At 36.3% G+C, this 129,466-nt stretch overlaps 4 protein-coding genes and 1 long non-coding RNA gene across 18 annotated transcripts; 4 read left to right on the plus strand and 1 right to left on the minus strand.

Annotated features, from left to right (window-relative positions):
* The first annotated feature begins 3,967 nt into the window (after window positions 1-3,967).
* Window positions 3,968-76,198, plus strand: LOC121416267 (semaphorin-6D-like). 13 transcript variants are annotated; one of them, XM_041609785.1, is made up of 21 exons: window positions 3,968-4,144; window positions 23,374-23,591; window positions 41,772-41,899; window positions 43,097-43,276; window positions 46,229-46,316; window positions 46,642-46,761; window positions 47,929-48,014; window positions 49,373-49,514; window positions 51,418-51,481; window positions 52,110-52,263; window positions 53,024-53,222; window positions 54,188-54,410; window positions 54,899-54,976; window positions 55,306-55,343; window positions 55,790-55,792; window positions 59,157-59,285; window positions 60,974-61,054; window positions 63,286-63,423; window positions 64,635-64,736; window positions 67,776-67,952; window positions 71,271-76,198. In XM_041609785.1, the coding sequence occupies exons 2-21, from the start codon at window positions 23,456-23,458 to the stop codon at window positions 71,771-71,773; spliced, it is 2,769 nt and encodes a 922-aa protein (XP_041465719.1). In that variant the 5' UTR covers window positions 3,968-4,144; window positions 23,374-23,455; the 3' UTR covers window positions 71,774-76,198. The 13 variants fall into 13 exon arrangements, with proteins under 13 accessions (XP_041465719.1, XP_041465731.1, XP_041465718.1 ...); XM_041609797.1 differs by lacking the exons at window positions 3,968-4,144; window positions 71,271-76,198 and adding exons at window positions 15,309-15,505; window positions 68,955-71,156; XM_041609784.1 differs by lacking the exon at window positions 3,968-4,144 and adding an exon at window positions 15,310-15,505.
* A 6,576-nt stretch (window positions 76,199-82,774) lies between these two features.
* On the plus strand, window positions 82,775-91,212 carry LOC121414990. The gene is made up of 5 exons (XM_041608032.1): window positions 82,775-83,009; window positions 86,371-86,494; window positions 88,105-88,158; window positions 88,478-88,525; window positions 90,108-91,212. The coding sequence occupies exons 2-5, from the start codon at window positions 86,383-86,385 to the stop codon at window positions 90,233-90,235; spliced, it is 342 nt and encodes a 113-aa protein (XP_041463966.1). The 5' UTR covers window positions 82,775-83,009; window positions 86,371-86,382; the 3' UTR covers window positions 90,236-91,212.
* A 4,061-nt stretch (window positions 91,213-95,273) lies between these two features.
* On the plus strand, window positions 95,274-100,888 carry LOC121415478 (kelch-like protein 9). The gene is made up of 5 exons (XM_041608679.1): window positions 95,274-96,101; window positions 96,675-97,068; window positions 98,694-98,876; window positions 99,331-99,483; window positions 100,369-100,888. The coding sequence occupies exons 1-5, from the start codon at window positions 95,274-95,276 to the stop codon at window positions 100,803-100,805; spliced, it is 1,995 nt and encodes a 664-aa protein (XP_041464613.1). The 3' UTR covers window positions 100,806-100,888.
* Window positions 100,889-105,369: 4,481 nt separating this feature from the next.
* LOC121416269 lies at window positions 105,370-110,579 on the minus strand. Its single transcript, XR_005970118.1, has 4 exons — window positions 110,268-110,579; window positions 107,916-108,091; window positions 107,186-107,306; window positions 105,370-105,742 (listed from the first exon to the last, which is right to left on the minus strand). It is a non-coding gene; the product is annotated as an uncharacterized LOC121416269 (long non-coding RNA).
* Window positions 110,580-116,570: 5,991 nt separating this feature from the next.
* On the plus strand, window positions 116,571-125,816 carry LOC121416270. 2 transcript variants are annotated; one of them, XM_041609798.1, is made up of 10 exons: window positions 116,571-117,503; window positions 117,868-117,976; window positions 118,744-118,824; window positions 119,893-120,037; window positions 120,343-121,647; window positions 122,174-122,377; window positions 122,820-122,969; window positions 124,029-124,160; window positions 124,460-124,603; window positions 125,081-125,816. In XM_041609798.1, exons 2-10 carry the CDS (start codon window positions 117,872-117,874, stop codon window positions 125,470-125,472), a joined length of 2,658 nt encoding a protein of 885 aa, XP_041465732.1. In that variant the 5' UTR covers window positions 116,571-117,503; window positions 117,868-117,871; the 3' UTR covers window positions 125,473-125,816. The 2 variants fall into 2 exon arrangements, with proteins under 2 accessions (XP_041465732.1, XP_041465733.1); XM_041609799.1 differs by having other exon boundaries at window positions 116,571-117,976.
* The last annotated feature ends 3,650 nt before the right edge of the window (window positions 125,817-129,466 follow it).

Genomic DNA, 129,466 nt, shown 5'->3' on the forward strand with positions numbered 1-129,466 from the left:
CAAGCTACTACCCTAATTCTGCCAGCCAACCAATAAATTGTTTGTTGATATCAAGGAAAGAAATTTTCAGTGTCATTCAATTTATTCTTCTGTGAAAAAAATAATGAATTCCAGAAAAATCTGTAAAAATAAATCCTGCCAATCATCTCATTCATACATATTTATTTATATCATAATCCTCCACAGATTGTTTTTCTACTTTTCTGCTAATTACATCATTATTCCAGTTGTGAGCAAGTTTTGATTCAGGTTAAGGGCTTAGGAAAACAGGTAAAACCATCTAAGAATAAATACAGGAGCCTGGAGCGGCCTCAACCCTGCTTCATAAACCTCATGCTGTTCACCCTATTATGTTCTGATTCTAGATTCTTATTTGGTTCTTATTTCCTTGTGACGAGGTCTAAACCCTGAAGAACTGTACGAAGCTGTGAGAGTCTAACATTTACTTAGCATGGTCTCTGAAAAGACTCAAAAGCTTGAAGTAGCAGGGGTGAGGTGAGGCTATTATCAGACCACTCTTTCACTATTCACTCAGGTGAAATAAGTGTGGGAATCGCTGGTGTGCTCTTATGATCAATTCAGAGTTTGGAAAGGGGAGGGCTGGAGATCTATGGCCGTGTTTATGCTTCAACTTTTCAGGCCAGAATCAGCATTTCCATATGTGATTAGTCCAAAACACGGTTGCGTCCATGCTTACTTTCATTTAAACAACGTTTCAAAACGCTGATCGTAAACTTACCAAAAGGTATGTTTCTAAACGTTGTTTGACCAGAATCAGGCTTTCTGGGGAAGTATAAACAGAACCACGATCGTAAACGTGTTTAAAGAGAAATTCCAGTAGTTGCAGTTAACACTGATTTCATGAGAAAGTCTGTAAAACAAGGCTTAATTGCCAGTATATCATCGAGGATCTAGATCTGGTACAGTTACATTAACTGGACTTTGTGAAATCTTGAAATCTACGCTGAAAAATGTTCACTCCGAAAATCCCCAACACAGATAAGCGCACGTGGGACAATGTATAATTATTGCTTAGGGCGTCGGGCCCGACGCCCTACCCGAATCCCGTGCTTATTTGCTGATTTCTCAGCAATTACACAATTTCTTCCAGAATCCTTTGGCACATGCTTTTTATTTATACAAATAGACACTTTAGTGGTCATTTCATTGGATTCTGTACGAACTCATTTTGATATCGTTACCAAAACTAGCATTTACCTTTAAATGACGTCATTTGGTACATGCTTCCGGTGAGATGAAAATCCGCGGGCAAATACAGCCGCATGTTATCTCCACGTAATAACAGTCGGAAAAAAAAACTTTCGAAAATAGGTGCTCCCAATTTGACCTCGCTTTCCTGCTCAATGAAAATTACGATGCAAAACAGCTGGAGATTGTGATTTTGCCTCTGAAATGTTAAGCATAAACAGCACTCCCAGAACCACATTTACGATCAATCTTTGAATCGACGTTTGAAAACGCTGATTCTGTCCTCGCAATGGAAGCATAAACACACCCTATGTCTGTAGAATACTACTATGCCTATATTTCATTTGTGTCTCTAGAAACTCTACTTATTAAAAGTATATCAGTAATGATTAAAAAATAAACCATCCAATTTGTACAGCGCACTTTCCATCTTAATTGCTCATCGCACATATAGTTTTGCTTTTAATGGAAGTATTATTAGATTTAAAAATACATATTAAGTCGTGGGGTACATATTCGCCTCAAATACATAGTTCTGAACACCGGAAAAGAAATAGATTTATTTTTGTTGTTCATGTTGAACATCAAAATATTTACTTGAATATTGAAATTAAGTAAAATTCAAATTAATTTTCAAAGATTGGAAAATTATGATTACAGGCAATTTTTTTATGCTAAGTATTCTATTCGAAGTTCATGTAGAAGAGAAAATTAAGCCAGAGCCGATCAAAACAATTGGAATGGTATACATTTGGTGACTTTGGTCCCCTTTAAAGAGTTTGCACCCCTGCATTACCCATCTATTGCACCCCTGGAGGGAATGAGACCTCTTTGACCTGTATGCTATTTGGTAACTTCAGGAGATTTGGAGGTGCAAATTGGTTTACTAGACATGGGATAGGCATAAGAACTTGACCAGGGTTCAATACAGTAATGTTGGAGTGATTATTTTCATGGTCTAGCATTGGCCCAGCGGGATGTTTTACGTCTATTTTAATTTTCACTAATAACCATAATTGTTTTGAATTAGGTAATTTGTTGCATGTTTAGGCTGAATTACTGAGTCTGCATGCCTGGTGAAAAAATAGAACCTTGAATTGAAATATTGAATAGCGAGTTCTCAAAGTCAAACTGAAACATGGTGAAACTATATTTTTCAGTTACCGGAAAAGTAATTCAGTAACATTCTTTTTGATTTGAAAACTTTATCAACAAGTAAGTAAACTTGAATGAAAGAAATGTAAAGCACTCTAACCAGCCTCAAGCTATGTTGGTATGGGTTGCATTTTGTTAGTTGATCAGCATCAAACAAATTTGTGATACTCATATCACTATTTTTCTTTTTATATAGATTTTGGATCTTTAATCTCTTTATCTTAGTGAATGAAAACGATAAGTATCATCACCACCATCGTTGACCCATTTTGAATAATGGAAGATTATGATAGCTATCTCCATCCCACTGAATTCATATATTACCACAGCACTTGTAAAGAAATGATTGGTCAAAAGTGACCTCTGAAATTTCCACTGACCATTATTATATCTCGATAAGGCTTATTGATTTGATGAACTATCTTTGGATGCTCTTTTCTAATGGCGTTACAATAACCTGTATATGATTGAATTCCATTGGAGTGTGAAACATGGTTCTGAAGGGCATCTTTTATCCTTAGTGTGTTCCATTCAGGCTAATCATTGTATGCATTGACAGATAATATAGGATTTTGGTAGGCTAGAGGAGATAAAGAATAACACACAGAGCATCTCTTTGGCTAGTCTTCGATGCAGACCTTGATATATTCAGTCTGCATGCATTGCTCAAGTTTTTGTGATGGGAGTGTGACCGAATACTCTTTTTCCACTCAACATATCTTTCTTCTCAATATTAAAGAAATTTTCCCATGTTCAAACAGTGTGATTCGCCAATATACTGGTACAAATAATGGTTTGTGAAATGAATAAAATGAAAAGGTTTCTTCTTATTGGTTGATGAGCTAGGAACCCACATGGTACGACTTTAGGAGTTATATATTTTGTGAAAACTTAATGTTTTTATTTGTTTCCTCAGTGTATTGCATGAGGAGGGAATTGGTGTGGTGTGTAAACTGACTTTCACCACTCATACATTCATCTGGCAAAAGGACTTTGTTGATATAATGGAAATACATGTACATGGAAATGATAAGAAAAGAAAGGAAGATATATCTAAGATACATCTTTGTCTAACAGAGGAAGGGAGTTAATGTACTACTGTATTATAGTGATCCCTTCCCCTTCCAGACCATCCTGTCTTTATAAAATACTATTAAAGTATACCTAGACTTACTCTATGTAGTAACTCCAATATATCTTACCGTCTGTTTGTGTTTCAGTTTTACAGTTGCAAAAGTGGCTTCTGGAGTAGACTACTCTCCCCCTCTTGAGCTCAGACTGGAGGTTGGCAGCCCTCAGGCTTGTCATGAATATTCATGACTGGATCTTCCTACTGGTTAGAGAGACTAGGTGATATCGTAAAATAGAAAAACTAAAAAAAACGGATAGTAACTCTCAAAAATATAAAAATGAAATATTACAACTCTGTACATGCTTTAAGTTAGTTTAATGAGTGTAAATGTTAGACATTAATTTGATTTTGTGTAGAGTTTTGCAAGGATAATGCTTAAAGACAAGTTTAGACACCCCTATAATAATGGACTATCCCAGTTGTAACTTGTCACCAGTGGCTTGGGGAGATTGCTTGGGTAGATTGCTAGAGTAGACTGTGGAGTAGCAGTAGCTTGACAGTGATTCTCTGATCATTACCCTATGTGCTGGAATTCTTCCTAAAATTTGATTATATTCTGTGTTTTTGCTGTTTTCTGGATCATTCAGCATTGCTGTTTAGAGTTCCAATGGAGTACTAGCCTGATACCTGGTGGAATTATCACATAAGGTGAGTTTTCAATCATTTTTTGAGCTGTACTTCCAGGGTTTGATGGGCAAGAGGAAGCCAAGACCTTCGGCTTGCTCCATACCTGTACAGCATTGACAGGGCTCACCAATCTTTGAAAGTAAATAGTGGCTGGCTTGCTTGTGCCCCTCCTACCCTCGATGAATGGACACGGGGCTAGGTGAAGTGTGGGAGATGTGTGGCTGACGTGTGCCGGGGAGGATGCTCCACCGCCGCCCACACAGGGATTGTGAAACATACTGCCTTTATCAATGGTGTTCAACTTGGCCATGGGGGGTAATAGTATTAATAGTCATTATCTATCTTATATTATCCGTATCCATTATGATTTATTGTTCTTTTGTAGTAGCTGTAAAATGAAGATGTCACCTAACTAGGAGGTGGCCCCCTGATGCGGTCGATCCTTTGGTCGCCCATCTTCTTTCGATTAATAGTGGCCTAGCTGATGCAGTTTTCTATATCTTGACCCAATTGATTATAATTGAACAGATTTAGGGATGTCGTAATTATCATAGACGCGCTTTTGGCACACGTCTGACATCAGGCAGTACTCTTTCTGGGATTTGTAGTCATGGCGTTTCATAACATTGGTGGAATGAATAATGGAAACAAAATGAAAGATCTTGTAGTACATAACAATAGTTCTTATATTACTCTTTTCAACTTAAAAAGGCCTCCATAATCAATATTGTCTTGGTAGGAGATGCCCCCCTGAGATGACATTATCTAGGAGTGGCTTAGAGATGCTGGATTATCATGATGTTGCAATATCCAAACCATTGGCGTACTTTCGGCACGCTTTGAAAATCATGGGGGTGTCAGAATGTAGTCATAGTATTCCCTAACAATGATGCCATCCATATAAAGAAGCGAGTTATATGTTCAGATGATTAGTTGAGCTGTTACATGTAGAGGCACTAGTAGCAGTATCGCCTCACTCAGGTCGGAGCAAGATTTTGTTGAAGCTTGCTAAAATTAGGTAAATGACCACGGGTAAAGTAATCCAAAAGAGGTATTTTGATAATATTGAAATGTTTTTAAGTTTTGCTGTGTAATATTATTAGTCATTCATGTGCAGAGTTATATTGCTGAATTTCAGTTGAATAATTATTTCTTGAAAAAAAAAACAGGGATAGATAGATCTAGAGCTAAGCTACATCAGGCAGAGAAATTGTTTGCCAGCTGAAATTTTAAAGCACAAGGCTCTAGCTCACTCCCATTTACATAATTTCTCGAAGCAGAATATAGGCTGGTTCATTATTGAAGATTCTAATTGATTACGTGTATGCCAAATTAGCCTAGAGGCTTTCATCAATATTGTGTTTATAATTAGGCGCAGATCAAGCCACCGTAGTCAGCAGTATTTTTTGGTCAATGGTGTCTAAATTGATTACATAACCTCATCCATTCATGTTCATATCACTATAGCTAATGGATATGATAATTATTCCCATAATGCTGTTATGCAATGGAGAAGCAATAATCAAGTCAACTTGTAGTTGAGCTATGTAGGCCTCATTGTATAACAGTGTGATAGTGTTACATATAGTGCAATATTCATATCTTTACAGTCAGTCGAATGAATAACACAGCAATATATTTTATTAAGATTGAGAATTAAATTATTGTAGAACATATCAAGCAATATACTTCACCATTTTAAATTTGATATAACTATCAACCCTTTGTTGTAAATGGGCAATTGTAAATTCTCAATTTCTAATAATATTAGTAATATATGAAAGTTATCTGGTTTTCTTTGAAGCTATTAAAGGATGATGTATATAACACTGATTTTGATAACAGACCATGAGTTAAATTTTGTCATGGACCCGACAAGGTTTATTGTCCATGGGGATATTTTAGGAGCCAAAGAGATCAATTTCATGATTATGATATCACCATCTTGGCTGCTGTAGCTGTAATTCTATGGCCCGCTGCAGCTCCAGATGTTGGATTTACTACCAATTTTCATTGCAATGGGCATCAAGTTTGTACCGAATTGATTTATGTAAAACAGGTGCATAAAGGTGATATAAGGTGGTTTCAGACCGCCTCGAAGTTCGCCAGTTCCAGGTATTCTCTGATCGGGAAATTTACCCCGATCAGAAAATACCAGGTATTTTGGTAATGTGAAAGCAAACTACGCGTAATTTCCCCGAAAGAAAATACCCGCTAAATAGTAGGTACTTGGCGAAATTACGAGAACTTTCGTGGGGATTTTTCCAAGGTCGCAGGTATTTAGGCGATGTGAAAGCAAATTACGGGAACTTTTATCCCAGCGTGTCGTTGGGCGCGGCGGCGTGGGTGGCTGCTGGGCAAGTGATTTTGAATCTCCCGCCTTGCCTGCTTATCAGACCACACTGCGCATGCTCGTAACTTCGGGAACTTATCCCGAAGGATGTGTTTCGGGGCGGTGTGAATGCAATAATAATTAACGGGTATTTTTTAGCCTTAAAAAGTTCTCGTAATTTAACGGGGATTCTTGTGATCGAGGCGGTTTGAAACCGCCTATAGAATGGGTCATGTTAAACTCCATGGTCTGTTGTACTACCATGGTCCATGGTTGTACTTGGATCAGGTCTGGGGCCGTTGCAGAAAGAGTTGCAATCAATTGCAACTCCAAAAATCATGCGCAACTTGATTTTCAACCAATCAACAGCGCGCATTTTTAACTTGCGATTGATTATTTTGACTTGCGTTTAAACGCAACTCTTTCTGCAACAGACCCCTGGTCCATAGGTGTGGCGAGGCTGTGTATCCATGATATAGCTCGGTACAATCATGGATCCTATACAATGTTCATCCATGGTTCAAAGATAATTAGGTTTGATCTAGAGCTTATGGCCCCCACAAACCTGTCCAAACACAAGATAACAGTGCAGTATCTTTAGTAGGTCCATAGTATCTTACCTTTACCTGCAATCACTGCAGGAAATCTTGATAAAGGAAAATCACTTTGAATAAATAAATTGTAACATATTATTAGGGCCTATTAGGCCTGATGCAGTGCATAGCCCTTTCATCCCAGCATGCATTATATACCTACACATTGAGCATCGTATTAGAATATGCATTACCAAATATATTATAATTACTATTATAAGGAAAGTCATGGATCATAGTCATAACTCATAATATAACTTCATGAGGAGATGCATACAATGCAACACATTCAAAGATCAGCTGTCAGACTTTGAGGCTGTTCTCACTGCGTTCCTAAAACTACTTTACTGGAAACCGATTCAGGAAACCACTTTGGAAGATCGCTTTGCTAGCGTTCTCACTTGATCACACGAAAGTGGTTTTCAAAATCACTTCACGTAAAGCGCTCTTGTTGCTATGGAAACGCTCTCAGTGGGGTGACACGTTTCGCGCGAAATTTGAAACTGCAGCATAGGCATTCTACACCTGTCGTGTGGAGTAGCGCGCTCAAAATGTGCGAAGATCGCTTCCCGAAGAACGGTTGTGTCCTCACTTACGCTAAAACCAGTTTAACGAGGTAAAGCGATCTTGAAAACTACATCGCGAGGTGGTTTTCCAAACTGGTTTGGAAGATCGCTTCCAAGACCGCTTTGACCGTTCTCACTACGCGTTTCCACTAAACTAGTTTCCAGTAAACTAGTTTTAGGAACGTAGTGAGAACAGCCTCTTTTAGTTCCTTGACCATGCACCTCTGTCTCCAATGCTACCTATAGAGACAGAACAAATTGTCACCAGAAATGGTATTGGTATGATACATCATTAGCCCAGGGCAAGAAGGTTGTATGTCATTTTCTCACAGTTAATCCATTTTATCTTTTACCAGGTGTATGGTATCTTGTAGATCTCCAATTACTGCTTGGTTTGATCATGGACCTAGGTTTGATTGGCATGGAGTTACCTGCATGAAAATCCCTAAATCTTGCTTAGCCCAGGTGTTGAGATATGAAGGTTATGTAAATAATTACTAAAAGCTTGACAAGCCTTGAAATACATTGGATAGTGTGATTTTTTGAAATACCTTATTCAGAGAAATTTCATCTGTTGTCATTTTCAAATAATGAGAAAACACATAGCATAGAAGATAGAGAGTTTAATATGCATGGAAGATATGGTTTCAGAGAAGTACACTGTAGATTTCTTGTGAACATGAATCTTACTAAATTAACAGATCCATGCTGTGGCATCCACGAATAGCCGTAAAGGGTGTCTCAAAAGTACCCGAGTAGTATGGAACGTTCCTGTGATGATCAAGAAGATATTGAGTTAATCTCCTATCTCCTTGGTTATGATCTAATCCAATACCTCTGGTGTTATCTGCACCTCTATGAATCATCTCACCTCCACTTCCTACACCCCTTACACTCTGGGCACCACCCTAATCTGCCCCCCTCTTCTCTCCCGTCTGGAGGAAGACTCAACCACTTCCTTTCTCGCGTGTCCTCACCTCCCAACAACGAATGCCTTTCTTCTGATCTCGTGCCCTGTCTACGTACCAACAACGGCCATTAGATCATCAATTTATTTACCCCTTAACCGACTCATTTCCCCAATTTAGCTACAATTACGAAGCTGGTTTCACTGAAATTGGGCCACGCTTATGTTGTTGGAATATTAGCTATGAGTGCATGATGACTTTGTTGTAAGGAGAACAGAGAATGGATTATGTGGGGTCATTTTAGTCGCAATTTACCATGGAAACAAGATATCTTTAGATTACTACTGTAGTAGACCTCTACTAGGACAATACAGACTGATACAGACATCTGATAGGTTACAAATTATGGAAAGGAAATTATGTTCATTAGTTCGTTAGTATGATTTATATTTAGAAATTTAGCAGGAAAACTAGACGCATTAGAAGACCATGGTGTATACACAGGTGCTTGAAAGTTAAAAACCAAAGAAACTAACACACTCTCCGTCACCTTTCTACTCCCCCCAAAATAGAAGGTTATTTTATTGATATAGCAGAGTGTGTAGTCAAAGTAGCATTATTGCGTGATAATTCCACTCTCCATCCATGCCCATATGGGCTTTATGAATGAGAAAAGCAGACAAACGAAAGCCAAACTCATGAATTAAACAGGCATCTTGGAGGAGAGTTTGAGACAAACTGACAATCTACTCACCGTAGTGTGAAGAAAACCCTCTGTGTTTGGTATGAAAAAAGGGGGACTGTCTTTTCATTTGTATCGGAGCTGACAAGCGCAGCAAGTGTTTTCCCCATCACAGACACTTCGTAGATGAGGTGTCTTTTTTTACAGATGCCCAGACCTACTAGCTCTAGATACTAAAGTGTCAGCGCTGCTGCCGCTACATTATGTGATGTCATACCAATATTGTCAACAGAACAAGTTTACCGGAAAGCCAATGTACTTTCTGAACATTTGAATCAATGATCGTGTTGTTTTTGACCAGTCATCCCTTGTACGAAATGATCGTAAATGACTCGAAGGACGCATGAGTTAAAAGTTGTTTTCATATTTTGTTTGATGTGTATAAGCTGATGGATAGGATGTTTGTTTATTTGGGGCTCTGTTAAACTTGTTCTTTGTTAGCCCACCCTTATCAAACACCCAACCCCTCCTCCACACTCATCTTTGAATAAATAAATATCAGCCTACATAGTCAACGTTTGTATAGGGTCAGTCTTCATAGGTTTCAAGAAATCTTAACAGTTCTCCTTAAGGCAACATGTAGGCTATATATATGTTTATACCACTGAAGCCCCTTGCAGTATGTTATTGGGCCCCAAAACCAATGAACGGTTTCATTGTGTTTGATTTGTATATTAAAGTGCAAATAAACCAATAAATTCACACTTTGTTTTCATTTTGAGCGAAAAGGGAAAACCAGAAATAGCATTAAATGGCAGGAGTGGAGGAAAAGCTTGATTGAGCATTAATTAATTTCAACTGAATTGATTGGTAGTCGGACGGCAGGCTCACCTCGCGTGCAAGATTTTGTTACAAATGACTGATTTGACGCAATAAAGAAATGTATGTAGGCCTATGATAGTTCAACTGTTTATTCTGGCAGATATTGTAGAGAATTGGACAACTAGTGAGTGTCATATTGTTGCAACCTTTGCATCTATGCTTCATAAGAATTGTTTATTCCTTCTTTTGCTTGTTGAGTGTTGTTCCAATGCAGAGTTAATAGGCCCGAATGTAAGTAGCTATTAGTTTATGCTTTTAAATTTGATTGAATTGTGATAACTACTGAAGAGCCGTTTCTTATTGTTCCAAATCCTTGGTTGAGATTTAATTAAGGGAAGTCAACCTTGATTGCTAGTAATTGCTTTCATCTTTAATATTACTGGCCTGAATTTCTTCCACATCATTAACAAACCTTTGTTCTCTGATTTCATTCAAATGAATTTAATCACTTCTGAACAAAAGGAAGAACATAACAAAATGATCAATCATATTAGATCCTCCGGATTTTGATTGGACCAAAAACACTTTAAATATAATTGATGTAGGCTATTATCAAGAGACTTCAAATATTATTCCTTGAAAATAAGTACTTTCCAAGATATTTTATTTTCAAACGATATTAAGCGAGGATCAAAAATAGCTTGAGGCATGTAGTTTGTCCTTTGTAAGTAGTTCCTTCTTTTCACAAAAAAGATAAACAGCTAATGGTTAAAGTGTCCTGTCCTTGTGTAGGATTTGGAAAACTGCAAAGTACAGTTCTAGTAGTGCTCTCTCTCTCTTTATTGTGCACAGTGAATTATTGAAGAACTGGGGCAAGCAAGCAACATCTCGTATCCAAAACGTTTAGCCATCGTGAATGTGTTTTTTTTATATATTCAATTCTACAACAGCTGAGCTTTTTTCTGTTCATTTGATGGTGACGTATGTGAGAATAGGTATTTAGTTATAATCGATTTCAGCCACCATAGTTTGAAAGTGGCATTGAGACAGTTGCCCTTGAAACCGTGTATGGAACATCCTTTCATCTACCGATGTAACAATGTGTCTGTGTGTTTTAGGTCAAAGGGCCCATTATATCTTGGATAAGTGATACCTGAATAAAGCCCAAGAACATGATTGGCTTCTGTAATTGCATGTATCAGGAGACGGTGTCTGCCTGCGTAATTACATTGTAGTCGGGAAGACTGTAAAGAAAATCAGTTCGTGATTCAACGATGATCAGGCCTATACGATGAAAGAGAGTTTTTCCGTGTTACATCACGGACTGGACTACGAAGGAGTGATGAATCCTTGATGAATGTATGATGTGGACTTCATCACCAGCACACCATCTTGCTCACTGTAGTATGAGTTTGTAAGACGCTGACTTGGCACTGCTCCAATCAGAGCTCCTAACAACAACAAACCTTCCAATCTCATCTACCTGAGACCTCTGGTCCGGGTTTCCATGGTTACTGGTGGCCTCTAAATCCTTTGGTTTAGGTTAGGTTCCCCTTGGGGTACTCATTAGTGTTGTGTTCAGGGGTGCATTGGTGACCCCATGGTGAGGTTGGATGCAGAGACCCAGGGTAATGTTAGGGCTCTGTTTCAGGTCTCCTGCTGGGTGAGTCCTGGGTGAGGTTGTACTAGCCTTCATGGTATAATGCACAAAGTCCAACCAAAGTCAGAACAAGGACCAACTAATGATGAAAATCTCCTTTGTTTTCAGATTTGCAGATTTTCTGGAAGAATTCTCACACAAGTACCATGTTTACAGCCCTAAATCTGATTTTTTTAATCTAAAATACAATTTCTGGGAGGATATTACCTTGTACTTTTTCATGATTATGGAATCTAGATTCAGTCTACTATTTATACCCAGTTGGAAGCTCCTTGTTGGAACATATTTCACCATTCATTCTGCTACATCCTGGTTTATTGTGAGAACATAGAGGATAGTAGGCAGAAAAGTCATAAATCCTAAAAGTTTTATGTCCAATGTTTTTATCCAAAAAGCAATTTTTGTCAGCATATGAAATGAAGCATCATGTTGATTTGAAATTGTTGTGTATTGTATAGGCCTACTCTACAGCAGCTTGGGCTGTTGGATTCTCATTGCTTCAGAGTTCTGCCACTCATGACCCCCCCCTGGACATGACATACGATCTCACTGAGGTCAGTTCATGACCCCTGCCAGTAGTAGGTCTGTCAATACCAAGATGATTTGATCTGTGAGTGGTTCAAATACAGGTTACAAACAACCTGCTGGGCTTCTATTGGTCAGCGCAGCACCAAAGTTTTTCATTTTTTCAAAAATCAAGCCGGAGTTGAAGGCAAATAACCTTCCCGCTGGGCCAAACTTTTCCTTTAGAAGAGAGAAAATATATGATTTTTAAAGGATTTTTAGAGCTTTATTGTATCGATGAATAATCTTTTAATACCAGTCCAAATCATTACCAGAGTGAGGTTTTCTTTTATTGCATGGGATGTATTGTGATCTTGCCATGATCAATCATAGTTTCTCTTTTCGCTTTTATTCCATCAAAATGCGACCTGTTTTTCCCAATATTTTATCACTCACGATTATCAGATGGATTATCAATTGTGCCTACTTATATTCATATCTATTCAAAGTCTCTCAAAACCAGTATTACACTGCTCTTATTCTATTGTGAATCACGTTCTATTCAAAATCTTTGTGCCGTGGCAGGCAGTTTTCTATGACTTTTTGTGTTCATAGCTTGGCTTTTTACAAATTTTTGTGTTTTCTGAAACTTTTTGGTGAGTGATTTTGCTCGGGTTCACCCCAGAGCAGTGCATATTGTTTTTCAATAGTAGTCTTATTTTGCAAGCCCTATAATTTCAAAGCTTCCATAATTGATATATTGATAAAAATCTTGACATACCTGATTGTCATGGTAGTATCACTGGATTATATGAATTCATACCCTTTGTTATCACGCTGTGACCGACTAGTTTTCATCAAGATATTTAAGAGTATAAAGAAATTAAGCATAAATAATTGGCTAACATATGCTGCACTGCTTGTGTTTAGGCCCTATCCATTCTTTATGATAATGATGTAGGCATTAACTAGAATTGTATGGGTAAGGCCTATATAGGTCTACTTGCTTGTGTTACGTACATGTATAGTGATCCTACTGATTAAGGATGTCAACATTTTTTTCATTGCATTTGGTAAAACAAGTTTATTGGACATATGAGGGTTCTGGTGTCTAATCTGTTTTGACAAAAGAGACTGATATCTGTATGGTTACCAAGACTATTCATGAACTTGTCCTAAACTTAATAAAATGTTCCGTAGAGAGCCATACTGAATTGATATACCTGTATGTATAGATGTGATCTATCTCATGTGATGTGGTTCAAGTTCATTCAGCGTTCATTCCAGGATTATGGTTTGATAATGTTTTATGCTGCTGTAGATATATCCCAGACTTCTGCTTTATGAAGTCAGTGACAGCTCAAATTTATCTTGGTTTAATTTTTAGATGTAAACCGGTCCTTTCAATGAACTCGTCTGTTGCCCTGTCTGTCTTCCATAGCTAGAGGGCTTTATTTTGTTTGTTAGGGTCTCCAGCTAACCTGAGGTCATGTACAAGATAAATTACACCAGGTTTAACTCTCAACCCCCTTTCTAATTTACATCCTATAGAATATTCATTCACCCTAACAGTAATTGATTTTGCAATATCTTCTTGGCTAGGGGATAGAATGGTATGATAATGGATTTTGGAGTTCACTGGGATAATTTGTTTGAAATATCCTTGATATGAAATAATTTAATTTGGTTATCAAATTATGGATGTATTTTGTTGAAAAGTAAATTGTTTTCATGTCAAAGTTGTTCGGTGAGTATGTAAAAGAAGTTGTTTTGTGAGTTTGGAAAAGAATGAAAGGTTCCATAAAATGAATCACAAAGAGAAGTTAAGAGCATGATTCTTAATCAAAGTGTCTGGGACATGGAAAACAGAAAATTTTTGTAACAGGGATGGGAAAAGAAACTTGAAAATAACAAATAGTTGAGCTTATAAAATGGAAGAAGAATCATTCCTTCAAGTAGACTTTAATGACTCACATGTCACAAAAGTAATAATTCTGACTAATGCCTTCTTGATCTATCTACCTTGTACACTGCATTTACTTTTTAGAAGAAAAAAGGGCTTTAGTTGTTTATTTGGCCATGATATTTCTCAAAATCAGTGTTTTGTAAGCCACAATCTGAGCTTATCTATTGATTCTGTTGGCTGACTTGTCCATCAGAGAAGCTATTTAGAATCAAGAAGGAGGCATTGTAATCCTGATTAAAAATTGGTAGAAGTTTCTTACTTCGAACAACTCTGGGAAGATATACCTCAACGATCACAAAACCCCAGTAGAAAAGAAGTAGAAAACAAGAATATATAATGATTAGGATTGCTCTCTTTTATTTAAGATTATGATGATGAATATGACAGGAACTCACTTGAACTTACCTTCATTTGAATTTCTTTAGAATTTGTTTATAATTTTTCATTCTGTATTGACAAATATTTGTGTTCCCTAAATCTTATTAATTTTTCATGTTAGTGGATTATAACCTATTTTAGCCTAATATTATATAAAAAGGTATTATAGCTTTGGTCCTTGCAAAATTATATTCATTTATTGTTTAAATTTTGGTTGTTATAAATGCAAGGATGGATTGACATGTTGACATATGTTTCAAAACACTAGATTTTAGTGTCTTTTTTTGCAATCAGTTGTAGATTGTGGAAACACAAGATGTAGATCAATATTTAATCACTGCATTTTGTGTATTCAGGATGCAAAATCATTGATTAATACGTTTTCTTATTAGATGGGCAAAATTTACTTAAACTATAGACTGACAGATTATAGTTTTAACATGGTATTTTTTTTTACTTAGACTGACCAAGTGTCTATTCTAGAAGTTGGCCCTTTCTTCATTCTTTAGATCAATAACAAGTTCAATAATTCCAAGCACATATAGGACCATCACTGACTCAGAATCATCCATCCTTCTATGGTATCTCACCCCTCCCTAAATCCATTCCCCTCATAATAACGCCCTCCTCAATACCCCTCTCCCCCTCCTCCTTGTTGTTTGGTAGTAAACACAATGAAACAATAGGGGCTTTGGAGGGGATAATCTTAGAATAAGACTTCCTTCCTTGAAGAAAACAACTTGCTTTTGTTACCTCATCCTTCTGAATAGAGAAGCCCACTCAACCTGTCAGTGTTGAATTAGATTGGTTAGGGGGCGGACGTACTTCAAGCGTTGCTCCAGGAATCCGTTGTAAGGAACTCAGGAGTACATACAGTGACATACCGACATTCTAACCCTGATTGGAATAGTATTGAATATATCTTTTTGTGATCTTACAACAAGCAAATGTGGATGTTATAAAGCTTCATGGTAAGTGGAGTTTACTTGTTTTCTTTTTTTTCATATTAGTGAAGAAAAAGTAGAACATAGAAGTGTTGTGATTTGTAAAATTTGACATAAATGTCTAATTTATTGCATGCATTTACTGCACTAGCTCTTGACATATAGGCCTATATACCTAGAAATGGTCTTTACAAATTTAGACATCGTTGAGAAGTATACAACTTTATTGTAAAGTGAATAAACATCTTTTAAAGGCGTATTATTAAAGACATTTTAAGGGCACAAGCAAATGTAAAGATTCACTTTTTTCATGTTATCCGAGTGCAGCCAAGGCGTTTCTCGTTCACCATTCAAACATATTTATATTCAAGACTGGCAATGATTGAAGTGAATGCCGAATGAATTACACGTACAAGTGAATGTTTCCAGTACGTTTGGCAGCGTTATTAGAACCAAATGTTGAAGATCTAGAGAGCGGTTTACAGGGTTAGGTATGGGGATAGGGTATGCCATGACGCAAATGCCTGAAAGCTTGTATTACTCGACGATGCTTCCTGGTTGAAGTAAAACTGGTGATGAGGACTGAGTAGGGGCAACGTGAGTAGGGTTCGGGAAGGAGAAAGCTAAATGTAGCAGGCGGTCTTGGCTCGATGGATCATAGCTGCTTCCTGTCACCTCCGACATTCGTGAGCTGAATGTGAATGAACAGGAAAACATTAACACTCGAGGAAAATAAAACATGAAATTGAAAATAAAGGAGTGGGCATCTACGACAACCCCCAGTGCGTTATCCAATACAACAACCTTGATGTTAATAACAACTCTAATACAGCTAGGACATTTTTTGGAATAGTGACATTTCTTGGATGATCTATGTGCTGTTGATGTTGCACTATGTAGGCCTATAGATTTTTTTGTGAAATTCAACTGTATGTTCCCTGCAAAGTATACTTAGGCCAGTAGGCATACTTATATGTAATGAATTAATAATGTGATGTATTGTAAATTACTTTTTATCACAGTTTGGGGGGTTATTTTCATCAATGAAAGTAAACAATTTTCCAGGATTTTAAGTGTAACTTTTTAAAATGGAAAGTTGTGCACTGTATTGAATTACTTTACATTACATTGAATTACATTACACTGAATTGATTTGGCAGTATAAGAACTTCCCAGAAGACCTACATGTTTTTTTATGTAATGTCTTTTTTCCTGATAATGAATTCCAGGATGCGTAGGCATACTAGGAAAGTGTCATTAATAAAAGGAGGATGAAGCTTAGGGATTAGAGAGAGCTGATGAATATGAAAACAGGAGAAAGTTATTTTTGTTATATTGGAAATAGCTTCTTACCGGTTGTACAATCCCTGCTTTAAAATTTCCTTTTAGTTGTAGAGTTGTTGCTAAATGCCTATTCATAATACATTTCCTTCTATTTATAAAAAATTAGCAAGAATCCTGCATGCATATTTTGAGGAAGGGATTTCTGTGGAAAGTGCTGAGTTCATGTACCGTGATCTTAAGATCTTCAGACCGAAGTCAAACGTGACATCAGCAACTAATATCAAAATTCACGAAGCATTGGTAATCTTATATGCTTGTGCTTTACATGCACGCACACAGCTGTGAAATTCATAAGGTGCTACAGTCAGCTGACACTGATTATGAGCTTTGAAATATTTGTATAATTCAGCAAATTTGACTGTTTTTAATACTGGAATCCTCTCATACAGTCATGCAATCAATTTCTTCATGTTATTACAACGATGGAAGGATTAAAAAAGAATCAAGAAAATGTTCACTAATATTAGAAAAAAATGAGTCATCATTGATATTTTCTATTAACGGCAAACCCTTAGTAACTTTTGAAGAAGTGCTTAATAAGAAGTAATCATTTTTATTTATTATTTAATCCTGTTAAACTAACATTCCATTGTGTACAATTTTTGTCTCACCTGCGAAGCAGAGTGAGACTATAGGCGCCGCTTTTCCGACGGCGGCGGCGGCGACGGCGGCGGCGGCGGCGGCGTCAACATCAAATCTTAACCTGAGGTTAAGTTTTTGAAATGACATCATAACTTAGAAAGTATATGGACCTAGTTCATGAAACTTGGCCATAAGGTTAATCAAGTATTACTGAACATCCTATTAAAGTTTCATGTCACATGACCAAGGTCAAAGGTCATTTAGGGTCAATGAACTTAGACCATGTTGGAGGAATCAACATCAAAATCTTAACCTGAGGTTAAGTTTTTGAAATGTCATCATAACTTGGAAAATATATGGACCTAGTTCATGAAACTTGGACATAAGGTTAATCAAGTATCACTGAATATCCTGCATGAGTTTCACGTCACATGACCAAGGTCAAAGGTCATTTAGGGTCAATGAACTTTGGCCGAATTGGGGATATCTGTTGAATTCCCATCATAACTTTGAAAGTTTATGGATATGATTCATGAAACTTGGACATAATAGTAATCAAGCATCACTGAATATTTTGTGCAAGTTTCAGGTCTCATGATTAAGGTCAAAGGTCATTTAGGGTCAATGAACTTTGGCCGAATCGGGGGTATCTGTTGAATTACCATCATAACTTTGAAAGTTTATTAGTCTAGTTCATTAAACTTGGACATATGAGTAATCAAATATCACTGAACATCCTGTGCGCGTTTCAGGTCACATGACCAAGGTCAAAGGTCAATGAACTTTGGCCGAATTGGGTTTATCTGTTGAATTACCATCAAAACTATGAAAGTTAATGGATTTTATTCATGAAACTTGTACATAAGAGTAATCAAGTATCACTGAACATCCTGTGCGAGTTTCAGGTCACATGATCAAGGTCAAAGGTCATGTATGGTCAATGAACTTTGGCCATGTTGGGGTTTTTTGTTGAATAACCATCATATCTCTGTAAGTTTATTGGTCTCGTTCATAAAAAGTGGACATAAGAGTAACCATGTATCACTGAACATCTTGTGCGAGTTAGAGTAGTATTCAAAGTCAGCACTGCTGCTATAGTGAACCGCGTGATGCAGGTGAGACGGCCAGAGGCATTCCACTTGTTTTTACTAGAAATCAAGAGGAATAAAAAGGTTTCCATGATTCCCAGTTCAAATGGTTCAAGTTTTAATTACACTTCCACTTTTTCAAATTCCTCCTTGATGTATGGGCAAAATCTGAAAAGAGATCAAACTGTTTGGCAGTATGATAGTGCTCTCATATGATACTTCTCAGAATTTTATTCTTAATTTCATCCTTGTAATTGAAAGTAGGTCAGATAGAGAGACAAGCCTATAGTAATTCCTGTACTAGGCTATTTTGTAATTAGGATGATGTAGAACATTTTACCATTCTGTGGATAACAGATGAATCAAGTTAAATCTCTAACAGCCATCTACCTGTTTAGGAGATATGATTAGTAACACTGATATGGCTAGATGTTGACGTCACACATGGTAACATCAAATCTTGACGAGTTTTATTGCATAGGCCCTCATACATGTATATACATGAATTGTTATACTTTTTTTTCCTAAGAATGACTTCCAATTATGTTTCAAAATTCACAAGTGACTATACAAATATATAAGGAAATATTGAGGGATTTAATTCAATTTTTGCAATGTTTTCTCCTCTTTGGTAACCAAATATGGAAATATATGAAAAAAATGTATATTTGCAATCAGAATCCATGAAATGGTTAAAGAAAACACTTTATGTAAAGAAAGAATTCTTTGTTGCCCTAACCTTTCTAGTTTCTTCAGAAATACCAGGAATAGCACCTCACATGAAAAACAACATCCTCTCTTAACGATGATGGATTGACCCATCTACAACTTCATCAAATAAATTCATGAGAAGCATTATATATTCTTAAAGAAATTACGGAGCATTAATGTTTGATGAGAACTCTGTAGTGAAGAGAGTAACATACGTGTAGTGACAAAGTCATAATATTCATTCCATCCAATCTATCATGGTAATGTATTCATGTATTCTGGCCAACTGTTTAAGTCAGCTGCACTGATCCCTTATGATAGGCAGTTATGGGATGGAAGAGACAGAACCGGGTCCTAAGAAATGCCACCGATGGGAACATTCAAGATGAATATTGCCGAGATATTGCACCCATCGTCATCATCGTTGAGGGTGGGTGTGGGGCTGCGACTGAAGTGCTTGTCTTGTTCAAAGCTTTTCTGTCTGCCATTCTCTTGCCAACGTTCTTGCTGCATTTTGATTATGTGAAATATTGTGTATTAAAAGAATTAGGGGGGGTCACCAACTCACCATGGAGGCTTTCATATGAGGTGATGAAAGGATAATCATATTTCACTTGGCAGAGAAGGCTCAAGCAGTTATGATGAGTGTTCCTCCTCTTGATATTTTCCAGTGATCCTCATAACCATCCTCATCTGTTCTGACAGAATATTCAAGTCGCCTATCCATGAGACATCGTCTGGGGCACTTTACCCCTCTCGAATGGACGTGGTCTGTAGCAGTAAGTGTTGGTCCCCTTTAAGCTGCTCTATATGCCCTCCTCATCTGCGGATCTAATCATCTGCTCTGACGCTCCAAGGAAAGATCTACAAATATGAGGCAGCATTGCTCAAGGGCCGCATCCCTGTTCAAGTACGCTCCATCATCTTATATCGGCGGGGGTAATATCTCGGTAGCGAGTGCTCTCAGTGAGTGGGAGCCTCGTCAGACTTGGGGGAAGGGTAGTCGTAGATATTAAATCAGATCTGCAAACCGTTATTTTGCTTTCCTGACTCACATATGTACAAATTAATTTTGTTTCTAGATGGAAGGAACGGACATGGGGAGCTTGTGGTTTGATGGATGTTTCATAGGCCTATATCATGTTTGATGATGATATGATAAATTAATTTGCATTTGGATGATTACAGTGCATGTTTTCTGATACAATCTTATGTAGACCAGAAAAGCTCTGCCTCATTTTGAAATTTATAGTTTTTGCCAAGCTGCCTCTCTTCCGACAAAATATTGCAAATTAAATTCTTATTTGCCATCTTCTATTTTAATTTCGGGAGGAGGAGATATTAAATCTCCCTACTGGTATACGCCCTGAGTCACTGGAGATGCTCTGCGTGGTCATTTGATAGCAGTGATAGCGACGGCGTGGAGATGAGTTATTGTCCGTCTAATGCACGCTGCAGGGGATTGGACAAATAATGTTTTTCATATTTGTTTCACTGGAAAAAGTCAATATCATCTTGTAGAAAATGTTCTGGCGGCAAATTTGATGTGGGGTATCGAATGACTCTTTGAAGTAATGAATGGAAAGTTTATTTGTCCGGTGATGTCTCAATTAGTAGCTTTGCAATTTGATTGTAAATATGGTTTGTGTATCCTGTTTGGAAGAGGAATGAAGGGATATCCCAGTTCTTGCCTTTTTCTTAATCTCATCTTCCATTTGTCTCTTGTTAATCACCACATTTGTTTAATTATGGGAATGGTGGCAAAAAGAGAAAGAATAGTCTTTCTTGTTGGAGCAAAGTAAAGTTGCCAAAGAGACCAAGAAGACAGTTTGGTATGAGATTTCTAAGAATCCATTGACTGGGTAGTAGACAGTACTACTTTAAACTTGAATCAACATCAATAATAGACCGATGGAGTCAAGTAGACATGGAAGAGTTTGAGGCCAAGTCATAAACCATCCACTATATCACAGCTCCCTGTTTAATTAATACTAAACCCTATTAAATCCCCAGGGCCTTCATATGTAAATGAGATCACAAATAATGGCTAATCTTGGCTGATAAGATGATAGATGAGTCTGGGGATTAAAGGTTATTGTAGCATGGATTAGGCAGTCTAGTCAACAAAGGACTGTCCAGATTTATCTCAGTACAGGGTTTGATTAGCTGCAGTTTGAATGATGCTGGACGGGAATAAAAAAGGATATTGATTTTTACTAAAGACTCATGGAACCCACTTTTGCCAGTAATATTGTGGAGGTACATAGTCAGGTTATTGATAGGAGGGAAAATGGCTCAATATCTTGAAATAAAGTGGAAGTATTGTGAGGTGACTGAATAGGAATATATTCAGAGTTCTGTTGACATATCAAATTAAAAAATTGAAATAGATTACTATTTTCTCGACACCAACATGTAATATTAATGGATCGCATATGGAAATGGATCTGACAAATGGGTCCAATTGATGATGAAGTATAACAATGATTTCTATTTATTTCTTACTGACTCATAATCCTCAGGAAAGAATAGACAACCCTTTTTTTCCCGATCAAACATCAGAAATAAACACTACTGGGTATCCAAGTGATCTTACCGATGGTTAATCAAACCGTCTCTAGGTTTCAAGCGTCCAGTCCTATAGTCTGCTTTCTAGTGAAGTTTGACCACATTACAATGAATCTCTATCCTGTCATCAAGACATTGTTTGACCTAGAACAACTCCTATTTTCAACTTTCCAACTAAATCCGGGATGATCAATAAATAGAAACCAAGATTAAACAGTGCTCATTAGTTTTCCTTTTATCAGTGGTACATCTACATTTTCCACTTTCTAACGAAATCAGAGGGAAATCAATATGTGTAGACAAACTTGACAAAGCTCTTCAGTTTTTCTCTCTCTAAACATAATCTCCTTTGTATTGTCTGACATAAGAGATTATGTTTAATTCATGATATCTTTGATTGTATTCATTATGAAAAAACAACCTTTGGGTGTTTATATTCTCCAGGAATTACCAGTCATTTAATAATTTCCCAAATAGGTATTTATCAAAAATGGAGTATGATGGTATACAAGGACTTTTCCAAGTGCAACTTCAAGTATTGTTTATTTTTGATGTGCTTCCTTGTTTGTGAGGTCAAGAGTAAAAGTATAACAGAATAAACAACATTTCTTTGAATATGGAATCCAAACATCAAGTTTACATTTCTTTCAATCATTCTGTTTCCTCAATCACTTCATATACCAACCTACTGATTGTTTACATGAGCTGCATGCTTAGGATTACTTTGATTTTAGACTTTGATTTTTTTACTACATCAGAATTGATTCTATCTTGACCTGTATGACCTGACAAACACAGGTCTCACCATGAGATTTGAAAACAACTACTCCAGTCCACTAGAAAAAAAAACTTTATGGAGGAATAAGAAATCGCATCCATCATACTGAAGATTAAAATCTCTGCGTCTTTGTTTGATTTTGGCTATTCAGTCTCTCTGCGGGTGCCTAGGAACGGACCAAAAATCCCTCTCTTGCTGGAGAACTAGCAAAACAGATTAAATGCAGTCAATCAATATTGAGTTTTCAAAATGGAACAAACAGTATTAAACTGATATGACTGATTTGGGAACAGATTATGACCGGGGACCAATGTTTGGTTCTTCTATTAAGGGGATTTTTAAAAACACTTTTGGAGACACCTCCTCTACTAGAAGTCTGCTGTAATGTCTTTGGGTGAGTAGGTCAATAAATTGTCTTCAACATTGGCTAATAAATGGTAGATTGTGGGTGAATTCATCCATGGATGGCTGATCCAGAAAGTTTCTTCTGAAGGGTCTATTACTACATGTAGATCCAGGTCTTCTTCTGGGTCCCATCCATTGGTTCAAGGCAAGTTCATGTCTGTAAGACAGCTTGTTGAAATTAGCCCCACTTTGCCCTCCTGTGTCAAATTAGCTGAAAAGTTTACCGTGTATGGTCATTGGAAGAATGGAGAAAGCTCTTACTTTGTGATACAAACTTGGGGGAACAAAGTTGATGTACCTCCATAATAGGTCACATTTTAAAAAAAAAACTGGTCTGGGATTCGTAAAGGATCAATGATTGAATTATGATTGTTAATTTGATGTAATAATCCAATGCTCTCTCTTCTTATCATTGATAGGTCACCAGTGAATAAAGACAGGACCTTGTTGGGTGAAGCAAGCCGATAGTTTTCTCCATCATCTGATACCAAAGAATCCATAATGCTGCTGCCTTCGTGCTTGAGATGCTGGCTTACTTCAGTCACCATCTGTGTCCTCCATCTTTTCTCTACATCACACGCATCAAGCAGGTGGATAGATCAAGAGCCAAATCTTATATCACAAGACAGCTTTCAAAGTAAGAATAATCAATTTTATGTTTTTAGAATCATACTCTTTTTCCTCTTCACTTTGTTCCCCCCCCCTCTTACTTCCTTTCCCCACCCTTCTTTCTATAATTTCTATCCTTGCTTCTCTCCTCCCTTTTTATCTGCCTCTCTTTTTAATTCAGTTTATTTGAGTGAAAATCACTTGAATAATTGAATTGCTTAACGGCATTTAATTAACTTTTTTTTGCTAACACATATTTGCATGCAACATTATGGAACTTCCCGTTATAGGTGAAATGAAACTAATTGCATCCCATGTGAACAGATCTTGCTCTATTGGACAAATGAAAGAGCTTTATTTCAGAGAAATAGAAAGTGATCAGATATTTCAGAAGAGCCCCCAAGTATGACATTGTCTACTTGTATATGCATCGCCTAAAGGAGAGAAATAAGCTACTAATAGAAGATTTGGTTTAAGACTAGAATTCATTCATAGAAGCCCATTGAGGGCTCTGTAAGAAAGAAGGCTGAGAGAAGGAAGGGATAAATCTGGTTTTGTTGAAGCAAGTTTTCTTCCCCCTTGTGGAAAGCAATATCCCCTTACTATTGACACAGCAGAGAAACATGTGATGGGGAAGAGTGAGTGGTGAGAGAGGTCTAGCTTTAGAGCAAATATGCACCTGTTTTTTTGGCACCGTTTCTTACCTGTGCTGGTTACCTGTGCATCCCTTGTACAGTTATTTAGGGAAGATGCGCTCATACAGGATCTTACTTGTATGTGATCACTCTCTCGTTTATAGCCATAACATGGGGAATATTGATCGCTTTCTATGGAAGAGGATGAATTAAAACATTAGAGACAGATTGAAAGAGAAAGGGGGGGGGGCATTGAGAGTGTGAATATATGTACATCCACATTATCATTTCAAAGAGCTTTATATTAATATTCTTGAGCTAATCATATTTGACAATCTGTATTGGGTGTGCCATATTGCCAAAGAGCCCCGTAACTTGGACATTAATAAATGAATCATTTGAATCATCATTCATGATGACTTCTGTGATCAGTTCTTCACCTACTGTGCCCCATCGAGAATCCCCAACCCATCGGTGAGAGCCAAATTGACATCATGCTGTACCGAAGGGGGAAACTCTTCATTTCGTTGTGCGTGGGTCAGCCAACAAGTACTCTGAGGCTGCAGACAATGACTGAAATGAGAAAAGCTATCAGGAACGATTGTCTCTGATCTTGTGAACAGGAAATCTTGGATAATAGGAGATCAACAAGATAGCTACATGACATTGGAACATGAACAGCTCCTGAATGTTCGTGGAGAGCATGAACTCTCGTTCCATCTTTGATTGGGTATTCTTGGCTTGGGTGACTGAAAGAAGGTCATTACATAGATCATTAGCGATCAAGAATATTAGTTTGAGAGGCCTTCATTCAAAAGACACCATGTCTGACCTCTTCATTCTAAAGCCTGATTCACTCGTTAGTGGTTTGTTGGTTAGATGCCTCAAAGGGTCTGTGGTTAGATCAGGGTTCAACACACCCCCAAACTTTGACCGCTCATTGATTTGGTCCTACTTGTTAATTGTGCTTAACTTTACAGATTCATTTCCCTTGTTATATACGTGAACTGGGTCAATTTTTTTAATAAAGAAATATATAAGAATAGAAGTACAATAAACAGAAGAGATAAAAGAAGAAGTTCAGAAATGAAGACAATTGGTAAAGAGCTGAAAAGCATGGAAAATGGGATAAAACGGTGTGAAACAGAGAAAATCTAAAGATTTTATTGACACTAAAATGATTATCATTATAAGATCTGTCCTAGTTGTACAACAAAAGGGGAAGAGTTGATTGTTTAAAACTAAGCAGTTGACTGACTCCATATCGTGATTAAATTTTGATTTGTATGGGGGTAACAGAGATGCTTGGAGATAAGAGAGAATTCAATAGAATCTTATTGATGTTGCTGTGAATTAATCATTTAACTTCATTTTGCCGCAGGGTTTCTATTTCGTGCTTTCTCGAACACACACCGGTACGTGTGATCTTCACAAATCAGAGCTTTTCTTTTTCTTTTAAAACTCATCTTGATTTGGTTGAAAGATTTTAAACCAAGTTCAAAAGAATAAAACAGATTTTTCATAATGCTATTCATATGTTAGGCATTGTTCTGATTTCTAAGAGTGAAAAACTGTAAAGTTTGCAAGTGAGCAGTCTTCCAGATCTTTTCATGACATAAATTACCCCTTTCTTTTTTATCCAATTTGAGGTTGATGTAAAATTGAACTTGTCAAAAACGATCATGACGCAAACTCATAAAATGTCCACAAAAATGCAATTTGTGGGCTTTGTGATAATTTCTGGTAAGGGCTGGTTGATATGTATTTATTACCTGAGAAACTAAGAAAATAATATTCCCCCTAATTTATTTTCTTATGTCATACAATATGGGCATGATGGGATTCTGAGCAATATGTTTTCTAAATACATGTTATTATGGAGTCCATACACAAGCTTTATCTCACAAAAAAGAAACAAATTGGCTGTTCTGTTGATATGGGTCTGCTGGAGGCAAGTTGTCTGATGGCCAGATCTTCTTCCCTTTGAAATGGCTAATGACAGACTCGGAGCAAGCAATCCTCTATCCATTCAATACAAACACTAACTCATCAAAACAATAATGAGCAGCCATTTTAGTCCAACCCAGTCTCCCTTTTCTTCCACTTTTTGAAAATATGCCTCTTGGGAGCAGTGAGCTATCTTTAAAAGACATGTTATGTGCCATTACTTAGATAGACCATTCACTTTGTTACCGTTGATGGCTCATGGAAAGCAAAATAAGATACTTTCATACAAAAAGAAGAGAATATATTGAAAAGGAAAGAGGAAAGATCTATTTGCTTTGGTGATTGAAATCAGTTGGACCAATATTGGAGAGATATATTCCAGGGGGCCTATAAGTGAGAAGACAAGGTTTGTCTCAGGCTTACTGCCTACATGGCTGGATGTAGAGATGATTTCATAAGGAGAAACGAATGAGTGACACTTTGAAAACACCACATTTCAAATCAAAACAGGTGACAATGAAAGAGATGGTGATGTGAAATCTTTTAAAAATGAAAGTACTCATATGCACCAATGATGTACTTTCGGGCAGAGTACATTCATCTAGCTTAATGCCAAATTTTGTTTGTTCTTTCCCCGAACAATAAGGTTATAGATTTATTTCATTTGCCGGCAATGTTTTACCTGTTTCTCGATCAGCATATCTCATGCAGTTACGTCAGAAGAGAATTATTGACTTATTTCATTTGTGGACAGTGCTTTACCCTTATTTTCAACAAGAATTGCTCAGAGAATGTAATTTGCATGGAAACATCGGCATGATTATTATATGTAGGTTCATGCACTTTTGAAGTACTCTAACTCCCAGTCATCATGACGTTCTATCAATCTTTCATCGGCCTAGGTATGAACAAGCAGTTGCCATGGAAACACTTGCATAATATGCCAAGTCAAGCATGATTTGATGAAATTATAAAATAGATAGCTGAGCTGACATACTTCACACTTTCATTTTTTAATTCTATCTCCCTTGCCTTCTTTGTTTATCCACTCTTTTTATTTTTTTTCTCACTTTTTTATATAGCATTTTAGAATGGCATCTATTTTAGCATTGGATTAGTACAATGACACATCCCAAAATCAGAAAAAATAACAAAAAAAAGGTATGAATTGGTTATCCAGCATGACCCTTCTTAGGTCACAGATCCTAACAGTGCTGTAGTCTAAAATTGCAGACTTGAACCAGTTCCAGGTAATCGTCCATCAGAGAGTGCAAGAAGTATGCCAGCAGGCCTAATTTACAAGATTTAGCAGTGAAGTTTAAAAAAAAAAAATTTGTTGAATATCTTGAATACTGGAAATTATAATGAGTAAAGTTGGCTTGTGTGGAGATTTGACATTACAATTCATTGAAACCACTGAAGAATGATTTTTACCTAAAGTTTGATTTTTTGGTGACCTGTTCATATCAATGGAGTATTGTACACCTTCACTCACAGCTTGCCTTCTTCTGTTACTCCTATAGCTTCTATTGCATTCACTGCTATCCTGGGTAGCTATCATGCTGCGTTGCCTGATTCACGATAAGAAACATGGGTCAGATTAGTTTGTACAAGAGATCCCTTTCATTTTTGAAACCCCCAAACTCAGTCAGAAGTAAAAATGACTAATTCAATACATGAAGATTGATCCGTGGCAATCATTAGTCACTCAAAACCCACACAGTTTCTTTGTACTAGTTTTGCAACTTGAACTTGATTCGTGAATGACAAGAGTTTCACTTTGTTTCATATTTTGGGGAGGAAAGGTGATAAAGTCATAGTTTGGATACCATCTTGAGGATTGACAATGGATATCATACAATACAAAAGTTGGCTCAGTTCTTTCTATGGTATCAGTGACTGTATTTTAACTTGTGGTTCTGTTACATTGTTCTTTTTATAGCACAGTAATATTAGAACACGCAGGAAGAAGATTAAGCAACTATTACCCAAGAGCCCTGTAATGGATACATGTGTAATGGTATATTAATGGGTTTTAAGTTATAACAAAATGGGAACTGGGTTGTAGTTGGGATTGTTTCAGAGGTAAAGCTAGTCCAGAGTCTGTTTTAGCATAATATCCACCTGTTACCGAGTTGTCTTGAGTTGTCTTCCGGTAGATGGGTACTTCAACGGGTAAAGATGCTTGAAAGTCAGGAAAGTGTTTTGAAATAAAATCAGAAAGTGTTGTCAAGACCCAGTCACCCCACTCTGTATTGTCATGAAATCTCACCCACACTATCGCTTTGAAGAGGCCATTTTGTGGTGATCAAGCCAAGAGGACAGAACAATAGTTCCAGTCTGGTTCCTTGTTTGGTCCTGACAACCACTTGATGCAGGGCTGGTAGAAAGGCTTGGAGCTGGGCAGAGATAGGCCAAACAACATACAATGAGACAAACTAAGAAAAACAAATAATGGAATAGAAATGAACAAAGGGAGGTGATTCTGTTGATGATGGATGAATAGAGAAGATAGTGAGACCATAGCAAACCTGTGTCAATTTACTCAATTAGCAAACACCAAGGTTTGAAAACAACGTGGTACAGTAACTATTTAAAAAGAGGTCTTTATCTAATTGTCTTTCATTCCAAGGCTTGCAGTGTTCCATGGAACCATACTAAAGGGTGTATTTATTCAAAGATACTGGAGCACCCATCTCTGAGTGTTTTTTGTAAGAAAGAAGAAAATCAGCGCAGGATAAGATCCTGGTGATCATAAATTGAAATCAAATGTTTGTCTTCGAACCAGAATGATATAAAGTGAACAAAGTGCATGTTGATTCTGTCAGATATAAAGCTACAATCAAACAACAAGAACAAACAAACACAATTCTGTACTTGGAAAGATGGAAAAATAGGGAGAAAAACAGAAAAAGGGTAGTATTTGAACATGACACATCAGTTTCTTTTCAACTGATAAATCACATCGTAACTCAGTTGATTGAACAGAATAAATGTATTTGCTCACTCAAGTGGGCATAGATTTTCAAATTTTCTTTTCAGAATAATTGATGAATGTATAAATGGGAGACAGCTGTCAAGCAAACAAAGTTCTTTCAAACTTGGCACCTTTTTCTTTCTGCATTTCCCGCTTTTTTGAGCTATCATTTTAGTTTAAAATTTTTGATGGGCTGATGAAGTACATCGTACTATCTGTGAATTTTGGTGAGGTGTGCCTTGAAATCAGAAAGTGAAAATTTGGTTTCTCCAAGGCTAGTTCAAGAGAAAGGAGTTGGTCAGTGATGCTACCAGATATTGATCAGTTGGTTTCTCCCTGAACTAACGAAAGACAAGGGTTGTTGGGTTCCTAACCGCCAAGCTTTGACAGGGACAATTGAAATCAATACAAGAATGGTTGGTGGGATGGGTTCTTCAAGGCTCTCCTCACACCTGAGATGTGTGAAGACTGTTGTTCACCAAGACATGTCGATACCGCTGATCGATACATCAGCCGTATCAACGGAACTTGCGTCAGTTTCCCTTTAGGGATAGATTATTTGTTGTTGGAATCCCTTTCAACGTTAATCCCACCTTTGGTTATACTCTGACAGATAACATTGTTCACCATTTACAATCAAACACCAGGTGTATCAGGAGATTACTTCAGAGAAAATTAATTCTTAATCATACACCTTTGTTCCTTGCTGGGATAATCATGCACTTTGTCGATCTTTCAAGTCTAGAGTTAAAAGGTCATTAGTGACCAATCAATATCATTGACCTTCTGGTCTTTGGAGCTTTTCTGCGCTCAATGAAATATTGACAAGCAAATGAAACACTCACTGCTTAGTAATAGTACAACCATTTTTTTTATAGGGACTCTCCTATGTGAGTGATATGCCTATGCAGTAACATTCATTGACATAACGGTATTGGAAATTATATTTAGGCTTATTTCCTCATTCTTAGCTTACAAATTTGTGTCAAATTATGGTATGATTCTATTTACTCACATGTAGCCACAAACCAATTTCATGTTTTCCTTGTGGAATGAAATATTACCATACTTTTTCCTTATTTATAAAAAAAAACTGACACTCTGCCTCAGCAAAATATTGACAATGTGTACTGAATGAAATAACATGAATCATGTGGTAAGGTTATAAATGTAGTTTTGCTGAGGTGAATCAGTGTTTTCATTGTATGACCTTGAGTCTTTTTTTGTTTATTAATTCCCTTTTAGTTCCAGCATCAACAGATATTGTTGGTACTCTCTTGTACATACAGTAAGTGCATCATTCAATAAAGCCTTTCTTACGCTGTGTCATGTTTTTGATGATTGTTTGCGAACCCTTGCAAACATCAGTCTGACTTTTCCCCGACTTTAAACAAGACTGAATGTTCCCTCTTGTATCCTAACTCACTGTTAAAGTCCACGTAGGCCTACACCTGTCCTGCCAAAATTAGACCAGCATCCATACACTACCATTGGAGAGTTTTTCAGTCAGGTGTTGTATTGCCAAGTTTCAGTGGAAAGCAGAGCAGGACCTCAGCATGCCCTTATTTGGCAGCAGAATAACAAGGGGTCAGGGTTCAATCATGGAGCAGTAGGGGAATTCTTGGCTTTCAGATTTCTCCTCTCTCTTTCACTTTTCCTCTTTCACTTTCTTGTATTTCATCTTGGATTTGAGAGTGTTCTTAGAAACATGGATTACAAACCTGTCAAAGTGTGGTTCCTTGGAATGGTGACAAGGATATCAATATTTATGGTTATAATGACTGACTGATTCTTTGCACGTTTTTCTCTGAATCACCCCCATACTAACCCATACATCCTTATTTGAATAATAAGGAAGCGTTGTGGTGTAGCGGTTCTGACTCTCGCCTTGTAATCAGAGGGTTGTGTGTTCGAATCCCACCATGGCCTAGCGTCCTTTGACAAGGCGTTAATCCACACTTTGCCACTCTCCACCCAGGTGTTAAATGGGTACCCGGTAGGATGTGAAAGCCTATATGTAGTATGCCTACCAATTGAGTCTTGGAACTCTTGTTGGAATGCTCCCCAGGGAGTGGAGAAGGTGCATACATTGTATGCGGGCATGCAATGATCCGATGACCGGGGTAATAATATATCTGTAAAGTGCTTAGAGACGTCGTTCTGATGTGTTAAGCGCTATATACGGTAAATGCTGAATATTATTATTATTATTATAATTTGTCAAGTTATAGGCCCTACATTTTGAATGAAGAATTATAATTGTAATGTACATTGGATTGGATTTTGAAATGATTTCAAAATGTAAATGCCCTCAGCAAAATATTTTTTTTCGCATGAAAATACGTCTAGATCAACAAGAGGTTAAGAGTGCAATATGAAAGAAACTCAAATCATGTTTTGATTTTCGACGGTGTAGCTTCGTGATAAATGTGACATTTGTAACACGCATTTAGATAAAATGCAATCTGATTTTTGTAGAAAATGGGATATTCAAACTGCATCTTTTATTTTCTAAATGGCCGTAATAACAAACAGCCATGATGTAACCTGGTGTGATTTTAAGCCATCTCTTGTAAGGGCTGATGGCCACTCATTGTGCCAACAGTTGTAGTTTGTAAAGCTGCTTTATTTTCTTTCAAAGTAGTGTCTTACAAATCCTGTTTGTGACAAACAACTAGCTGAATCAAAGCTGTTATCATCTCAAGGAAAATTATAGTTAGTAGTCTTCGTATTCTAGACATGTTTTTGTCTCTGAATCTTGTATAACTTTAAAAAGAAATATGATATACAAGTGATGTGCTTCAAAATTAATTGTTTCTGAAAGCTTAAGATTAGTTTTACATGGTTTACAATATCAGTGTCGCTCACTTCCTTACGGCACCAGAAAGAGAGGAAACAAAATCAAAGATTCTTGGAGGAAGGCTAGAGGCAAAGAACTCTCAATAGGGTTTAGGAGATTGGGCCATTATTACTGCACCCTAATCACAATGACTATCTCTGATTTACCATCCTATAAAGAAGAAGGGGTACATCGCAAGGGGGGTACCAAAATGGTTTGGTTTCCGCGTCCCCCAAACCACTTTTTCTTCCTCGTAGTGAGACTGCAGCTCTGTTGGCCTGTGTAGAAGGAGTTGTGATCATGTGACTGATAGCATAGGCCACCACCATCAATAGTGATTGCGTATCATGGTTGTCATAGCAATGGGTTCTTTGTAACCTGCTTCTTGGTTTTGACCCCTAGTAACTTATTGTCTTCTCGGAATAAGAAAGTGGAAGTAACTGGCTATCATTACCACCTGTTGAAATAGATTTGTGGTAGTTTATGGAATTTTATTGTAAACACAAGAAATACTTTCACTTTTTTTCTAGAACTCTGTTGTCTAACTTGTAGTTGTAATACAAAGATAATGATGGCGCACTATTGAGCACACAGTTGTCTTTAGACTGAGCACTTCTGTTCCACACTGTATGGAACTGATCTAATGACAAAGCCAGCTATATGTCATCAATTACTCATTTAGCCGCACTGATTTCACGGGAGCATAACTGTTTAATCTTCTACATCTTAATGTCTTTAACATACCCATTGTAATAAGTAATACATTGCATTACCAGTGATTCGTATACATGATGATGATTCTTCTTATCTCTGGGATAATGTATAATCACAGATGACAAATAATGTACTTGTAATTAACTTGCTTCTATTCCTGTACCAAAAGCAATTATTTTAGGTCAACATTAGGGCATACGATATTCAGCCTTTATTGGATCAAACCCTATTGGAAGTTCTCATTAGCTCTCGTGTGTGAAACGAGTAATAGAGGAGAAACTAATTGCGTTAATCTGCTACTGTAATCAAATCAAAGATGAAGCTAATTTTGTCTTGTGTCTTTGGCTGAGGGTGGAGTAGTATTAGCTCAATTAGCACTCTTTCGTCTGACAGGTCTCAAACCTTTAGGAAACTGATGTTTATTAGTTGAGATTTAATTATATCTTCTGCTTGGGAAATGGTTCCAGAATCAAGGAAGGCTAATGACTTTGACGGTTTTGAATAAATCACTAATATCCATTTATGCCAGGTAGTGATTATAATCTTGCAAGACAGATTTAGTGATAAAGATAGCAAAATATTCACCACATTGATTTATTAATGTTTCCGGCATGTTTATTTCTTTGGTCTGTAATATTCATGAAACGATTATTTCAATCTTTCAAGTCTTTTTTGAGCTCTTAGCAAGGATAACATCAATGATGAATATAGTTGCCTCTTGGCTTTGCTTTGCTGTTAATGTTGAAGCCAGTCAGTCTGACATTGAACCCTATGGACCCAATCCAATAACGTACCCTCTTATTATAAGTAGGGGAATATTGCCTGGAATTAAACATCTTCTCTAGCGTTTTCCCCCGAAAGATTAATAATCCCTGCTTCAGCAAGCGCCGCCGCTATGTAAGCTCAGAGGGGCAGATCGTGACGGACTGAACGGAGTAAAATTTCAGGGTATGCCTGTGCAGAGTTGGATCAGTATGTGCATGTTTAGTAACTGTACATTAGGCTCTTGATGTCTTATGTTGAGAGTCAGATAGACGTTAGCTGTTCTCTTTATGGACTTATCACCTTCCGGTTCTGAACATAATACAATTTTTTTTTAAAGAAAAGGATTTGCTAATCAGAGAGAATGCAGGCCTATTTGAATTCAAAATGAAGCAAAGGCATTTGATATATTCTTCAATAGCAATATACGTGAAAACGCTTTTCTTCAAAAAGATACAAAAATGATGATCCTTAATATCAAGAAAATTTAACAACTCAATTGTCATCTCAGGTGGATGATTTGTAACCCCACACGATGAGTGCCAGAAGGGTATATATTCATGGTCTTACAAAATAACCTTTTCCCACCTGGACTGATAGCTGATAACACATGGTGTCTATTGGTGAACAATAGTATCTTATCTCCTGAACCCTTGTGCCTTTCTGGCTCTCATCTGGTTGTGCTAGGTCAGGTGATATGTCAGGTGATGGGAGGTGAGACTACATGAAACATTCATGCAGGAAAGCATCAGCTTATCTGATTCACAGGCATCTGTTGGAGTCAGAGGTTGTATTCTGAGATGATTGTCTTCTGATAACCTAACATACTGGATAACCTCTCCCCTTTAAACCGTGTACATTACTGTCTGGTAGTATCAAATTCTTGGTTAGATTTTTGATGCATTGTTAATTTTCTAATTTTATTCAAATTAAGTGCAGGTCTTTATTTGTATCTTTTAATGCTAAGGGGACATTTAGGGACAGTGATTTTCCGCGATCGCGGAAAACGGACGGAATTCACGGAATCGGCTGTTTGAAACGGAAAGTGGCTTTTCAAACGGAAAATCACGGAAAACATGTTTTTTCTCAAAATGCACAAAAAAGCAACAGAAATTAATCCAAAATCCTCAACAAAATACGAATATCAACTGAAAAAACACGATCTCACTTTGCAACAACAATCATGACAATCAACACATCGTAACTACACTCGAGCCTCTCGATCGTATCCAAATTAGTTTACACTTACGTCCGCATAGAAGGCAGAATCGGGCCGTGTGTTGCTGCCCTCTACGTTCGGTCATAATATAATGATCACAGTGATTCATCAAATCCAAAATGGCGGATATTCGGAAGTCGTCGACTGCTCAAAACGATGTCCGAAAAGTCCCCAAATCAGCGATAAAATCCCATTTAACAATAAAATAATGCTAATAATATGAAAGGTGAGAATATATTCATGTTGATTATGTTTCCCTAAATATTTTATGAGCTCGAATCTCTTCGATTAATATGGATTTTAAAGCGATGTTAGTACATTGGTAGATGCAAATTTTGAGCAGCGCTAGCATTTTGACATCGCTACTTGTTGCGTATTGGTTTTCTATGTAAACGGAATTGTCAATTTTTCTTGTACACAAAGTCTATGGGGAAACGGAATTTCCGTTTTCAGACATGCTGAAACGGAATTTGAGATTTTCTGAAACGGAAAAGGCAATTTTTAGAAACGGAAAATCACTGTCCCTAGACATTGGTGGTTTCAGAATTATGAACAAACCAGAATGATTTTCAGTTTCTGAGGTTTGGCAGTTTGTATGATGTTGCTGTGTTGGATACAAGGAATTTTGTCATGAATATTGTCATCGTGTATCATTTCATTCATTTACCTTTTAGGCTCCAGGTAATATCTAGGTATTTTTCTTTTATAGTCCAGCCATTAGGCCTACAGTAAGGCATCTTATATGGGAATAGGAGTAACAGGTAACTGGGAAGGAATCTACAGTGTGAACAGGTTTTCAGAAGAGATGTTGTCTGGTCGTTTATCAGTCTTCATCTCTTCCTCTGTTCTACTTTCACCATCCAATCATACATCATAGCCATGTCAAAGTAGAGTAGGAGTCTCTATATAAAGATTTATCATTTCATTTGATTATGACTGAAGTCACATCTAGCATCCTCCGCTGGTATGGAATGTAGTACTCAATTTACAGTCTACAATGATTTTGACATAAATAGAACCATTTATTTCATCTTGAATCATACATCAAAGCAAAGATTTTTTAAAGTCCTTATTCTTACAGTTTATTGATGATCAGTTACTCAAATCACATATTGCTGCAGAGTTTAAACCTAATGAAGTATATGAAGGGATTGAAAAGCGACTTAAGTAAAACCTTTTTATCAACCCTTTTGGATCGTAGGAGACCACTTACGGGTCTTTGACAATAGATCGATAAGTGAACATCATTTTTGAGGAGCTTTGTGAAATCCAATCAAACCTTTCAAAATACACCAAGAGTTCTTGAAGAGATGTGGGTGATCAACATTTTTCTGATGGGTCAGAAGTACCTACTTTCCCATGATGATATCCCAATTTCTGACAATGTGAAAAATCGTCTTGAGATTAGCATCCCCAGATTGTCTGTCATTTGTTCAAATCTGTTGCCGGGAGAAATCGTAGTAGTGGCTGCCGGTCTGTGTTTCATTCTAATCTCGATGCTGATCTCTATAATGATGTCTCTGAACCCCATGGATGTAATATAGCGATTGAAAACCACAGGACTGGTTATATCTGCTATACTTTGCTTTGATTAAGAATAAACAAAAAGATAAGAGCCCTGTGAAACCATGAACAAGTTGAGCTATTCTGTTTCCTTGTGTCTCTGATAATGAGATTTGATCACTGTAACCTGTCTTCCTATTGTTCAAGTATATAGTACCAGACTATCAAATCTTCTTTCTCTTTTGTTCTTTGCTGATCGAAGTTGATGTTGGGCGCCACCGCAATAGTAAAACTTGGTGGCAATCTGTCTTGGTTTGTTTGGGTGGGTACTGGTATAGAGATTTCTCAAACCTCTTTGACGTGGTACAACCATTTTGTTAGGTGGCCACACTTCAGCCACTTTTTGTAACCTTTTGCTGAGTTACTTCGAAAACTTATTTTGTTTATTACATTCATCGTTATTGAGGAATCCTTGGGAAAGAGATATCTTCTCATGACACAGTATTTACAGGATTATAAATAATACTTTTGAAGTGTTTTGCCTCAAAAGTTTCAGGTTTAGTATTACCCCCCAAGAGTTGCACTGCTTTGTATGAGTGACATCAAACATTGACATTGATGATGATTTTTGCTTGATATCACCTTAATTTTCATCTATCTTGACGTCAATTTGGGCACATTACAAAAGCTTGCTTCAGTGCGTGATTTTCAATATTTTCCCAGGGCTTTAAAAACATGGAGTAAAAAAAAAACATGCTCATAAATCTGACTTATTGTGACCCTCCAATAATCAAGTTGAGTTGTATAATTTAGTTTTGGGGTGAATTTTCATGCAGAAGTTCCACTTTTTGGCTTCAAGGCAAGCAGTGGGGTGAATAAGCAAAAAAAGAAAAATCGCTCTGGTAAGCTTCTTTAGAGATTTTGTAAATTGGCCGCCCCCCTCTTGCTAGCCTCGTGGTTCTATTGAAATTTTGTGTTAGTTGTTCTATTCAAAAGCAGTCAATCACAAACAGGGACTCCATCATATTCACTGGAACAACTGCTTTAAGTAAACCTACCATTGTGAACTCTGTTTATGTGCCTATTCTTGTGGCCCTTCCAGGCCTCTGAGATTTGAAAGTTCGTGTAGAAGGAATAAGGAAAAAAAATGAGGAAAAAAAAATGTGCATTGATAGATGACCAGCCTAAAGGGAGTTCTCTATTCAGAGTTCTATGAACAATAGAGTAACACTCTGTGAAATAAAGCCTCTTCAACCAATGATTATGCAGACTCTATATACCAAAGACTGTTGACATTTAAAACAGGTCTTACTGTGGTCTGAGAACTCTTAGGAAGAAAAGTACTCCAGAAAAATAGAGTGTATTGTTTAATTTTAGCCAAATGCACAGGTCAATACAAAAACAGCTATGATTAGATGTGGGGGACTGGTCCTTGTTGTTTGTTGATGTAAACACTAAAAAGAAAGTTGCATTGCATTGTGGGTCTGTGTAGTATGCAAAATAGTGTTTAATGCCAAGATTTAGGAGCTGTGTTGAGAGATAAAGAATTAATAGGTGTATATTTTGGTGGTTTAGAGGACTGCCAGAAACCGCAATTTTGTAATTATAATTAAATCCCAAGCCATCTCCTGCTGAGAGGCAAACATTCTCTGTTGAAAATGAACATTTTACATTGATAATTTCTATATTCATGTTCAAAACTGATTATAATTAATGTAAAGAGGAAGTTGAGCGAGGAAAAAGTATGTGGAGATTTTGGCAGATGTATGCGGAAGAGTGTCGCAGTTTTAATGTTAGATAAAATGATGCATCCCTCCTCTTCCAAGAGAGTTTGGCAAAGAGTTTTGAGACGGATATTAACCACTCCCATAATGCATCTTGGCAATGCTTCATCGCATAGAGCAGACAGGTGAATTCTCAAAGGGGCAGGTTAGATATGGGCATCTCAGGAATATTTCCCCATTATTTGCCAATTTTCTTTTGCATAGATCGCAGTTTTAGTAGATGATGTCCAACTCTATTTTTCATTCCAGGAGTGATTGAGATTCACTGAAATCAAGTTCAAAGTGGATTAAAGTGAAGTATTCTGTGGATTTAGTTTGTCTATAAGTTTTAAAGGATTGATTTCATCTGACAGTGTATCAAGTCAACCACCCCCTCTCACCCATGGTAGTAGCCAGGCTTACAGTATACATGTAGTACGTGTTGTATAGTGTAGTTCAAACAAGTTATACTCAGCAGGCCTGTGGGTATGAAGCAGAAGTAGCATGCACTTTAAACATTAAAACACAAACAAATTTGTTCATATCATCAAAGTACATTCCCATCTTCTTTAAATATAGATGAGCATAATTATAAAGCTTTCATTTACTCAAATTTCATTAATACTGGTAGTAATATCCATGTGAATTTGAGCTACCTGTTCTCAGTATTAATATCAAATTGCTCCCCGGAAAGGAGGAATCAATATCCTCTATTGATTGCGATGACGCTGACATTTAATTATCCAGAAAGGAAGCAATAGAAAATAACCTTGCTACTTTACTGTATCAGAAATGTATTTAATATTCATAACGATAGAGGATTACCTCACCTGGCTTTGTATAATGTGATAGATATAGTTATTTTATTACATGTATATGTATTTAGAAATCTTTGGAGTATTGGGTAGAAAAGGTGTATTAGAAACGTACAGTAGATCCCTTTAACCTACCACCGGTATTGTGTATTCGATACATTTTTTAAATGAATTTTTTAATTCCTATTTTTGATATAAATTCCATAAATTACAACTTTGTTAAGTATCCGTGAACATGTTTCTGACTCATCGACCAAACAGCCCAATTTTAGCAGAACGAGGAATGAAACGTAAAAAACAGTCATGCCACATAATAAGGAACACATTCCCTACATCTGTTTGTCAGTATAGAAGTTATGAAGTCTTGGAAAGCTTGCCAAGACATTGATGTTAGTCTTTCCATTGTTGGGTGACAATAACAGTATTCAAATGTTTCCTCTGTCTGTCAACCTTGTTTTCATGCTTGGATCATTTCCTCATCTTTGATGTTTTCTTACCAAATGAAAAAAGACCGTAATTATTTTTTCAACCCATTTGAAGAAGGAAGGAAATGTCATTCTCTTCTTCTGGGCATGTTAAATAAATATAATTGTTGAGAAATATGCATTATTGAAACTTTATTCTTGTGATGGCGATTATATTCATTTGATTTTTTTTACCAGTTCAGAGATAGGTTTATTCAAATGATATTTGTATAGTTTAACAAATAACATTCATTTTACTTGGTCGGTCAAATGAAAAAATAATCATGTTGACTAATTGAAACATGTTGATTGCCCCTTTAAGATCTACTGGGATGGCAGAATTCAGCAGTCAGTTGGTTAAGAATTGTCAAACATACTTGCTTAGCTACTGATTTCTTTCTCAGTAAATCTTATGAGATGATCTTACTCTCCATGTCTGAGGCGGCAAACAGGTCTAGTGTATTATCCTATGCCAATGAACATGACAACACCCCTAGGCTGTGTACTAAGTACACAAGGATGAAGCTAGGATTGAATATTAGCACCAAAGGTCGAGATGTGCAAATCCAAGTTTCTAGGACACAACACTGTGATCTAAGGAATGTCAATTTATCTTTGAATCCTCTTCCTTTGAGATACTTCTTTTCATAGAGATGCTACATGGTTCTGTTAAGTAGTATCTGTTTGATGATGATTTGCTTTTCAAGTTTTTTTTTTACTCTGCACTATTTTTCTCTTTTTAATATGCTATCTCTCTGTTCTTATTTCCTTCTCTTGCTTTTTGTTGCTTCCTCCCTCCTTTTTCTCAATCTCTTTCTCACGCTATGTCATACACTCTATATTGTTAAATTCTCTCTCTGTCAACTTGATATCAAATTCTATAGATTATTATTTTCCCTTGCTCTCTTTTATTTTATTTGTAGTAGTTGTATTTTGTTTCTTTCTTAAATTTGTCCACATTTAGAGCTTTCAAGATGTTGAATCGATCCCCATCTGCATAGCTCTTAATCAGTCAATATCTCATTGAACTGATGAGAAGAGTGTCCTATTTTAGTTAAAGTCTTTCATTTCTTGTCATCCTTATAACCATTTTTTTTCCGCGTTTAGAGTCTTGTATAGAGCGTCCCTCATGCGAGACCTAGAATGTGGCAAGATCATCAATAATTAACCCTTGGATTATCCAGGAGTGTTTTTAAATGCTTCACAGTTGAGTTCTTCATTGATTAAGAGATGAATAAAGAGGGCAGTTGACATGTGTTGTACTATTGATCTGTTTTACCATAAGAGCAGTCAAAAGGCATTCCAGGATAGCCGCTCAATAATCCAATAAGATAAATGGAAACGTTGCATGAGCAGGGAATGAATTCTAAACTGTCCCATGGTCGTAATGAGCTAACTCACACAAATTGGTGTATTGAGCGCAAACTCCCTGATTTTGGGGGAGAGTGAAATTGAGATGCGTTAGCCGTTGATGAGAGAGAGAGTATCGGAAACGAGTGTCCAAGAGTAGGATTGATTAATGGTTTGTTTGCGGTATAAGCCCCACTGATGAGTCATACGCACCATCAAAATGAAGCATAAATTTGAATTAATAATGCTCTATGATTTACAGCAAATAATGCATTACAACATGCAAGCCAAGCACTGTATGGGTAAAGTGTATAATCTCGTTAACAGCTTGGCTGAAAGACCTGGTTAAATTGCATTGCATGTTTGGATGGGAAAATTCTACCAACCACAAGAAAAATTGGACCCCTCTCTACACCTAAATCGACACCTTGATTCAAGAAATAATGATATCCTTTTCAAAATGGATATTATTCTAAACTTGATGAACAGTGCAAATTATATGTACGGGGTCATTGCATGGCCAATTGGCGTATTGCGGAAAGAATTGCCATTTTTCTCTTTCCTTCTTCTTTATTTCCCCCAATTTCACACCTCATGAGTTCAAGTCATTTGTTGGAAAGAAGCCTTTAAATAACGCATCGAGCGGGGAGGCTCACCGTGGCACAATGTTTTTCTTTTGAATGAACCTGTTAGCAATGGAGAGGGAGAGAGGGGATGCTGTAAATGAATAATTCATGGATCCAGTCAATCCCATTATGAAGAATGAAACATGATAGTAAAATATTCATGACAACCGAAATCAATAATAGCATTTTTCATCATCATGACCCCAAGTTTCATCTCAGTGGAGATGTTGTAACTGTCAAGGGGAAGCAGATTGAATGGCCTTTATAATATCCATATCTCTGTTTTTGGTATGATTTATTTATTGGAATCTGAAAGCAGTTCTCATTGTTTGTTTAAAGCTAATTTTTATTCCAATCATACCCCCTTGAAATAAAGATGCAAGATATTGATTCTAATTGTAGTTTTTCATTAATTTCAAAATGAAATTGATTTTTGTTTAATACACATCATTTATGTCTGTCTTAATTCATTTATTTTCTATATAATTGTGCTTCAGTGTGTACATGTTCATGTAATAATGAAAATAAAAGTACAAATACATCTTAATACAAAAAATATAACTCTCTGTCCTTTTTTTTCTCGTTTTCTTCCAGATTTCCGATCATTCCAAGGTCAACATTTTGGATCTATGACATTGAACAATGAACAGAGATTGCTGATGGTCGGAGCTCAAAATGCTTTCTATCAAATCAACTTGGAAGAGCCGCTCGGCAGCCAACAGGTATATTTCACTCAATCTTACAAATCCACCTGTATAGAGGACAGAATCTGCCTATAAAAACCACCATATCATTTCCTTATGTGATCATAAAATGAACTTGCCAATAATATATATGCAGGGTTGAAATTGAAATTAAAATTGAAAAGGTTTTATTCAAAATTATTGCACTTTGCAGCCAAAAGGCTGAATTGCGTACAATTTACACATATATATACATAGAGTGTACAGATTTAAAAACATCAAAACTTGAAATGATTGCGAAAATATAATGCAACTTAATATATTATGTATACTAAAAGGAAAAGATGAAGTAAAAAAAAAAAAACAAATAGAAGACTGAAAGGTGGTGGTGGTGGTGGTGGAAGGATGCTTATTGATACGTCCGTAATTCAAACTCAATCTTACAAATCCACCTGTATAGATGAAGGAACCTGCCTACGAAAACCACCATATCATTTTCTTAGAGCATTGTTCTTTTATGTTATCATAAAATGAACTTGCCAATAATTTCTACAATATATATGAATCCCTCCTTTCTTATTAATGGTTGAATTGCATGGTTGGTTTAGTTCTCTTGCTGTAATTTTTTTACAAACAAAATTACTCTCTGATGAGTATACAGTATATGAAAAAAAAGTAGTTCAACAAATTAAAACTGTTTCCTAGTTTAATAGAACAATCAATATTCAGTGCCAAGATCCGTTGAACAGCAGTTACTATTGCTCACCAAATGAGAGTCATTATACTGGTCAGCTGTTGCAAATTGGCATTGTTATAATCAGAATTGCTGGAGGGAACCTTAGGTTGAATCAGCATGTAATGCAAAAATCAAATTTTCTTGGGAAACATCATCGTCACCTGATGATGATGATTATAAATGCATCCCATATTAGGGAAGAAAACATCGTAAATAGTTGCTTGTACATAATTGTTGGCTTTCTTTTAAGAAACCTGCATACATAATATCTTCTGATTTGATAACTTATGGAGATCATTTAATGTTTTATAGTCCCTGGTTGTATAATCTCATCTAGCTGATGAGAATATTGGGCTTGTTTACACAAGAAGTGTGTCTATGGGTATATGTTTTAAGCTCCATCAATTAAAAAAATGGAATATTTGACAATTAGATACTGGCTTAAAGATTTCAGGTGGTATATGTTCTTTATATTTTCTTTTTTTTATTTGCATCTGCAGGGTATCCAGAACTACAGTTGGTCCTCTGAATATGTGACGATTGAGAACTGTTTAATGAAAGGTGTTGAACAGTGGGAATGTCAGAACTTTATTGAGGTTTTACAGATGAATTCTGCAGATAACAACAGGCTGTTTGCATGTGGGACCAATGCACAGTCACCCAAGTGTAGATACTTCACAGTAAGTTGTACCTTCCATTCTTTTTGGTGACTTTTTTTTATGTTTGGTATTAAGCAGTGTCCTATCATACAGATATCTCATGGCGAACTTGTAATACCTCCTGAAAAAAAATCACATAAAACAATCAAACAAACAAACATTTCCAGTGAAATAAATGTCGAAGGAAAGTCCAAAATTTTAACATGAAACAGTGGTAGCGAAAACAAGTTTGGAATGTTTATTTTTAATGATTCATTTAGACTTTATAAACGCTGATCGTGGTGTTCTGTCCATTGATTCTCAACCGTTCGTTTTAAAATGACTCAAGAGGCAAGCCATAGATGAGAGAGAATTGACTTCTTGTATCTGCTCAAGCAGCAAAACTCCTCAGCTTTCCGAGGCTACCCTCTTTATCAAGCTCTGGCGCTGATTTCATGCAATTGTCTTAATGTATGGGGGCTTTGAAAAGGAAATGCAGGGTTTCAAAACAAATTTGGAAATGCCTGTGTTGAACTCTAGCACAGAAGATGAATACTAAAAACAAATATTACTGGGGGGCCCTTATTGAGAATAAATGTTTCACCCCCTACGCTTGCCCCAACCCCTAAAGCCTGACAGTAAATCTTGGAGAAGAACATTCATCCAGCCATGAATGTTGACTCATTGCTATCTCTCTCCACTCCACATCTAATTGGTGTGATGTTTACAGCCCTCTCGTAATGAAAAATGTCAGAGCGAGAGAGAGAGTAGGAATGGGGGATTCATGCTGTCTTTTGCAAGCCTCTAGATGACGATCCTGCATGCTCTCATTGATCATGCGATACATATAATCTGGAGACTAAACTTTAAAGTGCCCAACTGTATATCATGAGAAATAAGTTTTGCACAAAACTTCCCCATTTTGAAATCAGATTCTAATCTCCACTCGTTTTCTTTATGAAAACGAAACAAGTAAAATAAAATGAAATCTGATGTGAATCTATAGTGGAGGTTTAGATTGATATCATGGTATAATCGATAAATCAATACATAGATCAAGCATTTTGATATCATTTCTTTGCATTAGAATAAAATTGAAACAGATATGGCATGAGAATTGCTATCCTTATTATTTATCTTATCAATAATAATGATATTTGTTAATTATATGCAACATGTATGAAAAGAAAATCCATATTTTATTGTCCCAAAAAACATGAAATGAAATACTCCAAAAATTTGCTTTCCTCAATCGATCATGGGCCTGGCAGCCGCTGTGCAGCACCACAATTCCTACTGTCTTTTTGAGAACTGATATTGGTGTACCAAACTTCATATTGTACTAATTGTTGGTTAAACCTCCACACATCATGCTTTTTAAGTGTGTTCTCACTACCCAATATAACACTGGATAGATACTAATGAATTTAGTTCAGTGTGAACATGGTTGGGATCATGTCAGTCACAGATAGTGATCAGTAGGCTTGATCAATTTATGCTAAACGCATCTCTGCTGCGTGGGTGCCCATACCATCATGCCGAACTTAAAGAAGAATAAATTGATGAAGTTAAGCACGCAGGAGGGAGACATCAGACGTGAAAAGGGGGGCACACTTGAGGCCCTTGCCTGAAACGCGTACTGAATCTAAATGTTTGTTCATCTGATCAAAATGAGAGTTTTTGAGCGGCTGAATGCTTCATGTACTGAATTAACTTTTCCATTTCCTGCGTTGTACTTTGTTTTGTAGACTGTTATCTGTGCAGTATCATTCTCCTCCATGAATGTAAATTGCCTATGTTTAATTTCCAGTAACGGCTGACCAATTTCAATTTTTGTAACACTCACAGTCCTAATTACATTTGCTATCATGGGTTAGCAATCAATCATATATAGCTAGCCTTGTTCAGTAATTCACATCCAATTTTTGAATTTGGTTGTAGTAAGGGATATCGGAAGCTTTCAATTTGGTTTTGGACGCTGTAGCTGATAATGCAATCAGCGCAAGACACCTCACAGTCGTAGTTTCACGCTCTCCGTAGCTTTCTCTGTCAAGGTTAAAGCTAGGATTCTCGGCTGATCGACCCGTGTATGCTTTCTTACTGTGTGAAATATCCCAGCGTCACATTATTTTACACCTCCTCTATGCATTCAGGATGATGAATCATGACCGGCTTTACTCTTGATGAAAGATGCATCTTTAGATAATAAATTTAGGCTCAAAATTCTGATATATCTGAAATTTACTTCTCTTTAATTGAAAGCTACGTGTCGATATAAAATAGAGCTTTGGGTCTTTGCATTTAAGTTGAGAGAAGTTAATAAGTTTGAATGACTTGCATACTTGCATCTGAGTTAACACCTTTCAGGTGTACAAGAGACAAAGTGAACATTATATTGCTTCAGTCATCATCCATTACAAAGCACTGGGTGTGAGTCTCTAATTAAATGAAACAGCACTACCCCCCAAATCTCTGTTTAACTCATCAAATCATAAGTGTGAAAAGTGCGTTATTGGCACTAAAATGTTCGAGAGCTGTTTGTCATCTGACAACCTCTGACCTCTGACAATATGTTCTGAATTTTAGAGGGAGAATCGTTGAACAAGCCCCTTCCTCATCTTCCCCTTTCTCATAGTTGTTCATTTTTTCTTTGTAAATTGAGTGAGGAAGAATCCAGCTGACGCTTGCTGGTTACCATGGCAATCGACTTGTAAGATTTCTCGTTTGATAACAACATCGGGACCCGTTGCGATATTGAGTTTGACGGACGGAGGAAATCAATCGATGCTACAGTGTCAAGAATGTTTTCAAGTTAGAATTCCTCATAGTAAGCAAATTTGATGCTTATTAAAAGTAAGTTTTTCAGTATCGCCCCTTGGGCTGCTAGAACAAGCTAGGTGGAAAGTAGATTGTCTGTTGTTATGGTTGTCATGGTAACAGAGATAGATGATAATTATTGTTCTTATCAATATTTTTTATATCATTTTCTTTCAGGATTCGTCTCTCCAAGACTATGTAGAATCAGATGGAACCTTTATCAGTCCTTTCAACCCCAAGCAAGAGGGTACAGCTCTCTTTGCAGGTAAAGATTTTTTTTGTCATAGAGTTGTATCATGTGAAATAGCATTCAATCATTTCAAATTCATCTTGATGTAGCACATCTACAGGTTCTATTGATAAGATATGAAAGCTATGAATTCTTATTTAATAAAGATTTCAATAATTTACATTCATATGGCATATTTTTCTGTTGCTCCTGTATTGATGTTTCACACTAATATGTATTTTGATAAAAACAAACAAGTCAATTATATTAAAGCCACTCGTTACAAGTTTTTTTTCTTATCTTTGTCATTAGATGATTAATGAAAACTTCAATTTTCTTTTCTCTCTCTCTCTCTTATCAGATGGTAACCTATACACAGGTGTTGCCAGGGACTATACTGCTAGAGACTCAGTTATATTCAGATCGCAAGGGACACAAAAAGTACTTTACACTAAAATAATGGACTCAACATGGCTCAAGAGTAAGTCTATTGTGTGTGTTTGGTTTTCTGCCAGAAAGATTCTTAGTGCGAATTATAGTTTGTTTATTTTTTCCATGAAAATATATCAGTGTTATAGTTTTAATCTGAGATTTACTCTAGTTATGTCACTCTTTTGGACCTCAGTTTGGAATTCAGCATGAGGACATGTTTTTGATGAATGCAGGAGCTGGATCACAGCAATATTTGTTGAAAATACAATAATTTTACAGAACATTGGGGTGTCTCACAAAGAGTTAAGTATGACTTAGAGTTGCACTTAAAGGATTGATAGCAGTAGTGCACGCGTCCTCTTGGCATGATCTGACCAGTCCGGCCATGACTTTTATACCGCACGCAACTTGGCATTCTAAGTCATACTTAAATGTTTGTGAAACACCCCCTGGTATTATTATGTTGTAACAAAAATTGCTTTATGATCCAATTTCTGCATTCACCTGAAACATGACCTCATGCCAAATACCGAACTCATATCCAAAGAAACTTAGACTTTTTCACTGAAAAATATAAAAATCATTTACAAATACGAGTCAGCTGTGTAGGAGTAGGTTAGAATGCTATATTGAAGAACAATCAGTCATGCTTTGGGGGATTTTTTAAAAATAAAGATATTGTCATTTATCTCAAAAGCAAATATCGTGTGGCCAGGTATTGTTCATGTTTACTGAATGTTTATTGCTACAGCATTTGATTCAGAATTCTTTAGAAGGTTATTTTGTTACATTATTGTGCTGTTATTCCCTTATGATGTTGAAATTGAATAAAAAAAGAGACATCCTGTTTATCGACTTCATGAAACATGAAAAGTACATTGTCTCAAAGCTATAGCCATGCAGAAGAAAAACATGGATGTATATTGTCATCTTTATTTCTTTTAAAGAAAGGACTAAAATCCTCTGTAAGGAATATTGATATCTAGTTGAATTTCTGGATGAAGCTCAGAGGGACTGATGAACAATCAGAAGATTTTTTGTCTGAATATTTTTTAATGGAAAATTTGAATTAACAAGCAATTTTTTAAAGACTTTGATGATGAGAAAGATCGAAACAAAATATTAATATCTCTTGAAAATAGTTGAGTGTATATATCTGTTGGTGTCCGATCATTCTGAAATGTTCATAACTCACTCCATTATTTATCCCCAACAGTTCCAGCATTTATAAAGTCCTTTGATGTAGGAGACTGGATTCTGTTCTTCTTCAGAGAGGTTGCAGTGGAATACACATCAGGAGAGGTAAGAAATGAGTCCAGTCTTGTCATGACTACTGTACATAAAACAACATGTGATTGTTGTATTCAATGCAATATATCATGCCAGTTTTTATGGTCCAATTTCAATAAACAGCTTCAATGTCTGAAAGAGACGAAAAAGTGCTTGTACGTCAAGAGTTACCTGACACTGTTTACATCATAAGGGTTCAAGGGTTGACTTTTGATACTTCATACCTGCAAATCTCATATTACATGCATGTTTGGTCATACATTGTACAATTGATAGTGTGATATAAACATTATGGCTTTTGAGAGAACATTGTGATTAATGTCAGTTAAACAACATAAATTGCAGTGACATTAACCATTCAATTTTCATACTTCTAGGATTACAATTCAAGTTTTATTTTTCATATTGTTGTAATCTAAACAATGGAATGTTTTGATTGAATCTGGAAAAGCAAATAAACAAATTTTGCTCTCCATGTTGATTTATTGAAGAGTAAAATGACTCTTATTATGAGGCAAACAAACAAGTTTATTAGATTATATACAGTATATCTTGACAAATAATCAGTTGATTTTTACTAGGCAAATCGGATAAACAGCATCTTCTTTTAACTTGTTTGTTGTAGAGTGAACTCTTCATATTTAGTAAATTAATGATAGACATGACTCGAAAGAGATTACATAGTCAAGACAATATATTGCATAATTTATGTCTTGATCAAAGCATACATGTATTTTCAAATGCGTTTATTTGTGCTTCTTTACATTCTTCATTCAATTATAATTACTCTCATTTTCAAATTGCCATTTGATTATTTGGTTTGGTGTTGCATTCCTTCATACACCTGAAGTAACGATATGAAATTTTCTTAGTAAAGTATCCGTAGACCTGATACAGCTTTCCAAAGCTATACTGCTGTGCTCATTCAGCACATGCTTCAGTAACTCAATATATTAGTGAGGAATTTTGATTACTCACGCTCCGTGTGTGTTATAAGTTCTTGTGTACTTAGCAGCTATTACGCTGTGATTTCATTTTGGGTTTGAAACAGATTGGCCACAGCCAAGAAAATGCCAGAGTGTATTACTAATGTAGAATATATTTGAAGCATTATTTGCAAAAAAGGTCTCATTTTATGGTGTTTCCAGAAGGTAGAATGCCAGTGAAATTGTTTGAAAGAAATGAAATGATTGTGATTTCTTTCATTTATTCATCCATTGATCCACTAAATCTATCATTCATTAGTGCACCCATGCATTTACAATTACACCTATTTGTAATTGATAGGATTTCTTTGTATTTATTTGTTGTTATTCATTTGCTTATTCAGCCTGCTGACTTATTTAAGAATTTTGCTTGTATTTTAACAGGGTATTTATTCCAGAGTTGCTAAAGTTTGTAAGAATGACCAAGGAGGAAGTTGGATATCGGTTAATGAATGGACAACCTTCCAAAAGATTCGTCTAAACTGTTCGTTACCTGGAGCAATTCCATTTTACTTCCACTTCCTCCGTAAGTATATATATATATTTTCTCTCTGTTCATTCCTTTTCATAAAATGTATATTTGTCCAATCTCCTTCCCTTCCTTTGCTATTTATTCATCTCTATCTTTTAATTATTGTACCCTTTATCACTTATTATTTGTTTGCTAGCTTTCATATCTTTTTCTCTGTTCCTCTCTGTCACTCATTTGATCTTCACCTTTATTACACTCTTGTCCTTTCTTGTTTTCCTTCCTTCCATCCTTTCTTATTTTTTATGAAAAAAGTCTCCAGATACTTCTCCCCTTCTGGTTCCTAAGAATCCTTCCTTCTCCATTTTTACTTTCACATTTTGTCTTTCCCCATGTCATCCATCTCTTTCCTTTAAGACTTTCCTCATTTTCTCTCTCCGTCAATCCTTTATTCCTCTGTCCTTCGTATCCTAATCAACTGTTTCCCTAAATAGATATCAATTAAGCCCAGATAGCATTGTTGTATCTCATGCCATATTTCCTTAGGGAAAAGCTGCAATATTACTTTGTAATCCTCCAAAACGCATCTCATACAATTATGATAGCATAGGGGATTAGACATTGGCATTGAAAGGACTATGATATTGTCCGGGCTGTGGAATAGAAGAATTAAAACCATTTGTCAGCGGTGATGAAAGCTACTCTTGTCTGTCAGCATAACTAAAACCTGTCAGAAGAATTTTCTGGAAAGCTCGTTAAGATTTGTGGAAAAGTAATCATCATTCATTCCCGTCTGAATTTAGAACTCTCTTCGTTCTCATATTTGTCATGCAGAATGTGTTGCATTATTTAAGATTGTGGCATAAGAAAGAAGTAATTTAATTCAAGTACAATTTTCGACAACTGATGCTTAATTGGAATTTGTAGTTGATCTCATTCGGCTGATTGATTGCTGCAGTTTATAGCTACTTATTAATTTGGTGGCTAATTCATATGAACTAATTTCTTTTGATTACTTCAATTTCCTATGAAGCATTCCAATTAAGGTTCTTAATGACTAAAGTGTAATGCCTAATAGAAACGATTAAAACCATTTCCAAGAAAATTGTAATGGATTTTACCCATGAGAACTTATGTTTTCATCTTTACTTTAAATGCTCTGTTTTCCAAACATTTTATAATAAGAGGACAAAGTGTTGTTCGCAAGTGGTTAAACAAATAATCAACTGAAAAGGCAGGATATATATGATCTCAATGAAGACAGAGACAATAGCTCTAGCCTACATAGAGAATGCTTAAAGTTTACATGTTAGGCCGTCTAAATGCAATTCTTCCATGTGCCTCACAATGACAATTGTTATTTTCACTCAACCCATCATGTGTCGTATATCCATGGGAACTTGATAAACACTATCTTTACACCTTCATAGCTAGGTCCCACCTGCTGATATAGCTAGAAGTGACCGTAAGTACCAAAGTCATGAGCAAATTTAAAGGTATTGTTTAACTTTGTGAGCAGCCGATTTAAAAAATTCTCAAACCAAGATGAAACATGTGTACAAGTGCATGTATTAGAACTAATAAACCCTGAAAACAACCATTATTGAGAATAAAAAGCTAAAACTACAAGGCAAACCCCGATTTTGTAAATAGGCGTCTTATAGACACCTAAATAGTACACATAAGTGTATGGGATGAAATTAAGATGGTGTTTCCGGTCACTTTATATTTCAATTTTTGAAGCACTAAATAATCATTTTCGAACGCAATTTTTTCTGGGCTTCATTTTTGGAACATATCACAGACACAGGTGACAAGTGTGACCTTCTAGCTCAGATTTTGTAAGTCAAACCAATGTTAACCAATCACTTTAAGCTTGATGTCTCAGAATAATATGAACCTTCGACTAAGTTGTATTTGTATAATTGGACTCTGGTTCTTATTTTTATCTTAATGACAGAGGATGTTGAAATGGTGGAATCTGAAAATGATACTCTCTTCTATACAGTCTTCACTACCGGAGGGTAAGTCATTTTGTTCTCAATTTTGAAATATGTGTTGCCAGTTTTCTGATAATTAGTGAAATGAGCACATTGACCTTGAACATTTGAAATGTAATTTGAATTTGTGAGTTCCTGCTCAAAAACCTTTTAAGACATGGGGGCTCGGGCTTTTGCTCATTCTGGCCCTGTTCTATGGAATGGTCTTCCCCTGACAATCCGTGAATGCACGTCCATTGATACTTTTAAACGTTACCTTAAGACTCGTCTATTCAATGCCTCTTACTCTTAATTGTTCCTGGATCTATTACTATTATATTTGTACCTGTTCTCTTTCGTTCTTTCTTTCCTCTTTCACTGCGCCTTGGGCACTCTGCGGAGTGGATTTGGCGCATTACAAATCACATATATTATTATTATTATTAATGATGAGAGTAACATTTTAATTTTAACCATTGGTATGTATTCTGCACTGGTAGAGCTTTCAGATGTAACCGCCTCAAAAAATGAGTGGGGTTTTTGTTAGTTTAAAGACAAGAATGAAAATAATAAATTCTGCCTGTTTTCCTGGAATACAGTTGCATGCGACAGGTCAACCTTCTCTTATATGAAGACTAGCATTCATTTAACCTTTTTATTGTCTGTTATATAGACATGAGATTCCTGGCTCAGCTGTATGTGTATTCAGTCTGAATAAGATAAGAACTATCATGAATGAAGGAGAGTTTAAAGAGCAACAAGGAGGGGCGTGGTATCCCGCCTCCCCACCACCACAACCACCACCAACACCCCCAAGACCAGGATTGGTGAGTCTCTCTTATTATCATGGGCGGAAATCCCAGGGGGGACGTGTCCCCCCTACTCAAACTAGTAGGGGGGAACACAATATCAAATGTCCCCCCTACTATTTTGGGTCTGCGGTGATGCTAAGAAATATATCACTCAAAATGGGAATAAAACTTGCGTTTTGGGACGAGATGACCTTTTTTTTTTTTGCTTGTCAAGACCCTTGTCCCCCCTACCTTTTGGGAGAGATTTCCGCCCCTGCTTATTATTACCTTTCATCTTTATGACTCTAAATCCTGTTTATATTACTTTGTTAATTAATTGATGTATTTCCCCCCCTGTGATACAGTGTTTGAAAATCAAGTGTAATTCCTCCTTTTGTGAATAAAAAGCAGTAAAGCATCATGAGAAAACGCTGGTGGCTGATGACTGGCCATAAATCCCCATGACCTTGGCTACCCTTACTAGTGACAAGTCTTAACTATACAAAATATAAAGGATGAAATTTACCTTCTGCTTTATCATTAATGGGGAATTTATTTAGTTGCATTGGATTAATAACGTCAATCTCAATTCTAGAGGGGTTGTTTGAATAGCTGGCAGCTGCCCATCATTAGATTTTGCCTAATATTCATGTTTAGTCACATATCTTACTCTTAGTATTAGTGGCCTTGATTGAAATGATGATCAAATAATACACCTTATGTGTCTGTTGATATATTGAACAGTGATACTTCCCGTCTTTAAGAAATATATTTTTGTTTATCATTTTCTTTCCAGTGTGATGCCGACTACCAAAGTTCTGCTTCTTTACTGCAATGGATATCCTCTCACCCTCTCATGCATGAAGCCGTACCAACCCACAAGAACCCACTACCTATCTTTACACTCACGAGGGCAGACTACAGGTTAACACAGATCATGGTCCATAGCCAAAGAGCCGTTGATAGTAATTACCAAGTATTATTCCTCGGAACAGGTGAGTTTGAATTTATTCTGTTCTTCATTTTTCTCCCTTGTTTTGTACCACCATCATATGCCTCTTCTGATATTCTTACCTTATCTTATTCTTTGGCTTCTCTTCCTCCTCCACCACTTCTATTTCTTCAATCTTCTTTTCTTCCTCCTTCATCCCATTCTTGGTTCTCCTCTCCCTCCTGTATAATATGACTTTTCCGTTAATCTTTTTACCCTTTCACTTCTATTTTCTCCTTGTTTCATTTAATTCTTTTCATCGTACATTCCCTCTTCTCACTCTTATCTCTATCCAAAATATTAATCCAAGCCCTGATATCTGTTCCGTTAAGAATCAGAAAAATTTTCATAGTTTATTATCAAACCTTTGGATAATTCTCTCTCTTCTAATCTATTTCCTTCTCATGTCATCTCATTTTTACCCCATCCCCATTTTCTCTTCTGCATACCCTTTCCGTAATCTAACATAATGGCCGTATTCTGAAGTCAGGTTTAACTTAGACCATGGTCTAACTCTGTGCTAAAATTATGGGAAGCCAGACGTTTCAAAATTTGGTTTACATTGAATGCTTGTCATGTTTACTGTGCTCTTTACTAATTCTTCAATGGTGAAGACAACTGTCATACTTATCCTTTCCAGGCAGTTAATGATGTTTTGGGAGTCAAAGAGCTGATACATTGAACCTCTACTGTTATAGATTTATGTAACAACTGGCTTTCCATAGTTAAACCACAACTTTAAACCTGAGTTTAAGTTAAACCCGACTTCAGAATACGGGCCAATGAGTCCTGGGTATCAATAACATTTTTTTTCTGACAAATTGTCTGATTCAACAACTTCCTTGATTTCAATTTTGAGATGACTAAAAAGCACCGTTCCTATGGTAATTATTAATTAAAACATGAAATGCCCCTCAGTTCAGTAGCGAAACAGAGCAAGAATTTATCCTCCTTTATCCCACCCTACAGATGATAGCAAACTCTTAAAGGTTGTCCTAGTTGAGACTGAAGATGGCGCTGTTCATACTAATCTCTTGGAGGAGATAAGTCTTCATCCTAAAGATAGCTGTGAGAAAGTTATTAACATGGAGCCAGTTACCAACCATGAAGGGAAGCAAGTCATTCTTGTTAATACCAATAGCTCTATCTTAGAGGTTCCATTGCAGAGATGTATAAACTATACAAGTGATTGGTAAGTTAGTTGGGCTTTTTTACTTGGTTTTAGTTGACAACAAATGTAGATGTGTATTATCCCTGTAATTTGCTCCTTGTCTAGCATTCTTAATTCATCTCTTAGAGTTATATGTCATTGTATTATATTTTATATTTGAAAAAAAGTTAGTGAATCTTGAAGGTGAAAAGAAGAAGGCCATGCAGAATTGCAAACCATAGAAATTGAGGGGAAAATATAACTTCTGGGGCATGTTACACAAAAACTTTTGCCATAAAAAACTCTGGCATATTTTTTGCTAATGTTTTTTCATGTGTAATTTTCAATGGCATAATTTTGTTTACCAGAGTTTTTGTTTATTTGCCAGAGTTTTATTACAATAAAAGTTTTATGCAACAGGCCCCTGGCATGTTTATTTTCATACAGTTAAAGCCTTAATTCAGTCATTGACATTCAACTTCTATCTACTTTGATTTCTTTTATCTTAATATCTTTTTATCTTCCTGCAGTACGTGTACACAAGATCCTTTCTGTGTGTGGAATAGTATAACAGATGAATGCTACGAGTATACGGGAGATAATGCATTGTAAGTATTCAATGTTGTGTATTTTGGGAAAATACGAACTGCTCATAGATTGAAAAAAAGCCTTGGTTGAATTCCATCTTGTTTTAAGAAAATTATTGTATGTGAGGAAGTTTTACAGGTCTTTTTTTTTCAGGTGAAATCCTAATGATGTAGAAATCAATTTTATTCTCAAACAGGTTTTATTTCCCTGTCACTGACCTAGCCTATGTCTTCCTACTCTGCATGTCTGTTTTTCTGTCCCTCTCTCTCTTTTTCTTCCTGTCTTTTGTTTCCCCTCCATCTATCCTAGTACTATCTATAATTCTTTATTTGATATTTTTCTCTTACAGTGATGAACAAGATGTCAGTAACATGCAGGAATGTCCAGGTAAAGATAATGTTCTTTAGAAAAAATTGTAAATTCATGAAATACATAGACTTCAGTTTTCCAGTACCTATTTGATTGAAAACAGGCCACACAACTCAAACTTTTGTATGTGTAAGGACAGTGTATGTTATTACATGAAATTGTTAATTTGTTTACTACAAGGTGTTTAAGAAAATAAACATTGCATTATTATTTTGAATGCATCCTCTCATTTATATGACATTATAAGATTACAAGATCCAGTTTTTCAATCTAACTGGATCTGATCCACCATTGGAATATCGTGAATAACTATGGCTTATTCACAAGAGTCATTTCTTGGCAATTTTTCTCAACATGTCGCCGTTTTAATCTTCATTAATATTTCTCTTTTCTACTTTCTTTTACACCATATCACGTGGTCTTATTTTTGATGGCCTTCTTGGACCTCATTTATCTTACAATAGAAGGTAAGTTCCAGAATAATTTACATACCAATAAATCTTATTCCATAATCATAAGTACATTTTCATCTATATAAATTTATGTGTCATTGTAGGATATATATCCTGTGATATGTCGAATAATCATGTCATATAGTTTTGGAAAATTCAGTATCATAATTATGATATTTTCTATTTCTAGTTGTTGAATAGTTAAATCTTTGCATTATGTCTTGAAGAATGATTGCATTTAGACTTGGAATCATGATGTTAAGAGTTACCATGCAGGATGGTCTGTTATAGAACACTAATCCAAACTCATATATATCTATAGTATTCTACAAAATCATGCTCATACTAGAAAAGCAAAATAATTAATGATGTATATTCTCCATTCTCATGTCATATTAAGGTATTCAAAATCAAAGCTCTTTTTGTTAACATTATAACATGCTTATGCTATCAGCTCTACTGCCATCATTAGTGAAAAAAATAAACAACTCAATAATATATCAATGTAATCACAAAGAAAAACTATACTGCTTAATACAGTCACATAACATGCATGATCATATATTTCACAAGAATATGCTTCACATCACATCTTCAAAGGAATTGAAAGTCAATTCCAACCTTAATATCTCATTTTCTCCCCTATTCTTTCAAAGCATGCTCTTTAAATGGTCACTAACCATGTTTCCTTCCAGAAAAAAAAACCCTCTTTGAATGAGTTCTTTTATTCTCCATCTTTGGTGAATGAATGGTACTGATGTTATGACTTGAATAATCATGTCTCTTGTTCTTTCATAATATATTTCATGCATGGGTGTATGGGCTTTGCATCTTTGAAAAACTGATACCAGTCTTACAAGTCAGTCTTACAAGTCAATAAATCCGCATGAAGAAAATACTTGTAGATTCTGATGATTACAGACTGGTTGATGTTGAAAGATTTAGGAATGAATTCAATGAATCATATTCATATTGATATAACCAAGGGTTTGTTTTGGTATTGAAGAAAAATATATAAAGGTCTATTCTCAGCTTGGATGATTTTTGTAAACTATTTGATTTATCTTTGGATAAAAATGACATCTAAAACTATTGACAAAATATTGCTTGTACTTGTTATTTGAAAATGATTCAATATTTGCATCTTACATGTACTTGCATGTTTTTTGTTTGTTGCATTTGATGATATTTTATTTTTCTCTTGTTAAAAATCATTTTTAGAGTTATTCTTTTGTACCATTTTGTTCAAGAAGGGAGTCTCATTACTCATTGCTACTTTATCATCCATGTTTAAATTAGCTGATCTTATTACTTTGATTTGTATTCCAAACTTTTTTACTTTGCATCAGAAGAGAAGGAAATTTGTAAGCAGCAATGTATTGATACCATGTTTTTCTATCTGATTATTTTTTCAGTCTCATATTCATTTTGACAAAGAAAAGAATAGACTATTATTCAGTTCTCATTTTCTCATGACTAACTACTTACCATTTACTAATGATTTTTTTATCTTTGCTCTGCATTAATTAACCATTTAACTCTCATTTTGATGTATTTCTGCCAATGAAATATGTTCCTTTTATTACAAGCCTCACACACTGACACTGGATTATATATCTACTTGGTAATATATTGTTCTCTTGAATATATTATTCTCTTGAATATTAATTGCTAGGTCAAATTAAGGCAATTAAGGCAAGAAATTAAATTTGGAAGGATAAAATACTCATGACAATAAATTGTCAAAATAGAGACAATTTAAGGAATAATTCCAGAATTTTCATAAATTTTTCTTTTCCTGTGGGAAATGACAAATGCTTTAAAGCGTTTCTTTCATTTTGAATTCTTGCCTTATGAAATGATTTCTTGCTCTCAAGATGTACCGCAGTGATGTAACCTAATGCTAAGATTGTCAAAAGCAATAATACTCTTTGCTTTCTATATTTCATTTTACAATGAATCTGTCCTCTGCCTTTCCTTTCTCTCTATTTATTCACCTTCAGTTGTCATCAGTTTTTCTCTTTCAACTTGATATAATGATTTCTTTCATGTCACATGGACAGTATCAACTCTATTTCTATCTGAGATAATAGCAGCTTTTCTTTCCACATTCTTCCATTTGACTATTATCACTTCTTAGTTCTTCCTCTTCAAATTCCATCAACCCCTGCTTCTCAAACCACTGCAGTGGATGCTCTCGAGAGGGCGCCATCCTCTTATAAGAGTCAAATAGAATTGGGATGTGAAGGTATTGGTTTGGTGTCAAAGTCACTTTGTGGTGTCATTGCATTATCACCTTGTGGTGTAGTGTTTAGAAACCTGCCATGTAACCTATACACTCACAATCCTGTCTGCATATAGGGGTGTATTCAAGCAACTTTCTTCAGCTCTAATCACATATCAAAACACCAAAACAAAACATAGATACTGCAATAAACAGATCAATTTCAATTACCTCTCCTTTATATCATAATTTAAGACTTGAATTTGCACACCCATTTGGCCAAAGAACATTGAATGTACCGGTATGCAGTGCAGTGTGTGCCTGTAACAGAAGCTGTCCATAAAAATGATATAATGGAATTTTAATTTAGATCTCAGTCATGTTCAAAAGATATTTTGCAGTATGTATTCTGCATAATTGTGTTTCATAAGATACTTTTTAAGATTTTCAGATTCAGATGTTAGGAAAATAAAGTTTGAGTGCAAAGTAGTTACATGAATTCTACCCAAATTAGTATAAAAAAATGGACTTTACGCACAAATTGTAGGCTAGTGCACGACTGTGATATTAGGATATTATGTCATCTGTGTATTATTATCTTCAGCATTATTATTCAAGAAAAATATTTGATGGATATGCATGATTTAAAAAATTGAAATTAATTTAACCTTTAACCCTGCTAACTATCTCAACCTATTCCAATGTTATCTAACCTGCTTTCCTATTGCTTCTTAAAGTATTATTTCTATTTGATTTAATTCTATATTTTCTAACAATCCTGCATCCTGGTACTCTGTTCAGATCCAGTTTTAGTTTGTGTAAGTTACTTTATTTTGTATAAGTAAATCGTTTTGCTGTGAATTGATTCTGTTCAGTAGATATTATGATTTGATTAGAACCGTATGGGGAGTTTTTCATGAAACAAATGGTGGTTTTCACTGACAAACTTGCTCTAAACCAATCGGATGCAAGTATTTTGGTAGCTTATAACAATAAGTGAAAATCAATGACTATTTGTTTTGTGAGATGCTCCCTTGATTTGCAGCACCTGTCACACAGTGTTCTAGTCTGAGATGATTTCTTTATGATTTGCTGTGCGTTTTAAACTGACCAACCCCGTTCACTCCTACCCCCCTTTCCTTGTGCATGGTACAGAACCACCACCACCCACTACCCCCCAGCCTGAGTGTATATGTGAGACCACTGCACCGTCTGCTGCAGCCACCACTAAATACACCACCGTTATGGCCACAACACCGTCGACGGTACCACGGACAACAACCGGTCAGTGTCAATCAATAGTTTTCATCTTTAGGTTTGATGTTTTTGCCTCTATATTCGTTTTATGCCATCATTAAAGTTGGTATATGAAAGGCACTGGTGTCAATACATGACGTCATACTATTCAAGTGGGGGGGGGGTGAAAAATAGATCACCCCCCCCTTTGAACAATAGATTCACAACACAAATCGACACCCATGATGAAAAGAACAATAAGCAAAGATCATGAATATCACAATGTTGATATTTTTTTTTTAAATTGGATTGGGGCAAGCTTGTGTCTTGTGCTCCATTTTATGCCGAGTCCATTCCAGTTGTTATGGATTTAAACAATTAAATCCTTTATAAAACTTAAAAGACAACCTCCATGAATGATACATTTATTACTAGTATTACATAACTTGAAAACACAGATGCATAGATTTGAATAGGGATCTGCTCCCATACTTGTAGCATGTATTTTTTTTTATTAGATGATGATATATTCATGTTCTTGATCTTTGCTTATTGGATTCAATTTAATTCATTTGTCTTGAGTTTGCACCAATCATGACCCCCCACCCCCCCAAAAGAAAAAAAGGATATTATTTAAGAGGTTTCTGAAAACGTTATATCATTCCAGAAAAGAAAAAAAGATTAAGGTTTAAATATTCTTTTATTTTATTTTCTTCATCGTGCAATCCCTCATCACCTGTTGTAAAATATTTTCCAGGAGGATTGTGTAGGATGCCTTATGAAATAGTAGAAACCTCCAAAGATCATCATATATGTGAGTTATAAACTCAACTAATGAGTGTCTTTGAAGTGGTTTTGAGCATGATGATGAGAACAAGTTATATTGTCTAGTATTTGACTAGAATAGTATACTTTCTCAAATTTATCACGCCATTGAATGCTTGACATTATTTTCAAAAAAATACTGTACTTATTCGTATGGCATTTAAATTAATGTTATATATATTTCAGATATTTTCCTTAATCAATGAAAAGAAAAGTACTGTTTATCGTTCATGGAATATGCTAGTAAAATGTACTTGTAAAATAATGTAAATAGATAGTGAACAGCTGACTTAGCTCTTCCTCAAACTGCCTTACTTGTGCTGGTCATAACACCTCTATTATATAGTGTAGAGTTGTTTAACTTTTATATGAACAGTAGATGAGTTATTTTGTTGCTTTTTGTTCCTTTTAACATTTAGTTTTATCTATGATGTAATTGATGTCTTAATTTAACTGTCGTGTTGTAAACTTGAGTCAGTTTTTTTTTATTAAGAAATAGAAATAAGTACCCACTCCCAACTTTATGGTATTTCTCAAGTTTATTTGACAAAGACAAAAATAGAAGAAAACGACCATCAGCCAAAGATCTCTCGACAAAATTGGATTTGTGCAATTATTGCATGGTTTGTATGCATGATGCTTGCCAGTGCATTATGCTTTTGAAAAGGCAATGTTCCTTTCAATAATTAATCAACAAATTTGTTCAAAGAAATTCTCCACTTGAAGCAACATCCCTCAAATTTCGGATGTTCCTATTGAATTTGGAACAATGCTTGAATTTCATTTATTTGATTTGTTAATTTGTTTTCATTGACCTTAATTTGTTTTCCAGTTCTGATTTGAGTTCCTTGTTTGAGTTTCTGTTTGTTATTTTTTGTTATATTTTGTTGCTATTATGTTGTGTTCAACAGCCGTTCCCACCACACCCACTACAGTGTCCACAACAATTATTGATTTGACAACTACTGTGAATAGTTCTACCGTACTACCAGGTACAGATAGACCAAAACTTTATCATCGTTATCATCACTACCCTCTAAACTATATCATCCTTAAAACCCCTCAGTATATACCTATCATTTTGTTCTTTGGTCTAACTATCCCCTCTGCAACTTTGACCCCGCCACTTGTATGCTAACACTTGTTTTGTATTGAGTGATACAGTTTCTTTTGTTCTTTCCTGCATGTGTTATATCTGTAGCATGATTATACCATCACCTTTTACCACATATCACCTTTCCTGTTCTTTATATTAATGATAATTACAATCCTACCTGCCTTGAAACTTTTGTAATACTTTCCTCCCACTTGACCCTGACAATCCTGTCTTCCTCTTCTACCTCTCAAACACTCATATTGAAATATCTACAATTATAATTCTTCCTTCTCTCTTGTTTAGATTTCCATTCTTCCGGTTCTAAATTCTAAATATATTTTCTGAATTCTGGTTTGAATCCTCTGGTAGTAAATTCTTGTATCCCTCCTGCATGGCAGTTAAGTTGTATATTTACTCCCCTCCCAAATAAGTGACTTTTATCAGTTTCTTATGATTTATTCTTTCTGTTACTTATTTTCAAAAGTCATATTGATTTCATATCCGTTCATTTTTTGTATATAATGTTATATTCCATAGTCTTAAATGTATAATCCCTTGGATTATCTTATAAAGGGGAAACAAATCGAAAGTTAGCAACTTGAAAAAATGCCCAGGTCATCTTTTAACATCTATGATGAATCTAAACTAGATACATTCCTATTGGGTTGGAGACCTAAGGGAGGGGAAGGGGAAGGGGAGAGGGCAGTGGCGTAAAAAAGGTCATCAAGCTCAACGGGGGGGGGGGGGGGGGCAAAATAGGTATTCAAGCTCGTCAGGGGGGGGGGCAGGGATACGTCTTTTGCATGGGTTGTGACTCGTAGGTATGCTAGTGGGAGGGGGTGCAATGCAATTAAGATGTTGATGTCAAGAGTCCCAATGATGGGGGGGGCACAAAGTATTGTTTAATGACCCTAATTGTCACCTGGTTCTCTGTTATACATGTAGAATGTATGTTTGCTTTCTTCTGAATTAAATTGACTTTTTTTCTTTCCCGAATGGTTTGTGTTAGCCTTTCTCATCTACATGTATATGTTATTGCATGATTTATTTTAAAGCATTGCTCCTCTTTCAAAATTTTCCTGTTTGTGTGCTTTTCTTATCCTTGACACCTTACATGTAGTTGTTTATTTTAGCCATCCTTATTTCCCATTTCAACTATTCTAATACCCCTTTCTACCTCTTAACCTGTTTTAACTTTATTTTGTTCTTTGATACAGTGTACATTGATTTGATTTTAATGTGAATTATTTTTTTTGTTTGATTTGATTGTTGTGTTTACCATTCTTTGCACCATTTAAATTTCAAACTTGGATTTGATTTCATCATGGTATATTATTATAATTTTTTTTATCATGACAACTTCATTCACATTGGTCAGTAAAAAATTTCTGATTTTATAAATTTAATTTTCCCCATTTGATTCGAATCAGCAATTTTTTTATACAATTTTGAGGATTGGGTGGAGTATTTCTTGCAGTGTTGTATTAAATATTCACAATGTTTTTCAGAATTTTGATTCAATTTGTTCTGTAATAGCTTTTCTTTTTTCATTGAACTCCCCATTTTTCTTCCTGCATTCCATGGAATTAAACTTGATTTATTTTATTTTAGTACTCCATAGTGCATATTACATAAGTTTTAATAAACTGATTTTATTTACTTTCCAACTTTGATCCCTTTCCTTCACATGCATCCAAGGATTATAGAATGAAATTTAATTGTACATTGGTTACATGTGTGTGAGTCTTGTGTTTTAATTTGATAACCAAATTTTCTTAATCCAGCTTTCCATCAAATTAATTCCACATCAGTCCATATACAGACAACGACAACACAAAAAACACAAGTAATACAAAGTGACATATGTAAAAAAAAAATCGAGGAAATACTAGTAAAATATGGCAGAATACGTTAATGCTATAAAGGCGCCCACTTTATGTGTCAGTTGATTAAAAAGTGTTTTTGGCTCTCAACGCACAATGATATTGTGATAATTCATAGAGCTGATAGCCTGAGCATGGTTGGGGATATTCGTAATGATTATCTCTTAATATCGACGACTAAAATTCACCATGTTTATATTTTCCAAGTATCCAATAATAATGAAATTTTATTTATATCCCTCAGTAGGTAGTCATCAACCATCAGAATCAACCACTGATGGTGAATTGACGGGCGGTGAGGACGATAACAACATATCAGAAGGCAAGCTACCCTCTTCCTTGCCCCCTTCTACCACTATCAGCAATGTCATTGGTCCTGTCGGTAAGACCTCTTTTAAGTTTGTTCTTCGCTCATTGGTGGTTGGCTCGCTCATCAATTAACCATCATCATCATCATTTTAACAAGGTGCTTCTCATCATCAGGTTTCATCGCCTGCCACAATATGAGATTACATTTGTTTGTGATTACATGAGATGATTCAGCATATAACTTACCAATAATAATATGTAGTAGTAATCATTTGAGCTATCATAACTTAGCTTCTATTTACATTGGTTATCATGAAAAGTTACTTGACAAATTCAGAAATTGAAAATAAGACAAAAACTGTAACCAGAGTTGGTACACTTGCAGCCCCTCCCCCTCTCATTTTTTATGTCCCCCCCCCCCCCAGATAGATGAAATCATTCGGATAATTGCATCTTACATTCAATTGATTTTTTTCATACTGTCGTAAGGAAATGATTATTTTATTTTATGAAGACAAATTAAAAAAAATTCCTACTGCTGTCCTGATTTTTTGTTTTGTGTCTACTGGATTGATTTATACGAAAACAAGTATTTGCTAACCTTGTTCCCCCCCCCTCCCCCCAAAAATCAGCCCATTTTTTTTAAAGCAAATTCTAAGGAAATGATTCTAGCATGCTCTTTGCCTGTGTATCTGATGAAATCAGTAGCTACCTGCTTGCCTTTCCATAACAAATTGCTATTTTTCATACATCTACTCTACTTAATACATCAATAACTCATGCTCTTGCAAGTATCATACAAAACTATTCATATACTATATATATCGTACTATTTCCAAACATTTTAACTAGATACATTTCAAATATAATCTTCATTATCTAATCATTCCAGATCCATAATTCTAATTTCAATAACTTTCATTAAAATATATTCAGTGATATCAAGTTGGATTCATATGCAATTTGTGTAATGCTATAATCAGGAAAAGTCAAATATTGATTGACCCATTGATGCTAGATTACTGGTCTTGAAAAAGAACAACTTCATCTGAAAATGGAAAAAAAAATCACCTTTTACTGTGAAAAAAATAGAGTTGAATGTCATAGATTATAGAGGAAATTTGAATGAAGGATATTACATGGAGGTTCTTGTAAAACCGGGCTAAATAGTTCTCCTGAGAATAGATACCTAGATAGATGGCGCTATATAAATCCTTTTATTATTATTGCATTATCCTTCTCTATTCTCTAACACTTTTTCTTGGAATCTCATTTACAACTCAGTCATCTCTGATGTGGATATTTTAGAGGTTGCCACGACGATTACTAATGAAGTAGATGATATCCATGGTGATAAACGTATACTAAGACCAGATGTGTATGAGTGTGAGTAGTTGGATGGGATACTAGCTGCATGCAAAACCAGCTTGTCATGTGGTTCTAGTCACACCGAAGGAATCGACTCCCAACAGACCAATGGGATGCCATTGATGATGATGCAAACCTTGTGATTGGCCTGGTGTCGGTTTCGTGGGTGTGACTTTGGTCTTTGTCTTGGTTCATAAACACCAGCTTGTCTTGTAGTTCTATCTGATATGTGTCTTCGTTCTGTCTACTGTAGGAAGCATGCTGAATATTCTTTGGTGGAATGCAGGAAAACTTCAGAATTTAAGATAGAGACAAATCACAACACAAGAAGGGGGGTACATATTCACATACATAAAATTGAAAGTACATATTTAGGTTGTGATAATAACCATGTAAAAATAATTTGTTTTTTACTCTTTTCTGACTTGCTATCAAGATGAATTTGTCTCTATTTTGCAATCAGTCATTTCATGTAGGGGGAGAGATCAGAACCAGCTTGTGTGAATGTGTAATACAAGGAAATATGATTTTTGTAATTAATTTTCCATAGTGGATGAAGTCAGAAAAGTAAGAAATTATTTGAAATAAAAACATTGGATCAAACTCTTTTGAATGGAGAAGGAATATGAAACTATTGACTGTTGAAAGAGTAGGTGTAATACGGTATTGAGAATTATATTTTTTCAATTGTTTATTTGCTGGGGAAAATATACTACATTCACTTGGGCATTCAGTATTAAAAAAATAATATGTCAATAGTACTATAACCATAAATTTTACTTGAGATATAGTTTGAGTATGAGGTATATATAAAATTTGAGAGGGCCTATCTAGTGTTATAAAATGTATCATCCACATACATACATAGTCAACTCTAAATTCAATGTATCTTTCTCGACTTCTTCATTGCATGATTGTGATGGTTTATATGGAGAGTTGTTTGCATACTTTACTGTGCATGTAGTACATCTCCTACACTGTACAGTCTTGTTGAATGTGAATAGACCCTGATACTCCACACGATGCATACGTTTGGCTCCGTTAGTCAGGGATGCATGACAGAAGACTACCCCCCCCCCACCCTCCCCCTCCGTACCCCTACCTACAGATTATTTGTCCTATTTGACTTGAATTTCATTGACTCGTGTACTTTTGGAAATTAAAAAGATGATGTATAAGATGAGTTATAGCCACCATGTGATAAGAAGATACAAGCGTAGAGGTCATACCACGATATCAAGCATTCGGGAGCTTTTAAAGTGAGGGCAGTACAAGTGAGGATCGCAAGAAAGTAGACTTAATCCATACTGCGCTCTAGTATTCTTTCATCCTTCTACCGACTGTCTCCACTTTAAAAGCTCTCTTTTGTCTCTGTTTTGTTTGATGTGCTTTTATGATCACTTTTTATGTGAAGAGAGAGGCTTACCTGTGTTTATTGCTTAATTACCATTTGGTGTGCTTCGATGCACTAAGGAATAACAATGTTATTCAACAATGATTAAGAAGTGCCAGCATTGAAATAATATTCAAATTTATGATTCATTGATGGCTATATAAAAGGTAAATCCCTGAAGCTTTTTATTTTATGACCATTATAGGCTCAGTCAAAGGAGTTCATTTTCAGTTTTGATTGTTTGACACCCAGTTGGACAAATACATAATATCCTTGTTCACATTATCACTTATACATGTAGTCACTGAGTGAGTTGTATGTATCGTTTGCTTTTTGCTTTTGTTTAATTATTTCATTTTGGTACTTTTATGTTTTGACTTTGATTTTTTCCTGACAAAAAAGATTTTGATCGTTTCTCCATTTATTAATTCTAATTCCTGATTTTTTTTTCTTTTCCATTTCTTGCTCTTCATAGACTGTGATAAGGGTGAAAATATGATTACTTATCTGAATACTAACTCATTGATCAATGAATATTCTTTCATTATTAACTTTTCTTCAATTCTAACACAATTTAACTTTCATGTTTGTTCCAATGTGGTGAAATTGTTCATGATGTAAGGGTCTTAAATATATTGTCATATTTGAATGTACAATGGATTTTAACAAAACTGAATTTGCAATGAGCATTTTAAAAAATGACAATTTTTTTTAAATCAATTTAAAAAAAATAATAATCTGCCATGCCTTTTGCTTGCTTTATATTGTTTTTTCTACAATAATCACATGTACGTGCATGTTAGTCTTGTAATATATTCTCATTTTTCCAAGTCATGGCAAGGACTGTAAAGAGTGCACTGTATCTCACTCATGTTTAAATTACATTGCATACCTTATTGTTGGTAATATAAGATATTGATTTTTAAAGTCATTTGAATTTGGGCTTACAATTGATGATGTCCTTAATTGATTTTTTGTCAGATTAAAAGCAACAGTAAGGACAGATGAAGACAAAAGTTCTCGTAACCTAATGGTTCAGAGAGTTTTAGATCACCGCTCAATAGCCATTCTTTTCTTTTTTTATGATTTTTGTTTGCTGAATCGTTGTTGCTAAAAGGTTAAATGCTAATCTTGAGTTGAATGAGAATTTCTTGGAATTGAGCAGTTTTCCAGTCCTTGCCATACATTGTATGGACCATGTATTATTGATTGATATCTGTCTGGGTGCTGGTAGGAGGGTCAACATTAAATTAAGCAATTTCATTTGTTCTGTTTATTCTAGCGCTGTAATTGAATAGGTAGTAGTATATTAACTTACAAATTAAAATCTTAAGTGTCATAGAGTAATTCAATTTAGATTTGAAGGACAAAATCTTCTTTGGTACGTGACATCTAAAAAATGTGAAGGCTAAGTCTGCTCAGTTATATTGGGTGAGTTGAAAAGACTAGATTCACAAAACAGTTTGAGACATTGAATCCAGACTTCACCCTTATTTTGCTTCTCCATAACGGAAATTAATCTGGGAAAGAAAGCCGAGTAGTTACAACTTTATTAAACAGTTTATGCAAGTATGTCTTATTCAAAATTGTACTTTCACAATTTCTTGGTGTGTCATGAGACCATTGTATTAAAGTCATTATTTGTATTCATTGTCTTTGTACAGATCCTCAGCGGAACCACAGTCTGATGGAGGAAGGTAACGTCCTGGTCCTGGTCTTCCTAATCCTAGGCTGGATCCTCTTCACGTTCTGCGGGATGGTGGTCCTTTATCAGTGCTACAACCAACATCATAAGGGTATCTATCAACCTCCTTCCAGTGATGATAGCATCCTGAGTGCAAGTAAGGTTTCTCTGATCCCCCGAAATAAAAAAAAACCCTCAAACAAACAAAAAACCCTCCATGGCATGCCGTGTCACAAGCTTGTCCACTGGCTCCTGACAGCAGGGCATACTCCCTGGCTGTAGTATCCGTGCTTCACCCCTGGCTCTGCACATGCACCGACAAAGTGCTTTACAAACCACATGATGCCGAGAGATACACCATATATCATCTAACTCCATCTATTCATTGCACTTTTATTCTATGCATTTCATTTGTATCCTTCGCTTTGCTATGTAGTAGGTTTTATTTTTTGGGTTGAGGATTTAAAATGATTTTAAAATGGTTTTATTTATCATTTCCCCATTTCATTGTGTGCCAGTATTAAGGATATCCTCACTACGCCTTTCTTGGCACTATTGCATTTTATTTCAATTTAAAGGGGGGAATTAAAAATATGCAAACAATTTGAAATTTTGATATAAAAGATGGGCATTCTATGAATGAGGACTCTTTAAGGGGAGAGGTTTTTACTTTTCATATCATAAAATTGACAACCTTGCTTTACCTGCACTCACCTATATGTCATGCTAATGTCTCTCTGTCTGTCTGTTTGTCTCTATGTCAAAGTCTGTTCATCAATGTACTCTATTATTCTCTTATCGTCTTTCATTGCTTATAATACTTAGAAAATACTGCCTGTGCTCATTTCATTTCAGCTCTCAATATTAGATTGAAAGAAATTATTGATGACGATTGAGTGATTCAATACCCTTAGTTTGTTATAGAAATGAGATGATAAAAGATATATGTACATATTTAGATTTTTTTTCATTTGTGATTGAGGTCACATTTCAGTAGCTTCATTTATTTTTGTGTATATCATAATGGATGGTATTATTATCAAACATAAATTAGTTGCACTGAGAAAGTAGCATATTTCTTGTCACATTAATGCATTCTAATCCGTGTTTCTCTCTCATTCTCTTTCCATTGCTTTCTTGCACATGCTTGTTATATCAGAGGCTCATTGTATACCTGACATTGTTTTATAAATCATCTAATCAGGTCATGTGGTCATGTCATGTGATTGGTAAATAACACCACTGATCATGTGATCAGGAGTCTTTACATCTAATAATTGCTGTCCATGCTGTTATTGTGTTACATACATCATTTATGTTTGTTGAATCAAACAATTGATTGTTATAAACATTAATCATGCAGTTTGATACTTGTTGAGATGATTATGTCATATTTTCACATTTTTTGTCTTCTCCTTCTTTTCATGATGTAACCAATCTTCTTCTTCGCTAACCAATCTCCCATCATGCATTTTGATGTGCATAACTTTTGACTGGTATGTGGTAACTAACATGTTATTTATCATCTTGTGTCTGTAGTGTTGCGGTCTTGCTTAGCAAAACATTGTTTTTCTTTCAAAATATGCTTAAAATTATATTATATTCAATATTCAAGAATTCTCATAATTTTTAATGACATATTTGTCTGAATATTTATTGATTCCCCTTTAATTCTTACAAACATGAACTTCAAGGAGTGAGACTGAAGGCATTGTTGTAAACTTGCTCCCATTTGGTCTTTAAACTTTTTGGAATTTATTGGGAAAGAAGAATTATATGCAAGACAATTAACTGTTGCCAGATACTTTCATGTATCTTTAGCAATTGTGCAGCTCTGTCCAAGATTCAATCATTGTGCATGATATTGTTATATAATAAATTCTTACTTACATTCGATTTAATACCCATTTCTATCTCATTTTTCAAGCCTATCAACCTCATTTTATATTCATTATATTATATAATTCATATTTATGTCATACTACTTTTGACAATAAAAAATAATAACATGCACTTGGTGTTCTGGAAATAATGACAATATTATGTATTCTATATTTATAACATTCATTTTTCAAGAATGAAATAATTCATATTACCCACATATATTTTTTGAATGGATATATTCCCCCCATTTTGAGCCATTTAAGATTTGAAGCTAGTAAAATAGAGATCAGAGAAACCTTACATTTTGTTTTTTTCCTTTTAATTTGTTTGTTGAATTGTTTTTCTCTTTTGTTTTTGATGTCTGTTTATTTTGTGTTTCTTATTCCCCTTTTTGTGTTATTGCAATAACTGCAAGTATTTTCCTCATGAAGACAAGAAAGAATTTGAATTTTAAGAGTATTTTCCTTGAAGATTTTAGAGTTGAAACAATAAATGATAGTCTTGTTGATGCACAAAGATTATCAAGAAATGTTTGATAGCATACATGCAAATTGAAATGAAGTGGTCTTGCTGTTTCTAGTAAAAATATTGTAGTTTTGCCGTACCTTTATTTATGATTTCTTTTTGAAACTTTATATACGTCTGAATATCCTATCATTGAAGTGTCACTACAAACATCTCTTTCTTTTTTGTACCCCCCTGAAAGAAATTAGTTGATTTACACAAGCACTGTGTTTAGAATGAATTCAGTTGACTGCATTGAAGTTCATGTTTGTTGTATTATTAGAATCTGTTAATTTTAAACAATATTTGTTTCAGATTGTGAAGATGTTGGTTTTGTTATGCATGATGTTTTTTTTCCTCCTTAAAAGATACTTGAATTATGATATTATTGACCTTATTTAGTTGAGATATTAGGAAAGTAGTTTGTGTGTATATAATTCAAGTCATCAGTCACTTAACATTTGTGAGCAGTAAGTTTCCTAGTAAATGTCACCAATAGTCTAATCTGAAATTGCATAGACTATGCATTTGTTTGTGTGTGTTGTAATTGCAGTTTCATTTGTCGAGTGCAGTGAAATATTATGATTTTTTTAAACACAATTCATTGCTGGGGAAACAAAATCTTGTACCTCAAAACAGACTATCGGGAGACTGAAAAAACATGGCTGCCACTCGTCTGGGTAGTGTTTGGCTTATTGTTACTTTGCGTTGAGCTATCGATTAGAATAATAATTTTGGCAATGATATTGACCATTTTGTGGACTCAATTAGGTGTTGGCACTATATGGACAGTCTTACAATTGCATTTCCAATCTCAACACAAGCACCAACTCTGAACATGAAATCACCAACAGAGTCCATTTGGATGGTGTACCCCTTGACAGAGTGGATTAGCTTTATTTTTCAGATAGAGGTTTGGGAGATGGGTAGATTATCCCTTGATGAAAGCTCTGCTTATTAAAACAACCCCCCCCCCCAAAAAAAAAAAAATGTGAGAATCAAGGATTTATCACCCTAGCAATGGTAATTGTGTTTACTGTTGGTTAAAGATTGAAACTAAATTTATTTTCATTTGATCTTATTTCAGGAATGAAGACCAAGGAGCAGAAAGACCTCCTCTCTACCCCAAACCAGAATGGAAAGGTGGGCAATGGCATCCCACTGGAGGTCCCGTGGTCGCCCCCCTCCCGTGCCACCCACACCCCTGCAGGCAGGGAGAGAGACTCTCTTGGACCAGTCAACGGCCACAGCTTACCTAGACGGCCCGTACCGGTACCTACGCCCATGGTTCCACCCGCATACCGATCCCCCGTCTCCTTCGCTCACACGGTAGGCTCCTTGCCCAGCCCAGCCCGCATCAACAAGTACAAGAACAACACCAGCACCTTTAACAGCCTTGACAGGCACAGGACACCACAGATACATAATCTGTACGTGGAGCACCCACGTAGCCATGCCAATGAACCTTACTCACCTTACAACGGGCGGGTGATGACAGCCGAAGACAGGAGACCATCGGGTGCGTCGGACAGTGAGATGTACGACGATGACGTGTGGCAGCCGAGGATGGCGGGGGAGGAGTTGGTATGACTATTACACCACCATCAGGGTCAACCTGTTAAAGAGAGACCTCTGTGGACACAGTCCAGTGAGGAGCTCGGAGATTTATCTCTTTAAAGTAAAGACTTGTAGCAGTACTCTGTGTGAAGCACTCTCATTCCACTCTGGATCAAGCCATAGACATTGTGGATGATTCGTAGCTCTCGCTTCACTGGCTGGTGCAAAGCCAGTATAATGCACTGCTTGTAGATGTCATCAGAGACCGCTGGATCCAAAGAAACAATGTTAAACATAGTTCTCTGATGTATCTATCGCCATGGCAATGCTAGCACACAGTAATACGCAATCATTGCAAGTTATGTATGCGGAGGCACAGCACGCCATTCCTGTTGTATCACTGAGATGATTTGATCACAAGGTGTATTCCTACCAATGTCATTGCTTGCATCACCTCGAGTGTTTGATTATTCCATTTCAGATGAGCTTCAGGATTAAAGGCTTAATGATGTCAGTATGATCATCATTGAAAAAAAAATCATGTCTTCTTATTCTTGAAACTAGACACTTTAGTTCTGGTTTTGTGGCAGATAAAGATATTTACTTCCACCCAATGTCTTGAAGTAAACTTTTAAAAGCAAGTACACCTCCCTCTATTGACTGCCATCTTCCAGTTAGTTCAAATGGAAAGGTTTAGTCATATAGCCAGTCACAAGAGTAAGAAATGACGTATGGAGACTGTGTTGGAGCTGCGATAAGAAAAAAAGTAGTGGGGATTGTGCAAATATTGATTTTTAAAAAAATATTGATAAAAAATGAATAAAAAAATATTAAAAAGACATGTAGAACTATTCAAAAAATATTCCTAATTTTTTACAAGAATAGAATTTTTCTCTATTTTCAAATGTAGACCAATTTAGCGATTGGTAATATTCATGTTGTGACCCCTGATAATTTTATTAATGGTGTGTGTTGTAGCCTGCCTTAGATTAGCCACACAGTCGACCCTTTCTTCTAACACAGCTATGGCGATTCTGCAAGGTCTTTTAGACGTCACTACATACAAGTACACTTAAGTAAGCTGCAGTTCAAGTATTAACGAGTTTAAAAAGTTTAAGTACCATTTTTTTTTAAGCTGTCACCCACACTGCATACATATACACTTGAAGCTTTTATGTGAAGGAATAATGGGAGGGGGCTTCTCCATTTCATGGAGATTTATAGTAGTTTCTTTTTTGAAAAGGTAATATGCAATGCAGTTTAATGTTTGCACCATGAACTACACCTATGCAATTATGAGTTATGTTGTCAAGATTCATTCTGAAATCACAAGTGTTGTTATGTTTGGGATAGAGCTGTATCAAAAGAAATGTGAGTAATGGGGCTGGTTGTTACCTGAAGCAAAACAGCTTAACAAAAATCCAACTAGGGTCCAACAAAATCAGATCATTTGTAAACTATGGTATGTAAAACTTGTCAATTGCACATATAAAATCACTTAACAAGCAATGAAAAAATCACTTGTTCAAGAAAGAAATGATAAAGAATTTACATAATGAAAGCAATCCCTCTGTACTTTCACCCCTTTCTTTATATTTGTCTATTCTTTTTCTTTTGGTAATTTGTTTATAACCAAGATATATGTTTTTGACCATGGATTGAAACTTAATGATTAACCCGTTTGAATGATTTTGACATTTCTTGACGAATAATTTCACTAACACTGTACAAACTGCTTTGCGATGAGGAAAGTGTACTAATTATATAGATGTATAGAACTTTTAAAGGAGCTATTGCATAATGAGTAGTCGGTGTTGGGGATTTTGGAAACATGTCTGCAATGCAGATATTTAAAAGCAAAAATTTATGGGTTAGTTTTATATTTTTTTTTATTTGTATAGAATATAATAATGCAATTTTTGTAAGAAAAGGCTAAAAGGTCCCATTTTGTGTGCATTTTTTAAAGAAAGTTGTGTGGAATTTTCTCCTTTTGAAGAAGAAAATGTCTTTTATGTTGACTAAGTGTAAAGAAATCCCACATTCCAATTTTTTTTTAGTTGATTTTATTTGATCACTTATACAAATTAGATTTTTTTTAAAGTGTGTTATAAACTTTTTTTCAATCTTTTAAAAATGACTGTGATTAAAATCTAATGATGCAATATTGCATATATGATTGAAAAAACAGTTTCATTACTTATTTTTAAAAGAATTACTGAGAAAGCTTGACTGATTATTATAAATTACAGATTACTGCTCATTCATAAAAGAAAATCTTTGTTGCAATTTTGTTCTTGATGAAATATATATTGTATTCACTGCCAGTTTATATGATTTTGCATACAAAGTTTTTTGTTAGTTGGTAAGTTATGAGGACTACTATATTCTGTAGGTATGTTTGTTTCATGCTGCTATGTTCCACACAATCAATGATTGCATTGTCATTCACAAGATCGATTTTAGTTTTTGAAATTGAGGAGAGAGATTCCTGGTTGGTAGTTCATAAAGCTGATTGCAAGTTCGGCCGAATCTTATGCACAAGTCAAAATCTGAACTCTGTTCATTAGCATTAGCGTTCTTGTTGTTAACAAGCATCTCAATGCGTAGTTTATTATTTGTCAAACATTTGACCCGAGTCAAAGGAAAGTTACCACCACTGTGTGAAACAGATCAAGGCTAGGATATCTCGGATGGCACAAGAATGGGTCTTGAGTTGAGCATGAAGATTTGTGTAACTTGCAGACACCAACCTGAACTGATTTGATGTTTTAGAGAAATGTAGAAATATTTTGTTGTTATTACTGGGATGATGATAGGCACACCAGTATTAAAACCTATTTGTCTTTCACATGTGTTATATGCATTTCCCCCACTGTACCCACTCATCATTTATAGAACTTAGGAAAGCTAGGATTAGACATCATTTGTTTTATTCAGATATTCTGTCATCATTATGTTAGCTGAGAACGAATTAACAAAAATGCAGTAGTAGAAAGGATATGTTCACGACCCAGGATGCTTTGTTGTTGAAAAATATTCATTTAACTTGAAAAATTAATCATTTTATCATGATTAAATCTATTTCTTGGATTGGTGTGGGTAATTATACCCGTCAGACTAATGATGTTAAATGGGGCATGGTCTTATTCAAGTGTGCAAAATCATCAAAATGATATCAAATCAATTTCTTGAATTAAAAAAAATTGCTATTGGGTTGTGGGCATTTGTTTTCATACTACCACATGTTACTAAACTTCCTGAAGATATATGACTGCATTCTTCTTCTTTTAAATCGTCCAGATGAAATTATTGTCTTCCACTCTCATTTTATGTAAAAAAAAAAGTGGATAATGGTTTAGAAAGAAGAAATAGTTCAGAAGCAACACTTTTCAAATGATTAATAGATGTATGTGTAAAATTAACAGCACTGTGTTTGAATATGTAGGCTTATATTAGCACTTCACTGGTTTCATGAGATATATATATATATGGAGAGAGTGATGAAGATATTTGGGCTGTCGTTAGGTGTATTGTGATATATTAGCTCATATATCTCTTGGGATGATAGTGTATTTCCTTCATTCATCATTTCTATCAAGTTTTACATTTCTACTTGTAAAGAATAAGGAGTATACCCAGAAAAGAGATTTATTACTACAGACGGGTATGAAACCCACCGTCTGAGCATATACACAGTATATGTTAGCAATTACATGTCAACATGAAAAAGCAGTTATAAAATACAGGTACAGAAGAATGTTTGAAAGATATCATGTATTGATTCAAATTTATTTACTATAGTACTAGATAGGATGTTTTTCAGTTTACAAGTATTCTTTAAAGGTGGTGATGATTGTCACGCTATATTTTTTTTGTCATTTCGATGGTATTCATTTTGTAGATAAGTGCTGAAATTTGTTTACTTTGTCTTATGAATTTATTCTTTGAATTGTGTTTAGTTTTTAAGCCTATGTTTTCATGATTGCTTAATTTTGCCAAATGCTTTTATTATTATTATTATAGATCTACTTAGATTCCAAAATTATGTCTAGAAATAAGATGGACTATGAATTAAAAATAATCATTTTCATCTTGTGAAGGCAAAAGGTTTATTTTTGGTACTTAATAAGTCACCAAAATGTAAATGAAAGAGACATATTGCATATTATGTAAATAAGATATAATGAATATTATGGGACAAAACTGCATCCGAAATAACATGTGGTTTATGACCCGGATTATACTTTATTTTTGTAACTGTTGCCTTTCATAGGTTTAACATGCTTGTTAGGAAGCACTTCTATGCAGAAAGTTATTGTTTTAACATCCAACAGACAGGAGATCGTGTGTTTAATTTAATGTCAAGAAATCATGAATTGAAATCAGAAAACAACATTGATCATTATGAAATAAAGTTATGAAAAATTTAAAGAGATGTTTATGGAAATTAAATACTGATTATAGAATCGAAAATCTATTTGATAACACCAACTATTAGATAAATTACAGTTTCTAGACATTACGGAATGACGAAATCTAATTGGATTGAATTCAACCTACTTTTCTTGAAACTATCGCTATTTTGCTTAATCCTGTCCTGTTCATCATTTTCAAGGAAATTCAACTTTGAACAATTATGTCCATAAGAGATGTATATGCTGATCATGTAAATAAATTGCAACGCCCATTTTTATGTTATTGCAATAAATGCAAAAAATAAAAATACAAAATAAAATGAGCAAATTTTGAAATGTGCATTTGTTTAGTTACATCTTGTGACAACTCTTAAAAATATATTCGACTTATGTTCTATTTGGAATTAATTCTGCATGAAAGAGATTGAATGAGACAAAGAGGGCCGTGTTGTTACATTAGAAGAATGAGTGAGAGATGGGGGAAAGGGATACGGAGAGAGAGGGGGGGGGGGGGGGGTGGAGCGAGCAAGACAGTGAGCAAAGGAGAGAGAACATGGTTTTTCAGGTTAATTATAATAGGCCTGAATACAGATGGTAATAAAATATGTTACTCTCGGGGGGGGGGGGGGGGGAGGGAATCAGTCCTAGTGATATTTCAAAATGTAAGAGATTGATAGATGCTTTTTAAGTCTGTTGTATCAGATGACACCAAAATGCAACTATTATTCCATACTGGAGCGAACACTGAGTATTTTTGTTAATTGCGCAAAAATGGAGAAAACAAAATCTTAGTTCAGTACTCCGAATCACATGAATTATTCATTGCATTCTGATTGAATATTGTTTACTTATCAACTGTGATGAACTTTTTTTTGCTTGTCTGAGCATGGTGGCTCAGTGGTTGAGCGCCCGCCTCCTGAACGGGAGGTCATAGGTTCCATCCCTGGCCGAATCATGCCGAAGACTTATAAAAATAAACATGGGACCTTAATTGTCAAGCTTGACATATGAAAATAGTAATAATACCATTGTTATGTTGAATCCAAGACCAGAGGCGGCGGATCCAGCTTTTGTCAATAAGGGGGGTGGGGGGCAAAAAAAAAATCACCCATGTTTTCCCCTGATTGGTCGCTTAAAATTTTGTTTGTTCATTTGAAGGGTAGTCCTGGCAGTCATTTCTTGGCTTTATTCTTTTAAATCAACATAAATATGTAATAATCTCATAAGCCTTATCTAAATATTGCGAGCGCAAAGCGTGTGCTAAAACTTGTGGAAATTTCATGTACTTTGTCCTGAAAATTGAACATTCTGAGCAATGTGATCCTGAACAAGATACGTATGTAACTAGATAATTACTGTGAGCGCGAAGCGCGAGCAGAATTTATTTGATATACGTTTTGTCCTGATCGAGAAGGGCCCTGTTAAGAAATGTTTGCAGTTAGCCATGATGACGATAAATATTTCAACAATTGAATTAAAAAGCGCTTGCATTAATTGTTTAGAGAAATAACATTCCGACCTAAAAAATAAACATTCTAAGCACTTTTTGTAATTTTGATTGGGATGGGTAAAGTATAACTGAACAATTAACGCGAGTACAAAGCGTGAGCAGATAAAAACGAGATTTCAGAACGGAAAACCGGGCACTCTATTCACGTTTTGTAAATCATGAAAAGGATGGGTAATTGGGTATCTTCCTACATTAATAATGCGAGTGCAAAGCACGAGCAGTTTCTTTTTAAATATATTTTGTTCTGAAGCTGGATAATCTAAGCATATTTTTAAAACAAAGAATAAGCTGTGTATCTCAATAATCATGCGTGTACTTTTTTAGATTAATACATTTTCAATTATTGATTTCCGTTTAGCAATGCTGTCCATAATATAATAAACAACGTAACAGAGCAAAGAATATTACAAGACATGATATAATAATTAGGCCTATATATATTTGATAAACACAATTAAAAGAATTAAGCTGCCTCAGATGATTTTTCTTTTTTAGAGTAAAATAAACGGGCTTACCGAAAAAAGAAAAGCTTGTATGAAAGGCAAGCCCCTAAACTTAGTTTCATTACCTATTTTACACACACACATCCCCCAAAATCATGATAATAATAATAGTAACAATTTTATCGAAAAAAACATGAAACAATAAAATCATGAAAATCAATAATGAGAGCACAAAGCGCGAGCTGAAATTATTTGATATTCCGATATAAAAAGGGCTCAATTTAAGCACTGTAGGTATAAAAATTGTGAAGTGGATGTGGATCGCACTTAATCATGCGAGCACATAGCACGAGCTGATATTTTTATTAAAATTTTGACATTGGACCGGAACATTCTAAGAACATTTTGTCATCATATGAAAATGATGACTACCTTCCTATTCCTCTCCCTAAGCGCGAGATGAAACTTGTCGATATTCCATTCTGGAAAGGGGGACAATTTAGTCATTAGAATGATTAATAAGATAATAACATTTTCAGCATTACTATAGTAATGCTGAAAATGTTATTATCTTATTAATCATTCTAATATGCCTAATTAGAGCGTAAAACTTGTTGATATAAGGCCTGAAAACTGAAAATTTTAAATACTTTTGTATTATGAACAGGATGCATTATTTAGTATATTTTAACAATTATTACGAGCGCGGAGCGCGAGCGAAAATATATAGTAACAGGAAAGATAAAAAAATTCCAAGCACAAGAAAGAAATAACTTTTCCAAGTACAAAAAGAATTATAAGTAATGGCCTAAGTTAAGCCGGACTTCAGAATACGGGATTCTGAGTCTAAAAAAGGGCAGAGAACAATGAATATTCATTATGATAAGAAATAAATTGTTACTCCTGTTCTTTCGCTAGGATCCAGGATTTTTTAAAGGGGTGGCCGAAGTCCCACACGCACCAAAGGTATGTCCTGACTGGTAGGGGGGGGGGGTCTCGTGGGTCTCCCCCAGAAAATTTGCAAAAATCAAACCCCTCATGTAATGCGATTTCAGCGTTTCTGAGGTCAATCATTCCATGTAGAAAATTATTGATTTCAAATGTAAAATGTGTGTTTTATGACCTGAGTTGAGGCTAGGGGCTTGACTAAAATAGAAAAGTGAGATTGTGGCACGCATAGGCCTACTCATGTATGGTAAAGTTGGCGTGACTTACCAAATTCTTCTTTACACTGGGGTCGGGCCGAGCTAATTTTGGCGCCCCGGCTGTGAACTTTAAGGTAAATTAGGTAAATAACGCCCCCCCCCCGCCAGGCAAACATAGTTGCTTTAAATACATGTTGAATATGATTATCTCATAATCACGTGAAAAAAACTCAACCCAAGATAATGTTTTGTAATGTGTTGAAAAGAATTAATGCGACCAGAAAGCATAGAATTTTAAGCACTTTGGGGTTTCAATTAAGTTTACTTTCTCGTCAGAGTCGGCTTTACTAAAATTATGTGAGCAAGAGCTTTAATTTTACTAGGGTCGGATCCAGCTTTCGGCAATGGGGGGGGGGGGAGGGGGTATTTTCATCTATATGTTTCCCTATCGGACATTCTAAGTACTTTTTGTAATCGTGGACATGATGAGAAAACGTACATGTAAATCAAAGCAATTGATGCGAGTACGAAACGCGAGCTATTTTTCATAATGTGACCTAAATTGTGGAAAGTCTTTACGCACATGTTATAAGAACAGGATGGGTATTCATCTCAACATTTTTATGCGAGTGCGAAGCGCGAGATGAAAATCTTTGAGATTCCGACCGAAAACTGGACATTCAAATCACAGTTTGTAATTATGAACAGGATGGTATTACCTAATTAGGCCTAATTGATGCGAGCGCGAAGCGCGAGCTGATTTTCTTTAATATTCTGACCTAAAATTTTGACATTCCGAAGCATGTTTTGGTAATCAAGAACAGGATGAGTATGTAACAAAATATTTTATGCGAGCGCGAAGCGCGAGCCTAAAATCTTTCATATTCCGACCCAAAACTGTATATTCTAACTTTTTACTAAGCACATTTTATAACCATGAACAGGATGGGTATCTAAATCTAAACAATTGATGCGAGCGCGAAGAGCGATATTAAAGTTTTTCATATTCTGACCTAAAATTTTGACTTTTTAAGCACTTTTGGTAATCATAAACAGGCTTTGATGTGAACGTGAGCGCTGAAGTCATGTGAAACTTGAGTTTGGCGCCCCACCCACGTGAAACATGAATTTGCCGCCCCTGGTCAAACATGTAATTGATGCCCCTAAGGTCGAATATGAATTTGGCACCCCCTCCCTAGGTTGAAAATGAATTTTGTGCCCGAGGATAAATTTCAAATTGGCGCCCCTATGTCGAACATCAGTTTGGCGCCTCTAGGTTGAACATCAACCCGGCGTTCCCTATGTTGATCATCGATTCGGCACCCCAAGGTAAAAAAATAAATAATTCGGCGCCCCCCAGAGGATGAACATCAATTTTGCGCCCCTATGTCGAATATCAATTCGATGCCCCTAGGTCGGACATCAATTCGGCCCCCTATGTCGAACATCAATTCGGCGCCCCTCGGTTGAATATCAATTCGGCTCCCCTAGATAAAACATCAGTTCGGCGCCCCTATACGTGCATAGGGTGACCATATTCAGGGCCCCCTCTCCTAACGTCGGACATCAATTTGTCGCCCCTCTCTGTCGAATATCAATTCGGCGCCCATATATAGATGCCCCCCTTCTTTTTTTCCTTCTCTCTTTCTTCCCCTACCTTTGCTCCCCCTTTTTTTTTAATGGTTTTGGCACCCCTTTTCTCCTCCCCGGGCTGCCCGGGCCCCCAGAATACCGTAAAAGGCCGTAAATTAAACATGGGTAGTATATCTCCTTTTTACTTTTCGTTCTGTTTTTAAGCGTTTCTCTCAAGTTAAAAAATAACAAGATTTTCTACAGGTTGCCCTAGGGGGCCGAGTGTCCCACTTGGATCTACCCCTGATTTATTTTTTAATTTTTTTGGGGGGTGGGGGGACCCCAAGTTCAAGAGCTATGCATGTACATGGGCAAAGTACTATCGTCACTCTTGGTTATGACTGTAAAGGCCACCAGGCCATCACAATTATTTTTTATTCGATGTCATGGCTGTTGTAATGGTCTGTTATGATTTATACTGAATTATATACAGTTGGGCTGATTATGCGTATCAGTATGCGAGCGAGCGAAAAGAGCAAGAAAATTTTAATTGTGTCATAATAAGTCTTTTTAAGGGATGAAAAAGTATGGGAAAGACTGAAAATCCTGCGGGTCAGCTAGCGTATAAAAACAAACTGCTTCAGTCGCTTGAAATAATCATCATAATGATCACATTTGAGGAAATTAAGGGTAACTTTTTACTTTTTACTTTTTACTTTTTAATTCTTAACGAAAACACAGTGACTCGGAAAGGAAAGTATCAGATGGTGTAGTTGTTACATCAAAACGAACAAATGAGGCCTAAACAGTCGACATTTTGTTCAATGAAAATCTATTTACTCACTGGATAGATGTGAGATAAAAATGGTTAAAGATGTGATCATGATTCGGAGATAAGTGCTTATAATTATTATGCAGGCCATTATACAGACTAAAATATACAGAAACATGGAAATAACACGATGATATAAATGAAAAGGAAATCATAGAAAGGAAAGATTGTGAAATATGAATAATATCAGTAAAAAAAATTACTGGGCTGGGGGTGTATACCTCTTATTCTTATTTGACTATTTTCTAGTCGTATTTTACTAGAACAGTGTTCTGACTAGAATATATTTCAGAAATGTGACTACACATAATTATCAGTTGCACCCAGCTGACTACGGTCTAGTCAATTTGACTTATGCTAAGAGTGTATAACATCCGATAAGAAATAGATAGAATTGTAAAGATGGGGAAACGTGCACTCTAAAAAATATTAGGTAAAAGTGCTCCATGATGGCCATTACGTGTCAAACCAACATTGTACATTTCTTTTTAGCATTTTTATTTATCCAGTGTGATGAAAATTTTGCCCATAAAGTAGCTGCTGCTTATTTTTAAATTTTAAATGCTGGACAATATACTTCCCGCATTGGGTAAAATACTGCCCCAAATCAGTTGGACACATAATTAGAAAATTGCAATTTCATATATGAAATACAAAAGAATAAATAGAGAGATGACATCATCAACTCACTCATCGTATTAATGAAAAAATGCCAGACAGGCATTGGCGGCGGAAGCCAAAAAATTTAGGGGGTGTCCACCTGAAATTTTGGGATGGACGCAGGTAAAAAATTTGAAAAGCGCCCCCCAAAAAGGTCATCAACCTAAATTTTAGGGGGGGGCAACACACGTTTCAGGGGGGTCCACGTGAATTTAGGGGGGGGGACGCCTAAAAAAAATTTAGGGGGGACATGTCCCCCCCGCTTCCGCCGCCTATGTAGACAGGGGCCGCGGAACGGTTTTCAGAGGGGGGCTGACCATGCAAAAAATCACAATCATATGGTCATTTTTATATTTGTACACGGTTTTGGAAAAAAAAGGTGGGGGACTGAAGCCCCCAGCCCCCCCCCTTCCGCGGCCCCTGATAGATATGTTTCACTGAAATCGTGAAAAAAAAACAGGAAAAAAATCGTAACTTTGTTAGGTGAGCAGCAGCAATGCCAGCGCCAAATTAACGTTGGTTGATGACGTTGCTGACCGATATCGCGCATGTACGCATGCGCAAATAATAGCGCGCGCATAAATTTTGTATTTATAAGCGGTCGATCGATCCAAGACAGAACTAACGTTAACTTAAGACTGAGTATTTCATTTGATCAGCGAATCAGAAGATTTGGGCCTAAATCTGCAAAGGTAAGTCTACGCAAACCATTATTAAGAATGTCTGATACGTATAGCGTGGTGATGACACATTTAGACTGCCTCAAAAACAGTAAAAACTCATTAATGACTACCGTACCAGATTACCGGTACCCGTTTGACCGGTAATGAGCCAGCGCGCCGCACAGTATACCCGATACGGTAACGTACGGTAAGTCAAATATGTGTCACGGTCGCGAGGGGAGCGTTTCGTGAAAGGGCTTGTCGGACGTTTTATCCGACAAGTTCCCTTTTATCCGACAGTTACCATAGCAACAGTGACTCTCAGCCAATCAAAATTAAGGAAAGATGTCAGATCTGACAACTTGTCGGACAAAAATGTTGATAAAACGCTCCCCAGGCCTTGCCCTTGTTGTAGTTGTATCATGCTAGCAAGGCAATTCGTTCATGCATGCCAAATAAATCACGTGCCGGAAGTTCAAGCCTTCTCTTGCCTGCTGAACATTGTGTCTGTCGCCGGGTCTGTCGAGGCATATTTAGGTCTAACTTGTTGGGAATTATATGAGCAACACATGTTACCATGTAGGCCTATGATAAGATAAAGTCTTTTAAAGATTAAGAAATCAATGAGTCGATATCGGCAGAGAGAGAGAGAGAAAGTTAGGCTGGGCCTGGCCTTGTGTTAGATCAATTCTAACGTTAACGTTAGGCCTATTAAAATTAAAGTGTAGGCCTAGGCCTACTAACATTAGACTCTACCATTAGATTAACTCGTTAGGCCTAGATCTAGATATAATTGTTAGATCTAACAAGTAAGCCTAGGCCTACCGCCTAGATCTAGCCTAACTTACAATGAATCAGGGTGACCAGATGAAATACGGGACAATCGACAAAGATTAATAAAAAGGCCACACACAGTGTTAGACTTGTGAACAAAACATGATAAAAGAATTGGAAGGGAGGGTGAACGATAGAATGAAGGAGAGAAAGAAAAGAGATGAATTGAGAAGGAAAGAAAATTAAGTAAAGAGGGAAAAATAAACAGAAAGTTAGAATAAAAGAAGGATGAAAGAAGAATAAGAGATAAAAAGGTTTCTGTCGTTCCTTGAAATTAATATAGAAAGAACGAAAAAAAAGAAAGGAACAGAAGATAAATAAATGTGTGAAAGACAAAAGGAGAGAATAACAGGAAAAACAAGAAAAAGGAGGAGGAAAGAACGAAGGAAAGAAATATGTTTCCTTCATTCTTTGAAAGAAAGAAAAACAGGAAGGAAGGAATGGGAAAGAAAGGATAAGGGAAAGGAATATAGAAGGAAAAATAAAATAAAGAAATGAAGAAAGAGAGGGAGGGAAGAATAAAGGGAGGAGAGAACAAAAAAAATAATGGAAGGAGAGAAAGAACGAAAAGAAACAGGAGAGGAAGAGATAAGGAAGCCATGGTAATTTTAAGGAAAGAAGAATGAAGGAAATAAAAAAAAGAAACTAAAGACAGGTAAGAGAAAAAAGGAAAGAAAGAAAATGAACAGAGAGAGAGAAAAAAATATTCAGGAAAGAAAGATAGGAAATAAAGATAGATGGAACAAAACAGGGCAAGCAGGAAGGATAAGGTAGAAAAGAAAGGAGGAAAAAAGTTCAAACTTCAAGCAAAAAAAAAAAAAAAAATCCAATCATCTAACAAAAATCATAATGTTATTTGGTGTTTTTTAGAATGACTAAAATTTCAAAGTAAAACATACTGTCAAACTTAAATAGTTATTAGATAAAACATCTCGGCATCGTACACACTCAATAACTTGTTCCTCCGATTACATCTCCAAATCATTAATATAAGAATTCATAATATAGTTATAAGAATTTCCCGCCGATATTTTGATTATTTTGGTGGAAAAACTGTTTACCATGTGAGATTGTTTGCACCATTAATTGAAAATTTGATCCGATCCTACTTGCCTAGTAGCTAGTTAGTAGCTTGCCACACACAGGCAGGAGGCCAGTTCGTTTGCAATGTACTGGGTTAGCAAGAAAATCACCGCAGAACTTGCAAAAATTTACAGTTATCAATTTAATTGTTGTCTCTGCTTCGTCATCTGTTGGTTACTTAATGAAAATTCGTCACTTTTAAATGTATTAACTGCATTTGTTCAATATTCAGAAATACGGGACAAATAGGTGTCCCGGGAAGGGTTAATTGTCGGGACGCCGGGACAAAGGAGCAAAGAATGCGGGAAAATCCTGGGAAATACGAGACATCTGGTCACCATTGTTACATACAGTGTTACTAAAGTCAGATCTAACAAGTGAGATCTAGGCCTAGATCTAACTTATTGGGGGATCCTCAAAATTTCAATCACGACATGAGATTGTATTTCACCATTCCTTAATAGATCTAGAACTAGATCTAGGTCTAACGTTAGATCTAAATGCCATTTTGGAGGACATAGGGCCTAGAGCTAGAGAGTCTATATCATTAGATGTATGCCTACTCAGGATATTTCCATTCAGAAACGTTTAGGGTCTACTTTTGTATGGATAGAGTAAACATTTTTCAAGTTGTGACCATGTTTATATCTAACGTTAGATTAGGTCTAGACCCTAATATAGGGTCATGTATAGTCTACCTAGGCTTAGCCTTAGGTGTGATGTATAAAGGTGCATCATGGGGCTATGATGACATAGACAAGACATCGAAATATTTTTCCCCTCTGTCTCTGATATAAAAATTTAGGTCAATTCATGTTTCATGAATCTGTTGTAGCATAAACATCAAAAACTTCAATTAAAATCGATGTAAATATCAAAGAATGGTCAGTACAGATCTAGATCTAAATTAAAAAAAAAGTCAAAGTGTAACATTAGGCCTAGACCTAGACTCTATCTAGACTAGGATCTTAAAGTTTATACATCATATGAATATTCTTTATTTTAGGACAATAGTATATTAGACCTCTAACGTCATTCGTCTAGACCTCTAAAGCAATTCCTTTCAGAAAACGTTTAGGGTCTAGTTTTGTATGGATAGAGTTAATTTTTTCCAAGTTGTGACCATGTTTATATCATGAATTTAGAATCGAGGTCTAAAGGCTACTAAAACCGTCAGTATTTTTTTTTAGGTCTAGATCTACTTTTGTTTCTACTTTTTGCTGATGACTCTAATATATTTGATCTCATTAGATTTAGAAATACAATTCATTTCAATTGATGTGACGCAAATAATGAACTGAAAATGTTTCAAAAATAAATTAAAATGAACCGACAACCAAACTGTCCTCGGGGCCAAGGCAGGCCATGGAGAAGAAAACACAATACTGTACAGCACGTAATATAGACACAACGAATTATTAGAGTTATCCTTCCATATTGTAATAAGTTCATATGTATTTTTTTAAATTTCCAGCATTGAATAATCATGAAGAACTCAACGTCATCAGTTTGTCTCATTTTCTGGCTATCCATCGCATGCTGTGTGATGTGGACAATCAATGCACAAACTTCCAGCAGCCAAACAACTGATTCAGCAGGTATGGATGTGATTTGGGGTATTAACTCTTTGCATGCTGAATTAACTTTTGGGGAATAATAATGACAATTTTTTCCATGTCAATTTTTTGAATCAAGATTTCCATTTTGAACCATTGATACTGATGATTATCATATAGATGTTACGTCCGAGAACTTTTACAATTTATTAGCCTCTCTAATATGAAGTTAGCGGAGGAATCTAAGTAGTACGATTGTTGAATTTAATTGTGCACATGTGCAAATTGAAGATCAGTGTGCAAAGGGTTTACAAGATAAAAGAAACGAGAGTGTCGCTAATGCGAGCAAATAGTACGCCCGCCTGTAACACGGAAAATGGAGTTATTGCTCAACTTCCACTTTTCTTGCTTTAACAGTTCAAGCAAGAAAAGTGAAAGGTGGCGACTTCACCTTTGACCTTCTGACCTCAAAATCAATAGGCTTCCTTGGGTCCATGCTAGTATCATACACACCAAATTATACGAGCCTAGGTTAAGTTAAACTATAGTTATCGCGTTTAATTACAAGGACGTCAGAAGGGTAAGATGAAAACATGTCACTGTGACTGTGACATTGACATTCGACCTCTAAATCAATAGGCTTCCTGGGATCTATGCTAGTATCATACAGACCAAATTATATGAGCCTAGGTTAAGTCAAACTGAAGTTATCGCGTTTACAAGGAAAAAATGGATGGACAGATATCGACAGACGAACGGACACCGAGCGTAATACCATAATGCGTCCTGTCTAGGACGGGCATATAAAATTGGAGGAAAGATGAAAGCAAAGTGGAAAGAAAGAAACAAAGAAAGAGGCATGTACATAGTAACAACGTAAATGAGAGAAAGAGAGAAATAAATAAAGAGCGAAAGACAAAGAAAAAAAAACCACACACCTAAACTTAAAGGAAAAAGAAACGAAGCGAAATGTATGGGAGTGTATTTTCTTTAAAGACTTTAATTGTTCCTAATGATTTGTAAATATTGTGATTGTTAAGCCAATAAAAGCAAAAATAAAACACCAATCAAAATATCAAGGTCTAATATGGTACATGTATTTAGTTATTTGGGTACAATGAAAATCAACTTTCCTATTATAATTTTTGTTACTGACATATTTCATCCTCTAATCCTTGATTTTGATTGCTAGAATTTATATTGGATACCATTGGCAGTTTGAAATGATGACATAGGAAAGAGCATTTAAAAGTCTGCATAAATATAGTGTAATTACAATGTACATTACATATACATGTAGTTTATATGAAGTTTAATCAAATGTTTTCCGACCCGTTTTGAAATAACGCAATTCACATCCGCTTGTTTGAGAATATCATAAAACGATATTTTGTTTTAGCTTTGAAATAACGCAATTCACATACGCGTGTTTGAGAATATCATAAAACGATATTTTGTTTTATCTGTGTACTTCAACTTTTCAAATACAACAAATTGAAAAATAACGCACTGATTCGTAGATGACAGAAATCGTAAAACAGAATATTTTCCCTTCCATAACCATATATATTTGATGATAAAAAGAAACAGATTCCTAATGTAGATCATAATTGAAACTCTTGATTTTGATCTTCATTTTATTCTCATTCTAGTAACCTTTGATGTGGAGGTGACGACGTCAGTAGACGCCCCTGAACAAACAGAAGGTAAATAAAATTTATCTATACATTACTATAGTCATTTACTTACCGGTACTTTTTTAATGTTTTAAAGTGTCTTTCATTTTAAAAAGTCTTCTTATTCTCTTCTTCATCAGTTATCTGATTGATACTCGCCTGTTTTCTTAACCCCAAAAGAACTCTAAAAACAAAACCACCATGTAATATAGATTTTCTACTTCTTTGGGGGATACCCGTGTGTGCTTGATCTGTAAAAACGAAATTAAAACCCTTCTGTTTTTAAGTTAAAGATTAAAATTAAGACTAACAAAATTCTAAAAAAAATCATTTTATAATTTCATCATAGAGTCAGGAGCAGAGTCTGAACATGAGGGCACACCATCACCTTCTCCCGGTAAGTATGGGTTGGTGTTCGGGGCAGGAGGAGGGGGGGGGGGGGTAGGAGCCCTGTCTGAATTCCATGCAAGGGAAGGGGGGGGGAGTGTATAAAGCAGTTGTGGACATGAAAACCCCTGGCGGAGGGGAGGGGTACAGTTTTCTGACAACTCAAAAAGTACTGCAATTTACAGAAGCAATATTACATCAAAATATGACATTGATGGTAGGCTTCATGCTCGTAGAGTATGCTCATAGAGGGGTCCACACTCTACAAGCATTTGCTTTTTAGTGGATCCCTCTTATTTTCTCAGATTATGTTAATGATGATTTGCTTATATGAAATACTGTTTTACTTTTGGAAAAAAAAATATCTGTATTGTACTTGCTTCAATTTATATTGTGTGTATAAGTTTCATTTGCAATTACCATTTTAATTATATACGTCTACTTAACTCTGTTCTGTTGAAAATAAAACAAATTGAAAAAAATATATATGTACGAAAGCATGCCATTATTTTTACACGATGGCCGCCTATACAGTGCAAAGGATATGAAAAAAGCTTTAAACCTGAGTTTATGTTAAACCCGACTTCAGAATACGTGCTATGGACTACTTGTTTAGGGCTATTTTATAAAGTCCATGTACGAGCAATGTGTCCACCTTCTGAAAAAGTACCACTCCCGTTTCCCTCTAAGTTTTTGAGGAATATTCTTGTGAAAATGTGGAAGATATGTCTCAATGTAATCCCGGAGGGGCCTTCCATCGACGAGTGGATACCATGCGCGACCACGGGGTCTTGAAAAGCACCCTAAACACGTATTTTCCATATTCTGAAAATGCACCCCTTAACAAGTATTGGCGTGTGAAACCCTACCCATAACAAGTATTGGAAACAAAACGATACTCTTGGCAAGTACATGTATTCCCTGAATGAACCCCTAAACAAGTAAGTACAGCGATGTATTTTCCATATTTTGAAAATGCACCCCTTAACAAGTATTGGAAACAAAACGATACTCTTGGCAAGTATTCCCCGAAATGAACCCTAAACAAGTACAGCGATATTTTATTGTCGGGTCCGTCGGTCGTTTTGCCTTTACACACCATTATTTTTGTTTAATACGGCCCCACCTTCCACACCTCGCGCAAATCGGACTCTAAGCACGTAGTGTTGGGGCAAAAAGGACATCCTTTATGAAACATTTTGATTTTGTTTCTTCCTCCCCTCATATTTGACCCTAAACACGTATATTTTCCGAGCGAAATAAATACCCTTTTTTTTTCAATATTTTAGTGTTTTTGACACCCTTATCACGTTACGTACGTAACGTGCCCTATCCTGAAAAAGACATCTTTTTTACGTGTTTTTTTGGTCGCGCATGGTATCCACTCGTCAATGTAATTGCCCCCCCCCCCCGGAATGAAATATTTCACATGTTTCGTTGACATAGTCACGGTGATAAGTCGGGTAATAAGGTGGATTTGATCCCCTGTATTTCCTTATTTTTAGCAGTGGCAGAAATGTAGCGATCTACGGTATACTCAAATCTGCCCTTGCTCACTCATGAAATACCATTGTTTGGATTTTCTTCCATAGTTCCTGAGCCTGCCCCCGGTAGTGGCAACGAGACAACGGTCACGGAGAAACCAAAGAGTGGTAGTGTCATCAAGACTGCTTCTATCACCCTTCTCACCATGGCTATCCTAGCAACCAAACTTGTTTAATGATTGTCTCCTTACGTCTCAGAAGTTATCTTCATCATTCTATGGTTGAAGGGAGTGCATTAGCATGACTACATGAGGTGGCGGACATCAGCGAATTGTTACATAAAACCTCGGCTTTTGAGGATTTAAGTTCACCAAGGGAGACGGACAATCTCTAAACTTTAACTTTCTTTAAAATCCTTGCCGTCCATTACCAGTTGACTTTTTTTCCAATTCTTGTTGCAATATACTTTAGTTAGTGAATTACTTATAGTTTTCGATGTCTTGTTGATTGGGAAAATGTTTGTCATTTGACTGTGAATATATGTTGTAACGTGAGAAAACTCTGCCTGAATGACGCCTTTAGAAAAGCAGACCATGGTAGGGGGATTTCTTACAGTAGTGACAAAGTCCTGGACCCCGTAACCTAAATCTTAGCGATTGATTACGGTTCTGATTCGTACGATTGAATACATTGATTGTTGTACATGATTAATTGTAAAAATCATCACCATCAATCTCCAAGGTTTGTGTTACGGGGACCTGAAAACTCTTATTACACGATTATTATGATAAAAGTAATCTGACATCCGATTTTGTTTTTATTTTGAATAAATTATAAATCCATGATTTTACATGGAAAATAAGAAGTTTTACGGTATTTTAACCTAATGAATTATTGTGAATCTGTAAATTAAATGAGTGCAGACCACGTTTATTAATATAAATTAAGTGCATCCATAAATGGTAAAATGTAAAAAAAATTGGATTCATGTTAATGTTAATCTTTATAAATAAATTCGTTTGATCTCTAGCCACAAGCATCGAAGTTGCATCATTCGCGGATTTAATACACAAAGTTAAAATTTTCATGAAATATATTCATTTTTGTATTAAAAAAAGAGAAGAAAACAAATCAGCAGTCAAATCTATTTGATCTCCACAACTAGGAATTGACTGTAAAATCGATCTTTTCGGGGAAAATACTATGCAGCATGGAATTTGAGCAGGGTGACCAGATTTCACAAAATGAAATACGGGACAATCGACAAAAAGATCAACAAAGAAGGCTACACAGTGTTACACCCAGTGGCGTACCGTGAGTCACGGCATTGGGGGGGGGGGCACCAGCAAAAATTTTGATTCACCTAGTGAGCGCGCGAAGCGCGCTCAGTTGCTAGGTATACTGACCTATAGAGACATTTTAAGGACAGTGTCATTAAACGAATATGTATGTTACTGATCACATAATGCGAGCGCGAAGCGCGAGCTGAAATTTTTGTATATATTGACACTTTAAGGACTATATTGTAGGAATCTATTAAGAGTATACATATCTCACCATAGTAATCTAATGCGAGTACCAAGCGCTTGCTGATTTTTTTAGAATTATATGCATCCAAACACATAAAGCACCTGTAGTCATTGTAATCATGATTAACATGCACTTCTCACTAATCAAATATTGCGAGCGCGAAGCGCGAGTTAAAAATTAGGAAATTCACACCTGAAGAGGGGCATTCTAAGGCTTGTTTGTAGGAATTCACGTAGTCCATGCGTATTTCACTAACCAAATGATGCGAGCGCAAGCTGAAATTTTTTATATTCAGATCAGAAAAAGGGACATTTTAGGGACTGGTTTTAGGAATTCATGAAGAGCGGACATATCTCACTAATCCACTAATGCGAACGTAAGCGCGGACGTGAAATGTTTGATATTAAGACCTTAAAATGATATGTCACTGCATAAAACAATAATAATTCGAAGTGCGAGGAAATATATTTGGTGTATATTGACTTGAAAACGGGAGGTTTTAGTACAACAGGATTATATATCTCGTTAAACAGACAATGCGAGCATCAGGAACAATGAAGACATAGGCCCTGAGCAAATTATGTTTCATAAAGTTATGATATCTTTTTTTATTTTTATGTAATATAACATAATTATAATATAACATAATATAATTAACAATAATTTTTCCTTCCCATTACGTTTCTCTCACTTTCTCCCTCTTTTCCCCCGTTTTTTTGGGCCAGCCGATTGGGGGGCAAGTGCCCCTATGCCCCCCGTAGTTACGCCACTGGTTACACCTGTGAAAAATTATAAAGCATTGGAAGGGTGGGTGAACGAAAGAATGAAGGAGAGAAAGAAAAGACGAAAGAAAAGAGATGAATTGAGAAGAAAGAAAGAAAAAATTAAGGGGAAAATGAAGGAAAAACGAAAAAAGAATAAAAGAAAGTTAGAATAAAAGAAAGAATAAAAGAGCGAAAAATGTTACCGTCATTCTTTGAATTGAATTCAGAAAGAAAGAAAAAGAATGGAATGGAAGAAGGATACAATGTGTGAAAGACAACATATAAAGGAGAGAAGGGAAAAAAAGTAAGAAAAATGAGGAGGAAAGAAAGAATGAAGGAAAGAAAAATGTTTCCTTCATTCTTTGAAAGAAAGAAGCAAACAGAGAAAGAAGGGAGGAGGGAAGGAAGGGATGAATTAAGAGAGGGAGGGAGATAAAGAATAAGGGAAAGAATTAGAAGGAAAAGTCAAATGAAGAATGAAAGAAAGGAGGAAAGAGAGGGAGAAAGAATTTATGTGAGGAGGGAATGAAAACATAATGGAAGAAGAGAAAGAATTTAAAGAAAAAGGAGAGGAAGTGAGGGGGAAAAAAGTTTTAAGAAAGAAAGAATATAAAAAGGGAAATTTGATAAAGAAGACGGGTAAGAAAAAGGGGGAAAGAAAGAAAAATGAACAGAGAGAGATAGGAGCAGGAAAGACAAATAGGAAATAAAGATAGATGGAACAAAAAACGGGCAAGCAGGAAGGATAGAAGGATGAAGAAAGAAGGATAGAAAAGAAAGAAAGAGGAAAAAAAGTTCAAACTTCAAGCAAAAAAAATCAATCATCTAACAAAAATCATAATGATATTTGGTGTTTTTCAAATATAATTTTAGAATTAAAAATAATGTTTTAGAAATGAATAAAATTTCAAAGTGATTTTTTTTACTTAAAAATTAGATGAAACATCGCGGCATCATACACAACAAGACTCAAAACGAAAGCTGAAACAACTAGATCTAGTTATGAAAACTCAATAACTTAATTGTTCCTCCGAGATTACATCTCCAAATCAGTAATCTGAGAACCCATAATATAGTCATACAAATTTCCCGCCGATTTTGTGATTATTTTGGCATGTTTGGTGGAGAGAATCTGCTCAGATCCTACATGCCTAGCTAGTAGCCTGCCACACAATGGCAGGAGGCCAGTTAGTTTACGATGTATTGGGTTAGCAAGAAAATCACCGTAGAACTTGCAAATCGATTTTATTGTTGTCTCTGCTTCGTCATCTACCTCTGTTGGTTATTTTGATGAAAATTCGTCACTTTTAAATACATTTTGTTCAATATTCTGAAATACGGGACAAATAGGCGTCCCGGGAAGGGTTTGTCGGGACGCCGGGACAAAGAAGCAAAATACGGGACAATCCCGGGAAATACGGGACGTCTGGTCACCCTGAATTTGAGTCAAAGACGATTTTTGATCACATTAAAAGTGCGCAAGGAACTATGCTGTTTACATGATATTAAGTATCAGTGTTTAACAATTTCATTCCTTTTAACTTTTTGCGATCCTGAGATGTAATTTTTGTTATGGATGAGAAAGTGTCTAGAATAACAAACAGTTATATGATGAATGTTCTTTGAAAACGTTTTCCGATAGACCAGAACTCAACGGTGTCGAACTTCATCGACAAGAGATTATTTGATAGTACAAGTTTAAACTGACCTTTTGTTCATAACGGATTTAATAATAATCTATAATGCTCTCCATGACTACGTGTAAAATAATATGTATTACGAATGTTGAATTGTATACCATCTGTTTCTCTTCATTCAGTTTCTTTGAGAAGGAAATACAATACAAGTTTATGAGACTTTTCATAATTTTTGTTCTCGTGTTCGTAAATTTTAATCGGTAAGCAATTAATTTAATTGGAAACAATATATATATATTCCGTTTCAAACAGTGAGATGAACTTGATCAAGAAAAAGAAATGTCAGACAGAGTGAAAGAGGCTATAAGGATGATATAAAATAAACGAGTGAGAAAGAAGAAGGGGGGGGGGGTCAATAAGGGGACATTACATGAAAAAGGGTCAGCAGTGACTAAATTGCTAGCTCTGGCCATTTCAGTGAAATCAATATTTTTGATTGGCTGCGAAGCATTAGTCTTCCTTTTACTGCTGAGAGAAAGACGGTTGGAAGAGAAAAAGTATTCCAGAGTATCAGGATCAGTGGATCGAGAGGGACGGGCTAAAAAGAAGAAAGAGGCTAGTAATAATCAGCGATGTAGTGAGAAAATTCCTAAAAAGTCGAGAGCGAGCCAAAAATTTGGCCTTTTCAAATGAAGATCTATTTTGGGGATCACAGTTTTTTCCCCTTCATTTTCTTTCCCTTTCTCCTCTATTTTTGTATTACAGGGGGGGGGGGGGGGGTGGCTCATACCGCCCATCTGTATGCCATCGGTATAATGCTGAGATTTGTTAAAAGGTGGACATTGCAACCGGAACAAATTAAGGGAACTGGTTTAATCTGTTCAATTTCGAAGCAGTGTGAACTGATTTCAAAATTCAACATGAGAAAATGTATTCTTACAGAAATAATGCGTCATTGTCCCGTTTAGATGATCGCCCCCATTATATTAATCGACCGTCATTTCATCATCATTGTCGACAACCAGTGACTATTAAAAGTTTTATTGAAGAGAGGGTCTGATTTTAAAAGACTACACGAATCATTCAAGCATATCATGACGTAACAATGTAAACGCTTATTCAGAATTATGACGTTATATCGTTTACGCGCATTATCATGTGACTAAAGTTGTGCATGACGACGCCCCCCAAAATAGGCTGATTTTGCCGCTCAGCGAGCTGGCCTGGCTGCATAACATCGACAGTTTCAAAACAAAGTATGCGGATGGAGTAGGACAGTTACAAGGAGGTTGTCCGACTGATGGGCAAGACCAAGCACATGATACATGTATGACTACTAAGAAATGCAGAAACACAAACTTGCCAAGGCAATCATGAACACAACAAAAGATAAGAGGAAACCAAAAGCCCAAAATTCGAAACAAAAATTAAAGCATGTGGGAAAGAAACCCGAAAGTGCTCAATATACAAATCGAATGCCACCTAGGGTATCACGAAGAACTCCAATAAGCCAGGACAATTACAGAAGACCAGCCACCACCGGTATCTTACCGAGTAAGCTATCCCGCCTAAGTACCGTCGTCGAGACATCGAATGTCAATGTACAAGGAGCGGACCATGCTACAAAGATCTTGGGCTCCGTCACCACTCTTTGGCGTAAGAAACAGTTACAGGATGTCGTCCTTGCCGTAGGACACCACCGCGTTGGTGCTCATCGGTTGATCTTAGCAGCATGCAGTGGGTATTTCTGTGAACTGTTCACGTCGGAAGAAGACGATCCAAGCTCAGACGGGGAACAGTTTGTTTACACACTACATGGTGTGGGCCATGAAATCGTTAAAATGTTACTAGAATCCATGTACACGTCGAGTCTAGCCGTCACATACGAAAACATCGATGAACTCTTGAACGCAGCACTGTATCTGAGAATACAAACAGCGTTGGACTCGTGCACGAACTTCTTACTCGAGAACCTGACATCGGAAACATGTCTTCGGACTTTGTCTGTTGCTATTTCTTTCGACATGGAAGATATATTTGAGAGGGCGTGTCAGCAGGTAGCAAGCCACTTCGTAGAGCTATCAATCACTGATGAATTCTTAGATCTGTCAGAAGAGACATTACTTTGTCTGGTATCAAGGGATGATCTCCACGTAGATGATGAATTGGAGGTATATACACATATATATATTGCCCTGATATTGGTTTACAAGCAAAACTAGACATATTTCGATAAAATTTGATTATCATTTTAGATTTTACAATTAATTTTAAAGAAAATCTCAAAATGTATGTCATGCAAAGATACTCCCATGCGTAAAGGTATATCATCAAATCCAATTTTAAGCAATTTTTTTTTAAATTCAATAAATTTTTAGTTGGTATGAAAGTATAAAGTAGGAAAGGCATGCAACCATAATGAACAGCTAAAAGTACTGAAACACTCTTGTAACGTTTTATCCCGCGTTTTATACTCCACGTATTTCTTATCTTTAAAAATAGCTATAATAAGAAAGGGATTAATGACACCTTGATATTTGAAAAAAAAATCTTCTTGAGTTAGCTTAACTCTCAATCAAAATTAATTGGAATCTCCAATCTTGTTAAGTCAATCAAAAAGAGTGTCAATTGCAACATTAGAGTTAGCGTTTTATATTTCATAATTCAACCTCCCGGAAAATTACATCAACAACAAAGTGCTAATACATTTTTTTTTGCATTTCCCCTTTGCCATTCTTTTGTAGGTTTTTCATGCATGCACTCGTTGGCTAGAACACGACCTCGATAGTAGATTACCTTATCTAGTACAACTGTTACGTCGAGTCCGACTTCCAATGATCACCCCGTCGGAGATCGTCGACTTCGTGGAGAGTGTACCGTACATCATGCGAAACCCTCAATGCGAGTCGTTGGTGAAAGACGCGCTCCACTACCACTGCCTTCCTTATCGACAGAGTGTGCTCCAATCATCTCGAACTGTTCCGAGGTCGTCTCTTCATATCACCACGCCCATCGCCCTTGGGGGCCAACCTCGACGAACCAAAGAGCCTGTTGGTTGTGACGTCATGTTTTATAAGCAGGCGTCCAAGGAATGGGTGACACTTACCGAGATGGAACATCCCAGACACCATCATGCAGGTTTGACGGGTTTTCAAAGAGTGAGGAAGGGGGGGGGGAGTGAGCGCAGAAAAGGAGGGGGGTAATTATAGAGGATATAAATAAATCACAGAGAAAGAGAGAGAGAGAGGGAGGGGGAGGGGAATGCCCCCAAGACGACAAGAAATTTCGTCACCCTAAAATGTTATAATCTTTCCACTGAAGAGGAAGCACTATTTTGGTCGACAGAAATGCGCGACAAAGTTTCATAATTATTTACACAGATACCAGAATATTTCCTATAAATCTTTAGCTGCAAACAGTTGCAATATTCAAAGAATATTACAAATAAAGAATAATATTGCCATAGCTGAAATTGTCCTTACAATATCGCCAGCGTCAAATGATACAGTATTCTTATTGGCTTGGGCTTATCATTCAGTCGCCACAATAAAAGAGCCCTTTTTTGTTTATTCAGATCAAATATAGGTTATTAGACCATCTCGTCACCCCATTGACTTGGCTCATTAATAATCAGCTATAATAATTCTACATGATTGTCATTTGGGATGAACAGTTACTTGGTCAACTAAATAAATTTCTAGCACATAATAAGATGCAAAGAATATTACTAATGAAAATAGACGTTAATCGATTTCGTCACCCTCGAATTTAGCGATCTGTTTCGTGGCGTTATGCACTATATCTATTTAATTTTAATGAAATTCATGTGATCATCTTTATGGAATATTTTATGAGGCTCTTACAAATAACTTTTCAGTATAAAGAGTCAGGGTATTCTCATTGAATGTCGCGGATGAAGTAGCATATGCCATTATAGGTTAGACAATTATTTGTGAGTTGTTTTTATTTCGTCACCCTCAAAATGTTTCAATCTCTTAAATGAAGCCATCCAGTTCTCATTTACCAGGGGTGCAAGTGCTTAATATTTTACTGATGAATATATTCCCAAATGAAATATCAATCATGTTAAAATTAAACGTTCTCCATTGATATTTTTTTTTCGTCACCCTCAAATCTATCGGTCTGTTCAATTTAACAGACAAGCGTATGATTACTATACTTTATGAGGCTCTTATGAATCACTTTCCTAAGTTTTCTGTATGAATTGTGAAAATGGAGAAAAAAAGCAATGATTGTCAAAAATGAAGTAACATATGACATAGATTAATCATTTGTGTGATTAATAGATTGATTATGTGTGTTTGATTATTTCGTCACCCTCAAAATGTTCAAATTTCTCAAATGACGTCATCCAGTTTTCATTTACCAGAGGTGCAAGTTTCTGTTATTTTAATGTTGAAAATAATACTTAAATCGAATATAAAATATGTTTGTTATAGAGATAAAGGTTTTCCATAGATCAATTTCTCTTCTCTTTTTGTTTTCGTCACCCTCAATGTTGCCTTTCTTTATCGGCATGAAGGCTTCAGATAATCGCCGGGGTTGCACTAAATCATTATATAAAGTTTGGTACTTTTCACTCCCTTTCTCTCTCTTCATCTCCCACTATATGAAGAAAAATTAATTTGCAAACGATCACATACCTGCAGCGTTGCCAATCTGTAATGTTTAATCATTAAACGGGTTTCGTCACCCATTTTTGTCCAACTAAGATATATATAATCCCCTTTCATATCACGCAGCCGCTACGTTAGGTGGTTTTCTATACATAGCTGGTGGAAGAGAAACAACATCTGCGGGGAGTCCCCTTCGCTCTACCCATCGTTACGATCCACGTATCAATGCCTGGCTTCATGTAGCCGATATGATTGATGGCAGAGAGAGCTTTCAGCTTGGGGTCCTCAACGGAAAGATATACGCCGTTGGTAAGACTAAAATTACATAATATCGACCACTAATAGTGTTTAAAGAACACTTTTGAGAACATCATAAGAGCGTAAATGACGGAGGCAGGTGCGGAACTCATCCACTTTGAAGACCTTTTTTTACTTGGATAATTTCCGACGGGGAAAGTGTTTCTGGTGATGATGACCTTTGAAATTTTCCATTTAATTTTTTTCTAAGCTTGTTAGAATTGGTTTGCCCAATTATCCTGGATCCGCCCCGTAATATTGAGGGATATTGGTAACACCCGAATGCCAACTAGACTTTCGGGTGAAATCCGTAGTCATGATAGTCCTTGAAATTCTTGAAAGATGTGTACGTACCTGCGTACAGAATTGATCCACATTTGAAGTGGATTGAAGTTAATTGCAGTATAGCAAAATACGTGAGCCATAGGATTTCAGACTGAATTGTATAATCATTTCCTTTTTGAAGGGGGTAGGGTTGACGACAAGACCTCGCTATCGGCCGTAGAACGCTATGATCCATGTCGAGATGTATGGGAAGCTGTCGAAAGCCTGGGTGATCCTAGAAGATGTGTGGCAGTAGCAGCTCACAGTAATCGCCTTTACGCCATGGGTGGATCAGGTATGTGACACGTCGCAGAAGTGGGAGTGGTTCTTAAGTATTTGTAGATGACTCTGGGTGGTTGGGGTAGTTCAAACAGGAATGATAGTGAGGCCTTGGACGCTTGAACAACAGGACGGACAGGGTCAGATTTTTGAAGGGACACGATAACAGGGCGACTTTCGCACAGGCCTTCGCCAAAATAGTTTGGCCCGGGGTGGGGGCAGTCAAGTATATTTCTGTACACACGCGTGACCCCCAACCCCCCCCCCAAAAAAAGGGGGGGGGGGTGTTTTTCAGTTTTGGAGGCGGGCCGCGCGTGCACTCGTTATAAGAGTATCAAAAACACGATTTTCAAAAAAGGGGTAGTTTTGAAAAACTGGTCAATGGTCAATCGCCAGGGTGAAACGTATTTACGGTATGTTTTTTCCCCCCAAAGCTTCCCCCCCCCCGGGATCATATACTGGCGACAGCTTGTATAGGGGCCAAAATGTGTAAATAAAACCTGCGAAAAACTTGTAGGGGGTAGTTTTCACACATAGAAAAACTCGTTCAAGGGGTGTTTGTAAATAATTTGGCCATGCGTGTGTACAGCAATACATTTGACTCCCCCCCACACCACTGGACGGATGTGTGGTTGAAAGATATTGTATTCAGACGCCCGCCAGCGTCGTGTCATTGTCATATCTGAATTTCAGTTCATTGGTAAAAATGTGATGTCATTGAAAGTCATTACAATATTCATGGTAGCAAAATGCAAGCATTGCTCACTATTCATTACCCAAATAAAAACAATTACAATAATCAAACACGTACGGAACGTGGGGAGCTGAAAGGGTCAAATATAATAGTAGAGGCTACATACGCGCACTTCAGAGATTCGTCTTGTATCTTTCGATTTTTCAGGAAATCAAAAGATTTCAAGCAAAGTGGAATATTTCGATGACGACAAAGACGAATGGCAAGCGTGTAAATGTCTACGCATCCCTCGTTTCTTTTCCATACTCTTACCACACGGTGACTACCTATACCTCGCCGGTGGAGCTACTGCTGATAGCACAGGAACAGTCAGATGCATCCCTCATATTGAGCAGTATAACCCCAGAAAGGACACTTGGATTCAACTATCACCCATGGCGACACCGCGGGCAGAAATGGCAGGGAGCGTCGTGAATGGAATGATCTATTTGATTGGAGGGTATAACTGGGAAAGCAAATCATGGCTTCACTCCGTTGAAAAGTATAATATCGAAGAGGACGACTGGGAATCGTTTAAAGATTATCCCAAGGCGTTTACTGGTATCGCTGGCTGTGCTTTGACATTGTACAGCATGCCGCCATGAAAGAAGATGTTGCTCAGACTAGCAGACGACAGGGGGCTTATGAACGGATGACATCTTAAAAAAAATACCCAGAACTTTGTTGAGAACAGAATTTTCCCTTTCCACTTTCACAACTCGATGTCGAAATTCGAAAAGAGATAAATGTGGAGATTCTTAATACAGACACGATACACAAGTGATCTGCAGACTGTTAATAATGTGCTTGCCCAAGGATCGCAATTCTTGTTCTTATAAAACGTGCGTGTCTATTTCAAATAAATGACATACTGTATATATAGCAAGTATTAGTTTGATTTTAAGCACTTTTTACATGTCCATTCGGAATTGCCATACTTCCCATGGCTTTACCCTCTTTTGAAAGGGAAATACATTATTAAATAGATTTAATATCCCCAGTGAAAGTTAAAGCAACCTATTGTTTTCACATCCTCTATCTCGTCTGCTTAAGTGACGTGTTAACATTTTGGGTAGGTCGTCATTGGTAAGCAATGAATTCCAATGCCCGGAGTTAGAAATGAATATTCATTATGAATGACGTATTCTGTAGCGCGCGTAATTTGATAGCGTTGTACGCGTTACGTAGAGAGACGTGATTATGTGGTGCCAAAGAGAACTCGTTTTGGAAGAACGGTGTAGAGAACTTATATTGGGTACTTATTTTAATTTCAGTCTTCTCGATCTCGGTAGGCCCGGGGGGGGGGCACTCAAATGATTTTTTGATGGGGTGTGCCTCACAAAACTCTGAAATGGGGGTCTAAGGAACTGACTAAAAGGGTAAAATACGTACGGGGTCTTTTAATTTTTTTTCTCTATTTTTAATTAGGAAAAAATGATTTAAAGAATCAAATTGAAATAAGAGCCAAGTAGTATTAATAATAGGTTTAATGAATAATGTCAGTGTAAGAAAATTACTAAGCATTTGCCCCAAATAAAAAGAGAAAAATAAGCCAAACATTGCCACCCTTATTTTGCCACACATGGAGATATAACCGAGAACAAGGTTATATTATAACCTTGTTCATTGAATGAGTGGGTATACCCTTGAGCTGAGGGTCAAGTTTGAGAGATAGACCTAAATAGCAGCTAGACTTAGCTGGCTAGCTAGACCTACTTAGTAGGCTACTGAGCCAGAACTAGTCTTAGCCTTAGGTATCAGAGCCTGAGCTGAGACTTGGTACCACTAGGCTTCAAGTTGATCAGGTGCATTGGCTATAGGAAGGGGGGGGGGGGGGGGGGGTGGGGGCTGTTAATTACCACAAATATTTTTAAAGCCGGATGGCTTGGGGGTGGAGGGGGCTCCACCCCTAGGTTTTTATATAGGCTAATCCCATATAAAAGTGATGCATTCGACCCTAGTTAAGGGCTCACGGTGCCCCCTCCCCCAGGGTTCAATGACCCATAACAAGCTGTGGATCGACCCATAGGCCCTATTATATAACCCCACAACACAGTAAACCTAAAGCTTCGTTGGGCTTATCCCCATCGACCCAATGGAGCCTCAAGGCTCCCTTTTGCTGTAAAAACCCGGCTATCTAGCATGTGGGGAGGGGGGAGGGCTCCCTCTAACTCCACCGCCAGGATTTCATATAGGCATACCCCACAAAAAAGTAAATGCAGTAAAACCTTTTTTTTGGGGGGGGGGAGGGGGATCAGGGCTTTACCACTGGACTCACTAGTCAATGCCAATGGGTATTTAAAAAAAGGATTTTACCCCCGGCAATGGCCTCTCTTTCAAAGAGTGTAGAAGCCCTCTGGCGAATCCTTGACTCCAACTGGTGCAAGTTTTGCCCCTGGACCACCGGCCGTGGGGGAATGTTAAATCTTCCTAAGCCTGTGGATGTGCAGTGTAGTGGCCTGGGGAGGGGAGGTAACAGGGTTAACGGGTAACCACACGCGTTACCTGAGACCTGGACGGGGGGGGGGCACTTCCATTCACGAGTGGACATGCGCGACCATGGGGGTCTCGAAAAGCACCCTAAACACGTAATTTCCATTTTCTGAAAATGCACCCCTTAACAAGTATTGGCGTGTGAAAGCCTACCCTTAACAAGTATTGGAAACAAAATGATACTATTGGTAATATTCCCTGAAATGAACCCCTAAACAAGTACAGGAATGTTTTATTGTTACGGGTCCTTCGGTCGTACGTCGGCTTTACCTTTTTTGGTTTAGTACGACCCCACCTTCTACACCTCGCGCAAATCAGACTCTAAACACGAAGTTTTGGGGCAAAAAAGGACATCCTTTATAAAACATATTTCAATTTTGTTTTATCATCCCCGCATATTCGACCCTATACACGTAATTTTCCTAGCGAAATAGATACCCTTTTTTCATTATTTTTGTGTTTTTGACACCCTTATCACGTTACGTACGTAACGTGACCTATCGTGAAAAAGACATCCTTTTTACGTGTTTTTTTGGTCGCGCATATCCACTCGCCAATGTAAGTGGCCCACCCAGGGTCTTGAAAAGGCCTCGAGACTTGCAATATAGCTCTTTGGTGGCCCTTAGCGCAAAATCTAATCACATAAACCCCCAACATCGAGATATATGTTAAAATTTCATCTTTTCTGGATACATTGATAGGTGTCACAGCTGGTAAACATTGCCCAAAAGGCTTGAAATCGGACGTTATATTACCATACATTTACGTGTAAACCATATGGGAGCTGAATTACTAGTGTGCCCCCTTCAGAACCGTTCTCCCTGTATGTGGTATTTTGAAAAACCTTAGAGAAACATACATTTGTCTCATTGTAGCTTGAAATAAAAAGTACACCAGAAAGAGACATGTAAATGTAACAAAAATAGCATTAATAAGCATGGTCAGTGAAAATGATAAAACATTAGCTTCAAATAGATAGAAAGATCGCTCTTCAATTTGTTTATTGATTAATTACCATTGAAACATGAATTCTTATGTGGTTTAATAGTCTTTGTATATAATATATATTGTGTTTTTAATTTTTTCATGGAAAAATAAATCTTGGAACTTTTGATATAAAAATGAAAAAAAAATGACACTTTACATATTCATATAGGATGACAAAATATAGTTTTAATAACACAATCATACAGAAAAGACTTACAAATACAGCATGTAAATCAAAATCATATTTTATGTAAAACACGCGTTCAAATGTGAAAGACTGACTACAATTCAGCTAGCCTTTATCAATATGTGCTGACTTTCAGACTTGTATTTTAAGTATAGTATAGAGTAATGAAAACTATATACTAAATGCTGATTACTATCTCGTAATACATGTATCAGGCTTTTGCTTGGAGTTACAAACAATTTTGCTTCTGTTTCATGTAAAACTCCACATCAATCACATCTTGAAACATTTATCATTCTTCAACACATATAGGAGCTTTATAATGTATGAGCAAATGATTGACAGATCCAAGACAGTGAACAAAGCAAAGGGTTTTAAAAAAGGCCCTTTTACAAATAGAAGAATATGTAGTTTGTAGGTAATAATCCACAGAAAATGTTGTAAATACAGATATTATTATCAACTTAAAGGTGTATGTTTCACTTACTTTCATATTGGCTAATCAAATCTTTAGATTTCTTGCATAAGATATATGTTGTATGGGTCTCGGTTAGGTTTTTTTGGAAATACAATTTTTACGGACAGCTAGATGCAACAATTTCATATTCCAGACTTGCATACTACCAAACAACCTGATATGCATGTGAATAAACTTTCAGTTATGAGACTCAAGATCAAGAACTACTTTCTGATATACAAGAAATGTACGTTCTGACTTAGCCAGTAGCACCACCTTAATTCATTAAGAATTATTTCTTTCAAATAAACCTTCGGCTGTGGGTACATTTGATACCTTTTGGGCACGTTCATCCACAGTCTTAATTTTTTGTAGTTACGTGGTTATGGATATTGTTGTGTTTTCAAGCAGTCTCAAAAGATTATATAAAAAAATATGTTGCAATTAAAACAACTACATAGAAATACACATTGCCCATTTAAAGGATGCCTCAGATGGAGTTAACTACTTATCTTTTACAATTAACTGTCATTGTCAACCCTGAAGATGTTTATCTCAGCACTCTACTTTGAAAAAGTTGCTAGCAATGTAATTTCGCTAATACCCCATAATCGCAAAATTAATTTGCTTCTAATATACAGAATGTTCATTGATTTCCATGGCGTGCTGATGCAATTAGTGAAATTTAAATGCCACCAAAAACCACAGATTCTGAAAGTCACATTTCCTTTCAGCAAATATCTCTTTGCTTTGCAGTATTGTAAAATGTAACAATGGCTTATACTTTTGTTTTATACACAGAGATGGGTGTGGGCATTTCGGCAGCAACGTCTGTTATTGAGTGTGAACACTAATAATGGCATAGAGTGCCAGAACCGTTCATTCAAAGATGAATACATACGGACAAAGTATAAGTTACCATTGAGTAAAATGGTCAAGGTTCTCGTGCAAGACTTTCTTCCCGATTCATGGAAAAATACTGCAAGACCATATTTATTGAACATGAAATAAAATCATGACATGTCCCCATTTTTGGGATGATATCATCTGGGACATCAATGATTAGGAATGGGGACGACCTATATGATTCTGGTAGATCTTGCCATTTGGAATTTGTGTGTGTAAATACTGCAAAGAAATGTTTACATGGGATCCCGTTTCGTCTCCACGTGAAACAATCACATGCTGGTTTGTCAAAACTAACATTGTAGAATGCAGTTTGTCTACTGATACTCTGTACCTTGTAACTATTTGGTGCATCCCCTGTTCTTACATCTGCCTTTCTTACTTGTTTGCTACTCTCTAATTGGTCCATGCAGAACTTTATAACAGACAAGGGACGGTTGTGTAGGTAGTCAGGAATATCTGTACTAAACTTTCTTGACTTGGAAGACGCTTTCAGGTTATTCCTCCTGTACCTGTAAAGGGAAAAAGCGAACAATAATATAAAAAATAAAATGTTGCTTCTCAACTGGTTCTGATACAAGATTCTTCTGATATTTGTAAACTAGGCCCAACTTTGCAGATTTGCATGTGTGGATATAAATATTACACTTGATTAATACTTGCGAATTTTCCAGGTAATCTTCAAATTGAGCAAAAATGCCCTGGGGTGGTATTCTGAGATCCATTTTATCTCAGATAAAATAAAATATTTTATCTCCGTTAAAATCAGTGAGATAAAATACCCTTAAAATCCCTCCGAATCGGTATTCTGAGAACCATTTTATCTTCATTTTATCTCTGTAAGACACACCTATTTTTTTTAATCAATATCCAATTAGAAACACGCTTTTATAGCTCTCTCATATCACTCAACCAATTGAAATCCATTCCGCCAGGAGGTGTGGCAAAGGGGCCAGATTGCGTCAATTTATTGACTTCAAATGCGCTTGCACTATACGTTTGCGCGTCTTTACGGAGATTTCTTTTTAACAAAAATGACAATACTCTCATCTTTTTTCGAAGTCTATATCGCATCTTTTCAAACATCATTTCAAAGACAATATTAGTAAAGAAAAGTCTTAGGAAATACTCTCTGATTGTACAGGAACAACGTTAAGGTGTTATTCTCAATAAATGTATAATTTTTCTTCATTTTCATGTCATCATTTGGGGTTAATTTACCTAGAAATACTGGTGAAATCAACGTCACAGAGATAAAATAGCCTCTACCCTCTTTTAAGTTTATTTTATTTTTTCTTCAAAGTAACGTGGGCGCAAGCACATCATCTGCGTTGCAATGGCCAGATACGCGATGGGTATGTGTACTCAGGCATTGTTCTGTTGCGTATCATCTGTAGACACGCAAGATAAAATTTATACGCAAGATAAAAACTAAAATTTTATCTGAGAGATAAAATCTCGTCTCAGAATACCAATTTCATTTTAAGAGATAAAATAAAATATTTTAAAGATAAAATGACCTCAGAATACCACCCCTGATATTTTGACTTAAGCAAAGTCTTACTCATTATCTATGATTGGGACGGTGATATATATGCAATATCGAGCCCTTTAATGAAGTGTTACATAAGGGGGGGGGGGCACTTCCATGGTGGATACGCATGATGTGCCTTCGGATAGACCCCACTTTTCTTCAAATTGCCATGTACTCAATGGCCCCCTTTTCTTATCTTTTGCTACTGAATGACCTTATATTTTTGCCTTCTGTTGCTACTGGATGACCAGTACTCAAAGCCCCCCCCCCTTTAAACTTTGTAACTTGGATGCTTTGGGGATAATTTGCAAACAAAGCACCCAATTTGAGTAAAATTTGATACCGCTATATGAGACTGACATGTAGAGTGTTTGGCTATTTTGCTTGTATATTATTATGATAAATCAGAACCAGTACAAACCTTGAAATCTGGATATTTAAAAACTTCCTTGACAATAAGTTTTGCTGGACAATTCTATTTCTTTGTAGGTTGGATGAGTCTCCTGGATTTAGTGCCAACATAGCCATGTCACTTCTCCCACCTGTAAGGACAGCAACAAGCACATATCTATGTACAAACTAATTTTAAAAAAATATAAGAAGGCATGTCAATGAAATTTTGAAGTTTCATGTAACATCGTAATCTATGCAGAAATAGATGTATCTCTTGATTCCTGAGTAAAATGACACCAAAATCATTAAAATTAGCCAGGCGGTTCTGGATATCAATATTTCAAAGTGGTAAATATTGGGATTTTCGAAGTTTGGACAAAAATTACCAATTAGCATATTTGAGGTTGTCTAAAATTATAAATACAGCCTTAAAAATGAATAATTTCTTCATGTTTCACGTAAACCTGTTCTAGACAACATATTTAACCTACAAGAATCCCATGTGAACTGAAGTTTAAAATAAAAAATTAAAATTAAAGATGGACCTACCCTTTGTTTTCCAAATAATGACTAATTCCAGCTCATTAATTATGGATAAATTACAATGACACACAGATTAAGTTCTGCTTTGAAGAAAATGCAATATCTGTGAGAAGTCTAAAATTTCAGATGCATACCGATTCAATAATATGAAAATGAGATGAATACTCCCATATCACACACTGGAAATAACACCACATTACAAAGAAAAATTATACCTGTTTGCGTTGATCTCGCTTGAGAATATTTTGCTTTTCCTTCCAATCCTTCCCATGGTGACACTCATATAGCAGCTTTGATACATAGGTGTATGGTATACCATCAAAAGGGATTGCTGCAGCAGGCACTGAAAATTTACTGGTTGCAACATCTTGCCAGTATATCCTTGGACCACCTGTAAACCAACAACATTGTCACTGGTAATGTTAACAATATCAAATTAATAACTTGATTTGTCCAGAAAATATGTCAGTAAATGGTAAAGATTTGGCCAAAACAGATGTTATAGCAACACATAACTTACAAGTTTGTGTTGATGATTTTATTGTTTAGTAATATAAATTTACAATAGGGTTTAACTCCTTTACTCTGTAAAGCCGCTCACAGTGGCACGCAAAAACTTGCACGATTTGCAAGAATTTCCACTTGTTTTTTTTTTCAAATAGCTATATCAGTTGAAGTTTCGCCTGCATGCAGTTGATACAAAGAGACATCTAGCATCATCTATAATAGAAAAAGAATGATCCTTAAACACTACACATATCATAAGTTACACCCGGTATCATACAGTGAAGGGCGAGGCGGTATAAAGGGCTTTCTGTCAAAATAGGACGGACTAGCTGCTAACACAAAAATAATAGTAGGCCTATATTGTACCACTAACACAAAAATAATAGTAGGCCTCAGGGTGACCAGAAGCCTGTTGCATAAAACTCTTTACCCAAGAAAACTCTGGTAAAAACTGAAAACTAAGGTTAGTCTGATTTCCGCCATTGACTTTAGCACAGGGTAAAAACTCCGGTAAAAACAACCTGAGTTTTCTCAGGTAAAAAGTTTTATGCAACGGGCCCCAGACGTCCCTTATTTCCCGGGATTGTCCCGTATTTTGCTCCTGCATGTGTCCCGGCGTCCCGACAAACCCTTCCCGGGACGCCTATTTGTCCCGTATTTCAGAATATTGAACAAAATGTAGTTTAAAAGTGACGAAATTTTATTAAATAACCAACAGCTGACGAAGCAGGGACAACAATTCAATCGATAACTGTAAACTTTTGCAAGTTCTGCGGTGATTTGTTGCTAACCCAATACATTGCAAACGAACTGGCCTCCTGCCTGTGTGTGGCAGGCTACTAGCTAGGCATGGAGGATCGAAGCAAATTCTCAATGGTGCAAACAATCTCACATGATAAACAGGTTTCCACCAAAATAATCACAAAATCGCCGGGAAATTTTTATAATTATACTATGCATTCTCAGATTAATGATTTGGAGATGTAATCGGAGGAACAAGTTATTGACTTTCCATAGATCTAGTTGTTTCAGCTTTCATTTTGGGTTTTGGTGTGTACGATGCCGCGATGTTTCACCTAATTTCTAATTTTGACAATATGTTTCACTTTGAAATTTTATTAATTTCTAAAATATCTTATTTTTTAAGTTTTAAAAATACATTTAAAAAAACACCAAATAAAATTATGATTTTTATTAGATGATTGGGTTTTTGTGTTTACTTGAAGTTTGAACTTTTCCCTTTTTCTTTCTTTTATAAAAACCCTATCTTTTCTGCTTGCCCTTTAATTTTGTTCCATCTCTTTATTTCCTCTTTCTTTCCTAGACTTTTTCTTTTCTCTCTCTCTGTTCATTTTTCTTTCTTTCCTTCTTTATCAAATATCCTTTTTTATTTCCTTCTTTCTTTCCTTATAATTACCTTGGCTTCCTTCTCTCTTCGTCTCCTGTTTTTTTTTTTGTTCTTTCTCTCCTCCCATTATTTTCTCTTTTTTGCGTTCTCTCCTCCCTTCATTCTTCCCTTCCGCTCTTTCTTCCTTTCTTTATTTTTTCCCTTATTCTTTCTTTTGTTTCTTTCCCTTCCTTCCTCCAGTTTTCTTCTTTCTTTCTTTCAAAGAATGAAAGAAACATGTTTATTTCCTTCATTATTTTTTTCCTCCTTTTTCTTACCTTTCCCCCTTCAATTTTCTCCTTTATTTTGTCTTTCAGACATTTATTCACCTTCCCTTCCTTTCTTTCTTTTTTTCTTTCTTTCTTTCTATACTAATTTCAAAGAATGACGGAAACCTTATATTTTATCTCTTTTATTATTTTTTTCATCCTTCTTTTATTCTAACTTTGTTATTTTTTATTTTTTCCTTTATTTATTTTCTTTCCTTCTCAATCATCTCTTTTCTTTCTCCTTTATTCTTTCGTTCACCTTCTCTTCCAATTCATTATATTTTTATCACAAGTCTAATACTTTGTGTGGGCTTCTTTGTTGATCTTCGTTTGTTAAATGTCCCGTATTTCATTTTGTGAAATCTGGTCACCCTGGTAGGCCTATATTGTACCATGTATCATACCTTTATCTCCTGTTCCTGGGCCTGGCCCCGTTCCTGGCCCTTCTTTGGCAGCGCGGGCGTGCATCTCGTCTGCTGGATTGTAAACGATGAAAATGTTGACACCTCATGATGCCTTATTTCCTCCACCGCTTCTTTCGTAAAAACATAGCCTAAATTTGGTCCCAGCTTTACATCAAAATTTGGGCAATCCTAAATGGACTTGTGCAGCCATCACTGGCATCGATAGGGCTAAAGTACTGGTAACCTAGGCCTAATACTTTTTTGTACGTACCGGTACGTAGCTAGCTCTACAACGCTAGCTCTATGGCTACAACGCTATTAAATTATGCGCGCTACAGAATACGTCATTCATAATGAATATTCATTTCTAACTCCGGGCATTGGAATTCATTGCTTACCGTCGTGGTCATTGCTGCGAGCCTTTCATACCTCCGTCGTAGATGGCGTAATTGATCATTCTACCCAGGGGGTGGAAACTCCGCTTCTGCATCCGGTCAGAATTGAAGAAAATTTTGGAGGGTCAAAAGTGCACACTGCTCCCATATTACATGTACAAGCCTATGGACGCCGCCACTGTTTTGGTACACCAGCGAAATGGAGGCGTGGTCATGGAACGCCCTTCGCGCATAGCGTAAAATATGTAAATTAGCATTTGGTCTGTAATTAGCATAATGCGCGACCCGTTGGTGTACGTGTCTAAATAAAATACATCATGCCACGGCCATTCATTCATTCTTCATAAGTAATCGTATTTTTATTGATCCATTTGTTCTTGCCTGTCACGATTATTACTGCATTATTTCAGCTGCAAGTTGCCTGGATTTTTTCTAAGGCAATAACTGGAAACTTTATGGGAGGGATTTTAATTGAGCTTGACTTGCCCTCTTTCCTTACAATTTTCATTCTATTAATTACATTCACTATTTATATTACAGAAGAGGTCCTCCCCCCCCAAAAAAAAAAATGGTGCCATAATAATTTTTCCCTTAAATCGTGTAAATGTTCCTCGGTTGATCTCTTTATGTTTCTGAAGCCCTTATTTGAAGACCTCACTTGCAAATGGGGTTAGGTCCATTTTTCATCAAATTTGATTTTTTTTTTGTCTCAATGTGTACATTTTTAGTAGCTCTATAAGATGATACCAAAGAAAAGTTGAAATTCCCACTAAAAGGTGATCTAGAATGGCCAAGAAAAATTACTTTTTTTTCAAAAGGGGTATAGGTCCACACATTTTTTTTTGGGAAATGAATATTTTACAAAATATGAAGACAGGTAGATTTCTTTCATAGCCAATTTTATGTTCACATAGTAGGGCATCATGAAAATTTAATTTCGCATAAGAATATTGCAATTTAGTTTTAAATAAAAATATCGCAAAATGGAAGAGTGGACCTAACTCCTTTTGCAAACAAACTATTCTGAAGAGCTCATTTGTCAAAAGTGGTTAGGTCCATAGTTCATAATTTTTATTGTTTTCTGTCTCAAAACCTCTATATTTTTAGTCGTTCTAATGAAAACAACAAAAATTTGAAATTCACATGAGAAAGAAAAATCACCTTTTTAATCAAAATTGATTGGATTCATTTCAGTTTAGTTGCAAAAGGGGTTAGGTCCAGTGGTCCACAATGATATTTTTTTTAAAGAATATATAGAAAAAAAATGAAGACAGGTAGATTCCTTTTATACCCAATTTTATGTTCACATGATAGGGTAGTACATCATAACAAATTAGTTCATAAGAGTAATGCAGTATAAGTGAGAATGAGAATGGACCTAACCCCTTTTGCAACTAAACTCTTCATTTACATTTTTATCTTTTCTGTTCATATTTAATTGCAGAAAACTAAACGAACCTTTATTTCATCATTTGAACAAAAATAAGAACAAATCAAATTATTTTATATAATCATTGTAGTCTCCAATATAGGTCCTATTACGAATAGCAGTCAGGAGCACTTAATTTTAAATGGCGACTTCTATGTCACCATCATTCATCAATAACCATGACCTAGGTACAATATTTTAGGGGGATTCTCAAAATTATCTAGGCAAGAGAGCAAACCCATCGTAGGCTATAGGATACTTATTTTTTATTTTCAACTGGAAATGAATCTGGTAAATTTTGGTATGGAAAGAAAAATACATTTTATATACAGGTTCCATATTTTGTAGAAATAATTCCCCTCCCCCGTACACCCATCATGAACAGTAAGGTCTTATGATTGCTTCTTCCAAAACAACAACTTTCTCTAACTGCCCCACCCCAATTTCCTGCCTCTTCTCTCTCTCTCAGAAAATGACACACACAAATATATGCATAAAGGCAAACAATTCTATCATTTTATTACTTTCCCACTCTTATCCTTATTTCTCTTGAAGAGTACTTTAACTGCTGTTTGCTCTCATGATGTCACAGTAGTATCATCACATTTGAGTACAGAGTGCAACATCTTGTGCCATTTGTGCTTAACAATTTTTGGAAGCAATATATCACAAATTGGTGATTAATGAATGAAAATGACCAAGATCAGATAATTTAATTCAAAATTAACATGTTTATTAAGAAATCCATTTTCTAAAACATTGAAAATAACATAACAATAATAATTAGAGTCTACAAGCATTAACTTAGATTTAAAAAATAAAGGATTGAGAACATTTTTCTACACTTCAGTCAAAATATATAATGTTTATTAAAATTTCATTAAAAAATGTCGATGAGCCTAATAGTTAATATGAGGGATGCATCCAGGATTTCATAAAGAGCATAAAATCTGTGATATTCTGTTTATTTTTCCACAAAAGTTTGTCACTCAAAAAAAAGGAGGTAAATTCCTTCCAAATTTGCTGACAAGAAATATTCTACTAATGTGAGAGCACTCCACATAAAGGGGGGGGGGGGGATAATTCCAGAATCTCCCTAAAGAGTGCCTTTCCCAGTCAATACATTGGTGAATCATTCACAAAATTTGATATTGTCTACTGTCACTGTGGCTAGAATTCAATCTATTTTTAAAAATATAGTCTATTTATATATTTTTGCTGAGGTTATCCATGTCAAAACTTTTTAAAAAGTAAGATAACAATAAATGCAATTTAATATTCTTACATAATTATTCAGCCATTCTATGAAGACTTGCAATTATGGTAACTTTGTCCAAGCCCATTGCAGCTACCATAAAGACCTTGATTTCTTGCTCAGCCCTGTTACCATGGTAATTGTCATAGTGACAAGATTATAATAGTAATAACTTGTTTATAATGGAGGTCCAGGAATGATACTAAAATTATTTCTTAATCCTCTGATCACGTTTATTAACATTTATCTACGCATGATTTTTATTTCAAAAGATAAATTTTTGTCTTGTATTCAATAGGCCTTTAAAATGGAAATTATATTTAATTTCTCAAAAATTTCTAAGAATTAGTAGAAGTATTAAATATTAATAAAAGGTAATACATTTGCCCATTGGAAAAAAAATATTTCTTACTTGTATTCTGTGTAAATTTTTTTATACTTTAATGTCATTGCCTGCTGATGAACCTGAACTTCAGTTATATACAGGACCAGCATAGACCAGGTCCTGTATATAACTGAAGAATCACATTATATTTGAATGAAGTAATAACTATGTACTAAAACGTTTTCAGAATACCACCCCAGGCCAGGCCCAGGGCATCCTGTTCAAATAGAAACTTGATTTATGTCTAAGTCATTTCATTCAAATCCTAACACTAAATCAATTGGATTTCATTCATGATTACTCTGAAGTAAAAAGTTTCTGAATAATAGAAGCTGCTGAGAATTATACTTATTCATATGAAGATGAAATAGCGTGGACGGACTAGGCCTAAACTTCAACTTTCAAGCTTGAAGTTTGGGCCTAGTCCATCCCCGCTATTTTCATACCCCATCACTACATCGACAATCTTGCTAGCCGGCGAGCGCCGGCGATATCAAGGCCGGATCTCGCTCTGACCAAAATCGACAGTTTGTCGTCAGGAGGTCGGAAACAAGTCCACATCTACCCCTGATAATTGACAATAAAACTGAAATACAGGTTTACTTTTTGCCTACATGAAGCATATTCCGATGAAGGTCTACGACAAATGGTAAGTTAGGCCTATTTTTTTGAGAAACTAACTGACAGATGATTTATTTGGAGGCAGTGTATACAGCCACACGTATGTGTCTTTACCATCCAGCCACACGCGTGTGGTTATATCCAGAACACCTATCTATGGATACCGCCACACGCCGCCAGCAATAACAGTAAAACACGTATGTGGGTCTGACCGTCTATATCACGATCAAAATAACCTCATTTCTTCATTAAATTCTAACCCCTTTGATATCCTTAGATCGTTTCAATTTCATTCTCACCGTCTTCTCTCCTTGCTTTTCTTGTCTTGTTACAAACGGTCGTCTGTTTAACAGCAAATTTCCACACTACTTGTGTCGATTCTGGCTTCCTTCGCGGTGGCAGACCCATACAGCGTTAACGCAGCGCAGTTATAGTAGACATACACAGTTTGGGTTTACGTTGTACGAATTATGAATATTCATAACTTAGTAGTACGTCTTGGTAGTGCTGCATGAATATGCATGATTTCATTTTTACGATCTCCTGCTAACGATATCGATAGCCTCAGGAGATGAAATGGAAACGAATACTTAGATGGATAGACAGATAAAATTTAGATAAACAGGAAACAGATAGAGTGATAGACATATAGATAGATAGATATAGATAGATAGATAGATAGATAGACAGAGACACCGGGGATAGTGGACAGATAGATCTGACAGAAAGACAGAATATATAGGCCTGGCATTAGAATGAAATATAAATGAATATAATGAATATGAATATAATATAAAAGAAAATAAATGAATCTATAAGTATTAGATTTATGGGTACCTACATTACTACTAAAACAAATGATTGGATAAATAAATAAATAAATGAAGAAGTAGACCTAGGTAAACTTAGACTTCTGGTGATGGGAGGGGGTCATAATGTATACATCATAACCACTGGCGTAGCCAGGAATTTTCAACAGGAGGGGGTGGGGCAAGGAGAGGGAGCGAAGAGACCGAGGGGGGGGAGGGTGGGGAGGGGGTATTCCCCTTCTCACGGTAGGGAGATTTTTTTTTGAAAATTCGAGCATGATAATGGCATTTTCTGCACACTAAAAATTCAGGATAAGGGGCATCTTGGCAAGTGGCATATGGGGGGGGGGGCAAGGCGAGGAGAGAAGCGACTGATCGCTCACAAAATGCATGTGGGTTTGTGCGTGTGTTGGATGGGGGTTGGAGGGGTCTGCACGGTGAATGCGTGTGTGCATGTGCGTGAGTGTGTTGTGTGTGTGTGTGTGGGTATGTGAGTGTAAGGGTGTGTGTATGTGTGTGTGCGTTCACGCAAGAAATTTTGGGCAAAAAAAAGTCGATCACCCCCTCTTCAAAACGGATTCACGCCGGTATGTGTACGATAATTTTCTTCTAAAAACGACTAGTTAGACCCTATGGTACGATAATTTAGCATTTTGAACTGGCCTGGCAACCCCCCCCCCCCCGGGGGGATCACTTCCATTGAAGAGTGGACAGCATTCGCGAGAATCGTCCTTAAAGAGCACCCTAAACGAGGATTCAAGGGCAGGTCGCTAGGACACCCTTAACACGGATTTTGTGCAGATGTCCCAGCTTTGCACACCCTAAACGAGGATATTCCCATTTTCATATCTGGAGTAGTGGGGGGGTCCATTGCGTGCAGCGCGCGCCCATCTACGTTGCCGCCGAATTTGCATCTGCATGCTGGTTGGTAATGCCTCTGAAGAGTTAAAAATGACTTTGGAAGTGGGACAAGAATTCACTAGCTTTTCAGATTTCAAAAAGAAACTAGAGGTATATAGCCAGACTCGTCACACTCAGTTCTTCACAAGGACATCAAAAAGTTACCAGCTTTGCAACAGATCTAGACCAGAAGAGAGACGTATCTCTCCTCAACTGAAATATGGAATGCTTGAGGTAAGTCTGATCGACCCTAGGTGCCTAGGGCCGGGGCCTAGGCCAAATAAGGCATGTGCTTTCGTTGTGTCGCTTTTTAGACGATCATCTACCCAAATGTGATGCGCAATGATAAGAAAGTCTAGTATAAATTCTTGTTTAAAAGTAAAACATACTGCAGGTTATGTAATGTCTGTTTTCATGTGATTGCAAGACACTTCATTCCACTGTACTCTGGCACTAGCTCGGTATTCACGCCAATCGCGCGCTCGCCTTTGAAAGCTACTGTATACTGGGTATAGACGTACGTACGTAGCGCTATAGCGAGCGCAGCGCCCCTAATGCCAAGGCGGTCGTTGTTTAGCTAGTCGAAATAACGAAATCTGATTGGTCTGTTGTCGATGGTAACTTTGAGCCAATTACCTTGCAACACTAACAGTGGCAGATTTATGGTGATTGTGTGCTTTTTTTTCAATGATAAAATCACCTCCAATAGAGTGCTGACAGGCTTACAACACTACATTTGGGTTGGGGGGGGGGGGGTGACTGTGTTGTGTACATATGTGAAAATTTACTACTTGTAGATCTACTGGAGTCAGTGGAGAGGTGGGTGCAGGCAGAAGCATATTCAGAATGAAGACTCAAAATTGATTATTCCCAAGAGGAGTTAAAACCTCAATTGTTTCATGACATTGGCGACAATTTCTTAATTACAAACCAGTAGAACTTGATATTTGGGGTTAACAAACTCAAATATCATTTGGCAATCTTTCTAATCTAACAAGTTACCAATTTGCACCAATTTTGTAAATGCTGCCAATTGAGGATTCACATTATTTCAGTTTGCACTTGAAATAATTCCTATGAGCCACTCAGCCATTCATGAGGGCTAATTTTTTCAGAAAAAAAACCCCTCTCTTTTTGTACATATTTCAGAATTTTAGAAAACCTGATTGAATTGTATCAGATGTGGTCTGCTACTCAATGGGTGAAATTGAAGCATATAAATGGAAAAAAAGTGGATTGAAACATAAAGAGAAGGTGAGAAAATAGTGGCAATTGAAAGTAGGCATTTGGAACATGACCACTACACTATAACCGTGCTCATTGAAAAGAGAGATAATGTAAGTGGTAGAAATTTAAAATGTACATTTTTTTTTCTTTCAGTTGCACTGTGTCATTGGAGGAGAAAAACCAAGAAGTCGCGGATCAGGAAAGCGTGATAGAAGGTATGATCCTGGTATGATCAGTGAATGGGCTCTAGTCCAATCAATCCAAGTCTTGAGACCAAGATCGAGTCACTTTACCCATTACAAATGCAAAGACAATGAAAATGCACACATCCACACACCCTCACACAGACACACACACATATATATATAAATATATATATATATACATACACCAAAATCACTGAATTACTACTGAACCACTAAAAGAGGTCTAATTTTCAAAATTATTCGAAAGTCTAAAATTTTCTGAAAGTGTTTGATGGCTCAACCTAATTTATCATTAAATATGCGTATGATTCTGACCAAATTTACCATGCCGACCAAACTATACATTTATAATTCTTTCATCTTCATTATGTAGCACAATGCGGTCATCGTGTCCTGTCATGCTAAAGTTGCTGGCTTCCGTGGATGGGAAGAAACTTTGGTTATCGTCCATGGTATCAGAGCATAATCATGAGGTGTCAGAGGTATGATTTAGTCTGGAAGATAGATTACTCTTTCTTTAAAAGAGTTGAAGAAATTTTAAAATGAACAGAATTATTAAAAAAAAAAAAATGCCAATCATAATTCATTACATAGCTGCTAGAACAAATTACGAGAATGGAACTAGATTAGAGCTAAATCAAAAAGAAGGAAATGTCCTTCCTAAATTCATCTTAAACTGTTACAGGTGCAAATTTAAGATCACCTTAAACAAGAATGAAAATTTTCATGATACTAATGATGATGGTGATGATGATGATGGTGATTATGATGATAATAATATTGTCTTTTCAGTAATCTAGTATTAACATTAGTATTCTGAGCTACTAGTAATTAAGACCTTCCCAAGGTACAAATCTACACCAGAGTGAACCAACGTGAAGGGCTACACTTGTGAATAAATTGGTAAATGGCATTATCAGAGATGGCAAGTCTTACTTTTTGCAGTATTTTGTACTGTTTCTTAAATGAAAATACTGCAGGATTTGTGAAAATACTGTTTTTGTCTCAAAGTTTATCACTACACATGTTTATTGCTAAATTGGTGAAAGTACTGTTTTCATCCAAAATACCACTTTGCAGCCTACAAATGCTGCCAAATATCACTGCATTATAGTGATGCATAGTGAAAATCATTCTGGAAGTTGAGAGCCCACCTGCCAGATTGTCACTATGATCTACTGTATGTGTGTTTAATACTCCATCCTACATACCGGTATCCATTAATCAACTTTAACTGTTTCATCTGCAGGCACTGTTTCGCCACCTGCCTCAGCAGAGGAAACTGTCTGATGATGAGAGGGAGGAAGTAATGGGATTTCTTGCAATGGATGTAAGTATGTCACTTGATCTTAGATGGTAAAAAAAACAAGTTGTGGGCTAATACTAACTGCAAAATAAGTCCGTTTCTGAGAGTGAAAGAAGTGAAATTTCACGGAGGTCTCTACGAAGCAAAATTATCAAAATGATTAGCCCAATTTTTTGTTAGTGCAGCCCATACAAACGTGTACTCTTGTCTTTAATAATCACAACTATCAAGAAAGATGCATCACCAGTGACATTCGCATTTATCGTGTTGTAACAAAAGAAAGTAAACAGCAGATCAAAGAAATATTCCGTCATGTAAATGTTAGAGCTTGTAAGAATACCATACTCACAATTAGTAAACTGGCCCTTGTAGGATCCTATGTAATATTCAATGCCAGGGGTGAACCGCATTGGACAGACATGTCACTACTGGACTAACTTGGTGTATCCTGCCTACGTCTTGATTTCTTGTTTTTTAGTCTTCCTACCCCCTTTCTTTATCCTTTGCTAAATTCTCTCTATCCCACTTTCGTCTTTCAGAACCCTTTCCTTCTATACAGTTCCTTCTCCATATACCCTCTTCTTCCCTGTTTTCAGTCCATAATTCCTTTCCTTCTGGCCTTTGCTGCCCTTCAGCTCTTCTATTTCTTTCACTGCAGGCACTCACTCAGCTACTCCTTCATTCAGAAAACATCAGCATCAATTTATTATGACGTCTATATGTTAACTGCATTTTCCCCATTTTACCTTCATTCTTGGTTTAGTTCTTACCCTCACTATGTCTCAATTTGCTTAAAATGTTTGATGTATTTTATGTGTATGTATTATGATGTAAGTACTATGTTTTGTAATCATGCTCTTACCCACAGTCCTGTACAATGTTCCCATAGAAACATGTAACCTGGACTTTTTATGTTTGTTTCCCTTGGTTTGAAATCAATAAAGGTGATTATGAAAAAAAAACATGTATTTATGCACATCTACACTAGCTGATCACATATATTTTCTTGTGCAAATTGGATGCAATACGGGGTTTGAATTACATCATTCCTTTGTATACATCACACTGTTCTTTTTTTGTGTTTTCATTCAGGCCAACAAGAAACTCATTCAAGAGAGAATGCAGAGCAAAACTGGGAAGGTCATTGTGCTTCGAGATTTAACAAACATTGCTGCTAAGGTGAAGTGTAGAGAACAAGATGCAGCCACCATTGTGCGGACACTCCGTGAAAAATATGGTTAGTAACTTGCCTTTCTGTCAGCATCTACTGGTGGGGGTCGAGCTGAAAAAGAAATTAGGAAAGGAATAGCCACTTTCTTCCAAGGTAGAAAAAACAGTTAAAACCAGAACTGGAATCAACTGGTACCAGTACAAGTTGCCTTTCTGGTCCTCAATTTTTTTTTTTTTTTTACCTGGGTTCCTTCCTTCCTTTCTCTCTTTCTCTCTTTATCTCTCTTTCTTTTTCTGTTTCTTTTCTTTCTTCGATATGAGGAAGGAATGGCAATTTAGCATCACCAGAATCCTTTTATTGTTATATTACAGGTGCGACAACAGAAGTCCTGAAAGACAAGAGCAATCAACTCACTGGCCTATTCTTTCAAGATCCGGATATGCATCGAATCTATCAGGCCTATCCGGAACTTATCTGCGTAGATGCAACATACAAACTAAACAACCTCAGGATGCCTCTCTACCTGATTCTTGTGGAAGATGGTAACGGTAAAAGTGAAATAGCAGCGGCAGCAATTCTTGCGAGTGAAAACAGAGAGAGCTTGAAATGGCTGTTTGAAAGTTTCAAGAAACACAATGAACACTGGCCCCAAACAGTTAACATCATGAGTGACAAAGATATGAATGAACGAGAGGCAATAGGAGATGCCTTCCCTCAAGCAAGCATGCATGTTTGCTTGTTCCACACACTGCGGACCTTCCGTCGAGAGGTAACAGAAGGGAAGATGGGTATTACCAGTGGACAGAGAATGACGGCTCTGAGGATACTTCAGAAAATAGCATACAGTCAGAATGAAGAAGAGTACAAGAAAAATCTAACACTTCTTGAGGAGTCATGTCCATCTGCAGTCACACAGTATGTGAAGGCAAACTGGGATCCCATCAGAGAAGAATGGGTCCTTGGCATGAAGAACACTTACACACTGTTAAACAACACAAACAATCGTCTGGAGTGTCTGAATCAGAAAGTAAAAAGCGTTGTAGGACGCTACAGCACACTGCCAGAGTTCATATCAAGATTCTTTGTTTTGGTGCACTCATTGAGAGGTGAGCGGGACCAAGATGCAGCAAACATAGTTCATAAGAGGAAGGTGATGAAGTTGCCAGAAGATGCACCGGAAAGGAAATACTGTGAGGTTCTTACCCCATATGCAGCCTCATTAGTGAACCAGCAATTGAGCAGAAAGGCCAGCCCAAATTCCCAGTACAAAACAATGCAAAATGAATGTAACTGTAGTTTCTACAATGCTACTCACCTACCATGCTGTCACATCTTCCAGCTTAGGGCTGAGCAGGGGCTGCCAAAGTATGACAATGACCTGTGCCCACTGCGTTGGACCACTGCCTTCTACAAATCCCAACAGAGGATTTTTGTGACTCACCAGGATCAGCACATGGTAACACCGAGATCTGCAGGAGTTTCAGTGGAGCAACAGCAAATACGCCCAATTAGCCAGCATGCGCGCTATAGGACAGCGATAGACATAACATCAAAGTTGGCATCTGTTGCATCAGAGACAGCTGGACAAATCTACCAGAACAGAATAACATCACTTAGAAGGATCTACGAGATGTGGTGCCAAGGAAAAGAAGTTACCATAACGGAAAAACAGGATGGTGAGTTCATTGTTTTTTTGCCTAATGAATACACACCCACTCACACGCACATACATACATTCATACCAGGTGTTAAAAAGAACCTTTTGCTATTTTTCATCGCCAATACCTTTTTACTGCATTCATAGATGATAATCAGATTTTGGTAGTGTATAGCAGATGAGTACAATTTCATTTTTATAAAAAATAAATTTGGAGGCACAGATATCTTGCATTTTTTCACTTTTATGCATTCTCTTCAAAAATTGGCTTCAGATTTTGGTGATCTTGAAACCTTATGTGTTAAAAAAGAGAGCCACAGAGATTGCACTAAATGCAAATGAGTGCGTCCAATGAATAGAAGCATTCATTGCAAATCTGGGTCATCCTTTATGGGGCTCACAGTCAATGTAGGAATTAACACCTGGAATTAGGAATGTTCTGCCTTTCCTCATTAGTTTCTAAAACAAGAAAAGTTATGTACCATAAATTAATGCATTGCATTGCTTACTATTTTCTCTTTCTTTTTCTTTTAAAATCAAACTAGACATTGATGCCCAGGAGGCCACAGAGGTGATGGTAGTTGACAGGATGGACCAGGAAGAGGAGAGAGAGCATGGAGGGGACAATAAGGAAGGAGAGGAGGATCAGGCTGAGGAGGAGGAGGTGGGACAGGACAAGGAGATTAGACAAGAGGAGAGGGAAGATGATCTGACAGCTGTAGGTCTGCTTCAGGAAATGCATTTGACAGGTATAGTAGTTGTTTGAAAGTATTGCTTTCATTACTAAAACATTCTTTCAAAAGTAGTCTTTTAAGCATGCGCAATTATTTTGCGCAGTTATTTGAAAGTAAAAATGTATTCCAACTCGAGATGTCAACTAAGAGAAATTTGTAATGAGGTTGATGGTACACTAAATAGCATTCTTTCTATGAAGAACTATAGACATCATAATATGAGGTGTTTCAGATTTTTTGTTTTATAATGGATACTTCGATATCTTTTTAATGGTTTGGTGAAACCTGTATAAAATTGTAATAATAAAACTCATGTTTTTTTATCTGAAAGTGTAAGATCATTTTCTTGTCTATTTAGTATCTGTCTTCTTCAGATATTTTATGTGAGTGTATATTTTCAGAAGATTGATTGCAACTTATCATTTGTTCCTTTGTATTGCTGATTTGCTTTACATAGTTATCAAGTCTCCAGAGGTTGAGATGATGGAAGAGGAAAGGTTGAAGGAATGTGAGGTAACGCAGGACAATGAGACTGTATCAGAGGTGAATGACGATGAACTAGTCCATTTACTGGAGGAACTGAGGGCAGAGAGTACAAACGTTGATGGTTAGTTATTTCTTAATCTAGAAGATTACATCACTACATTTGACTGCTGTTAGAAAAGAGCCTTTCCCCTTACCCTTCCCTTTGGCCTTAGGGGTTGCTCATCATACTGAATCCCCTGGTTGCCAGATTATTGTTCATGTACTGACACAGAGATCAAGGATTCACAGATAGTCAAAAGACAGGAATTAAACTTTGTCATTATAAATTTGACATGCTAGAGGTTATGACAATGTGTACAATACGATTTGGACACTGATATTGTGCTGTTGTGTGCATGTGAACACAATACCTCAGTATGAATGTGTTAACCCATTCGTGACAGAGGGTCCACATTATGTGGTTTGACCTAATAACTTTTGATGCAGAGCCCTAAAAATCATATCAAATACATGAGCAGAAAGAGCAAAAAAATCTACACTTACTGTGCCCATTTTCGTTGCATCAGTATTTGTTGTTTGATGCTGAAATTTTTTTAAAGGAAAATAAGCATTAAAATCCTTAAATTGACAATGCTATGAAAATGTCAAAATTACCGTTTTTTCCTGCAAATTGGCAACTTCATGACTTCTCATCATACATACTGTCAATTAAAATTTGTTTCAGATACATGATGTTTTATAAGAAAAATGTAGCAATAAAAGAAAAATGTTGCCAATTTGAAGAATAAAAGCGGATCAATTTGAAGAATAAAAGCGGATCAAATTAGGCTTTAAATAATTCCTGTCACGAATGGGTTCACACCAATGTTTGTGCCAAAAGTCAAAGCTGCCAAGTAGCAGATGTGCGGAAAGTCGAACTTCAGAAGCAAGGAGTTGAGAGCCTTGTAATTCAAAGATTTGAATTCTATATTGAAAATTCATTAATCCTTTTAACCTAACAACATCTAATCTACAGCATTTATCTACAATAAGTCTACATCTTTCTAGTGTCTCTCTACTTCCATGTATATATCTATCCATATATTCAGCTATCTTAGATCAACTATTGACCTATCTACATATTTAACTATATATATGTTTATGTAATTATACATGAATCTTGTATATATTCTTATTTTAGCTCCAAATGCTTTGGAGGTGAATGAAGGACGTACTGAAAATCAGCAGAAGGGGGAAGTACAGGAAGTGACAGCACAAGAGAAGGGTGATGATCATCAGGCGAAAGAAGTGCAGATGAAGGATGCATTTGATGGTCAGTATTGGCATTCATTTACTGTATACTGGTTAATAAACAATTTAAGGTGATGCACCTGTCGTGTGAAGTCAGTGGTTATACCTGAAAGCCCAGTCATTAACCCCACCCCCTATTATTGTCCTAGGGGGCTTATTGTGCTGGGGGTAATTGTCTAGGGGGTAGTTGTGCAGGACTCATTTCTGACAAATATATAATATAGCTATCATAGTCAAGGAGGTTCAATACTACACTCTTGAAATATGAATATTCCAGGTGCAATGAAACACCTGTTTATTTCTTCTTCTTTTTTTTCCCAGATCTGAAGGGGTTGAGACTACCACCCAAAATGAAGAAAAGAGGAAGACCAAAGGGCCAGGAGTGCACTGTTGTTGGGCTGCCAAAGAGAAAAAAACGTCAGACCATTCCATTCTCAAGATTGCATCCATGTGAGAAAGATCAAGGTAATTCAGGGAAATTAAAGGAAGATTGAAATTTTTACCAAGAAAATAATAACATGCATGGACTCTGCAAAAGAAAAATCAGATATTACAAAGTTAGCATACACCATTGCAGGCATTTTGTGAGTATCTGGACTCATGATTTGAAGCTAAATTGTCATACTTGCAATTTTTCCTGGCAAAGAAACAAGAAACAAAGTCAAAATAAAATCAAGTCAATAGATAAAGAGAATGAAAATTCACTCTTAAATATGATAATTTTCATGTACATGTAACAATTTAGCCAAGTTTAAACGTTACAGTTGTAGTCAAAGTCTGAGTCATGCTCTTCCAAATATGGATCCAACTTGGCTGAGGCCAGGGGAAAATATAACCTTATTTATGGTACTACATGTAGTACATATGAATCACTTGCTTGAATTTCTGAGGTATACAATTACATGAAATGATTTTTTGCCTTTAATGTTGAATCTTAAACAGCTGTTGTGTCATGGCTTGTCGGAGAAGAGCTGGCAAAGAGAAGTATTCTAAGAGGATATATGATCGAGGAGGTGGATGTCGAGGTCAGACCTGAGAAACTGCCCTCCAGGATTTTAGACGAGCAGGTCGATGTTAACAGGATGAGGAAGTATTTTACCAAAGATGCCTGGAGTTTGGTGCAGGATGTGGTGGCTGCCAAGAGGAATGATCCAAGATGGACATGCCCTATTTGCAACCTTGACCTTGATGACATAGACTCACCTACACTTGGGTGTGATGCCTGCTTGGAATGGTTTCACCTGAAATGTCTAGGGAAAGCAAGCCAGCCAAAGGCGGCCAAATGGTTCTGCTCAGTTTGCCGCAATGCCACACACCGCAACTCCCAAAACTGATTAATTTGGGAACAGATCCATCCAGGCTCAAAAGTCATGAAATTAGTATGGAATTGCTAATTTTACCTAGTTTGGCCTAAGGTCGGTCAGGCTTACCTCAAGCATTCCATATTTCAGTTGAGCGGAGATATGTCTCTCCTCTGGTCTCGATCTGTTGCACAGATCGATACTTCTTGAAATCCTTGTGTAGAACTTAGTGAAAGAAGACTCGCTTTCATTTTATTCTTTATTCATTCCTTTGGTATTCATTTTAATAGTTTTTTTTTTTTTCAAAATCGGAAAAGAAAGCAAACTCTTGGCCTATTTCCAATGCCACGTTTAAGGAGAGTTTATGCGGTTTTCAGCCGTTATGTAACTGGCCTAAGATATGTATGCTATACAAAAAAAAACATGAAAGAATGAACAGTAAAATAATTAAAATGTGTAATCTGCTATAGCCTAAATATTCAAATACATTAAAGTGATTACACAATGGTAAACAAAATTTTGATATATGATCAAGAATAGAATTCTAAGAAGAATGACATTAAAAATATGATGATTTTCAATCGAAATCATTGCATTTTGGCAAATTTTCTCATAAAAAGTTATGAGCTGACCCAAAAAAATGAGTTTAAGGTATGACGTATAAGTGGGTACCCAGCTTCACGCATTGCAGTTGTGCTACGCGTTAGACTGTACAACATGTATTATACATTGCGCGCATTTTGCTAGAAGTGCGCGACAAGGTACCCACTTTTAAATCATTTTGACGTCAAAGTGGGTACCCAGTTGAAACTGGGTCACAGCTTAGGGGTCAAAAATATCCTGAATTCTTACCACATTTGGGGGTTTCCTTGGCAACACGACTTTTAAAGAAACTTTAGACAGATGATTTTCTGCTAATAAAATCATGCTCTTTTAAATGAACTAACATTGTTTGAGCATTGGGTACCCCCTTTAATATTAAAAATTTGCATGATTGTAGTATGTAGAATTCTGTATGATTCTAGGTTTATATATGATTCGGCAGAAGAAACTCTAAAGCTTTTTTGTTTCTTTTCAAAAGCTGAATTCACTTAACGTACCTACACATTGATGGCTCAAGTCTCCTCGTGATTAATGACTCAGTTTTCCTCATGTTGACCATTTTTTGAAGAGGATGACAGTTTCAATGAAGTGCTGATATTGAACTGAATCAAAGTCATCGGGGGGAAAAAGGTTCTATATGTTACATGATAATTTTATGTGTTCCAATGAATCTAAGTGCAGTCACAGAAAGTGATGAACTGGTAACTCCTTTTCACTTTTAACAATCATGTTTTTGGTACACATTTTTAAACAAGGCATTACAGTACACTCCCATGTTTGCATTTGCTAAAAAAGGACAGCAACTTTAGACTCGATACATACAAAATGCAAGTATATGGTTCCATTTGATATAGACTGGCCATCTGGATAAAAAGAAAAGAAAACTGTGCACTGCCAAAGATGAATGTGATTTTCATATTGGCTTTCTTTTACTCTGACCAAGTAGAGTCATTGTTGTGTTTTAAAAGATTAATGATCTTTATAAGTTGGCATTATACATGTTTATGTTCTCTTTTGAACTGAGTTTGGATATAAAGTTGAAAATAAAAATGTGTTTTGACTTAGAATGTGTGCAAATTGTGTCTGAATTATTTTAAACTGGGGGGGGGGGGGGGATCATAGGGATGGGGGGGGGAGTCAAATAGTCAATCGGGGTTAGTATATGTAGAGTAAACAAACAAAATGGCTACATAATGAGTAAACATATTTCTTATCAATGTTTGTTTCTGTATATGTGCATGTGTGCAAGTATCAATGGGTGTTTATACGTCCGTGAGTTGTGTTGGTGTGTACATGTAAGGGGGGAGGGGTTAGTGGAGAATAATGAATAATTATGAAATTAATCTAAAACCTGTAATGATCACTGTATGAGGGGAAATAATGAAATCAATAATTAAGCTAATGGTAATAATCACTGTTTATCATACCCCCTAACCCATCCCCATCCCCCCCCAAAAAAAAAGGGGGAGGGCAAAAAAGGAGAATAGGTATGCTAAAATCACACATCCACATCACCACAAACACATACAAAGTTGGTGTTGTTTTCATGCATGGCCGATTACACACAATGTGACCTCCCACAAGCCCAAGTCAAACAAATTATTTATTATTGACAGGTATTGATTGATTGATTTATTCAACCATTTATTCGATCATTAATTTCTTTATTAATTTTTCTATTCATTTAGTCATTTATCTATTCATTTATTTATTCATATTCATTCATTCATCCTGTTCATTCATTTATTCATTTGTTTAATTTTTCAGGTATCAATCTATTATAGATTCATTTATTTTCTTCTTATTTCATTCTAATTTGCTAGATATATCTGTCTTTCCATCCTATCTATTTGTTTATCTATCTATCTATATGTCTATCACTCTATCTGTTTTCTATTTATCTAAAATTTATCTATCTATCCATCTACTAAGTACTAACGTTTAGTATTCGTTTTCATTTCATCTCCAGAGGCTGTATCGTTAGCAGGAGATCGTAAGAATGAAATCATGCATATGCATTACTATCATGCAAGATATACAAGCTTATGAATATTCATAATTTTCGTACCAAGCGTTAAGCATGCACGAATCCCGAGTTTCGTACGTACGCACGTACGTACGTACGCGCACATAGCCTAGAGTCAGTAGATCTAGAGAATCGACACAAGAGGAGAATCGACACAAGTAGTGTGGAAATTTGCTGTTAAACAGACGACCGTTTGTAACAAGACAAGAAAAGCAAGGAGAGAAGACGGTGAGAATGAAATTGAAACGATCTAAGGATATCAAAGGGGTTAGAATTTAATGAAGAAATGAGGTTATTTTGATCGTGATATAGACGGTCAGACCCACATACGTGTTTTACTGTTATTGCTGGCGGCGTGTGGCGGTATCCATAGATAGGTGTTCTGGATATAACCACACGCGTGTGGCTGGATGGTAAAGACACACGCGTGTGGCTGTATACACTGCCTTATTTGGAAGTCAGGCAAAAGAAATGGGAGTGTATGGAAATGGAGGTTTACGTAGTAAAGTAATACGGGATGGGCCCCGAACCCCGGCAAACACATCACCATTGCAAGTGAGATCAAAACATGAAAATGAACTTAACTTACTTTTATTCTTATGGAATGTCATTAAGTTAATATTGATGTTCCCTCCAAGATTTTCTGCTCCAATGAAGTTCACTCAGAAATCACGATTTCGAACATCAATTCTATAAACAGATGATTAGTCGAGCTATTTCGTTGTAGAAACTGGAAATTCGCAGAGTCCGAAAGAACAACACTTCGCACAGATCTCGTAGGGAATTGTGGGATCGAAAAAACGTGTTTAATTCATATATATGAATAAAACATTAGCGTCTTAGCCAATCAGAGAAGTGCATTTTGCGTAATTTGACGTCATTCTTATGAATAAAACATTGACCCTCCAAAATCATTCTTCAAATTGTCCGCCGGCAGCCATATTGGCTGTGTACAAAACCTATGGGAAATAAAAACGCGCGAAAAGAGTTACCTCTCTAGCTCCCTTCGGGAGCTTACGTATACGTAAGATCGTATCTCTGTGATTCTCCCCTGGTACCATATACGGTACAAGAGGATGTGGCTCTGCTGATTAATACGACGAATAACGTTTTATTTTGTAAATTATTTGTTGATAAGATTGGACTAAAACTGGTTGAGAGGAGAGAAAATGTTGAAGTATTATGAAGAATCTGAAGAGATACTGCACGTCACAGACGGCAGACGAAGTAGAGATAAACAGAGATATAGGATGAGTAAGACTAAACATCTGCTTGCGTAAAATTTCGCTAGGGGTATTAAACCTCTTGATTGTATTTTCCTTTTATTAAATGGTTTGTTATTTCAATCCCCCCTCCTCTCTCTCTTGTTGCGTATATTACAGCCCCCTTCCAATTTAT

This window comes from Lytechinus variegatus, chromosome 5 (genome assembly GCF_018143015.1).
Source record: "Lytechinus variegatus isolate NC3 chromosome 5, Lvar_3.0, whole genome shotgun sequence".
In the NCBI taxonomy this organism is placed as follows: domain Eukaryota; kingdom Metazoa; phylum Echinodermata; class Echinoidea; order Temnopleuroida; family Toxopneustidae; genus Lytechinus; species Lytechinus variegatus.

Excerpts from the sequence above, each read along its gene's own strand:
- LOC121416267 (XM_041609785.1), top strand. The coding sequence starts at position 23,456 with ATGCTGCTGCCTTCGTGCTTGAGATGCTGGCTTACTTCAGTCACCATC. Across the intron at positions 43,277-46,228 it reads CCAAGTGTAGATACTTCACA|GATTCGTCTCTCCAAGACTA; the intron begins GTAAGTTGTACC and ends ATTTTCTTTCAG. Across the intron at positions 51,482-52,109 it reads ACAGTCTTCACTACCGGAGG|ACATGAGATTCCTGGCTCAG; the intron begins GTAAGTCATTTT and ends TCTGTTATATAG.
- LOC121415478 (XM_041608679.1), top strand. The coding sequence starts at position 95,274 with ATGCAGAAACACAAACTTGCCAAGGCAATCATGAACACAACAAAAGAT. Across the intron at positions 98,877-99,330 it reads CGGAAAGATATACGCCGTTG|GGGGTAGGGTTGACGACAAG; the intron begins GTAAGACTAAAA and ends TCCTTTTTGAAG. Across the intron at positions 99,484-100,368 it reads TTACGCCATGGGTGGATCAG|GAAATCAAAAGATTTCAAGC; the intron begins GTATGTGACACG and ends TCGATTTTTCAG.
- LOC121414990 (XM_041608032.1), top strand. The coding sequence starts at position 86,383 with ATGAAGAACTCAACGTCATCAGTTTGTCTCATTTTCTGGCTATCCATC. Across the intron at positions 86,495-88,104 it reads CCAAACAACTGATTCAGCAG|TAACCTTTGATGTGGAGGTG; the intron begins GTATGGATGTGA and ends TTCTCATTCTAG. Across the intron at positions 88,526-90,107 it reads CACACCATCACCTTCTCCCG|TTCCTGAGCCTGCCCCCGGT; the intron begins GTAAGTATGGGT and ends TTTCTTCCATAG.
- LOC121416270 (XM_041609799.1), top strand. The coding sequence starts at position 117,872 with ATGCGGTCATCGTGTCCTGTCATGCTAAAGTTGCTGGCTTCCGTGGAT. Across the intron at positions 122,378-122,819 it reads TCAGGAAATGCATTTGACAG|TTATCAAGTCTCCAGAGGTT; the intron begins GTATAGTAGTTG and ends TGCTTTACATAG. Across the intron at positions 124,161-124,459 it reads GATGAAGGATGCATTTGATG|ATCTGAAGGGGTTGAGACTA; the intron begins GTCAGTATTGGC and ends TTTTTTTCCCAG.